Source organism: Panicum virgatum, chromosome 1K (assembly GCF_016808335.1).
Source record: "Panicum virgatum strain AP13 chromosome 1K, P.virgatum_v5, whole genome shotgun sequence".
In the NCBI taxonomy this organism is placed as follows: Eukaryota; Viridiplantae; Streptophyta; class Magnoliopsida; order Poales; family Poaceae; genus Panicum; species Panicum virgatum.
The window spans coordinates 44699284-44840533 of record NC_053136.1 but is presented as its reverse complement, the minus strand read 5'-3'; the positions used below and the strand labels follow the sequence as shown (position 1 = coordinate 44840533).

The 141250-nt window shown below is 46.1% G+C and overlaps 12 protein-coding genes, 1 long non-coding RNA gene and 1 pseudogene across 15 annotated transcripts; 9 read left to right on the top strand and 5 right to left on the bottom strand.

Annotated features, from left to right (window-relative positions):
- Positions 1-4582: 4582 nt before the first annotated feature.
- Positions 4583-5073, bottom strand: LOC120711714 (14 kDa proline-rich protein DC2.15-like). Its single transcript, XM_039997339.1, has one exon. The coding sequence runs from the start codon at positions 4989-4991 to the stop codon at positions 4605-4607; it is 387 nt and encodes a 128-aa protein (XP_039853273.1). The 5' UTR covers positions 4992-5073; the 3' UTR covers positions 4583-4604.
- An 18883-nt stretch (positions 5074-23956) lies between these two features.
- LOC120711718 (14 kDa proline-rich protein DC2.15-like) lies at positions 23957-24639 on the bottom strand. The gene has a single exon (XM_039997351.1). The coding sequence runs from the start codon at positions 24530-24532 to the stop codon at positions 24152-24154; it is 381 nt and encodes a 126-aa protein (XP_039853285.1). The 5' UTR covers positions 24533-24639; the 3' UTR covers positions 23957-24151.
- Positions 24640-31178: 6539 nt separating this feature from the next.
- Positions 31179-31882, bottom strand: LOC120711708 (14 kDa proline-rich protein DC2.15-like). The gene has a single exon (XM_039997332.1). The coding sequence runs from the start codon at positions 31769-31771 to the stop codon at positions 31379-31381; it is 393 nt and encodes a 130-aa protein (XP_039853266.1). The 5' UTR covers positions 31772-31882; the 3' UTR covers positions 31179-31378.
- A 4926-nt stretch (positions 31883-36808) lies between these two features.
- Positions 36809-40000, bottom strand: LOC120711702 (vesicle-associated protein 1-3-like). Its single transcript, XM_039997321.1, has 8 exons — positions 39346-40000; positions 39167-39237; positions 38981-39062; positions 38779-38894; positions 38518-38676; positions 38372-38419; positions 37687-37764; positions 36809-37128 (listed from the first exon to the last, which is right to left on the bottom strand). Exons 1-8 carry the CDS (start codon positions 39392-39394, stop codon positions 37015-37017), a joined length of 717 nt encoding a protein of 238 aa, XP_039853255.1. The 5' UTR covers positions 39395-40000; the 3' UTR covers positions 36809-37014.
- A 1053-nt stretch (positions 40001-41053) lies between these two features.
- On the bottom strand, positions 41054-41879 carry LOC120711696 (probable lipid phosphate phosphatase beta). Its single transcript, XM_039997314.1, has one exon. The coding sequence runs from the start codon at positions 41776-41778 to the stop codon at positions 41170-41172; it is 609 nt and encodes a 202-aa protein (XP_039853248.1). The 5' UTR covers positions 41779-41879; the 3' UTR covers positions 41054-41169.
- A 3335-nt stretch (positions 41880-45214) lies between these two features.
- LOC120711688 (translation initiation factor IF-2-like) lies at positions 45215-46364 on the top strand. Its single transcript, XM_039997301.1, has one exon. The coding sequence runs from the start codon at positions 45322-45324 to the stop codon at positions 46258-46260; it is 939 nt and encodes a 312-aa protein (XP_039853235.1). The 5' UTR covers positions 45215-45321; the 3' UTR covers positions 46261-46364.
- A 14282-nt stretch (positions 46365-60646) lies between these two features.
- On the top strand, positions 60647-83653 carry LOC120655731 (annotated as a pseudogene).
- A 4011-nt stretch (positions 83654-87664) lies between these two features.
- On the top strand, positions 87665-88409 carry LOC120657394. The gene is made up of 3 exons (XR_005668152.1): positions 87665-88015; positions 88120-88162; positions 88294-88409. It is a non-coding gene; the product is annotated as an uncharacterized LOC120657394 (long non-coding RNA).
- A 1445-nt stretch (positions 88410-89854) lies between these two features.
- LOC120657386 (protein RGF1 INDUCIBLE TRANSCRIPTION FACTOR 1-like) lies at positions 89855-90972 on the top strand. The gene is made up of 4 exons (XM_039935693.1): positions 89855-90101; positions 90216-90287; positions 90412-90552; positions 90649-90972. The coding sequence occupies exons 1-4, from the start codon at positions 89916-89918 to the stop codon at positions 90844-90846; spliced, it is 597 nt and encodes a 198-aa protein (XP_039791627.1). The 5' UTR covers positions 89855-89915; the 3' UTR covers positions 90847-90972.
- A 15936-nt stretch (positions 90973-106908) lies between these two features.
- On the top strand, positions 106909-112492 carry LOC120711680 (protein INAPERTURATE POLLEN 1 homolog). 2 transcript variants are annotated; one of them, XM_039997296.1, is made up of 3 exons: positions 106909-107737; positions 111881-111964; positions 112090-112492. In XM_039997296.1, exon 1 carries the CDS (start codon positions 107040-107042, stop codon positions 107715-107717), a length of 678 nt encoding a protein of 225 aa, XP_039853230.1. In that variant the 5' UTR covers positions 106909-107039; the 3' UTR covers positions 107718-107737; positions 111881-111964; positions 112090-112492. The 2 variants fall into 2 exon arrangements, with proteins under 2 accessions (XP_039853230.1, XP_039853222.1); XM_039997288.1 differs by having other exon boundaries at positions 111881-111999.
- Positions 112493-114807: 2315 nt separating this feature from the next.
- On the top strand, positions 114808-119106 carry LOC120711676 (probable trehalose-phosphate phosphatase 1). Its single transcript, XM_039997277.1, has 12 exons — positions 114808-114939; positions 116458-116565; positions 116649-117079; positions 117170-117310; positions 117402-117473; positions 117572-117664; positions 117782-117838; positions 118026-118127; positions 118215-118292; positions 118383-118523; positions 118611-118703; positions 118794-119106. Exons 3-12 carry the CDS (start codon positions 116801-116803, stop codon positions 118842-118844), a joined length of 1107 nt encoding a protein of 368 aa, XP_039853211.1. The 5' UTR covers positions 114808-114939; positions 116458-116565; positions 116649-116800; the 3' UTR covers positions 118845-119106.
- Positions 119107-119577: 471 nt separating this feature from the next.
- On the top strand, positions 119578-123211 carry LOC120711660 (peroxisome biogenesis protein 19-1-like). 2 transcript variants are annotated; one of them, XM_039997264.1, is made up of 4 exons: positions 119578-119860; positions 119956-120247; positions 121489-121805; positions 122969-123211. In XM_039997264.1, the coding sequence occupies exons 1-4, from the start codon at positions 119712-119714 to the stop codon at positions 123012-123014; spliced, it is 804 nt and encodes a 267-aa protein (XP_039853198.1). In that variant the 5' UTR covers positions 119578-119711; the 3' UTR covers positions 123015-123211. The 2 variants fall into 2 exon arrangements, with proteins under 2 accessions (XP_039853198.1, XP_039853191.1); XM_039997257.1 differs by having other exon boundaries at positions 119579-119860; positions 119953-120247.
- A 681-nt stretch (positions 123212-123892) lies between these two features.
- LOC120657375 (acyl-acyl carrier protein thioesterase ATL4, chloroplastic-like) lies at positions 123893-125553 on the top strand. Its single transcript, XM_039935683.1, has 5 exons — positions 123893-124101; positions 124192-124292; positions 124419-124528; positions 124662-124757; positions 124875-125553. Exons 1-5 carry the CDS (start codon positions 123893-123895, stop codon positions 124980-124982), a joined length of 624 nt encoding a protein of 207 aa, XP_039791617.1. The 3' UTR covers positions 124983-125553.
- Positions 125554-127600: 2047 nt separating this feature from the next.
- On the top strand, positions 127601-128998 carry LOC120655725 (acyl-acyl carrier protein thioesterase ATL3, chloroplastic-like). Its single transcript, XM_039933688.1, has 5 exons — positions 127601-127875; positions 127991-128091; positions 128456-128565; positions 128667-128762; positions 128882-128998. The coding sequence occupies exons 1-5, from the start codon at positions 127601-127603 to the stop codon at positions 128996-128998; spliced, it is 699 nt and encodes a 232-aa protein (XP_039789622.1).
- The last annotated feature ends 12252 nt before the right edge of the window (positions 128999-141250 follow it).

The following is a 141250-nucleotide window of genomic DNA, read 5'->3' as shown; positions in this document are numbered from 1 at the left end:
TATACAAAAAAGGGTACTTGAAAAGTTTAATATGGACAAGTGCCACCCTCTGAAAACCCCTATGGTCATTTGATCCTTGGAAGCGGATAATGATCCATTCCGAACCAATTAAGAGGATGAGGAGGTTTTGGGACCCGAAGTCCCATACCTAAGTGGCATCGGTGCACTAATGTACCTTGCAAATTGCACAAGGCCAGACATTGCATTTGCAGTGAACTTGTTGGCAAGATACAGTGCCGCCCCCACCAGAAGACATTGGGTTGGCGTGAAAACCATCCTCAGGTACCTACAAGGTACTCAAGACCTTGGATTATGGTATTCAAGAAAGTGGGTTTTCTCTATGGTGGGTTATGTTGATGCTGGCTACATGTCTAACCTGCATAATGCTAGATCACAGAATGGTTTTGTGTTTCTCTGTGGTGGTGCAGCCATTTCCTGGCGGTCTGTGAAGTAGACCCTAGTTGCCACATCAACCAACCACTCAGAGATAATTGCCCTGTATGAGGCCGCACGAGAGTGTGTTTGGCTCCGTCGAATGATTGACCACATCCAGAAGTCATGTGGTATGAATGCTGTTGACACCCCCACCATTATCTATGAAGATAATGCGGCTTGTGTTGCACAGATGCACATGGGCTATGTTAAGAGCAATCTCACAAAGCATATTGCTCCTAAATTTTTCTATCCCCATGAGCTCCAGAAGAGCGGGGAGATAAAAGTCCTGCAAGCTAAGTCATGTGACAATCTGTCAGACCTGTTCACAAAGTCTCTGACTGCCTCTAGTTTCCATAAGTGTGTCCGTGAAATTGGCATGAGATGAGTTAGAGAGTTGCAGGGTTCAGGGGGAGACCAACCCTGAAACTACAGCCCATAATCGTGATCCCGAAGATCACGAGTTGGTCTCGAAGAACAGACGCAACATCAACTATTGTAATCTTTTTCCCTTGATGAGTTTTTTCCCACTGGGTTTTCTCATGCAAGGTTTTTAACGAGGCAACATGTGCAACATAAGAGAAACATGTGATGTACTCTTTTTCCCCACCGGGTTTTTGGGGGGAGTTTTTAACGAGACATACACATAGCGTAAATTTGGCCAAGGGGGAGTGTTGTAAATCAAAGTCAAAAACAGTATGTGAAAGGAAGACTTTGAATGGTGGCCAAATTAATAAGAGGAGAGGAAAAAGTCAAGGTGTTCACATAGGCAAACACTTGTATTCATCTCCTATAAATAGGAGGTCCCTTTCATCATTTGTGAGCTGCTGAAGAAGTGAAAGCAATACAAGAAACTCCTCTTTACATCAGTGTCCTTCCTAGTGTTCCTGCTATTGTGTTCTTGCTATTGTGTGCTTGTGTCCAACAAAAGAACTCGATTTCTAACACTCTGAAACTTTTTAGCTTTTATTTTACTGCAATTCATATATGTATCTGTGTGTAATATCGATTCTTTCTCACTGCAGCATGCGATGGTGGGGCCAAACAGGGCTGTGCCAGCATAAAGTGGGGGCCCGTGCACAAGTCTGAAATGAGCCCTAGTAGACTAGCAAAACAGAACAATTAAATATTAAATCTAATATAATATATTGCATAGTAACCAAACATATAAAAAATTATACTTATTTAATCCTAGTTGCATAATATTTACATAAACAACTTTATTTTTTTCTTGAAATAAAATGTTCAATGATACATAATCAATCTTCTCCAACATCTCTCAAGTGCTATCATAATCAAATCATTAAGTGCAGAATCATATTTTCTAGATCTATTTGCGGAAGATATGACCTCAAGCGATCTTTATATCATAAAAGATGAATGCATGAGCGCGAGTTGTGGTGGCATTATTGCGTGATGATGAATAGGCACCAGCAAAGACTCGAGGGCAAGCGGGCAAGCTAGCAGGCCTTTTGGCAAGAGGCGTGCGTCCAACGTGTGTCAGTTACATTTAGGAGTGGTAAAGAGTATTAAAATTTAGTCTAAATAATCTAAGGATCAGGCACTAAAATAGCCAAGCCCTAAAAGACCAGATTATAATATTATATAATTTTGAGCTAAAAATATATGAGAGCTAATTGAATTGTGAAGAGACTATAAGGACTATGATTCGTTACAACCCCTAGTCACATTAGGGCCGGCCGATTAGAAAAAAAGAGCTGCTCGATAATTATTGAGCTAATAAGATTGATCATGATGGGCTACGTACAAATTTCGAGGCCCCAACAAAATGGAGGCCCTCTGCAGCCGCACGGGCTGCACGCCCCTCCGTACGGAGCGGAAAGTTTGGTAGCTTGTACATTGCAGTTTATTGGGTAGTGAATACTATGGATGGACAAGGTGGACTCATCATTCATCACTCGTGCTGATTGTCTTGTTATATTGCAATTGACCACAAAGAAATGAGCTTTTAGTTTTTACCAGCACCATTAACTGTTAAGCTGAATTCCCGATAGAGAAATAGACCAATGCTCAGTACAAAATCAACAATGAACGGTACATTTAGTATGTGTGGTACCTTCATCCTGGATGTTCAAAGCCAGAATTTTTCCATAATCTAAAAAGAGTAAAATGCATGGGAGGTCCATAAACTTGTAAGAGTGTGTCATATAGGTCTATCAACTTCGAAAGTGCATTTTTGGGTCCCTAAACTTTTTAAGTCGTTCACCGCAGGTCCATACCCCTCCACGTGAGCAAGTATCGATGACATGGCGTGCTGACTGGGCATCTTTATCTTTCATGCATCTCTCCTTCCTCTCTCCACCCCTTCCTCTCTCTCTCCCACCCATCCTCTCTCCTTGCGCCGACGGCTCCCACCCTCCCTCTCTCCCTGCGCTGGCGCCGCTCGTCCCGCGCCCCGCCACCAGCTCGCCGCTGTGCTCCGCCTTCGCCCTCGCCGCCGCTGCGCTCCGCCTTCGCACTCGCCGCCGCGCCCCGCCACCGCACTCGCCGTGGCACCCCGCACCCATCCTCGCCGCCGCGCCCGGGCTCCGGGCTCGCCGCGGCGCCCCGCCACCATCCTCGCCGCCGCGCCCGACCTCTGCGCTTGCCGCGGAACCCTTCCACGACCCTTGCCGCGGTGCCCCGCCACCGTCCTTGCCGCGGCACCCGCCATGGTGTGCGGCGGCGCGCGGCTTCCGCCGGCGACAAGGCCAGCGAGAGCGGAGGCGGGGCGGAGGCGGCCGGCGAGCGTGCCCCGTTGGCCTCGAGGGCGCCTGGACGCGGCCCTGCAGCTCCGTCCCGGCCGGACCCACGCGGGGCCAAGGCGGTGGCGGCCGGAGGCCCGCACCGCACCGGAGCCCTACGAGGTGGCCACCGGCGAGCACCCGCGAGCGCGCATGCGGTGGCGCCGGCCGAGCTCGCCCCTCCTCCCAATCCCGCGCCGCGCCCGTCCCTCTCCCTCGAGCTCCTCCGCCGCGTGTGGAGACCGGGCTGCCGGGCCCCCATCGAGCTCCGCGCGCGGCCGAGCTCCGCCGTGGGGCCATGGCGCGGCTTGAGCTCCCGTCGGCACTCCTCCCTCCGGTCCATGGCGGCAGCGGCCATGGCGTATGCCCGCGCGAGTCCATGGCACGGCGGCGGCCTCCCCGCGCCGGTGCTCCCTCCAGATCCGGTTCTCTCGGTGCGGCGGCGAGCCTCCTCGCGCACCTCCTACCAACGTGGGCGGCGCGGGGCGGGATGGCGGCTCCAGCGAGTTCCGCGGGCCAGGGGCTACCCGGCGGTGGAGGAGACGCGGAGCATAGGCGCCCCCTCGCCGCGGAGCTCGTCGGCCGAGCGGAGCCGCGGGGCCGCCCTCCCTCCCTCGAGCGGAGGTGCCCCCTCGCCGCGGAGCTCGCCTGCTGAGCGGGGCCACGGAGCTCGCCGGACGAGCGGAGCCGCTTGGCACCCATGTCTGGAGGAAGAAGAAAGACTGGCGCCTAGTCAGCGTGCCACATCAGCGCTAGCTGCCCACATGGATGCGTATGGACCTCCGGTGAACGACTTAAAAAGTTTAGGGACCCAGAAATACACTTTCGGAGTTGATGGACCTATATGACACACCCTTACAAATTTGAGGACCGCTGGTGTACTTTACTCATCTAAAAAAGAAGGAACACGCGGAACGATGGCCCCTCATGTATCAGTTTGGGAATGGAATGCTGCATCGATTTTTCCTTTTTCAATACACGTTCATTTTTTTATAAAAGCTTAGTTTTAATAATCATCCATCCACATTTTCACATTGTTTTGTCCAATGAACAGAAGTCAGCACCACATTTAGAAGTGATTTGGTCCAAAATCTAGCAGTACGTAGTCATATGCTCTAGTCATATGCTCGATCTCCAGTACAGCAGGAACCAGACCAAATAAAACCACGAATTTTAGCTGCAAACGAAACTTTATTGAAACACCAGCACACAAAGTGAGTAGTCTTTTATTACAACAAATACATTGGAAGAAAAAATACAGAATAGATATGAGGTAAGATAATCCAAATCAAACAATAGCAACGAATGGAAAGCAATGCAAGGCCGCTCTCATAAATTTTTGTGTGTGTGGATATATATATATATATATATATATATATATATATATATATATATATATATATATATATATCGAGACACGATTGATGATCAGCACTGGAAGCCGCTGGGCACGTTCTTGCCGCAGTAGTTAAGGATGAGGCTGAGGTTGATGGGGAGGTTGAGCTGGATGCCGAGCACATTGGCCTTGACGGCGGTGCAGAGGCAGACTGCGGCCTCGAGGTCGACGAGGCCCTTCAGGAGGGAGCAGCACGGCAGCGCGGGCGGCGCGCCCACCTGGGCCTGGACCAGGCCCAGCACGTCGGCGCACACGCCCAGCTTCAGCGCGTTGATGGGGCACTGGCCGATCGACCCCGGCGTGGTGGGTGTCGGGGTGGAAGGGGTCGACCCGGTCGAGCAGTCGGGCGAGTAGCACGCGCTGGCCACGCCCAGCACCAAGTTCACGGCCACGAACAGCACGAACGCCTTGAACGCCATTGCTAGCTAGCACCTCGATCACAAGCCAACAAGCTAACTCGCGATCGCTCTAGCTAAGGTGGTTAGAGCTCTTGATCAGCGAGTGATTACCCTGCTTGTGAGGCTTGATCATGCTGTTAGCAGGGGTACTTATAGTCGAGCCCAATAATTAGTGTTCATGTGAACACGGTTAGGAAGGGTCCGATCTGGATCGGTTGGCCACTTCGTGTAACTAGTGTTTTCCCGGATAATGGTGTATCGAATATTTATTTCTGTACAGCTCCAGCGAGCCAGCTGGGCAAACGGCCAAGATCATTGCATGGGCTGGCGAACGCTAGCGCTCTGTCTACTGTCTTCGTATGATGCTGGTTGCTTATTTTAGCCTAGGAGATCTTGGCGTATCGGACGGTGCGTGGTGTGCGCCGCTGGTGTGGAAGGAAATTAGAGGTCAAGCAAATGGTGATTAACAATGGACTAGGAATGTTGACCTTTGAGAAGCCAAGTTGGCTGAATCAACTACGGCAATATAGAATCACACACGTTCAGCCCGTTGCAAGAAAATTAATTGTCACATGTTTGGATGCCCATTTTAGCGGAGTCGATATGAGGGATGGCAAAATTGCGAAGCGCAAAGTTTTGAATGCCGAATATCCAATTTTCTCTTGATTTGTATACCTTGATTTGCATCTCTCCATCCAATGAGAAGCCAATCAACATGTGATTTGCAGCTCTTCAAGTTTCTCCGGGTCTCCTGCTCGGCTTCAACTCCAAGGTGGCGTTTGGTTCAAGAGCGGTGCAGGATGGAGCCGTCCCATCCCATGTTTACTTTCACGAGTGCAGGAACGGAGCAATTCCTCCAAATGAATATTCACTCTAGATTCGGGATGAGCTCACGTTTCATGCTGTCTCTTACTGTCTCATGCTCCCTTCGGCGATGTCCTTTCTCTTCGCGATTCTCTGCTCCCCGCAATGACAGCCTACTCGGAGCATGGCCGATTTGAGCCGTGGAGGATCAATTTAAGGGGCAGCGCGATGAATCCGATGGCCACGTGACTAATTGGGGGGCGACAGGCGTGCGGAGGCCATGACGGCGGCGTCAAATGATGTGTCATGTGTAGCCACTACTAGAAAACACGCCAAAGGTCCATCCAAAAAGTACCGGTATAAAAATAAACCGGTACCTATACTAGATGGAACCTATGGACGAGCCTTATATACCGGTTGATAACACCAACCGGTACCTAAGGCTCCTAAGGTACCGGTTAGTATTACCAACCGGTACCTTAGGAAAATATCTCTCTTTCTATCAAAAGTGATGTGTAGGTGAGATGGTAAGAAAGGTGCATGTGAGTTCAGAGATCCTGAGTTCGAATCTCAGCCAGACCTTTTTGACAAATATATTTTGGTAAGAGAGCCTTAGGCACCGATTTTTTTACCCGGTGCTGATGACCCTAACCATTGGTACCACTTTCCGGGTACTGGTTGGAAAAACCGGTACCAAAAGCCCTCTTCAATTAGTGCCAAAGGTGACAAAAATATTTTGGTAAGAGAGCCTTAGGCACCGGTTTTTTTACCCGGTGCTGATGACCCTAACCATTGGTACCACTTTCCGGGTACTGGTTGGAAAAACCGGTACCAAAAGCCCTCTTCAATTACTGCCAAAGGTCTCTTTAGTAGTGGGCCTTGCCGGCGGCGGGCAATGGCACATCATGGCCAGCGTGAGCCTGCACCAACAGCTGGCAGGTGAGCGCGCGAAGGGAGATGGGACGAGTGGATGCTGGTTGGGATGATTGGACGACGAGGAGAACAAATTGTTCGAGGAGGTGCCGATGCACGCGCCGGACTGGTGGGAGAAAGTGGCGGCGATGCTGCCAAAGAAGACGGTTGTTGACGCGTGGGGAACCACTACAATGACCTCGTGAACAACATCAGGTATATCGAGACCGGGTTCGTGCCATTCCCGCACTATAGAGGCTTGCCGCCCTCGTCTGAGTTCACCCTAGAGGACTGGAACGGTGGTGACGACGTGTTCAGGCGTGGCTGCTGTCTCAAGCACGCACAGCCTGGATCAGGAGCGAAAGAAAGGGCGCCAGCGCACCAAGCTGGCGCTGGGCAGCGGCACGTCGGGCATGGAGCTTGCCGCAGTAGCGCCATGGTGTGCTTAGGGAACGGCGAGGAGAGCAGGGAGGGGAGAAAGAAGGCCGGTGCATGACATGTGGGCCCCACAAAATGTGGGCTAACGGAACAAAAATGGAGCCATCACATTCTTCCAACCAACAAAAAGCGGAGCCGTCCCACGCTCCAACAAAACACAAAGATAGAACCATTTCATTTCTCTAATCTGGAGTAATGGAACCATTTAATTCTACTTCAAGTGACGAATCAATTAAGTCTAATTAATCTATGATGTAGCATAGATTAATTAGACTTAATAGATTCATCTCACAAATTAGCCTAGGGGTTATGCAATTAATTCAATCATCAATCTACCCTGCACGTTGCTGCGGGAATTTTTTAAACAAAATTTTAAGTTGAAATTTGTAAACAGAAATACTAAGGTGATTGTATGGCAACATTCTTTTGTTAATGACATCTATATAACCTATATAGATTTATCCCACTAAGAGTCATTAACTCTATTTCTAGCGTCTGATATAGTGAATTTTTATATGACGTGGATAGCTTGCATGTTGAGAGAAATAGAGTTAATGACTCTTAGTCGGGTGTATCTATATAGGTTATATAGATTAGAAACTAAAATTATATAGGTTATAAGTTTACCTTAGACAAACAATGATAACTACGATGACATGAGGACGTCACATCGAGCCCACCGATGTGAATCCTAGTTAGCTCCAACCAGCAGCAGTTATCTGAAAATAGGCTGACCACAAACCCTGAGTATACTAATACTCAGCAAGGCTTATCCGATTATGGGTATACTTAGCCCATTATCAAAAGCTACTAAAAATTGGATCCTTACTTTCAATATTTTAGCTCAATTTAAGTTTATCAAGTACCAACTAGATTTGCCTGAACATCTAGAGCTAGCATTGTTGATCACATTATTTTTTCAAAAAAAACCACATACATCTCATATGCTCACCTTTCCATTCTTATCTCAAACCTTTACTACGATGTGACAAAGTGACCAAGGTTCTATTAACCAAGAGAGACGGCGAATCGATCCGATTTAACCTTGCAAGGTGGACCTAACTCACACAACACATGCAGCCACGCCGAACCACATATGTCCACTGTTCTCATCATTACCTCGACGTCTGAACCACGCCTGCCAAAACCCGGGTGAATGGGCCCCTCACAGCGAACTCCTAGAGAACACGAAGGCGACATACATTCCACACTACTAGAAAACAAGCCTTAGGTCCACCCCAAAAGTACCGATATGGAGCATAGGTACCGGTTCATCTCCATACCGGTACTTTTGGGGTGGATGGAATTTATGAATGAGCCTTAGGTACCGGTTGGTATTATCAATCGGTACCTAAGGCTCTCCATAGGTACCGGGTGGTAACTTTTATATTAGTACCGGGTGGTACCACCAACCGGTACCTATAGACGAGCCTTAGGTACCGGTTGGTGTTACCAATCGGTACCTTAGGAGCCTTATGTACCGGGTGGTACCACCAACCGGTACCTTAGGCTCATTCATTGGTTATTTTAAAAGGAAAATATCTCCTTCTCGATCAGAACAACCATGTAGCTGAGATGGTAAAGGAGCAACGTACGAGGCTAGAGGTCGCGAGTTCAAGTCCCAACCAAAGAGAATATTTTGCGTGAATTTTGAAGGCTTAGGCAACGGTTGTTTTACCCGGTACCAAAAGCTGAGCCTTTGGTACCACTTTGGGGGTACCGGTTCAAAAAACCGGTACCAAAGGCTCCTTGCAACCGGTGCCTTAAGCCGATTTTATAGTAGTGCCATCACCCGCCATCATCCCACTCCCAGAGTAGCAGGTCGCATTTCAAAGTATCGTTGCAAATCAGGTAATTAGCTTACCGGTTTCGACTACCTCCTACTTCCGCCATGTGGTTAGTACTGTTCAAACTCGGTCAACACTGCCAACAACGGTACGGTTCTCAATCGACACAAGCGGATGCTTACTTTCCATCCATTCCATATTCAGAACCAAAATCATCTCCGTCTGGTCTCTATTTCTCTTTCCTCATTGATTCATTCTCAAGTACTTTGCCAGAAGTAACAAGGACCTATAACTCGCGAGTGACAAGAATCACTCGACTTCTACCGAGTCCTGATTAAGCATTGCAATACTAACGACCTGCACACTAGTAGAGTAACTGAGGAAACCTAGGGATCATGCATCTACGGTTCCAATCAACTCCTAGAAACATAAATGCACAATAATTATATAATAAACATTGAATACTGAAATTAAGGGTTATGCTCCGGGGCTTGCCTGAGAGTAACACTAAGTCAGTGTTGGTTAGATGATACTCGCTTGGCGAGTAGCTTCCTTTGGTCATGCACATCGGGATCCATCCATCCATCTTCTAAGTACATCCACAGTACACCATCTTCTGGCTTGGCTCCAACTTTATCCTTTAGTTCCACGCGTTACGCATCTAGCATACCTAGATGAGATGCAATGATGCAAGTGCATGAACTTAAGAAAAACACCACATGATGCATTTAAAAAAAAGCATACAAAGCAAGCATAAGGCCACAATTGCATGGGCACTGATGATGCAATGCAATGCGTCTAAAAAGAAAGACAGAACTGGCAACCATTTACTGAACAATACAACAAGTTCAAAAGGGAAATAAGCTAGCATTGCAATATGATAGGTCATTCAACTTAAATTTAGCCTGAAGTGTTTCCCACAAAAGCATTACTAAACTTATTTAAGAAAAAACTAGCAAAGATATAAGGCAATCAGGAGCAAGTACAAAGATTTATTTAACTAACAAAATACATGGAACCAAGTGATATAAAAGTAATCCACATTCTAGTCTTTAAAAGAGTTAATAAAACTTATACCAGATCAACATGAGGTACTGAAATTAAACCTGCAGAACAAATTTGCCTAGCAATCATCATAACATGAAAGCTATGGCTAGCAACTACTAAACAAAAGCAGAGACATGACTTGTAGCCTTAAACTTGTAACCAAATTTTACCAACATGGGAAGGTTTTGATAAAGCATGCAACAAAAATCTACCAACATTTATTGACAACAGAAAATATTTATTTTAGCCTCAACAAGAAAAACTGAACAAAAATAGATTTACAAACATGCACATACCTTCTGGACTTGAAACTTTTACCGTGAACCAAGCATGCACAAAGTAAGCTACTGCATAAATTTTATAATTTTTGGACTTCCAGAACTGCAGATATTAAATAAACAAGCTAAAACCAGCATTACTCATGATTAAATCAATACATCATAAAAACATTAAACAAACAGCAGGTTAAATATTTTTCCTAAGTTCTACATGCCAAAAAAAACTAACCCAATGGGTTTTTTTATTTTTCTCATTTTTCTACTATTTACTATGCATTTTCAAAGCTTGCAACCACTTAAACTAACATTTAAACTAGAGCAAAAACTATTTGGAAACTGAAGATTAACCTGTAAGGAAAGTTGTAGATCTTAGAACAAGGAATCCAACAAATTTTAGTTTGCATTTTTCTCATTTTTCCATGATTTGCTACAGAATTTACAAACTCGCTGTTTTTGAAACAAGAAAAGGAAAAAGAACTTTGCATACAGGCCCCTGGAAACTTGCACCGGGGACCCTGGAACTATTTGGGCCTTGCAAATCGGCCCTTGGCCGGCCAAAACAGACGAGGCGGCGGAGCTGGCCGTTCCCGGCTGGATTCTGACGATCTCCCTTGCCGGCGGCGAGGACCTGGGGGCGGAGGAGCAAGAGGGGGTCGGGGGCTACCTCGGGGTACCCTCGGCGCGGGCTGGGACGGCCGGAGGCGGCGGCTCCACAGGAGCAGGTGGCCGGCGTTGGTGGTGCACGGCGGTGGCGGCGCTCCGGTGGCTGTTGGGCGGCGGTGAGGAGCTGGGAAGCTTTGTGAGGAAGTGGGGAGGCTATTCCCGGGGTTGTTTTGGGTCGAGGGAGGGCGGACGAGGGTTCTCCACGGCGAGCATGCCGGCGGCCGGCCATGGATGTGACGGTGGTGCCCTTGGCGCAGGGCCGATTCAACCGGGAAACGGCACGAACGGGCTCGGGAAGGTGCGGTGTAGGTGAGGGGCGAGGCGAGGAGGGTTTGGGCACACGGAATTGAGCTGGGGCGGCGGGGTTTGGCCGGCGCGGCGAGGGGGGCGTCCTGCTCTTCTCGGCTCGACTTGAGCTCGAGGAAGAAGAAGGGGATGGGGACGAGAAGCCTCCAGGGCATGCCAATGGATAATGCATGCGCACGGAGGGCGAGGATCACCGGCGCACGGGACGTGTGGAGTCGCCGGCGGTCGGTCGTGGTATGGGCGTCGGGGCAAGCACATTGGTGGCACAGGAGAAGAACAGTAACGTGTTTGACTGTTTTTGACTCGATTTTGACTGCCCAAACTTCAAAATTTCATATGGTAACTTGAAATTTGGCCAAAATAGAAGTTGTAGAGGAAGAAAAGATCTACAACTTTGATTTTAGGCGAAACTTGATTTGAGACCCGGATCGGGGAGAAAAATGTGGTCGAACATAGCTAAGTTGATGTTTACTATGCAATGTGATGAGCGCTAACGACAAGGTTGAACCCCTAATTAGCAAATTAAGCTCATGATTAGCACTCTCATTAACACTGGGGTATTACAGCCTTCCCCTCTTAAAGGAATCTCATCCCGAGATTCAGAACGAAGGACTCTCAAAGGAAGAGGAGCAGATCAAGCATCAAACGCAGCAAGGACAGTCATACTAGATAAGTTCGATGTTGATGGTAGGAGTCGTTGCAGATAAGGATTGAGAACTTAAAGAAAGATTATCAAGCAAAGTGTAAGAAACACGATATCTCTCGCAATTTTGTCCGACTGGTAACTTGTCCAACTTTACGTGTTGTATGCCCTCTTACTCCAACGGTGGTGGCATATGTTGCCTAATCATCTCGGCAGATTAACCAGGACCTGCAATTTGATTTAGGTATGATATATAGATCTCCAGACAGAACAAATGAGATGTAGATTTTGGGGCAGGCTTACGAGGAGAAAACACACTAGTGTAGTTGCATAATAGATCATGACTAGCAACCTCGATACCAACGTGTGTCGAGTAGCACAACCATGTGCCGATCAGCCACAAGGGCCCTTGGTTGCGTCGCGGCACCATCAGTCGTTAATCATAACACCATTACAGAGATACCACCGATGAGAATTCCCATGTAGCATCGATAGATCATGCATGGACGGGCGTTACGGAAAACAGGGATAGCAAAGAGGTGATCCAATTATGACATGATAGCAACAGAGATTTTAAACGCCAAAAGCTATAGGGCATAAGACTCTTGCTTTAACTTCATGTACAGCTGTGTCCTCCGAAGAATACCTTATTAACGATCAATGAGATTGGGTCCGGTTGGGCAGCAACATGAGATCAAAGCCAATAAACATTCAGAGACATGGCTGATAAAGCAATGACATGATTTGCAAGGGAAAGATTCTGAGGTCAAGGCAGAAAAAGAGATTAATATTGCACCAGATCATATTTAGAACAAGCGACAAAGAGGTTCAACAATGATTGTTAGGTATGGTTTTGACCATCAGGCACATGAGCATACCACAGACATAGATAAGCACTTGGTGAAACTTGGCTAGGGTAAGCGGGTCAATGAAAAGGTCTAAAGAATGCATAGATCCTAGATTTTTGCAGCAAACAACCATAACTAGCACTGCATTTAAGATTTTCTAGCTCCAAACCTTGATTAGGGTTGTTTATGGGACTCAAAGAGTTACACACAAGTTTCGAACTCAGGGTTCGCTGCCAAGGCGGAAGCAGCTTCCTTTTCACATGTAGCTGGGAACACCTCCTGATGACGACAATATTTTGAAGAAAACACCCAAACTCGATCCTTACATGGCTCCTCAACTAGAACGGTCAGGGAAATCCCGTAAAGCTTTTTGATCCAGTAGGGAAAAGGTTAACAAAACAGGGTATGGCGATGAGACGAAGTGATCATGTTCTCACTGAGCTGAGATCACAACAGGAGGAAAAAGATGTCGATGAGATTCATCACAAGGCTTACAGATGTCAAGTGAGGATAACACAAAAGAATGGTTTAGGAGGAGATTTTTGGAACATCCTTGCTCAGGATTTTATTATTTGAATGAGTTACATGATGCTAGTTGTAAAACATGCTTATTTATGCCAATGCAATCAAGGGATAATGACAAAATATTCCAACTCAGAGTGCAGATGTTCGATAACCAGGATAATGATGCATACTTGAGATGGATGATTGCAATGCCGGTGCAATAAAATGATGGATGAAATGGTGCATATGACACAATGCGACTGCCATGATGCTAGCTCAATGATGCATACACCATGATACAAAGATGATGATGCTCTTGGTTTATGCATGTATGAGATGCATAAAACATGACGCATACACATATGAGTTTGCAATGTACATAATGCAACACGCGTCTTATGACCGTTCCCTCGCTCGCGACTAACCTCTCGTTACCCCTATACCCTTGAGATGGATTAGAAGTTAAGACACTAGTAAGGGTTGCACAAGAAGGGATTGAGGTGAGTTATATCACATATACCGAGGCACCAACGCGCTCCTAGTGGCTCAATCATGTGGCTGCAGCGCACATGAGGCCCTAGGTTCCGTCGCGGCATCAAGGTCACGTGACTAAACACCACCACAAGAGAAGCAACCCAATGGCACCAGCAACGACAAGATAGGTTAGAGGAAACCGAAGACAACCCATGATGTTATACTCAGACGCATACCCGTTAGTCAATCTATGGATTCCCGACAATAATGCGACACCATGCACTGGAATGAGGTGATACATGACTGTTACGATGACTATATTCAAAAAGTGATATTGTCATGGACTTTTTTTTTTCATTTATCCAAGAATATCTGAGCAAGAATGAAGGTACAAGTTTTCAGATGTTGGAACCAAAGTAGCCAGCAATATAGGGTACAACATCAAGACAGAATAGAATGGTCATTAAATGATGGATTCAAGGGTTTTTTCTGACAACATCAAGGCTTAGCTATCACAGGAAAAAGCATAATGTTTCTGCCGAAACAGATTTAAGGCAAAGATCAAGAGTTTGATTTGGATTACAAGCTAAGATCAACGATAAGGTCCAAACATGACCTAACCCACTTGATTTACAAAAGACCTTCTCAACCACAGGTTAGCCTAGCAGATTACGTTGGCTCCTACAACACAAAACCTAGGCGGGCATTCAGGTAAAAGCAACACATCTTAGTAAAAAGTCATAACAAGCAAGGCGATCAAACCAACCCAAGATGAGATGATGCATGCACGTTCTATCGTTCCTTACCCATACAATTGCCAATAACTTGGCATACGAGGACAATCGGTGGCACAATACGTACTCTCCCTATATATACTAGCCGTTCTTATGATCATAACTTACGTAACGTGGTTAGTATACCTGTAGAAGAACACAAGATATATATCCACTTCTGGACCCTTCGTGACAGCACACACGAACGGCCTCCATGTGTCCTACACCACACGGATAACGCATATGCAGTTTACCACATATTCACACATACATTACCATCCACTATAGAGATGGCACCCAAACGTTCGACACTGAATGGGCAACGCTGCATACATCACCGAGGCAACGTATTCACTTCCCATACACTCGCCTTACGGGATATCCAAGGGTAGACGTGTTCCAAGGGTCGCGGTCAGGACCAATCGCATGACAGGTTTACATCTCATAACATTGCCTTACAAGATGACCGTGGTTACAATCACACTGTAGGAAATCGGCGCTCCATATCAGCCGGCAGATAGTGACAGGCTCGTTTGAATTGAGCCTTATCACCTCCTCGTATGCTCATCATACGGGATCCGCGCACGTATGTAACACGTGGGCTATTCTAAAGGACTACCAAGAATGCTTATCTTGCTTACCTTAGCGTAGGTGCGTCGTTACAGAATATTAGATACCAGTTGTGCAAGAAGTAAGGTTTAACAAAAAGTAAAAGCTGGAAGTGCTGGAATAAAATAGATACTTAGATGCCACCATAACTAATAAAACCTAGATAGGGCATACGAGCTATCTATCTTATTCCTTAGCGTAACTAGCGTCAAATTTTCAAAACTAACAAATTTGCAAGTAAATTGTTAGTTTTAAACTTAATTAAACATGCAAGTAATCATCCCCACTGCGTTTCGGCTCTGATACCAGCTGTAACAGAACCGCCCAAATTAAACCGGCTTAAGTGCGCCAACTATCATCTTAGTGGTTAATCAAGTTACCACACACTTAAAACGGTGTAATCCGGTCGTCTGTCGGGTTAAGGATCGAAAAATACTGGAAGTCTCGCACGAAGACGAGCACAGATGATTACAAGCAGACAAAAGTCGTCACAGTTAATTTACAATACGGAGTTTTACAAACAAGTTTACGTAAAAAATATCAGAGTTCAAAATACAGTGGAAATTAAATAAAAGTTTTGCTTAGAAAAACAACGATAACTACGATGACGTGAGGACGTCACATCGAGCCCACCGATGTGAATCCTGGTTACCTCCAACCAGCAGCAGTTACCTGAAAACAGGGTGACCACAAACCCTGAGTATACTCAGCAAGGCTTACCCGACTATGGATATACTTATCCCATTATCTAGACATGCAAAGCATCTGGCTCTGGAGTTTATTTGCTAAAAAGCTACTAAAAATTGGATTCTTACTTTCAATATTTTAGCTCAATTTAAGTTTATCAAGTACCAACTAGATTTGCCCGAAGATCTAGAGCACGCATGGTTGATCACATTATCTTTTCAAAAAAACCACAAACATCTCATATGCTCACCTTTCCATTCTTATCTCAAACCTTTACTACGATGTGACAAAGTGACCAAGGTTCTCTTAACCGAGAGAGACTGCGAATCGATCCGATTTAACCTTGCAAGGTGGACCCAACTCACACGACACGTGCAGCCATGCCGGACCACATATGTCAACTGTTCCCATTATTACCCCGACGTCTAAACCTTGCCTACCAAAACACGGGTGAATGGGCCCCTCACAGCGAATTCTCAGAGAACCCAAAGGCGACATACATTTCATCACCCGCTATCATCCCACTCCCAGAGTAGTAGGTCACAGTTCAAAGTATCGTTGCAAATCAGGTAATTAACTTACCGGTTTCGACTACCTCCTACTTCCGGCATGTGGTTAGTACTGTTCAAACTCGGTCAACACTGCCAACAATGGTACGGTCCTCAATCGACACAAGCGGAGGCTTACTTTCCATCCATTCCATATCCATAACCAAAATCATCTCCGCCTGGTCAAAATTTCTCTTTCCTCAATGATTCATTCTCAAGTACTTTGCCAGAAGTAACAAGGACCTATAACTCGCGAGTGACAGGAATCACTCGAATTCTACCGAGTCCTAATTAAGCATTGCAATACTAACGATGTGCACACTAGTAGAGTAACTGAGGAAACCTAGGGATCATGCATCTACGATTCCAATCAACTCCTAGAAACGTAAATGCACAATAATTATATAATAAACATTAAATACTGAAATTAAGGGTTATGCTCCGGGGCTTGCCTGGGAGTAACACTAAGTCAGTGTTGGTTAGATGATACTCTATTGGCAAGCAACTTCCTTTGGTCATGCACATCGGGATCCATCCGTCCATCTTCTAGGTACGTCCACAGTACACCATCTTCTGGCTCGGCTCTAACTTTATCCTTTAGTTCCACGTGTCACGTAGCTAGCGTACCTAGATGAGATGCAACGATGTAAGTGCATGAACTTAAGAAAAACACCACATGATGCATTTAAAAAAAATGCATACAAAGCAAGCATAAGGCCACAATTGCATGGGCACTGATGATGCATTGCAATGCAATGCAATGCGACTAAAAAGAAAGACAGAACTGGCAACCATTTACTGAACAATACAACAACAAGTTCAAAAGGGAAATAAGCCAGCATTGCAATATGATAGGTCATTCAACTTAAATTTAGCCTGAAGTGTTTCCCACAAAAGCGTTACTAAACTTATTTAAGAAAAGACTAGCAAAGATATAAGACAATCAGGAGCAAGTAGAAGGATTTATTTAACTAATAAGATATATGGAACTAAGTGATATAAAAGTAATCCACATTCTAGTCATTAAAAGAGTTCACAAAACTTATACCAGATCAACACGAGTTACTGAAATTAAACCTGCAGAAAAGAATTGCCTTGCAACAATTATAATAGGAAAGCTATGGCTAGCAACTACTAAACAAAAGCAGAGATATGACTTGCAGCCTTAAATTTGTAACCAAATTTTACCAACATGGCAAGGTTTTGATAAAGCCTGCAACAAAAATCTACCAACATTTATTGACAACAGAAAGCATTTATTTTAGCCTCAACAAGACAAACTAAACAAAAATAGATTTACAAACATGCACATATCTTCTGGACTTGAAACTTTTACCATGAACCAAGCATGCACAGAGTGAGCTACTGCATAAATTTTATAATTTTTGGACTTCCAGAACAGCAGATATTAAATAAACAAGCTAAAACCAGCATTACTCAAGATTAAATCCATACATCATAGAACTGCAGATATTAAATAAACAAGCTAAAACCAGCATTACTCATGATTAAATCCATACATCATAAAAACATTAAACAAACAGCAGGTTAAATATTTTTCCTAAATTCTACAGGCCAAACAAAACTAACCCACTGGGTTTTACATTTTTCTCATTTTTCTACTATTTACTATACATTTTCAAAGCTTGCAACCACTTAAACTAACATTTAAACTAGAGCAAAAACTATTTAGAAACTGAAGATCAACCTGTAAGGAAAGTTGTAGATCTTAGAACAAGGAAATCAAGAAATTTTAGTTTGCATATTTCTGATTTTACTATGATTTTTAACGTTATTTACAAAATCGCTGTTTTTGAAAAAAGAAAAGGAAAAAGAACTTTGCAGACAGGCCCCTGGAAACTTGCACCAGGGACCCTAGAACTATTTGGGCCTTGCAAATCAGCCCTTGGCCGGCCAAAATAGAGGAGGCGGTGGCACTGGCCGTTCTCGGCCAGATTCCGGCGATCTCCCTCACCGGCGGCGACGGCTTGGGGGCGGAGGAGCAAGAGGGGGTCGGGGGCTACCTCGGGGTACCCTCGGCGCGGGCTGGGACGGCCGGAGGCGGCGGCTCCACGTGAGCAGGCGGCCGGCGGTGGTGGCGCAGGGCGGTGGCGGCGCTCCGGTTGCGGTTGGGCGGCGGTGAGGAGCTGGGAAGCTTCGTGAGGAAGTGGGGAGGCCATTCCCGGGGTTGTTTTGGGTCGAGGGAGGGCGGACGAGGGTTCTCCATGGCGAGCAGGCCGGCGTCCGGCCATGGATGTGATGGTGGTGCCCTTTGCGCAGGGCCAATTCGGCCGGGAAACGGCACGAACGGGCTCGGGTAGGTGCGGCGTAGGTGAGCGGCGTAGGTGAGGGGCGAGGCGAGGAGGGTCACGGCGAATCGATTCGATTTAACCTTGCAAGGTGGACCTAACCAACACGGCATGCATAAGCCCCGTCGGACCACACGCACCAACCCTTCCCCTCACCGCCTTGAACTACAGGAACCAGCCCAACGACATATAGTCAGCCGAGCCCTACGTGAGACCACCAAAATTAAACATATACAACCCCTTTCTCTGTGACCACTCGACTACCCTAGGAGTTGGGTGCGGGTTCCTATACTTTCGAAGCAAGGCAGTACTAGGCTTACCGGTTTCGACTACCTCCTACTCCCGGCATGCGGTTAGTACAGTTCAATCCCCGATCAGCACTGCCAACAACGGTACGGTCCTTAATCGACACAGACAGGGCTAAGACAACCAGGAACCATGTCCTGCTGCCATACCTATATTTCATCATCATTCCCCGTCCGGTCTCCATTTTCCTTCATTCCATATTGCATTTCATATCTCATATACTGAAAAATAAAGACATCCTATATCTAGTGAGTACTAGGAGATTACTCGACTTTTATCCTATAGCTCGCGAGTGACAGGAAATCACTCGACCTCTACCGGGACCTATTAAGCATAGTAGTGCTATCGACCTACACATACTAGTATAAAACCCAGGGAACCTAGGGATCATGCAACTAGAGTTCCAGACAATTCCTAAAAATATAATGCACAAATAATAAATATATAATAATTCATAATTTAAAATAGTAGGTCATGCACCGGGACTTGCCTGAGGGTAACACTAAGTTAGTGTTAATACTAGCAAGGCCTTGGGCCCTTCCGACCTTGGCCGGGTCTTCACAAATTCCTTCCCAATCCTGCTTCGCCGGTCCTGGGCTTCACGGTCTATTCGTAGACGATGTTCTCACCACGGGTTCTATATGAATGCGTATGAAATGCCAATTAATGCACATAAAATAAGTAATGCAGATAAAATTTTACAATCACAAAGTAACTATCGACCGAGTATAAACACTACGATTTACATACAATTACACCTATCAGCCCTGATACTACCGGTCAGACCGGTATACTAAACCGGTTAGACCAGTCAGACCGGTCCTTGCACCGGTCAGACTGGCTGACCGAGCCTGATAGCAACAACACTCATCATGCATGTAACATTTTCTTCATTAACTCCATAAAATGATACAACTCAACACACTATACGGCCTAGCAAGAACCCTAGCAATATATCTTTAATATGAACTAGCTAACTCGGCCCTGAGTAAAATAAATTCACTAAAGTAAATCATGAGTACATTCTCGTGATAAGCAAAATCTAGTATGATGTATCTACTGATACAGTGTTCTAATTTAATTTACAAGACTCTTCTCAAATATAAACTATTCCTCAACGCATAGACGTACTAACATATGGAGAAACCAACTAACATATCAAACTACGTTTTCTGGACATGAAACTTTTATGGTGGACTACATATGCCTAAATTAAACTACTGCCTAGGTTACATAATTTTTTGACTCATAGATTTGCCGAAACTAATTAAACGAGTCTAAACACAACTCAAACTCTACTAGGAGTAAAAAGGACATTTAGCTAGAATAAATATTTTTCCCTTGTACATATAAACATAACCAATCTAACAAAACTGATTTTGTATTTTTAGAGTTTTTTCTTGATTTGTTAGCCAACCTATAAATTTTCGCTAAATGAATAAAAGGGTTCCCACCGGTCAGACCGGTCGTTATAACCGGTTAGACCGGTCCCTGGTCGAGCCATGGCACAGGGCCACGGCCGACGGCGCGGCGAGGTGCCCCCACCGGTGGCGAGGTCAGCCGGCGGCACAGGCCCGTGGCCAGTGCGGCCGGGCGGAGCCAGCATGCACAGCAGCGCGGCGCAAGGGCGCGCATGCACAGCTCACGTCGAGCAGCAGCATAACGGCAGCGGCAACATCACGAACGAGCACGAAAACTCGTGGAATGTGCAAGAACGAGGAGAGTACGAGCACCAGCACCTCACCTGGGTTCGATTTGAGCTGCTGGACGAAGAAAACGGTGGCCGGAGCTAGGAGTTGGACGTTGAGGTGGAGATCGATGGCCATGGATGGCCGGCGGCCGGAGAACGATGGCCGGAGCTCAGGTCCGCGGGGATGGGGAGGGAGCTAGGGAGGTGGGGCAGCCGTGGTTGGCGGCGATTTGAAGATGGTGGGGCAGAGGCTGGGGATTTGGCCGGGAACCGAAGCTCCGCTCGAGCTCGGTCGGCTCAGCTTGAGGAAAAAGAAAGGAGAGGAAGGAGGAGCCGACGGTGTGGAGAGGCTTCGGGAGATGGATAAGGACACGACGTTGGCGTCGAGGATGGCTGGCAGGTGGCCACGGCACGCTCGCTGGCGAGGATGCTCGATGCGTGGCCGCCGTGATTTCATGAGCTGCACAGGGAACTGGGCTACCGGTCTGACCGGCCAGTGACACCGGTCGGATCGGTCCGGCTGAGGGGTGTTACAGATATTTTCCTCTTTAGTCGAAGAGATGCAAATAATTTCTGGATTCGGCTCACCATTATATTGGCTGAAGTCGGAGGAGGCCGTCCGGGACGGCCTTGACCGGCACGTACACGGGTACTGTGCTGGCGACAACAGCTACCATTCACGTCCTCATGGCCGGCAACTCCGCCATCTCCAGAAACGGGCCGTGGCTCGCCTCCTGCCGCCGTCTGTAGATCCAACCACGGCCGCGCGGAGGACGGCGGGGTGGAGGGAGGATCCGAAGTGAGCGCCCGATCTTATCTCGTCCCGTACTCCCGTGGCCTGACCTCGATTTGATTCGTACGGTGGCGGGAGGAGTCGCCGATGGAAGATTTGCTCACAAACTTCATCGCACAAGACCACATAGATGGTTGCGAGAAGGGAGACATCCTCTAATGAAGCTGGTGAAGGTCATACTGACGATCGATTTTGGCAGAATCAACAATTCTACTGTAGAATTAATATCACAGGCAGCATGGATGTTTTAGAAACAGACACATGCCAACCTTGTTAAACCAAAAGTGTTACATGCAGAGCGAATTTAATCCATGGCTGCCACACTGAGTTTAGCGGCGAGGGGTATTATTCTTTCTGGACTTAGGGATACTTGAATAAGAGGTGTACAGAAGCAAGCAGCCATGAAATGAGCATTACCAACTGAAGGATGGGTGACACCTTAGCGGCAGTGTAGTGCGTGTTACTTTGCATGCAAGTGTGCTGTGTGTTGCTTGGCTCTCTTTGAAACCGGCGGTTCTTTGAAAATTTCTAGCATTTATTTTACTACAATTCATATATGTATGTGTGTGTAATATCGATTCTTTCTCACTGCAGCATGCGATGGTGGGGCCGGAGCGGAAAGCTTACTAGCTTGTACGTTGCCGCTTATTGGATAGTGAGTACTATGGATGGACAAAGTGGACTCATAATTCATCCCTCATGTGCTGATTATCTTGTTATATTGTAATTTACCACACAGAAATGAGTTTTTAGTTTTTATATTACCAGCACCAGTTAACTGCTAAACTGAATCCTGGATAGAGAAATAATAGACCAATGGTCAATACAAAACCAACAATGAACGGTACATTTAGTACGCGGTACCTTCATCCTGGATGTTCAAAGCCAGAATTTTTCCTTAGGCCATATTTAGTTCTCAAAAAATTTTATACAGTACCTGTCATATAGAATCTTTAGACACATGCATGGATCATTAAATATAGTTGAAAAATAACTAATTACACAGTATAATTGTTTCATACGACATGAATCTTTTAACCCTAATTAGTCCATGATTGGACATTAATTGTCAAATAACAACGAAATGTGTTGCAATACCAAAACTCAACTTTTTCGCGAACTAAACACGGCCTTAATCTAAAAAAGGAACAGGCGTAACGATGGCCCTTCATGTATCAGCTGGGAAACGGAACGCTGCATCGATTTTTCTTTTTTCAATGCACGTTCATGTTTTTATAAAAGCTTAGCTTTAATAATCATCCATCCACATTTTCACATTGTTTTGTCCAATTCACTACTACAAAAAAGGGCTTTGTTCCCATACATTTATCCCGGCTATGTTTGAAACCGGGACAAATAGAGTCTTTAGTCCCGGTTCTAAAGTCTAGAACAGGTGAAGAATAAAAAAATAGCTTTTGTCCCGGGTGAACTCTCCAACTAAAAATAAAAAGTTATCTTTAATCCCGGGTGAAGTCACCAACCGGGACCAAATGTTTTAGTCCCGGGTGGTGACTTCACCCGGGACTAAAGGAGACTTTTTAGTCCCGGGTGAAGCGCCCACCCGGGACAAAAGCGAGTCCCGCCTCGCCGTACGCGCTGTCGCATAAAGGCGCGCCCTCACTCCCCCTTCTCTTTCCCCAACCCCTTCTCCGCTTCTTCTTCTTCTCCACTCCTCCTCCCGCCCGCCGCCCCAGCCGCGCGATTGGCCCGCTGGGCTGCGCCGGATCCGCCGCGCGCCGCGCCATTCTTCCCTCCTCTGCTCCATGCGCCTGCCGCGGTCTCGCTCCCGCTTCTCCTTCCATTCTTGATCCTGCTCTGCGCCGCAAGTTCCCAATGGAGCTCGGGCCGTCGGGCGGGAGCGGTTGGAGCAGAGCTCCATCGGAGCTCGGGGTGGAGTGCGGGCGGAGCTCGGGGCGGAGCGCAGGCGGATCCAGGGCGGACGACCTCCGCGGCGGCGGTGCGGCAGACCGAGACCGAGCCGCAGGAGGCGCGGCCAAGCCCAGCGAGCGGCGGCTTCGCGTGGCCCGGCGTGGCCCGCTCTAGCCGGCTCCGGCTGGAGGTGCGGCCGGCGGCCAGCTACCCCCGGCGGCGGCCTTGCCAGGCTTAGTTTTTTTTCTTTTTTTTTTCAAATATGTATATATGATTGGGATTGATTTGTGAATGAATCTTTTGTGGTTGTGATTGATTTTGTGATTGTATTTGATTTTGTGATTGCATTTGATTTTGTGATTGTGAGAAGCTCCCACGTGCGTAGACGAGCCGAGCCCTACGTGTGCAGACGAGCTATTTTTTTTTTAATGAAAAATCACATTTGTCCCGGGTCTATAGCTATCGGGACAAAAGGTGTTGACACATTTATCCCGGCTACGGTATCCCGGTTGTAAAACCGGGATAAAAAGCAGTTGGTAACCGGGACTAATGTCGTGTTCTGTAGTAGTGATTATGAACAAAGGTCAGCACCACATTTAGAAGTGATTTGGTTCAAAATATAGCAGTACATGGTCATATGCTCTAGTCATATGCTCGATCTCCTGTACAGCAAGAATCAGACCAAATAACACCACGAATTTTAGCTGCAAACGAAACTTTATTGAAACACCAGCACACAAAGTGAGTAGTCCTTTATTACAACAAATACATAGGAAGGAAAAAATACAGAATAGATATGAGGTAAGATAATCCAAATCAAATAATAGCAACAAATGGAAAGCAATGCAACCGTCTCATAGATTCGTATATATATGTCGAGACGCGATTGATGATCAACACTGGAAGCCGCTGGGCACGTTCTTGCCGCAGTAGTTAAGGATGAGGCTGAGGTTGACGGGGAGGTTGAGCTTGATGCCGAGCACGTTGGCCTTGACGGCGGTGCAGAGGCAGACTGCGGCCTCGAGGTCGACGAGGCCCTTGAGGAGGGAGCAGCACGGCAGCGCGGGCGGCGCGCCCACCTGGGCCTGGACCAGGCCCAGCACGTCGGCGCACACGCCCAGCTTCAGCGCGTTGATGGGGCATTGGCCGATCGACCCCGGCGTGGTGGGTGTCGGGGTGGAAGGGGTCGAGCAGTCGGGCGAGTAGCTCGCGCTAGCCACGCCCAGCACCACCAGGTAAACTGCCAGGAACTGCACAAACGCCTTGGACGCCATTGCTAGCTAGCTCCTCGATCGATCACAAGCCAACAAGCTAACTCGCGATCGCTCTAGCTGAGGTGGTCAGAACTCTTGATCAGCGAGTGATTAGCTTGCTTGTGATGCTTGATCATGCTGTTAGCAGGGGTACTTATAGTGGAGCCGATCATTCGCGCTCATGTGAACGCGGTTAGGAAGGTCCCATCTGGATTGGTTGGCCACCTCGTGTAACTAGTGTTTTCCCAGATAATGGAGCACCAAATATTTATTTATGTACAGCTCCAGCGAGCCAGCTGCGCAAACGGCCTAGATCATTGCATGGGCTGGGGAACGCTAACTCTTTGTTTTCGTATGATGCTGGTTAGTTATTTTAGGCTGGGATCTTGGCGTATCGGACGGTGGGTGGCATGCGCCGGTGGTGCGGGAGGACACTAGAGGTCAAGCAAATGGTGGTTAATAATGGACTAGGAGTGCTGACTTTCGAGAAGCCAAGTTGGTTGCATAAACTACAGCAATATAAAACCACACACGTTCAGCGCATTGCAAGAAAATTAATTGTTACATGTTTGGAGTTCCATTTTTGCAGCGTCTATGTTAGGGATGGCAAAACTGCGAAGCGCAACATTTGGAATCTCAAATATTCAATTTTATCTCCATTTGTATACCTTGATTTGCATCTCTCCATCCAATGAGAAGCCAATCAAGAACGTGATTTCCAGCTCTTCAAGTTCCTTCAGGTCTCCTGCTCGGCTTAAACTCCAAGGTTGCATTTGGTTCAGGAGCAGCGTGGGACGGAGCTGTCCCATCCTGTGTTTGCTTCGCGAGCGCGGGAACGGAGTGATTCCTGAGGAATGAGCAGTACTCACTCCTGGCTGTGATGAGTGAATTGTCAACCGTGCGGTGTGATCGTGTGCTTGATCTTTGGTTGCAGGTACACGGGCGTCGAGTGTCGACGGAGAGCTGCCGTGGAAGTGTTGTGGCCGATGGACCGTGCGGTGGATGGCGGTGAAGGGCAGCCGGGACCGGAGCTCGAGCCGGGCGGCAGCTGTGGCGTCCACTCCTGGATCAAGGGCGCAAGCACCGGTGGATGGCGGGTTTCTTGGTTTGCGCCACAAAACCAAGTTGTGGACGGCGGTTGAATACGCCAAGTCGTGTAGGCACGGGCGTCGGTCTCGGGACTGGCGGAGGAACGGGCGTCGACGGCGTCTAGGGCCTCGCTACGGGCGAGGAGGTGACGGACGTCGAGCGGCGTCTAGGGCCATCAGAAGGCCGAAGCAGGAACGGCGTCCAGGGCCACGGCGTGGAGGCGGGAATCTTCCCGCGCGTGGAGTTTTGGCGGTTTTCTCAAAACCGGCCACCTACCCGGGTTTCGCGGACCCTCCAAAACCGTGGACCGGATCTTCATCCCCACGGCGGCATCACGGAGAAGATTTCGACTCGAAGAAAGAACATCTGCCGTCGGATGAGTCCTTGTATCTCTTTCCAGTTTTGCCCCTACGGGCGTTTTTAGTCTCTAGTTTAAGCCTGAGGGTATTTTGGACCCCTGCGTGGGCACTACAAATACCCCATCACCCTCTCTCTCTCGGCGCGCCTGGCCAAGCAGAAGCAGCCGCCCCCTTCTCCTGGCGCCACCCTCTTCTCTCCCTGTCTCTTTGTTCCTTCTCTCCTCTCTAGGATTTGAGCCATGGATCTTGAGACTTTGTACTGAATTTGTTTGGGAAAGGAGGCCCTTCCCTCCTTCTGCCCTCGGTGCTTTCGATTTCGATTCGAGTTCCTACGTCTTGTGCTTTCTTTGAATAGAATTTCGATTTCGTTTGTCGATTCTTGTGCACGAGATGAGAGGTTGTTTCTTGATGATCACATGACTCTTTGAAGTGATTCTAATCCATCTAGCCTAGTGCTAAAACCCCAGGAATCACGAGTCTTCTCGAATCGAAGTTTTTTGTTCTTGAGAAAACCCCGTTCTTGCTCGAGAATTCCTCGATTCCTCCCAAACCATGGAGTGATTCGTCAATTCCTTTCGTGGACATGTTCACAAGTCCTTTGTGATCATGCCTACAAAATTTGGTGAGGTTTGGACTTGATTTGGCCCTTCGATCATCGTGTTATTCAAGAACCGCGGGCTGATAAATTCATTTCTGGGTTCGGGCTGAAAAATTGTAAGCACCGGTTAAACCGGTGACTGAGCGACGGTTTAACCGGTGATCAGGGTTTTGCTCAGATTTGCGTTTTAGGGTTTCAGGCGTATTGCACCGGTGTTGTTTGTGAACGCTGTGTTACTTCATCGTCGGTTCATCCGGCGTTATCATTTTTGCGTTCTCCGGTGCATTGAGCGTTGAGCTTTTCTTCATCGGATCAACCGGTGCTCTTTGAGTTTGTTTTCGTGCCGCTCTGGACAACTGCACCGACGTCGTTTTCAATTTTGTCGGATCATCTGGTGTACTAACACCGGTTAAACCGACGCTGTTCAAATCTGAACGTCGGATCAACCGGTGATTGTCTTTCGCTGCTGCAGGCTCTGCGCGTCAGTTAAACCGACGAGGTGCCCTCTGTGCACGTCGATTTAACTGGTGTGTATACCGTGCGTATTTTCAGCTGCTACTTCTCACTGTTTGCTTCCGCGCTACTTCTCACTTGTTTCTAGAGCTGTTTCGTGTTGGTTTAGCTCTTCCATAGCTACTCCACACTTCACCTAGGATTCTAGGGTTGGGTGTGCACTTGATATCTTAAGCCGAGCTTCCGATTGCGATAAAATTTTATCAGCTCTCATTCACCCCCCCTCCCTCTGGTCGCTTTTTCGGTCTCTCAATTCCTCCAAGTGAATATTTGCTCTAGATTTGGGATGAACTCACTCGGCAAAAAAAAAAAAGACAGGACGAGTTCACTCCTGTTCCACACCGTTTCTTCGGGTCTCGTGCTCCCTTTGGCGCTGTGCTTTCTCCCGGCGATTCTCTGCTCTCCGCAACGACTGCCTGCCGGGAGCACGGCCTATTTGATTGGCAGAGGACCAATTTGAGCGGCGGCGCGATGAATCCGACAGCCGCGCGCCGCGCGACTAATTGGGCGACGGCGGCGGGCACGCGGAGGCCATGGAGGCGGCGTGCAGCGGGTGCGTAGTGCACAGAGGCCTCGCTAGCGACAGGCAATGGCGCATCGTGGCCAGCGCTAGCACGCGTTGGCAGCTGGCAGGTGAGGGTGCAAAAGGGAGATGGGACGAATGGACGCCGGATGGGACGAGTGGACGGCGAGGAGAACAAATTGTTCGAGCGTCGACCGCAACACATTGGACTGGTGGGAGGAAGTGGCAGCGATGCTGCTGTGAAAGATGGTCATCAACGTCAAGTGTATTTATTGAATATCCATTAATTTTTTCAAAAAATTTATGTATATATAAACATATACATGTATGTTTATTGAAAAAAAAAATTAGAAAATGACATCCAGCCCACCTCCCTTCTCGAAATGATCCAAACAGCCCAAAAATAGCCCACTAACCGGCCCAGACCTCTCCCCCTTTTTAATATTCCCACTCTGGTATGTTGATCATTTAGTACGTCTATTATCTATATGTTGAAAATTTCAAATTATGAATAATTTTTGTTACCGTACTCAATTATGTGCTACTAATATGTATTTTGGGCTGTCAATTTTTTTGTGCTATTCGAAGTTTTGAATACCCACCTCCCAAATCCTGAGTCTACCCTGGTCGACATAGTGAACCACTACAAGGACCTCAGGAACGATGTCGAATACATTGATCCCACACTATAGAGGCTTTCCGCCCTCGTCTGGGTTAACCCTAGAGGACTGGGACAGCGGTGACGGCGTGTTCATGCACGACTACTGCCTCAAGCGTGTGCGCAGCTTGGACCAGGAGCGGAAGAAGGGCGTCAGCATGCCGAGCCGGCGCCGACAGCGGGCAGCGCCGTGGTGGGCATGGAGCTTGCGGTGGTGGCAAGCGGGTGTGCTCAGGGAACATGGAGGAGAGCTGGAGAGGGGAGAAAGAAGGCCCGTGCATGACATGTGACCCCTACAAGACATGTGATCCCTACAAAACGGGGACTGACAGAAAAAAAAAAATAGAGCCGTCTTATCCTTCCAACCAAATAAAAAATAGAGCCATCCCATCTCTCCAACCGAACATAAAGGTAGAGTCGTTCCATTTCTCTAATATGGAATGCAACAGTTTCATCACACTTCGCTCTTCAACCAAACTCTACCCATGAGCAGCAACACCAAGCAGGTTCCGGATTAATAGATTCATGATATAGCATCGTATGGGCTAATCACGAATTAATAGACTTATTAGATTTATCTCACAAATTAGCCTAGGGTCGTGAAATTAATTTTGTCATTTGTCTATACTTAATACTTCTAATTAACAACTAAAACTTCAGATATGACAGGGCTAAAATTTAGCACTGTCGGATCTAAATATGGTCTTAGCTCCACCTCAAGTTGACCTAACGCCCTAGCTCATTATCGCCGTCAACCACCTCCGGGCTCCAGTAGAACTCACGTTCCCTCACACGGTGTGATATTTTTCTCTTTAGTTGAGTGACTGATCTAGTCTCATTCCGTACGCCTGTGGCATAACCTCGATTCGATTCGTATGGTGGTAGAAGGAGTTGCCGATGGAAGATTTGCTCACTAAAAGTGCATCTAGGCCCCTAATGGATTTTGGTGAGTTGAATGACAACATGATTAAAAAGCTAAGATGTTTGCTATAGAATTGATGAGCAGAAATTTATTCGTAATTTAATTTGTGACTTGGCTCATGGTACATGCAATCAAATAAAGCGGCTATTTCAATGAACGTCAAGCAAAGGGTAAAGAAAAATAGAAACAAGTGTTCGTGCATGACAATAATGGTTTTTGTCTATGGCTTGGCACATATGAGAAGTGATTTGTTAAAAGTATGATTGCAAATCAAGACAAGCATATGTATGATATAATTGGTCTTGTTGAAAGCTTGAGATATGAAAAAATACTTATAAATCAAGACCAAGCAATCAAAGAGAAGTTTCAAATAGAGTTCATTGTTGATGTGCAAAGCTTAACTCAATGTGGCGAAGGTAAGTGATGAAGAAATCAACCGAGATGACTAGAGCGAGGGATTAATCAAGCTTTGGTGAAGCGACGGCTTACCATGTGCAATTTGCTAAGGTGAAGTGGCTAGTATCTGTGGGGTTTCCGAAGTACCATACGTAAGCCTCACCCAAGGAAGCAATTCAATGCATAAAACATATTTGAATAATTCAAATAGAGTATAGAGTGACGTATGGATATTCAAGGACATATTCTCTTAAGTAGTGGAATTTCTAAGTCACTAGCTCAAGTATATATGGATTTGCTCAAGAAGAAATGCAATGTTGAAGTCCTAAGTTTGACAAAGTCAAAGTACGACAAGAATGACATGTTTCTAAGCTCAAGTGGTTGAATTGTAATTTATATTTGATCTTGAGTATATGTATGCCTATCTATCAAGTGGGTGCAACATTGGTTGATTGACAACACTCAAAGTGCTCATAGGTTACCCAGTGAGAATCCTTGAGAGAAAATCTCTGTCACTGGCTATGAGAAACTTGGTTGACTAAGTCTTCGTTTGGACCAAGTAAGCTTGGTTTGGGTCCTTTCTATCTTAGACTGGTCTCACCGGTGCAAAAGAGCATGTAGTCTAGTGGTTACAAGAGTCTCGATAGCACCTGAGGTCCTGGGTTCGACTCTCCGTGGGAGCGAATATTCTGGGATTTAACGGCTTTATGCATTCAGCGGGAGGCGACGTTCCCGTCGACAGCGAGGCGCCTGTGGTGACTTCGTCAATCTCGAGGATTTGCCGGCTCAGTCTTCGAAGATGCTCATAGGGGTAGGTTTTGCGTACGTGTGTTCATAGGGGTGTGAGTGTGCGTGCGTTGTGAGTGTCTGAGTTGTACTGTGTAATCTCAAAAAAAAGACTGGTCTCACCGGTCTGGGCACTAACGGCTAGTTTCTTGAACAAATCGGTTTGACCGGTTTGCTCTAACAATTCCAACTACTAGTTTTTAGAAGTTGGGTATTTATACCCATTGGCCCTCTCTTTTGTGAGTTGTTGGTTCCCTGACATATTTGAGCTTTCTAAAGCCATTGTCTTGACTTGCAAGCTCTCCACAATACTATTTGTGAGTTGTGCTAAATAGATTGTAAATCTTTTAGTTGGGTTGAGAGATTGAGTGTGGGTGAGCGCTGTGCAAGCTCTTTGAGAGATGCAGTGAGCAATCTCGTAACTTGAGCACTCTTGGTGACGTCAAAGCAACTTGTGAAGTATTTGTTACTCTTGGAGGTTTGCCTCCTAAACGGGCTGAGAGGCGCCGGCTATCTCCCAGCGTGTGGTGAGCAACGGCAAATTTGTACCAGCTGCGATCTTGCCCCTTTGGGAAGGATTAACATAGTGAAGTGAGAAAGTGGTTGGAAGAAGATCCAACTTGGTGGAAGTGACATGGAATAGACTCACAATCCTAAAGAATTCCTCAACGGAGAGTCGGTGACTAGGATTCACGGTGGTGATCCTGAACTTCGGTAAAATAAATCGTGTCTACTAACAGTGATTTGGTTGAAAACATGGCAATACGTAGTCATATGCTCGCTGTCCTGTACAGAAAGAACCAGACCAAATAAAAGCATTGAATTTTAGCTGCAAACAATACTTTATTGAAACACTGGCACACAAAGTGATTACCGGTCCTTTATTACAACAAATACATAGGAAGGAAAAATACGGAATAGATATGAGGTAGAGATAACGAAATCAAATAATAGCAACAAATGGAAAGCAATGCAAGGCCCCTCTCATAGATTCGTATATATACGTCGAGACGCGATTGATGATCAGCACTGGAAGCCGCTGGGCACGTTCTTGCCGCAGTAGTTAAGGATGAGGCTGAGGTTGATGGGGAGGTTGAGCTTGATGCCCAGCACGTTGGCCTTGACGGCGGTGCAGAGGCAGACTGCGGCCTCGAGGTCGACGAGGCCCTTGAGGAGGGAGCAGCACGGCAGCGCTGGCGGCGCGCCCACCTGGGCCTGGACTAGGCCCAGCACGTCGGCGCACACGCCCAGCTTCAACGCGTTGATGGGGCACTGGCCGATCGACCCTGGCGTGGTGGGCGTCGTGGTGGATGTCGGGGTGGAAGGGGTCGAGCAGTCGGGCGAGTAGCACGCGCTGGCCACGCCCAGCACCACCAGATTAACGGCCAGGAACAGCACGAACGCCTTGGACGCCATTGCTACTTTGCTAGCTAGCTCCTCGATCACAAGCCAACAAGCTAACTCGCGATCGCTCTAGCTGAGGTGGTTATTAGAGCTCTTGATCAGCAAGTGATTAGCTAGCCTGCTTGTGATGGCTTGATCACGCTGTTAGCTGGGGTATTTATAGTCTAGCGCCCCATCATTAGGGTTCATATGAGCATTGCGACGATGGAATATTTAAGCCACCTCGTGTAAGTAGTGTTTAGCACAAGACCTCGTGGTAACTAGTGTTTTCCCAAATGGTGTATCAATTTTTTTTTATGTACATCTCCGGCGAGCCAGCTGCGCAAACAGCTAGCTATTTTAGCCCCGGATCTTGGCGTATCCGACGGCGCGTGGCGTGCGTGGTGGTGCGGGAGGATAAGATAACTCCACCGTACCCTCTAAATAAGTCACCATCTTAAAATTAGAGGACGGAATAAATATTATACTCCAACAGACCCTCTAGTGATGTTCTAATTTCGAAATGTCCTCCAAAATCTCTACCTCCACCCTCTATTTCTGGAGCCTCTAAAGAGCTCCCTAGCCACTGACAATTGGTTCTCACCTTTTAGTTTAAAAGAAGAGGGTTGAGGCTAAAAAAACTTACCCTAAAAAATAGAGCGAGCTTTTGTGCAAGAACACTGCTACAAAAAGTGCTATTAGTACCGGTTGTAGAGAGCCCTTAGTATCGGCTATCGTGACCGGTATAGGTTGTAGTAACGATCGTGGCAACCGGTACTAAATGCACCATCAAAAAAAAAATGCACGCGGTCATAAGGATTCAAACCCACAACCTCCAGCATCGCAAGTAGCTTTCTTGCTATCCCACCTATGCATTACGTGTGACTAGATGCGAGATGTTTTTCTTTGAAGTAACCCGTGAAGCCTATTTAGTACCGGGCCAAGACGTCGACCGATATTAGATGTCACTCTTTAGTACCGGCCGATGTCACTAACCGGTACTAAATGGCCACGCTATTTCAGTACGGGTCGAAACACTAACTGGTACTAAAATATGACATATGACATTTAGTACATTTAGTACCCGCCTTCGATGACCAAAAATTTCTACCCGATACTAATTTTGCACATTAGTACTAGATGAAAACGTGTCCGATACTAACATGTTGGACGAATGCTCATTTTTCTTGTAATAGAAGTAGAAGATCTGATTTAAAGGCTATTGCTGGAGATGCTCAGGTCAAGCAAATGGTGATTAAGAATGGACTAGGAGCGTTGAGCTGTTGACCTTCGAGTAACCAAGTGGATGTGGATGATTATTGGTTGCATAAACTACGGTAATATATAACCACGATTCCAAGTAGAGTCCATCCGGATGCTATCGGTTTGTATACTTTGATTTGCGTGTCTCCATCTATGAGAAAGTCGCGTGTCACCATCCATGAGAAAACCACTCAGGCTGTGTTTAGTTTCGCGAAAAGTTTCCAAAATTTTTCACTGGCGCACATCATATCGAATCTTACGATACATGTATGGAGTATTAAATATAATTAAAAATATAACTAATTGCACAGTTTGGTTGTAAATGACAAGATGAATCTTTTGAGACTAATTACTCTATGGTTGAATAATAGTTGTCAAATAAAACCGAAACGTACTACAACAACTTTTTCGTGAACTAAACACACCCTCAGCAAGGACGGGATTTACAGATCTTCAAGTTCCTCGGGTCTCCTGCTCGGCGTTAACTCCGAGAGCAGCAGCACCAAGCATGTTCCGTGGTGGCCTTAGCAGCATCTTCAAGTTGGCTCCAGCTCAAGTTGACCTTACAGGGCGCCAGCTCAATATCGCCGTCAACCATCTCCGGGCTCCAGCAGGTTTCACATGATCGTTGGTTGAAGAGATGCGAATCGAGTGCTTGGTTTGGCTTATGTTGGTTGGAGTTAGAGGAGGCCGTCCAGATGGCCTTGACTGGCGCGGCAACGGGAGTTACGCTGGCGACGGTGGCTACCATTCGCGTCCTTGCGGCCGGCAACTCCGCCATCTCAAGCAACGGGTCGCGGCTCGCCTCCAGCCGCCGTCTATAGATCCGGCCACGACCGTGCGGAGGATGGCGAGTTGGATCAGGTACCTCTCTAAGAAGCAGAAACAAAGGGCTCCGTCGTTCTTCTCCATCTAGGATGCTACGCGTGAGGACGGCAAGCTGCCCAAGGTGGAGTTTAGGCATGTATGGAGAGAGCAGAATAGGCTAGCTGACGAGCTCGCCCAGTTCGCGAAGAGGCTTAATCATAGTGCAGTCTGGCGTGACCGTTATTCTGTAAGCATCGAGCGTCTAGTTGCTCAAGATGTAATTCCTCAACTTGATTAATAAAGCTCTGTGTTTAGTCGCAAAAAAAGGAGCCTGAAAGCTTTCTCATATGAAAGATACTTTGTTGCTCAAATTCCGAACTCAGTTTATATGAAACACTGATTATAAACAACAGTTTGTCTGCCTACTACTCAAAATGCCTATTGTGTGAAGAATCAAATTCGAAGCTAGGTTAAAGTACTGAAAATATTGATCAGGCATGGCAAAACAATGCGAATGAAACTTCTCAAATTACTTGGCTTTTAAATACAAAGGATAACACCAAAGTGAGCGTATATATTGCTAAATTGGGGTTGCACCATTAATCACAAATTGCAGAGATGTCCATGAATTCAAGGAACGACGCAAACTTAACTCGTACCTTCGAGCAAGATGGCAGCCACGTCATTGTATAGAGGGAGGGGAGGACGTTTTGCACTCCCGGGCCCACCTAGTATTCAAGTGTATTCACTTAATACCAATTATTTTTTAAGAAAAATCAAATATATACAATCATATACATGTATATATATTGAAAAAATAAGAAAACAACACTCAAGCCCCATTTCTTCTTCAAAAGTGCCAAACTGCCCGGAAACCGCCCACTAACGGGCCTGAATCTTGGTCCTCACAGCCCACAGCCCACTAGAACCTCTCCTCCCTAGCTTCCTCACCCTCACACGCCAGGCAGGGTAGCGTTGTGCTCGTGCTCGAGCAAACCGGGAAACTTTACCCCATTATTAGCGGCGGCGCGGGCGGCGGCAGGCAGAGTCGCAGGCGGCGGCAGGCGGCAGCGACCAGGCGGTGGCAGGCGGCGCGGCGGCCCGCGGCATCACAACCGCACAGGCGCAGGCGTCTAGCAAACTTTATATAGAGAAGTTGTTAAACTTGTTGGGTTCTATCCTCATGATTTTGATTTGGAAAAAAAAATAAACCAACTTCGTTTTCAACTACGTTACTATATTATGTGTGAGGAATGATGACAACTTTAAAATTTTGAGAAGTCTACCAAAGTTGTCTATGATGTTAGTTAAAAGAGATATAGTTTCTTCTCAGTATGACATTGTGTACAAACTTCTCAAATTGGTTCTAGTTCTTCCTGTTGCAACTGCAAGTATTGAGAGGATCTTTTCTGCGATGAATACTATAAAAAAACAAGCAAAGAAGCAAAATGAGGCAAAAGTTTTTGAATAATTATTTGATCACATTCATTGAAAGAGAATTCTTTTTCAAGAGAAGGATGGGGACATCATCAAGTATTTTCAAGCCATGAAGGACCATAAAATTATCTTGTAATTTGTAAGCATCCTTATCAATGTCATTTGTTATTTTAAAATTTTATCAACTATTTATTTCAGATATTTCTATTTTAATATGCTTATCATTTAGTACATCTATTATCTATATATGTTGAACAATTTCAAATTACGATGCGCTACTAATGTGTACTTTGAGCTATCAAATTTTTTTCGCACTATTGAAATTTCAAATACCAAGCTCCAAAGGGCCCGTGAAGAGTCGCCCATGCCACGCGTGGGGGATGCGGTAGTCACGCGTGGGCCAACGGGAGAGGGGGACATCGTTAGTCGTGGGTTGTCCATGTAATCTGTTTTTTTTAAGGGATGTCCATGTAATCTGATGGGCTGACGATGAAGGCAGCTCGATCTACAATACGGCCCACAAGCGCAGGTGTGTGTTTTTCCATCATTTATCTTTCTATTTTTCTTTATTCCCAACTTTTTTTTGCCCTTTTTCCAGTTTTTTATTTTTCCTTTCATAACCATCCACTTAATGAATCCATTATTTAGATTTTCTCAAACCTAATTTAACAGGTGTGAAAAGCTATTCAATTTATCCAACGGTTCTCATATTGTTTTACAATTTGTAAGGCATTGGGTTCGTCGCGACCTCGGACTCTCCAACCGACTACGACCCGTCCGGTCCATTTAGAGCCCCATACGCGCCATCAACTCGGGCTTTTCGGGCCAATCCGGCCGAGTCAGCCCATACAGCGCCCCTGCTCACGCCACGCCACGCCACCGCCCCTGCTTCGCCGGACCTGTGCCGATGGGCCAAGGAGTACGTCTCCGACTAGACGGCGAAGCAGTGTCTTGCCGGACAAGGAGAAGCTGCTCGCTCATTTCACCGCGAGGAAGGACTTGTCCGTGTCCTAGGTGAATTCAATGGCGCCCAAGTATAATCTGTCGATGCATGTTGAATTTGCTTTCGTGGATGCTGTGTGGCATTGCATAATTTTACCTGTGACAGCAATTTCCAAGAGAGGGAGTTAGATAGATGTAATGCGGATCGGATGTTAAATTTCTATGGACCTACTTAGTTATATTAATCATGTATATTTTTAAATTTCTATGGAGCTACATGTGTGGATCAGATGTTAATGGTGTATGCGAAATTGACGAAAATTATTTTTTCTTTTCTAAAATTGCTATTTATATGTTAATCATTGAATAACATAGTATTTTATAACCATTTTACAGACAGGGCAGTACAAACTTTTCATATAGCTCACAGCAACGTGTCCACAGACTTTTAATAAAACTCACTACTAGAGCATTTTAGTAGAACACGCTGAATCGCTGATGTTTGCTCCATCTATGTACTGATCTCAATGCACTTCGTGATCAAAGTCAAGCAAACATTGAAGCTCTTGTTGTAGTAAGATTTTTTTTTGATTGAACCTGTAGCAAAAAAATGCTTCCGGAACTTTGAACACAGCCTCTACCATTACGAGCACACATATATATTTCAAAACTGAAGGTCTGTTATAATATGGACACTTGGAAGTCCCAAATAACCTATCTGTATTGTGGACTAACTAATACAAATTCTGTACGAAAAGGAGCAGAGTGCAAAGGTGCCAAAAAGATAGAAGAACCGTGCAGAAAAAATGATGTGCTGCCGTGTGTCGCTATGCTCTGCTTCCCAACATCAGGTATCCAAGAAGGAAAGATAACGAGAAGATCAGCAGCACAAACGTGGCCGAGAAGCCCCCAGGAGACGGCTTTGTTTTCCGAAGAAGTTCCTGAAAAACAGAGCAACTTTGACCAGTTAGTGATCACACACCAAAGCTGCAACAGCAAACAGAATTGGAAAGGGACTTCTGGTTATAGAAAGGTATGCTGCAAATCAGTTCAAAACAAGAGGCCATCAAATCGTGTTCTCATTTTGTGTTACTATCTTCTGAAGAAGTATCATATCACTACCCTAACCTTCAAGGCATCTTGGCGGCTGCTGTACTTAGCGATTTGTTTATTGTACCATAATTTAACCAGCTTCGCACTATCACTATGTACATCTCAACATATGTATATATACTCAAAGAATTATGTTCTCTTAAACGATTAATAGAACTGTAAGGAGCCCAAACAATAATACCTTTTTTTTTAAACGCAAACAATAATACCTAAACTAAATATCATAATAGGAGCTGATTAAACTAGCACGTAACAAATAAAAGGGTAACTTAGTTGTGCAGAAGTAATAATGTAAATACGAAACAAATAAAGTAACTAGTTTCCTCGAAATTACAATTCTTAAAAGTAAAAAAACGAGAAACTCATCATCAGATGAAAAGTCATACCAGCTCTTTCTGAATCTTCTTGTTTTCTTCTGCATATCTACTTTCCTGGTCTCCTGACTTGGATACCATAGAGATGTCCTAGAGAGCCACAAAACATCAAAAAAGATGTCAGGCAAAATTTTAGGATAGAACAAAGATTCTGAAATTACAATCGCAACATCTTGAACTAATTGTGATGATAATCACAGTGGAAGTAATGCGAGTCTACGGTGAATAGGAATCAAGTTTCTCAATTTTCAAATGTCATTCTGACACACTACAATGGTACAGACTACAGAGCAATAAATCTTGAAACCATACGATTCTGCTAAACTAGAGTTTCCTTAGTTACCACACGAGCAGGAAGTTTGCTTATGGTAAGAACTTTTCCCGCACAAATCTTATGATATTATTTTGTTGATGAAAATGAAACTATTCAGTTAAGCAGTAGCATCACAGACAGAAAGATTTAACAAGGATAGAGTGTGGTATTTTCATGAGAGTACAGTACTGAAGTTAGATCAAATATTTTAAGATGATGCTACAGAACAACTGATCAGCTTGAGTTAAGTGTTTATGGACATAGTATATGCATGTATTATCAATCTGAGATAAGACGGGAAGGTGGAATTAAGATAAAAAGTCAGTGCAATTTAGGTGGAATTAAGAAGAAGAGTCAGTGCAATTTAGGTGGAACTAGAGTCACCTTGTTATGTGAAGTTTGTGATCTAGATGCATGTCCCTGCCCTGATTTCTGAAAAGCAATTGAAACACCAATCATCATTAGTACCTCACTAGGAACGAACATGGTGTCATATGATTAAAGCAGCGAGTAGTATGGTCACTACTTACAGAATTGGACGTGGATGGTGTTTCCACTTCATGGTCCACGTCTGAATCAAGGGAATCCTCTTCCTCTGCTTCCTCAGGCACAGGCGATGGAGGATTGGCAGGGACGTAGATCACCCTCAACTTAAACTCCTCGACCAACTTACCTGGTGCTTTACTGAACTACAGGACGCACAGTGAATGTTACGCGATACTCTCGACTGTAAAACCAAACATCGTACAGTGCCATTCAGCTCCGTAAATGCGAGTTCTGCAAGAATTTACCATGTCAGGGACAATGTCCTTCGGCGCCGTCCCCTCCTCCACAGCGATACTCTGAACGAGGAACTTGTCCTTGCAGTGGTAGTCCGGGGGAATCTCCTTGGGCGCTTGCATCGTAACTACACCAATTTCACCGTAGCGGATGAGAACGATCGATCAACCAAACGAGACACAGATACAGAGCATACGGGCGAAGCGGACGCACTTGAGATGCCGAACGATCCCCTGGGCGGCACGACACCGGAGGCAGGCCGCACGGCGTACTTCCTAGGGTTCGTCGTCTTCACCTGTAGATTCGACGGGACGAAGGAACAATATCAATCTCTGCGAGGCTGACCCCGAAGCACAAGATGTGCATCTTTCGCCAAAACAAACTCGCCAAATTCGTCACCTTGAAAGCCACGCACTGATCGGTCTTGTTGACGAGCTCCAGGCATGCTGAGTTCTGCTTCTTGAGCTCGACTGTCCATGGCACCGGAACAGCAGCAAACGATCCGATCAGCCTGGTAATAATCCGAAAGAACGCAACAGGGAACACCGAGAACTAACAGGGTAAGTATAAGCGCTTACATGGCATCTTCAGGTCGGAAGGGCAGACTCGAAGCAGCGTGTTACTCATGGCGGCGATCGAGGAACAACGATCAGAAGTGGAAATTCAACGCCCTCCTCTCCTCTCCTCTCGCGAACCGAGAATCTGGAAGATCCAAGAACCTGAAGACTGAAATATCCAAGACGGGGGCCCCCGGCCGCGTGTTTCCTGCCCCCGGAAGCAAAGTATCGGGACACGAGAGAGACAAAGCCAGGCTATTGACGAGTACGGCTGGCAGGGCTTGGATCCTTTTGATAGGGGAAGAAGAACCGAATCGTCGAATCGTAGGGCGACGGGAGACGACGGGGCTCGGGCTCCGGAGGAGAGGTGGAGTCTGGGTCGGCATAAACTAAGCAAAGGTTTAGTAGGCCGAGTAATGATTGGCAGCGGCGGTGGCGTCGTGCTAATCCGGGTCTCCCCCGACGGCAATCTGTTCGCGCGTTGGCTGGCAGGGGTGGTTGGGTTCGGGCAACGGCCGCTGGAAGGAACTGCGAGGCGACGCCGGCTGCCAGTTGGGGTTGGGGTCGTTGCGCCGCCCACCCACGCTGGCGGGGAAAAAGGGTCGGCGGCGGAGCCGTGTACCCTTACCTTTACCGTTCTCTGGGTGCGGCGGCCGTCGACGAAAACGGGAGACTCGATCGAAGTTTTGATCCGCAAACCTTTTTTTTTGCCGTAAACTGCATCAAGTTTTGATGTTGGACGGGGATCTCTCGTCGTTTGTGGACGTGACGACGAATGGCCTCTGGAGTCTCTGCGCCCGCCGTAGCCTGTCGCTTTGGCAGTCGTCATCTGTCCACCTCATTTGAGACCTGGTCGCCAAAGAATTCAGAGGTGTGCCGACTGTGCCCGCAGGCCGCAGATTATCCTCTGCTCGTGAGCTGCTGGATAAGCAGTCTTGAGGATAATGATTCAGGCGCCGGAAACGAGCTCCTTCAGTTTTCGCCGTTCCATCGCCAACAACATGCCACGATCCAACACTAGCAGGACTGAAGATATTGGCAGATTGACTGTTGCCGCATTGTTGGAGGTCTTGCAGCCAATTACTCCGTTTCTCCCCATCCAGCTCCCTTGCCAGCGATGCAGTTCAACTCCCGTGCCTACTCTGATACCCCATTCGAAATGAAAATCCTTGATGTAGACAGGGTGATTTGGTTGGCGTCTTCAAGACGCAGCAAGCGCCTGGAAGCGGACACTGAAAAATTATCCCAGTTTTGTGCTGATTACACGGTGATCTACTGTAAAGTCAACAGTTCACGGCTGTCCGCACCTGGGAGCAATGCTCACGATGGTAAAATCGAATTGATATCAAGTATCTGGAAGCAATCATTTTTCTTGGTGTATCTAAATGCAATTGTGCATTGCATCTAAGACATGGCACCTAACCAGTACACATCTAGCAAGTATCCAATGCAGAGTATGTTCACGAAAGACTAGAACAGCCTAGCCACGTTTGTAGCAAGTAGCCACAGCACCTGGAACTGGAAGTAGAAACAAATTTATCACGGCAATTGCTCATCGTAAGATTAGTAACATAGTTTTCGAAAAAAAAAGATTAATAACAGCCGGCTGTTAGTGTTAGTCCATGAGTAAAGAATATGCACATACTCTCCCAGGTAACTACTGTCATTTGCATCAACCCAAGGCCAAAACATTGTTCCTACTGGAAAAATATAGTAGGATATTCTCTCATGAAACAGCATGTCTGCTCAGCAAACTTGAATTGCTTACCAAATTGCAACTTCGCAACAACAACAATGCCATCACAGTGTAATTAATAATAGTACAAAAGGGCAAGGATTAGCAGTTTAGCACACCAGAAATGTGCTTTGGGCGCACATGAATCTCAAGAGCAAGCTGCTGAGCCAGGCCTCGAACACGCCGAGGAAAGCCCCCGCGACGACGTCGAGGACGTAGTGCCGGCCAAGGAGCACCCTGGACGCCGACGTCGCGGCGGCCCAGAGGAAGAGCGCCTCGCGGGGCTGGAAGCCGCCGGCGGCGAGGAAGGCCGCGACGAGGAAGGCGCGGGAGGAGTGGCCGCTGGGGAAAGACCAGTGGTCGGCGGCGACGGCGACGTACATGTCCTTGGCGTTGTACGCCGGGCGCGGGCGGCGGACGAGGACCTTGACGAGGCCGACGAGAGCGAGGTCGACGACGAGGCCCGCGACGAGGCCGGCCAGGAGCGGGGAGACCGCCCCGGACGCGTTGGCGGGGGAGGCCGAGAGGAGGAGCAGGGAGATGGGGACGGGGAGCCAGATGCGGCCGTCGCCGGCGACCTCGAGCGCCTTGAGGAGGAGGCGCGGCACCGGGAGGAAGAGCGCGTGGAGGCGGAGGGACACGGCCGCGTCCAACCCCGCGACGCCGCCCAGGAGGGCGGGCTTCACCGGCGCCGACGGCGAGGTGGTCGAGGGGGGCATGCGCGCCGGCAGGGGTGATTTGGGAAAGGTCAGTGGTGGGATCGGAGGAGGCCGGCAGCCGGCCAAGGGGCGTGCCACCGATCCGAATCTGATCTGGTTGCGATGCGTTTGGTAGATGGGCCTTTTTGCTCCCTCAGATGTTGGACCTTTCTCATTCATATTTGGGCCCAAAGTGTTCGCGGTGTTCTTAAATTTCAATTGGGCACACATTTCAAATTTTGACTATAGATATCGGTACTAGTTGAATTTTCATAAAAAGTACTTCGATAAAGCATATTTAAAAAGTTAACGTTGCAAGTTTCCCCTTGTAGCCCAGTATCCTGAACGATTTTATATCTGTGATCGGGAGAGGAGGTAAACCCTAATCTCTTCGTGTTTGCAAGAATGTACTTTTAGGGCCTGTTTGGCTCCAGGACTTTTTCCAAAAGTCCCTATCACATCAAAAGAAATCTTACTATTTTATATTATTAAATAAAATCTGTTTATAAATGTTTTTTGACAGCTGAGTGCTTTTTCGCGAGACGAATCTAATGAGCCTAATTAATTCATAATTTGCTACAGTGATGCTACAGTAACCATTCGCTAATCATAGATTAAGATACATCATTAGATTCGTCTCTCAGTTTAGCCCCAGGGTTCTGCAGTTAGTTTTATAATTAATATTTATTTAATACTTCTAAATACTAAAAAGTCACTGGGACTTTTTTGAAGTCCCTGTTTCTAAACACCCCTTGCTCGTTCGGCTCTCGTCTCAAAATCGTGTACCCTTTAGCCTGCATGAGTTCAGAAGGAGCAGCGGCCAAGTTGACCAGCGTTTCCTGTCGTTTTATACGTACAGTATAAAGAGGATCCGGGGCAAAATGGCGGTACAGGATAGCAGAGGATATACTGTGTTACTGCATCGCAAGTCGCAAGAAACGGCCAACCCTCCTGCAGTCCTGCAGCCTGCAGAACTGCATACTAGTTATTTCAGAGGCAGGAGACGAGGCCGCCACAGCGTCCGATCCGGACGCGGGATATCGGCCGCCGGATCCAGAGCTCCGTTTTGGCGCCGCAGGTTCCTGAGACACGGCCTTGCGCATGGGCCTTTTGGCACGGTGGCGGCGCACGCGCACGCGCACGGCGGCAGGCCCGCAGGCGTGAGCAATCAAAGGCCGCCGGGCCGTGTGGTAACGATGCCTCGGAACTCCCCCACCGCTCCTTTCAAATCCACCTCGAACTCGGTCTGGGCTGAGAGTTAATTAAGGTTCCAAGATTCCAAGGACAAGCTTGAGCTTTCCGTTCCGCTGCGGTTGATCACCTGTTGATCTTGTCGATTGGCTTCGATTTCAAATTTAAACTCACACGTACTCTTGCTGCTGCAGTACAATCCGAAAAAATTAAGTTGGGTTTGCTGAATGCTGTCCCGTTGTCCCCCCTGCATTATCCTCCACTTGTGTTTCACCGGGCTCACAAGCTAACCGAACCAATTCAAACTGTGGTGTAGCGTCAGCGTCACTACTAGTTTAACGCCCCTGCCCGCCTCGTGGATCAAATCGACACGACAGAAAGCGCACGCATGATCTTGTGGCACACACGTGGCCTTGTTTAATTGGTGAAAAGTTGTTGGTTTAGTACTGTAGTATATTTTATTGTTACTTACCAAATAATATTCAATTATGAACTAATTAGATTTAAAATATTCATCTCGTAATAATCAGTTAGACTGTATAATTAATTATTTTTTTTCAACTATATTTGATGTGACGTATACTGCAGAAATTTTTTTTTTGGAACTAAACAGGGCCAGACTCAGCGCGAAAGCGTTGAAAGGCGCAGCCGCAGCCGCAGCCGCAGCCGGCAGCAGTGAGATTATCCTCTGCGCGAGCGGACGAGAAAAAGGTCACTTTTGGCACCATACCTTCCGGCCCTTTAGTTCAAAATCCGAATTTAAGCCAGGGCAGGTACCTACCGTGTGTCACGCGTACTTTCTTCGGTGAATGAGGCAGGGTGTTCCTTTGTTGACATGCGGGCCAATTGTTTGTTCCATCCATCCACATCTTCAGAGGGGAGCATGGAGTACCACCATGCACTTCCTGTCCCGTGTTCAATTCAGGCTTAACTGGCACGTAATTCCCCTGTTTAATGAAACAGAAGGGGTAGGCCCCTACTGGTTGCAAGAAACAGAAGTTTATGGCCTGTAATTAAGGTGCGGTGGTCATGCACGCCACTAGGCTAGCATTTAGAAATTAGAAAACGAAAATTCCAGCCTAACCTGCCGACCTTGCGTGCCTAACCACACTAGCTAGTGCTCCCCGTTGGAAGCAGCAGCCGAGCCCGGAGCCCCTGACCGTCTCCTAGCCGCCGAGAAAACGAAACGAAACAGAATATGCGTCGCGTCGTCCCGGGCACGCACACGAGCGAGCGAGCGCGCACGGCGGCGGCACGGCGACGGTTGACGCGCGGATCCGTCCGGTCCCGCGCGCGCCGTCGTGTGCGTGGCCGATCGCCGGTGACGTGCACTACAGTTGCGGGATTGGACGCTCGCGCTTGCTTGGCATGGCACGCCGCTTCCGTGGCCGCCTGCCCGCCTCGATCCTTGCCTCTCGCTCGCTTCTCAGCGGCCGGGGTACATGCGTGCATGGCGTGAGGCGCTCGCTCGATCTCGTTCGAGGCTGCCACGGAATATTGGAGTGGAATGGAATCTTACGATTACGAGAGGGGGAGGGGAGCGCAATTTTTACTGGTAGCTACATGGTCGCTACGAGTATAGGACGATCGTGCCAATAATGCTGGTTCGGTTTTGATACACCAGGCTAGTGTCGATGCCGTGACATGTGGCTCCGGGGGGGTAGCTGGAAGAAGCCGGAAAAATGCAAAGGCATGTGAGCTAGAGTAGTGTGATAAAAGGTAAGCTAAACGCCGGCCGTGAAGTGCGTGACTGTGCGAGTGGTTTCGGACTTTGGGGGCGTAACTTCAATTGGCGTCTCGTATTGGAATACAGAAACGTACGTGCCGTTTCCATTTGTAAACCCCAAGGACGGCACAGATTGAATACGAGCTTAAATTTGCTCTGCTCTGCCCTCTTTTAGGAATCCCAGCCCCTGTCACCAAGAATGCTTTGCATGCAACGTTACTGAAGAGTGATGACATCACCCTCTCGATCTACCGGTCATTTTAAAACGTTCAACAGTGGATACTGCAGTCTGATGATGAGAAGCCTGTGAACCCACCACGGTCCCTACAGTGGTTACGTACAGTACTGTGCAGAGACCACTAGCCACCGTATATCCTACTATATGATGCATTCTACTGGTTGTAAATAGTAATTTTGCTCTGATCAAGTGCGCTATCTGAGCAGCGCTAACACTGACAGCTGCGCAACCTGCCCAGGATTAGCAGACCACTCAAGGGCCAAGGCATTGCTAGCGTAGTGACCGCTCCGCTAACCATATATACCAACGTGTCCTAGCCTTCTACTCCGCCTAGTCGTCGCTACACCGCACAGCGACGCACAGCCGTCGGCCACAGCGACCGCTGCGTCTCCGACCCCCCGCGCGCCCTATGCCGGAGAAGCCTCCGCCGCCCCGGCGCCGCCCGACGGCGGCGGCGGCGGGGAGCTGGGTCCGGTCCCTCCATTGCAAGTCCATGGCGGCCGACGACGTGGCCGCCAGGGTCGCGGCGGCGGCGCCCAAGAGGCTCCACCCGCTCCTCCCGCGCGCCGGGTGCGGGAGCTCCGGGGACGCGCTCAGCCACGTTGCCTCGTCGAAGCACGCCGGCGGGGCGAGGCCGAAGCCGGGGTCGGGGTCGTCGAAGCCGAGTGCCGAGCCGGGCAAGAAGACGAAGACGAAGCCGGCCTCTGTCGTGCCGCCGTCGCCGCCCCCGGGCCCCCTCGGCCCCGTCCCGGCGCTGACCGAGCTCCCCGCGGGGCACTCGTCGCGGCAGGTGGTGGAGATCATCTTCCTCTCCTCGTGGTCGTCTCCGCTTCCGTTTTCGGTTCCGCAGCCGCCGCCGAATCAGCCAGGCCCGGGAGCGCCCACCACCAGCGGCGGCGGCGCGTTCCCGGGCGTGGTGGAGATGCTGTTCCGCGTGCACAACCCGGCGCGCGCCGTGGCGCGCTTCGAGGACTACCGCGCCGCGGTGCGCGCCCGGGCCGGCGGGGCCGCCCGCAGCGCCGCCGACGGCAACGAGATGATGCGCTTCTCCCCGGCGCCGCCGTACGGGTCCTCGCCCGCCGCCGCGACCGGCGGCGGGGACGCCCCGCGCATCCGGACCTTCGACGGCAGCGGCGGCGCGCACGCCAGCCGGCGCGGCGGGCCCGCGGCCGGGCGGCGAGCCATGTTCCTGTGCAGGGTCATCGCGGGCCGCGTGGCGGAGCCCGGGGCGGGCCCCGCGCCGAGGGAGCACTACGACTCCGCCCGGGTCGGCGGCAAGGGCGGAGAGCTGGTGGTGTTCGACCGCCGCGCCGTGCTCCCGTGCTTCCTCATCATCTACAGGCTGTAAAAAAAAGACAAAAACCATCAATGTCCATTAACCCTTTCTGCTAATTTTCCCCCCGTCACCTGTGGGTTAGTCGATCAATCAACTGCATAGGTCTGGTAATCTCATTTCCTTCCTTCCGTCCCGTCACCGTCCGCTCTCGATCGATCGTTAACCTTGGCCACCGCCAGAGTGCCTGTGCGGCCGTGCCCTCTCCGGCAGCCGCGCAACTGCAAACACTGTGCTGCCGCCTGCAGAGGGTAAGGCGAGCACAGTGGCCGCGCATGTTCTGACGGCGTCCCTGCGCGGGCGCGTGCCGTGAGGTGCGGCCGGCGAGGGCACTGTAGCTGCCTGCGCGCGTGTGGTGGCGCCGCTGGTTGTTTATTCCCTGGTATGTATGGCTGGGCAAAAAACCCGATACCCGAAGTCCGAATCCGAAAAACCCGAGCTCGAAAAACCCGAACTCTAATACGGGTTCCAGCCCACGGAACCCGAAATTAATACGGGTAGTTCGGGTTTTGGGCCACGGTACCCGAAATACCCGATTTACCCGAAAAATTGGTCAGCCCATTAGCCCAAGTAAGTTGCGGCCCAGCCCACCACCACACCAAGCGTCGAGGCACATTCTTCCCAGCCCAACACCAGCCTAACCCTAACCCCACGCCGTGCCCCCAGGCCTTACGCACACACACCAGCCCCAGTCACCCCGACTGTCCTGCCCCCCTGCCCGTGACGGCGGCCGGCGCATCTCATCCCTGCGCGCGAGCGACACTGCGGCCACCGCGGCATCTCTCCTCTCCTCGCCTTGCTTCGTCTCGTCTCCAGTGGCTGGCTGTCCTGCCCCTTTCCCCTCCCCCCGAGATCCCATCCACGGCCCCCTGCCGCCCCAAAATCTGGCGCTGAGCCCACCATTGCCGGATCTCTGCCAGGACTCCGAACCCCGCCGTCGCTCGCGCTCCCGGCCCTGGTTAATTCGCGCGGCGTGTAGTTCCCTTGGTGGTCGGCTGTGACAAAGTAGTACTCGATGTACTCAGAGTGACGAACAGCAGCAGGTCTGCAAGTCTGTTTTAATGCCAATACTCTGCTCCGATGTATGCTTTGTTGGCTTTCTTATGTGTGTTTGTTCATTACAATTTGCCTAATTCATTGGAAATTTGGGTTTGATGTTTCTTATTTTGAAAATCTTCTTGATTTGGATCTCGGCAATCAGTTTATTGAAATCGGGTAGTTTCGGGTTACCCGAACCCGAATTTTCGGGTACCCGAAATGTCGGGTTTTGATTATTTAGGACAAATTTCGAGTAACAATTTTGGAAACCCGAAATTTTAAAAACCCGAAAAATCCGACCCGAAATTTTCGAGTTAGCCGAATGCCCACCCATATTCCCTGGGGCTGTCGCGTTCGATGCCGGCGGGGGAGGCTTTTGATGCCGGAGCGAGCGGAAGACAAAAGGAATAGACAGCCGCGTTCAAGGGCCATAAAAGAGGAAGCGTTCGGCACTGCTCCATCGCCTTCATTTCAGGCGTCGCCTTCTGTTCCTCATGTGACCTTCTGCTGTTCGCATGCATGGAGGGGAAGGCTGTGGGGGGCTCTGGGCCTCCGGAGCAGCTTGCCGCATCGTTCCATACCTTGGAGCAGGAGGATAGCGGATACGGATCAAATTCAGATGGAGGATAGCTGCCTGCTAAACCTGCACGCCTGGGCGCGAGATTTTGACGATCTGCAGGCAGCGCCTCCGGCGCCATGTGGGTGTGCTGCCGCTGCTGCTGCGGATCTTGCCCTCGCAGCGCTGTACCTGTACGCGTATTCGTACTGCCTGCCCATGGAAGTGTATTGAAATACAAGATACGACCTGCCAGGCGCCCTCGCGCATTGTCAGGTAGCTGTCTTTTCCCCTTTCAGAAACAGATGAGATCGTCTTTGCCGGGTTCAAAACGACTTTTTTTTTTATCTCACGGTTGCAGCGCAGGGCAGAGCCGATCGTTCGAATTGAATAATGAGTAGTGTACGCTCCGCATGCTTGTTGCCCAAACTTTAATTCGCCGCCTTTCCTTCAAACAAAGGTAGACGTACCGGCTACAACTTCACGAGCAGGAGTACTCCATTAGCTTCTCGTTTTTCCATGGATCAAAAAGATACAGATATATTACAGTTGCTTTGTAGTTGTTGCTTCATACTGAATACGTTCTGCAACGGGGCATCATCACCGGCGTAGCTTTCTCTGTGGGCCGGCGATGATGAGCGAGGGCTTTTTGCGTCCCCAAAAATGTTCTCTACGTTGACTGGAGTACAAGGCTCGTGCACATCCACAGCAGGGATGAGTTTAGGTAGCAGATCGCAGCCATCTTTATTTCTGCCCCCAAACTAAGCTCCATGTTTGCATAGCGACACATGATCAGCTTCTCTTTTCTTTTTTGCGAGTGAGAAATGAAGCATTTCTTGCATATCCAAAAAGCTGTTTAATAAAATATGGAACCTGTTGGGAACTTAGGATATCATCAAGCATCCAGACCGTACATGCACTTTTCAGGACAGTCCAAAGTTTGAATCCGTTCTTTCGAATCTCCAGCCAGTAGTCCTCAAACATTCTCTTTCAGATAGCTTGCTCTGTCTTTCAAGTCCAACTCTGCCCATGCAAAGGGAATCCACGTATAAAGCGCGGCTGCACAAAAGCACTCGGAAAGCCCAAACTTCTAAAGGCCTCAAAAGGCAGGCAACCCGAATGAGTAGCAAACTCAAGATGCCATGACTCGAGTTTGAACCATGATCTTGGGACCGTGGAATGTAGGAGCCATTTCTATTGAGTTGCATGCACCGACTAGTTCAACCCAAAAGTTTAAATTGATGGGAAGAGGTGGACAATTCACTTATATTCTAACACCCCCCTCACGTGGAGGCTCCCTCAGGCCTCAGACGTGAAATAGGAGCGAGCGGCAATTATTTTATTTAATTGCGCTAACCAGAATTCGAACTCGAGACCTCTGGCTTTGATATCATATTGAATTGCATGCACCGACCAGTTCAACCCAAAAGCTTAAGCTGATGGGGAGAGGTGGACAATTCACTTATATTCCAACAATTTCAACTGTCAGTTCTTGTTTACACGTAGTATACTGTATGCTAATGTGTATATATAGGCCGTATAAGTGCCTGTACACCAGGAGCAGTAGATGGCTAGATGCACATAGGATGGCAGTGGGCCTTCCTATGCTCCAGTTCACCACAACTCCATATTTTACTTGCAACAGATGGTCATGGTAGTACCTTCTTGCTTGCATATAGGAGTAGATTAATCAGAGAAGACACGGAATCATAGTTAGATTAGACTGACAAGCATGGCAACATAACTCCAATGGAAGAAGCTGGGAGTTGTTTAATCCTCAAGGACAAGGCATCAATAGTTGCCGGCACTGTTCTTCATGAATCATGAATGACCTTCGAGTCCAACCAAGCTACAGCAGCTGCCGGTTCTTCACCTGGCCCGGCCGGCCTCTCCTAGCATTGCATTTCTGACCTAGAAAAACTACGCACATGAGCAGCTAGAGTTCATTGGCTCGTCACATGTATACTTGTTTACCCTGCTGCATTGCAGGTTGAACTGATTACTCGTAGCTGGCTACTGACACAACAAATGATTTCGGGAATTGAATAGTCTCTCCCTGTCAAGCGCGCTCCCAGCAAACCTGCAGCGACCTCATTTATTGGCGGCTATGATTGTGATCCAACTCGCTTGTCCACTGACGGGGGAAATTTTAAGGCCAAACCCGGTTGATGACCAAACTGCAAACAACTGCTAAGCCTGAGTGCCTGACTGCTGAGCTCTCTGCAAGTGAACTGATGATTTCATTTCAGAGATGTTGGTTCAGTTTGCCATCCAAATTGACGCAAAAGTGCTGTGAACCTGCGACAGGTCATGCGCTCTTGCTTGGCATTAGAGGAACAGAAAGAAAAGAGATCAAGCCATCAAAGCTTGTAAAGGAGGAGGAGGCATGATTTGCATGCGTTGGACGGCCAGTCTCTGTAAGACACTGCTCTCACTCCCTGTCGATGAAGGAATGTCTCAAAGCAAATAGCTAGCTAGCCCGTCCTCGGCCTCGGCCTGGATGGGCCAAGGGTTTGGAGCACCATGATGGTGACTTGTTTCGGAGTACAGCCCACACAACAGTCTATCCTGAATTTTTGGGGCCGTTTAGTTCCCAAAAATTTTCACCCAAAATTTTTCACCTCTCCTTTAAACACATGTATGAAGTACTAAATATAATTAAATGACAAAACTAATTACACAGTTTGGATGTACATGACGAGACGAATCTTTTAAGCCTAATTAGTGCATGATTAGCCATAAGTGCTACAGTAACCAACATGTGCTAATGACGCGGTCAAAGGCCTCAAAAGATTCGTCTCGTGGTTTCCAAGTGAGTTCTGAAATTAGTTTTTTAATTAGTGTCCGAATAGTCCTCCCGACATCTGGTCAAACAATCGATGTGACCTTTGATCCAAAATTTTTCACTAACTAAACACCCCACCTCAAAACTGCGTTGTAGTCCCTGGTTAATGGCATAGCTGCTTTGATGCTTGCTTCTTTATAATTTCCCTAGCTCTGGAAACAGAGTACTAGTACAATATTTATTTATCCTACAAAAATCAATTGAGTCAATGTGACATTCGGTATAGCATGTTGCAACCTGATGAACATCGGTGTGGGTTCGTGTAGTAGCATAATCAAGAGAGTTCAGGTGAAAACTCATCACCAGAATTTTCAGTCAGAGGTAATGCAAACAACAAAACGTCCAGATATGGGCCTTTCTGTTTTATAATAATAACAGAAATGGCAGTTAGTAACATTCGGACCATGTTTCTGTATATGTACGAGACAATGCCATGATGCAGAGACTGTTCTAGATTTCCATTTTTAAGGGCTTCTTGTTTTTTTTCTCTCTGATCTGACTCGCTCGTTTGAAAGGGAGAAAGAAAAAAGGAAATAAATAAAGGAGATGGGCAGCTCAGTTCCCCGATGAGGCCTCAGGTCGGGCCTTGGAAAAGTGAAGTGAATCGTCATCCGTCCTGGGCCTGAAACTCAGCGGCCGAACTAGTGGCGCTTGCGAATTTTTTTTATTTTTATTTTTATTTTTTTTCGATTTATCAAAAATATATGTATTGTTTTTTTTTCAAAAATGTCACCCAGCCGCCGGTTCATCCGGCGGATGAACCGGCGGTAGGATCGGTCCGTGCTGGGCCGTGGTGGGCCGAGCCTTACCGCCGGTTCAACCGGTGGTAGGTGGAACCTACCGCCGGATCATCCGGCGGTAAGCACCTACCGGCGGTAAGGTCCCTCCTTTAAACCCCGCGTGCGCCCGTCCCCCAGCGCCGCCGCCCGCTCGCTCCGCCGTCCGCTCGCTCCGCCGTCCGCCCGCGCCGCCCCCCGCGCGGCTCCCGCACGCGCGCCGGGCGCTCGCAGCGCTCTCCCGGCCGGCCGCCGCCGCACCGAGACGGCGCGCGCAGGTACAATTTTAATTTTATTAATAATAGTTTGTAGATTAGAATTAGAAATATTAGTGTTTTTAATATAGTTTTATGTGTAGAAATAGTTTTTAGCGTGTAATTATTTGAGTATAGTTTGATGTGTAGAAATTATTTTTTTATATGTAGAAATATTAGTGATTCGAAAATAAATTATTACGATATAAAATCGTAGAACATGTAATTGAAAATATTAGTTTACATACGAATATAATTGAAAATATTAATGAGTTCAAACAGACATATTTGTCGCATAAAAAATAATATTAATTAATATTATATTACAGAGAAATAGAAATTGTTGTCAGTAATAAAAATTGTAAAGAAATAATTAAGATATATGCAAAAATAGCAAAATTATTTTTTAGCGTTGATTAAATTCTAAGGAAGAGTAATTATTATCGTAAATATTGACAGTCATGTCAGATGATTTGTATTTTCAAGTGTTCTATGGGTCTGGAGAAGTTAGATATGGTCCTGAAGGGGTAGATTTGTCAGAGTTTAGCTCGATCACAAAAAAAATACCCCGAGCTAGAGAGAGGACTTGGATTTCAATATCCAATTGTCTATTTAAAGCTTTCGGCCTTAGTCGAGATGAACATGAGATCTCTGTCATGGCAGTGGTTAGTCGAAGGGAACCAGTATTTTGGGAGCTATTGCCGCTTGAAGGGATGCAAAACCGGAGGAATTATGTCAATATAAGTAGTAGCCGAGGCTTACCGCTTGTGTTGTTTGTTCAAGCATTCGAGAAGATTAGTTTTAGAACTGAAGCGGGCGGGGATCATGAAGGCCAGGGAGATATAGTTTCCGAAGAAACTGAGACGATGCATGAATCTCATGAAGAAGATGGTGAATTTGAGATTTTAGAAGATGATAGACATGTTGCACACGAACCTCGTCAAGCAACTGGTCAGGCTGATGAAGGGGAAAACATTCCAGAGATAGTTGAAGAGTTTCAGAGGGAGGGTGAAGAACAGCACAATGCAATGAATGATGACTCCTCGGATGATGATGATGATGACGACGAAGATTATCATGTCCCACACAATTGGTCCGGTTATGAATTTTCAAAATTAAGTGTAAATGAAGGTGAAGCGGTGTCTTGGGAGTACAGGCAAAATGAGGTATGCATCGGTTCGGTGTATGCTAACAGTGACAACATGAAGGAAGCTATAAAACGTTGGTCGACTCTCTCTTTGCAAAGACAGTTCAAAGTTCTCAAGAGCAGTCCGAGAACATATGACGTGCGTTGTGTGAGAAGCGAATGTCCTTTCAGGGTGTATGCTTCTATGGGCAAGTGGCAGGATTTCTGGGAGGTTAAAAAAATTGTGGAGCACACATGCCTGCTTGAGCAATTAGAACCACAGCACCGCAACCTCAGTGCAGGTTTCATAGCTAACTACATGTACCCTTTGATCGTGGACAATCTTAGTTATGAACCTAAGTCAATCATTTGTGCTGTTGAGGAGGAGTTTAAATATAAAATTAGCTACAACAAAGCTTACAGAGCAAAACAGAAAGCGCTGCAGATGAGGTGGGGGACGTATGAAGCTTCGCATCACAATATACCGGCATTGCTGCACACTATATGTCTTAGAAATCCTGGTAGCTACTACGACTTGAAAACGTATCCATGTGCCCAGAAACCTGGAAAGCAGGTACTCCAACGGTCGTTCTTGGCCTTGGGCGCTTGCATTGAGGCGTTTCCGCACTGCCGGCCAGTCATTTGTATAGATGGGACATTTTTTACAGAAAGGTATAAAGGCACAATCCTCACAGGTGGGTCTAGCGGGAAGAATTACTACGGTTTTGGCAAAGAAAAAGGGGGAAGAAAGGGAGACCCCATAATATGGGAGGGGCCTCTTGGACCCGATTCCTTTCCAGAACCAGTGTTTGAGTTTCCGCCACAACACAAGAGTGAATTTACCAATGAAACTCCTCTTCGATAATACGATAATCGTAGAGAAACGTGGCCAAAATGCAGACATGGTGAGGACTGCTTAGTGCAGATGTGCACCGACGGGATGGATGGCGGTCGGCGTTTCTTCAAATGCCCTCACGCATGGGTAATGCTCGGTTGTTTTATTTCTTTATTCATTGAGACATCTTACATGAAATTTGTTTTGCAGTCTTCAGATGCTCCAGAAAACTGTGAGTTTACCAGGTGGGTCGATCCTGCACCAATTGATTCTGTTCAGGAGTTCATCGAGTACCTCCAGATTAAGATATTTGATCTGGAGTGCAAGGTGAACCATTACGAGGAAGTAAGCGAGGGTAACAAAGACGGCGAAGATGATGATAACAGCAATGCTGCCGCTTCACAAGATGAACCATGCACTATTCCTTACTGCAACTGCCCTTGTCACAAGAACAAGGGCCCTGGCCCTCCGGCACCACCGCCTGCGCAACCTGCAATGGGTGGATACTGCGGAGAAGGCTCAACGCAGTTTGCTACGTGGGGGTACGGCTATTAGGACTACCTAGTCCAAGTGACATGTTGCATCATTGTATTTGTTGGGTTTTTTAAAATTACCTAAGGCATGTTAGCTTAGATCAAAATCTGTTTACCGTAGTTGCAACGGGTTCTGCCATGCCACTGCATTTCTGCTGTGTGTTTCATTAACGTTGTATTATGATGTAATTCCTATGGTTAACATTGTGACGATTACGCCGGTACCGTGTAGTGTTCCGGGCGATGGGATGTGTCAGGGCAGTGCAATAATCACGAGTAGGTCGATGCAGTGACAGTACGACGAGTTTAAAGTGGGCGATGCGATGAGTAGGTCGATGCAATAATCCGTGTTTAAAGTGGTAGCAGTGAACGCTGTGGAGCGTGCGAGTGCTGATGGTACGAGCAGTGAGAGGTCCTGTTGTTATTTTTAGTGGAATGAGTGCGCACTGTGGAGCGTGCGAGTGCAGAACCGTGGACGACTATGGAGCAGTGAGAGATAATATCTGTGTTCAAAGTGCTTGGTCATGTAAGCAGCCCTGCATCTATAAAAGAGCACCTTGTGGTTCCTGAGAGCACAGACTTGCAATTCAGTTTCCACTTTTTTTTAATTAGCCCAACCAAACAGCTATGAGCTCCTCATTCTCCCGGGCAGCTTTCCGTCGGGAAATGGAGGCTAATTTAGGACCCTCTCATAACGATCCCAATAGATGTATTACAGATTGCAAGGTATGGCCGAAAGGTGTAGAGCCACCAGATTGCTATTGCCAAATGCGTTGTGTTTCGAACATATCTCGTGATTACGAGACTTTTGGCCAGAGATATTGGTGTTGCAAGAATATCGAGGAAGTCCAAAAAAGAGGTGCAACATCACAGGTATAGATTAATTTGTAAATATGCTTTTATTATTTTTATTAATTTTGAATCGTTTCTTGTTTGCAAAAGTACGCTGGTGATGACACGCATACTCATTGGTGTCATTTCCATGAGTGGATTGGCACGTGGATCACCCATCGTGATCAGCAATATATGGAGTGGTTAAAGAAGGTGAATGAAGATTTACGCAAAGGCGAGCGTGCAAAACCAGACATCGCGGGACGTGATAAGGGTACTGCCCGTGAATGATTGATGTTGTACTGCTACGTCTGAATAAATAATGTAATGTTTGTTCGAATTACCTAAGGCATGTTAGGTTTAGTATTGGACCTCGTTACCGTAGTTTGCAACAGGTCCTGACATGCCATGTCATGTGTTCTGTGCGTTGAATTGTGTGGACCACTATTTAATTTGTGTTCAATGTTTGAATGGTGATTGTTTTCATTATTTTTATTGTGTGTACTGGCCGATATATGCCAACGGAGTTGTTATCGCGTCGGTCTGAAAAGTTTATTTGTAGGGCAATACTTCTGAATAATTTAGTTGCAGCTAGTACAAATTACACAATGCCGATTAATTTGAGATTGAAATTACAAAAACAATTGCACTGGCATGTACATGGAACACGGTAACGTCGTGTTCCATCGAGACCTAACATGCCTTAGGGAATATGAAATTCGAACATTACATGATAGTCATCTACTGAGTGCACCGAGGATACTTCCCCTTCCTAATAGCCTCGGGTCCCGCCTCCTTCGCACGGCGGGCCCTCTCTCGCTTCCTCTCCCTATCAGCTTCACGCTCCTCCGCCTGCCGACATTCAACTTCTGCGAACCTCTTTTCGATCTCTTCTTTATCTTTCTTGCGCTTCTCCTCCATTTTTTCCTCTTGCAGCATTCGCTGCCACCTTTCCGCAGCCCACCTTGCTTGGCGCTCAACGTGTTCCTTAGCTTCGGTCGATTGCTCCGTGTCCAGCCACTGTATGAAATCACAAAGAGGTGGTGGACTCTATTTCGAAGCCGAGTTAGAATTAACATACTGAACTCCGAAGGCGCAAACTAGATAGTGCGAGGTGATACCTTCGCTTTGTCCTTGCCGTAGCGCTTTGGCGGATCGAACTCGTAGTTCTCACACATGAAGAACCTCCTGCCGAAGTCATTGCCGAAAACTTTGGACTCCATCAGCTTGCACAACGAACCGCAGAAGCACATTGGAACCTGCACTCCTTGAGGCACAGGTTCTCTAATTTTGTTCCACGGAATGTAGGTAGAACCAGAGGAAGACATGGTGGCCGTGCGTGGATGGCTAAAGACTCTGTATAAGATGGCTACTGACTTCATATGAGATGGGGCGATGTTTTATTTATAGATGGAGCTATTTGGTCTATAGGCATGGTTCACGCATGTCTATCGCCGTTTGAAACGGCGGTAAGTACTCCCATATTTTTAATTATAGTGGGGGTGCAGAAGAATCTGATGCAAGGTGACAAGACATCGAAATGGTAATTGAAACTCATGAATATCTCATGAAAATATATTTTCACAGATTATTAGAGTTAAATCTAATTTGTATAAATTTTTAAAAAATATTTCCCTAACCTCCGCTATCTCTATTATTTTCTAAAATATCTCTAAATGTAAAGATAATAATTACAGTTTAGATAGTTTTTAAAATAATTATACAATTATTTATAGCAGTGAAAACTTATAAAATAATTAAAAATAAAAATTATAGCAGTGAAAGGTTATAAAACAATAAAAAAAATATGGGGAACACCTACCGCCGTTTAAAACGGCGGTAGGGCGCTGCCAGCTACAGCCGGCTGTAGCAGCCGGCTATAGCTGGGCTACAGCGCGGCGGTAGTACTTACCGCCGGATCGATTGGCGGTAAGGAGCTACCCCCGTTTGATCCGGCGGTATCTTCCATGGGCTGTGGGCCAAGTATCTTACCGCCGGATGAACCGGCGGTAACTCCTTACTGCCGAACCAACCGGCGGCAAGATGACATTTTTGAAAAAAAATTATAGCCACATATATTTTTGATAAATCGACGAAAAAAATATAAAAATAAAAAAAATTCGGCGCTTGCCCAGCAGGCCCGCGCCATTTTTCATGTTATCTGGATAATAGCTGTCCTGTCGGTCCACAGCCAATCAAGGTGGTGAAAAAGGCTCGTGCGTGCACAGATAAAAGATGCACCGAAAGAAACTGCCAAACTGGGTTAGAAACAGTTACCAAGCCTCCAACGGCCCTGTTTGGTTTTCTCTAACGTAACTTGCGCTACAAGAGAATTTTGTATGCATAGAGTACTAAACAAAATTTATTTGCAAAATTTTTTCACGGATGGGTGCAACTTTACGTGACGAATCTAATGAGCCTAATTAATTCATGATTGTCTACAGTAATGCTACAGTAATCATTCTCCAATCGTTCGGCCAAAGGCCTCATTAATTTCGTCTCGCGAAGTAGCATAGAAGTTGTCAAGTTAGTTTTATAAATTGATTTTATTTAATACTCGTAATTAATAGTCAGTTGGCTACAGTATCTAGCGCCACTATACCAAATAAGGTATGACTCGATACACTAAGTAGCACTGTTGTGGAGAACCTCGGTTAGTATATAAGTGGAGGAGTAAATTTCAATACGACGGTTCTAAAATTTCCGAGCTTTCATCCCGGTCCTGGTGTTTTTAAAATGCACATTATAGTTCTTAAACTCGTACCCATGCTCCCGTCCCGATCCTTGAACGAATTTCGAGTTCTCATCCCGATCCCATACTCACAAAATGCACGTAATAGTCCGTAAACTTATTCCACACTCTCAAATAAGTCCATATGCTTCCAAAATATTTAGAAAAAAGTTTTATAAATCTTTTTCAAACTTTTAGGATTTCCAATCAGCTTCTAATATCATAAAAAATTGATTAAAAAATTCAGGAGCCAATCATCTTGGATTCAATATTTGATGATTTCTAGATTTATCATTTTAATATATTTATTTAATATTTGATTTTATTTGAAAGATTAAAATAATATTAAAAATATTTATCCTTTGCTCTAAAAAATCCTCAGAGAATAAAAAATAATTCAAATCTAAGTTATTTAAAGATTTCGATATTTCGCAATAAATTTTGGATCCACAATGAGTGAGAATCGAACTTGATTTCAAATCCAAATAAATTTAAAACAATTTGCAATATTTTTTCTAAATAAATAATGCATTTTATAAGAGCATGGACCTAGATGAGAGTGTATGACAAGTTTAAGGACTATTATGTGCACTTTAAGAGTATCGGAATTGGGATGAGAATTCAGAGCAAATCTAAGGATTAGTTTAAGAGAAGGCTCTGTGCATGAGGAGGGGGTTGGTGACTCAATGCTATGTTAAACTCTTGGAGAGTTAGCCTCGAGCAAAGGCTTGTATACACTATTGCCAAGCTCTTTGGGTCAGGGAAGAAAATATGTCGCCACGCAGGATGTAGGGTATTACATCAATGGTCCGAACCTACCTAAATTGATGACTGTCCACCTTGCCTTGCACACAACGCTACCGAAGGAGACCGTTTCTTTTGAGGGAAAGGAGACCGTTTCCCCATGCCGAACACGAAAGGAGCTCGCCGTGGGTCCCCGTGACAGGCGAGAGATCCCCGACAGCCTTCGTTTCGAAATGAAACAAAAGTGCATATTGGTAATGGCTCCATGACAGCGTTTTGGTTAGATCTCTGCTGTGGTTATCACACCACCTTTGCTGACATTTTTCCTGCTCTTTTAAGCACACTTTCAAGCCCATGTTTCGGTTGCAAAGGCCCTGGCAAGCCAGGACCTCTGTCTGTCCCCTGAAGGCCAGACTCGCTCATGTTGCAACTCGGGAGCTTTCGTAGCGCTCCAGTTCTAGTCTCCTCGATCACCCTGGTCCCTGATACAGTAGCAACGTGAATACTGCATTGCAATTGAAAGCCACTAAATTTTAGAGACCATTAACTTTTGGCAATCTTTGGAAGACGATGCCTTTACTTGGACTGTTTGGTGTAACTTTGCTCCTCCTAAATTTAATTCTTTTTATGGTTTTTTCATCGTCAAAGAATTAGCACAAATGCACGGTTGTACAACTTTAGCATAAGAGATTCAGGTCAGTGCCCTTTCTACGCTCAAGAAGAAATCTGTTCCCATCTTTTTATTCGGTGCAAGATAAGTGGAGGTCCAACCTCGGCATTGACCCCGCTACTTTCTCACAAATAAATGAGATCAAGATGCTATGGACAGTACAAAGTCCCTTCCACTAACAACGAGCAAAAATCAAAAGCACTATCCTAATTAATGTGCATTCTTTGGAATTATATCCAAAATCCAATCGTGTGAATTCAATTGAAGTCCATCTAAAATCAACATCCGTCCAGTCCAATCCTAATAATTAGTCTCTGAAATCCAATCCAGTCTAATCCTATTCCACTTAATCCAAATCCATCCAGTATAATCCAAAATTCAAGCAAGAAGCAAGAGGCACAAACAAGCAGCTGCAAACACATCATCTGGACGTCTTCCTCGGCCACGACAAGCTCGCCGGGAAAGAGCTGATGCTGTGCAGCGTCTCTCCGTCGTCCCCGACCACGTCTTCCTCGCACCGACGGTCCACGCCGCCGCCGCTGTCGCCCACGCTCTACGCACGCCGCCGCGACACAGCTCCTCACCCCCCACCGCCTCCTACCGCTTGTCATGTCTGGCCATGCGCGCTCCGCACGCAGTGCGCCCAGCAGCACGAGCGCGCCTAGCGCTACCACGCACCACCAGGAGGCCGCGTCCGCCACTGACACACGGCCGACGCCTGCCGCTGCTCGTGTCCGGCCATGCGCGCGGGAGGTGAGGAGTCCAACGTGAATTGGATTATCCTATTTTTTCTATCCAACGAGATCAAACGAACTTGGATCTAAAGCAAATGGATTATCCATATCCAATTAGTTCCTAATCCGGTGAGATCCAATGCCAAAATCCTATTGGATGTTGGATAATACCAAATCCAATCCCAGGAGTATTTGGAATGTTTGGAAGTGTCGAAACTCCAAGGTCTTCAAAACGATGATGATTCAAACCTTCAGATTGCTAGACGCTGGCAAGAGGATATTTTGATTCATGTGGCAATCAAAATAGGTGGAAAAGATAAAAACTTGCTTACCTTGATGGAACCACCCAGCACATGTCATGACGTTTGCTCCATTATCTCATTTGCTTTCTCTCTCTGCCACGTCGGATTTCACCGGCTTCCCACCTCCTCACAATACTTGCTCTAATCAGGACTCGTAATGATATGGTGGCACGGGTTAGGGGCGCAGATTATTCTTTCTGGGGCTGGACAAGCTCGGCAAGAGTGACTGGCGAAGCATCTCGCGCAACTTCGTCATCTCGCAAACGTGGACATAGGTGGCGAGCCACACATAGAAGTACTTCATCCGCCTCAACTCCATGAACAACGACCGATGTCACCCCAGCATCCACGACATCACTAGCGTCACCACAGGCGAGGTCAGCGGCTGACGCTCCGATCACGGGCGGCCCCGCTGCCGCAGGCGCAATGCCAATGGGGCCCATGGGCATGGAGGACCACAACCTGGGGCCGTTGATGGGCATGGACCGATGGGCACAGCGGCCGGCGGCACCCAGCCTCCTGCTGGGGCACGGCAGCCGCGCGATAGTGTGGAGCAGAGGAGCAAGGCTGCAAGAGTAAGGAGATGAGGGAGAAGGGTGGTGGGCCCACAGGGGTAAAATCGCCTTTTCACAGAGCATTTAACGGTTCTTGAATTGAAAATCCAACAGATTGTCGTATAAGGAACCAAAGTTGAACTGGTGTCAAATAGGGAACGAAAATTTTTTGAGGGGCCAAGAAAGGAACTGTCAAATATGAAATTTCCTTATAGATTAACAATTAGCTCATATTTAAGCCGACTATTTGACATGTAAATATAAGTGGCCTAAAGTTTAGACTCCAGGATAAAAAAAAACTCCCATATAACTAAAATATATAGCAGCCTAGGAGGAGCTGGTTTAGTTAATTAATTCTTTATGCAGGATCTGTTGTACCAAATTTATGTTACACATTTTGATTGTTAGAGTACGGCCACTATATGGGTGAATTAAGAACAGTTCATTTTTTGTTGGAAGGGTAAGCCTTTCTAGAATTTTTTTGGACATATTATGTGGGAAAGTAACCGAGGTTACACAGATATGATTGATGTTGCCTTTTCAACTAAACTAGTGATGGACTACGCTTTAAATACTTATATTGTGATCACCTTTGAATGCTACTAGTAGAAATGCTTCTTTTTACAGATAGATAGAGAGTATTATAAACGATAGCAAATTTTGAATTAGCAGACTAATATAAACGATAACAGAGTTTGAACTAGCTCAGTCTCACAGATACATCGCCGTGTAGTAGGCGCAGTGAAACAAACCGAGTGAAGGCAGCAACGGGAACACAAATAAAAACAACGAAGATTAGGAAAATGCTTCTCTTGATCAGGATGCAGTCCCTGTCGACGGCGGCGGCTGCGATCCTCTGTTCTTCTTCAGCTTGTCGTTAATCTTGTTATGCTTTGATGCAACCTTTGTCTTCTTATCTTCAGCCTTCTCATTCTCGCGCTTTAGGGTTTTACAGCTATGATCAACCTTTAGTATTAACCACCACCGCAAATCTTGCATTTGCTTATCTTGGTGCCTTCGCCACCCGACATGGACACGACACATCAAAAGTGAATCAAGATTTATACTAGCAGAATTCATTTAACTATGAAGGGTAAGATTGTTTAACTGCTAACAATATAGATCAACTCCACCAGCTTTGGATTCAAAACCGTACATTAAACTTAAGGTGGCCCGCGCTAATAGCGCGAGTATCTAGCTTATTTCATGATAATATTTGACATCCTTTTAACTTAAAATTAAATATATTCAAATGATTTTATTTTATTTTATTATTTTGTTAAAATAGCCCAATTTATGATATCACATTTTTATCATTTTATTCATTGTGCAAAACATGTACATGATTCTGAATGGACAAAAGATGCTATATTATTATTTGGTTAAATTTCATCATTTATGGTACATCTATTGTTATAGTCTTGGTGCCAATTTGATCATTTGTCCTTTTCTGTTATGAATTTTTTCTCTTTAATTGAATCTATATCTATATATGTTATTCTACACCTTAGGGGTAACTACACGTAAAATTACTGAAAAATTCAATAATAACTACTGCATATAATTACTGGCACTATTTTACTAAGCGTAATTTAGTAATAAAGTAACTCGATTCAGTCAGTAATTATGGTCCTAATACCCCCTCACAATCCAACTCAACTCTTAATCAAATCCTGAAAATGTATTGGCTAATTTTTTAGATCCTTTACCACCCTACCCATATACCACTCTCATATTACATCTTGGCCTTTGTGCAAGCAAGATTATCCCTCTTTATATGTCATGAGAGTAATCTTTGTGAGTAATCCAAAAATATCTCCAAATATTAAAGATAAATATTATCATATTAAAAACCTAAAATCTAGATATATTTTGAAGATATTTATGATAAAATACCTACTCATTGTTTATCTATATTTTTCCATTCTAACAGTATATCTCTAGAGGCAAACTCAAAGTAATACTTTCTAAAATTGTCTAAATCCTCATTCAACTCCTTGACATTTGTATTATAAACAAAAAATTACTTTAAGTAGATTCTTTATTATTGGGTCTTCTTACTTCTATGATAGGGTGTATTGATTATTACACATTTACACATGCAAAAGGTTATTATTAGGTGTTCTATTTTTCTCATGATACCTTTCGTGTTTGGGAGATCTTATTCAGTGTTTTGGGCTGATGTGATAATGCACCTATTTCTAATATGCAGATAGTCATTGTATTTGCTGGTGTTTTTGAGTGGAAATTGGTCACCATTTATGCCTAATGGTTTCAAATCCATGGTGGCTAGAGCTACAGTAGTCTTTTTTTTTTGCATATGTTGAATTTGATGCAGTTGCTAATTCCGCTGAGGAAGCCAAAAGGTCTCAGGTAAGACAGTAGACTCACTTTTTTATCACCTATGTTTGGTGTGAAATGCATTTTAACTTTTCTATCTGCCCATTCAAACAAACATTTTCAGAGGGATTTGCCCATCAGTATTCTAGGAAGCCTTCTAGCATGTGTCTTATTATATGTTGCTATATGCTTGGTCATTAGCGACTCATTACTGGAATGGTGCCATATACATTACTTGGTGAAGATGCTCCTTTGGCCGAGGCTTTTGCTGCTAAGGGGCTCAAATTTGTTAATGTATTGATCAGCATTGGTGTTGTTGCTGGACTTACTACGACACTTCTAGTTGGCTTGTATGTTCAGATATACCTGCTAAAGTACTAATTTGTTATGTATCACTGATTAGAATCGTACTTTTAATCATCAAATTGCTCTACTTGATGAACAATACTATTGGTTTTTGTTTTGTTTGACCTCTGTCAACACCAGAAATAGCAGAAAAGAGGGATATCTTATCCTGTGAGTTTAGGGATCGGTTCCCAGAACCAATCTGTGATTACCTTGATCGGGAGGTAATCCTAAGCCCATTGGCCTCGGCCCTGGGCCTACAGTGCTTATAAATAAGAGGGGATTGACCCCAGGGTTAGTAACCTAATCATTTTCCACCATCCACCGATCATTCAGAGCACTGGAAGGCTCAGAAGCGCGAGCACCACCTCCGGGGCAGTGCCGATGGCGTCCTGAAGGTCGCCGCTACACCGCCAGGACCCTCAAGGAGCGTCTGTGCTACATCCCCGACGCCGTCAACACCGTCGACGTCGTCACGTCTACACCAACTTCCAGCGACGCCATGGACACCACTACTGCTGGTATAAGACCGAATCTAATCTATTCCGCGTCAGTTATTGTACTAGAGATGATCTACTATTGGATTAGTGACCCTGTTTAAGTCAGTCCTAAGTTTTGTTAGATTCAATTCCTAACAATTGGTATCAGTCGCCTATCCTAATCCTGGTTAGATCTCCTAGACAAACTCTAAGTTTTAGGTTCGGTTTACATGGTGTAGATCTATCTGTGCATGATCTTTTTCAAGTTTTATCTACTCAGTTAAGTTTTACTTCATGCACATGCTTTTCCTGTTAGTCAGTACCTAGAACATAAGATCAGATACGGTTTCTAGGTGTTTTTTAGGTTTTAGTTCAAGAAATTAGGGTTTTCTCTAAGTCAGTGGCCTAATCCTCTTGGTTTTGGGTCAAATTCGTGCATAAGCTTGCACTCAGTGAGATTAGAAGGAGGGGAATGCAATTTCAGATCCAACTCAGTGCCAAAATCCCGCAAAACCCCATCCCAAAGCCTAACCCTAGATCAGTTTAAGCTCAGATTAAGATAAGAGGCTTACCTCATGGTCGGTGGCCGCGCGTGGCATCAGTTGCCGCCGCGCGTGGTCGCCGGCGAGCCTCCGGAACTGTAGCCCACTCACCGTCCGCCTCGGCGCGGCGGTGCCAGCTCCGTGGTCACGCTCGCGCAGTCGACCGGTGCATCAGTCGTGCCGCCCTCGCGCATCAGTAGCGCCGCCTCCGTGCCATCAGCACGCCCCTCGCCGGCGCATCAGCAGCTCCGACCGCCGGCCTTGGAGCCCCGGCGGAGCCCCTCGGCGGCCCGCGCGCGAGACGCACGCAGTGCTGTAGAGAGGGACTGTGGAGCACCGGCCATTAGATCCCGCAGAAGGAGCGCGCGGGGAGGGAGTCGGATCCGAGCCGGACGGCGGCGCCGCCGGCGCCGCCCTAACCCTAGCGCGCGCGGGGGGAAAGGGGAGAAAGTGAGTTAGGGTTTACCTCCTCCCCGATTTTTCGGCGTTATATACCCCGCCCAAAACATTCTCAACCGTTAGATCAGAGCCAACGGCTCAGATCAATCTCAGGGGTGGGGGGGGGGGGCTCAGATCAATGGGCCGCTTAAGCCGTAGCACCTAAGCCATCCGCCCAAGCCGCCGCTTTAAGTCGAGCCGCTGCTGCGCGCCGAGCCGAGGCTGCAGCGCTAAGCCGCGCGCTCCCCAAGCCGCTAAGCCGCCATTAGTCTGGGCCGCCCCGCTTGCTGGGCCGCGTCCGCGCGCGCGCGAATGGGTCGCGCTGGGCGCGATTGCGCTTTTAGGGTGCGCTGCGCGCTAGCGGGCCGCACCAGGCCATTTTCTCCTTCGGGACAAATTTAAGTTTTCTTTTATTCTCAGTTTTCAGTTCATTTTCAGTATTAAGCTCAGTTTATTTCTGCATTAATTTCAGTTAAGCTATTGCATGAGTAATTTTAAGTAGTTGGTGTTTAATTCATGTTCATAAGTTTATTCCACCACTATACTTTGAGATGCCTCTAAATAAATGGAACCACCGAGTAGTTTATTTAGAGTAAACTTGTGATTATTTCTGACCACCGTTATTTAATCATGAGTATTAAGACAAAATTTTGTTTGTTTTCCCCATCGGTGATGCAAATTGAAATTTTAATTGCAAGATTTTAATCAGACTACCGTAGGGTTATTATCATGCTTTTATTTGCATTTCATTGTATATGATTACTAAGATAAGTTTTTCCCTTGATTTTCAGTGACAAATGTCAATGTTGTGGCCTCCTACCTGAACAACATCGAGCCGCTCAATGGAGCGAATTTTCCTGACTGGAAGGGCAATGTCATGACATGCTTGGCTTGGAATGATCTGGATCTGGCATTAAGGGAGGATAAGCCTGTTGTTGCTGCAGGACAGACTTCAGCTACTCTGGAAAAGTGGGCAAGATCAGACAGCATGGCGCTTATGGTCATGTCTCAGACCATCAGTACTGGCATTAAGGGCGCCATCCCCACCAAGGATGCGCAGGGAGCAGATCTGAGTGCTAAGGCCTTTCTAGCAAAGATTGAGGAGAACTTCAAGAGCTCGTCCAAGACTTATGCAAGCACTCTCATCATGAAGTTAGTGGCCTCTCAGTATGATGGGAAGACTGGCATCAGGCAGCACATTCTCAACATGTGTGACATGGCCAATAAGCTTAAGGAGATGCAGATGGAGATCTCTGAAGGTTTTCTTGTGCACTTCATCATGACATCATTGCCTTCATAGTATGCTGCATTTAAGATCAACTACAACACCAACAAGACTGTCTAGTCTATCAGTGATTTGATCAACTACTGTGCTGAAGAAGAAGAAAGGTTTAAGACTGAGAAGATGAAGGATGTTGTCAAAATAGTTGGCAACCTCAGCATTTCAGGCACTCCTAAGAATCAGCATGAGTCAGGTAGCAGCAAGCAAGGCCAGAAGAACTTTAAGAAGAAAGGGAACCCGAACTTTGGTCCAAAGAACAACAACAAGTTCAAAGGCAAGCAGTCCCAAGGTGGAAAGATGATGTGTTCATTCTGTGCTTCACCCAAGCATCTTCAGAAGGGCTGCCCAGGCTTTAAGGAATGACTGAAACAGCAAGGTAATATTAAGATTGATGTTGTTTCTTTCATTGATGAGTTATTCTTAGCATATTTATCCCCTAATACTTGGTTAGTTGCCTCAGGTGCCACTGTGCACATTTCTAATTCATTACATGTATTTAGTTCGATCCGAACTATAAGAAGGGGGGAGCGAAGCCTAAAAGTGGCTGATGGGAAAATGGTTGAAGTCGAAGGCGTTGGAAGCTTCACCTTAGAGTTGCCGGGCGGCTTGCAGCTTAATTTAGATGATGTCCTTTATGTTCCTAGTTTAAAGAGAAACATTATTTCAGTTTCGCGTTTAGATAAATTTGGACATGTGTGTGAGTTTGGCAACTCTGTTTGCAACATTAAATTTCATAATATTAGTGTTGGCCTTGGTCATTTGTAAGGAGATCTTTATTTGCTCTCTCTTGATGATAATCATTCTGTAATGAATGTCTGTGATGCGATGCATAAGCGTAAGCGTGATAATGAGACTTCTTTGAAATTGTGGCACTGTCGCCTTGGCCACATTTCGAGGGGGAGAATGGAGCGTCTCATTAAAGATGAGATACTTCAGGAGTTAGACTTTTCAGATTCAGAGCAGTGCATTGACTGCATTAAGGGAAAGTATACTAAGACTATTAAGAAATGAGCGACTAGGAGTACGGGTGTATTAGAAATAATTCACATAGATATCTGTGGCCCTCTCTCAGTCACATCAGTAGACGGTTATGACTCTTTTATAACATTTACTGATGATTATTCCTGTTATGGACACATTTACCCCATCCAAAAGCGTTCAGACACTTTAGAAATATTTAAGATTTATAAGGCAGAAGTTGAGAAGCAGCACAACACTTCCATTAAAATTGTAAGATCAGACCGGGGAGGTGAATATTATGGGAAACACGCTCAATATGGTCAGATTAAAAGACCATTTGCTAAGTACTTAGAAGAAAATGGCATTAGAACGCAATACTCTATGCCAGGCGAACCACAGCAAGAGTCGCTGAGCGTTGCAACCGTACACTGCTTGACATGGTGCGGAGCATGCTCAGTTATTCTAGTTTGCCTGTGGAGCTGTGGATGGAAGCATTAAAAACAGCTGCTCACATACTTAATCGGGTTCCGTCTAAGTCAGTTCCCAAGACACCTTTTGAGCAGTGGAATGGGAAGAAACCGTCATTTAATTATTTAAAAGTGTGGGGCTGTCCTACTGAGGCTAAATTATTTGATCCACAGCAAAAGAAATTAGATCCTAAGACGACAAGCTGCCACTTCATTGGATATCTAGAAAAGTCTAAGGGGTACATATTCTACTGTCCTAGTCATCACACTAAGTTCGTAGAAACCAGGTAGGCTGTGTTCCTAGAAGACTCAGGAATTAGTGAGAGTTTTCCAAGGAGGGAAGTGAGTCTCGAAGAACTACAGGTTGAGCTTCCTGATCTAGTAGTTCAAGAGCCCACAGAGGTATATCAGTTTGTACCACCAGTCATTCCTCCTGTTCAGGTAAGTGGCGCCAGGCCATCTACTGCTGTTCAGCAGGAGAACATGGAGCAAATGGTTGGGAACCAGGCGCAACCTGCGCCACAAGATCAGATTCCTCAACTAGTTGCGATTGAACCAGTAAGAAGATCGCAACAGGCAAAGAAATCAGCTATTTCTGATTATTATGAGACATACTTAAGTGAAGATGTATATGATATCGGGAATATAAGTGATCCTGCCACATTCAGACAGGCAGTGTCAAGTGAGAATTCCACTAAATGGATTGAAGCCATGGAAGATGAATTAAAGTCTATGAGTACTAATAAAGTATGGGATTTAGTAGAAATTCCTGATGGAGTCAAACTAGTAGGCTGTAAGTGGGTCTACAAAACCAAACGTGATTCCAAAGGGAAGGTCGAACAATTCAAAGCTAGACTCGTAGCAAAAGGGTTCACACAGAAGGAAGGAATTGATTATAATGAGACCTTTTCTCCTGTGTCTACCAAAGATTCTTTTAGAGTTGTCATGGCATTAGTAGCCCATTTTGATATGGAGCTGCATCAGATGGATGTTAAGACTGCATTCCTGAATGGAGACATAAATGAGACAATCTTTATGGCACAGCCAGAAGGTTTTGCCATAAAAGGTAAACAACATATGGGATGCAAATTAAAGAAGTCCATTTATGGACTTAAGCAAGCGTCCAGGCAGTGGAACCTTAAATTCGATGATGTCATTAAGAAATTCGGATTTAAGGAGAATGATGTGGATAGTTGTATCTACGTCAAAGTTAAGGGTGGAAAATTAATAATTCTAGTACTGTATGTGGATGACATACTGTTAGCGTGCAACAATAAGAACATGTTGCATGAGACTAAGAATTTCCTCTCATCCAACTTTGATATGAAGGATCTTGGTGATGCCTCATATGTCCTTGGCATTGAGATACGCTGAGATGGAGCCCAAAGAGTACTAGGATTATCTCAGAAAGCTTATATTGAGAAAATTCTTAAGAGGTATAAGATGGATAAGTGCAACACTTCACCTGTTCCTATTCAAAAGGGCGATAAGTTTAGTCAAGTGCAATGCCCTAAGAATGACTTAGAAAGAGAAAGAATGATCAATGTTCCTTATGCATCAGCTGTCGGAAGTCTGATGTATGCACAAGTGTGTACGCGTCCAGACCTGACATTTGCAACCGGAGTTTTTAGTAGATATCAGTCAAATCTAGGATGGGCTCACTGGATAGGTGTCAAGAAGGCGTTAAGATATTGCCAAGGCACTAAAGATTACATGCTCACATATAAGAGGACAGACAATCTTGAGGTTGTATGTTACACTGATGCTGATCTTGCTGGTGACGAAGATGATAGAAAATCCACTTCTGGATATATCTTCACTCTGGCAGGGGGAGCAATTTCATGGAGAAGTGGTAAGCAAGGTCTAACGGCTGCATCTACGATGCAAGCTGAATTTGTGGCATGTTATGATACAACGGGACAGGCAGTGTGGCTTAAGAATTTTATTCCGGCATTAAGAGTTGTGGATAGTATCTCGAGACCTATCACAATGCACTGCGATAATCAATCTGCAGTATTCTTTTGCGCAAACGATAAGTTGTCTGGTGCTTCCAAGCACATTGACCTCAAATATCGTGTCGTGAAAGATAGAAATGGGGACCACACAATTAAGATTGAGCATATAAGTACTACAGCAAATATTGCGGATCCGCTCACAAAAGATTTATCACCAACCCTCTTTCAAAAACATGTCCTAGGTATGGGTTTGGTTGATACCTTTGATCAGGTCCTGGTTCAGGGCCATTAATATTTCCCCAAATAAGAATAAGAATCCTGACAAAGTTTTTCAGTAAGACTATGGGTAATGTTGTCCCAGTATGCCGTTGTGCTGCTGACGATGCATTGGTCTGGTACTTGTTGATTTACCAAAGATGGATTTTAGTTTAAGTTAAGTATGAGTTAGTGACATAATAAATGTTAAGATTAAGTTAAGAATAAGTTGTTGACCTTCGGTCAAGGGGGAGAATGTTAGTTTTTGTTTTGTTTGACCTCTGTCAACAACAGAAACAGCAAAAAAGAGGGATATCTTATCCCGTGAGTTTAGGGATCGGTTCCCAGAACCAATCCGTGATTACCTTGATTGGGAGGTAATCCTAAGCCCATTGGGCTCGGCCCTGGGCCTACAGTGTTTATAAATAAGAGGGGATTGACCCCAGGGTTAGTAACCTAATCATTTTTCACCATCCACCGATTATTCAGAGCACTGGAAGGCTCAGAAGCGCGAGCACCACCTCCGGGGCAGTGCCGGTGGCGTCCTAAAGGTCGCCGCTACACCGCCAGGACCCTCAAGGAGCGTCTGCGCTACATCCCCGATGCCATCGACGTCGTCGCGTCTACACCTACTTCCAGCGACGCCATGGACACCACTACTGCTGGTATAAGATCGAATCTAATCTATTTCACATCAGTTATTGTACTAGATATGATCTATCGTCAGTCCTAAGTTTTGTTAGATTCAATTCCTAACAAATACATCCTCCATAATTTTAAACAGTCACATTTCTATCTTGGCCTTCGAAGGGATGGGCTTCTACCTTCAATATTTTCTAGAGTACATCCAACAAGGCATACTCCTCTGCACTCTCACATCTGGGTTGGCTGTGTTGCGGCAGTCATGGCAGGTCTCTTTAATGTGCACATGCTCTCACATATTCTTTTCGTTGGCACACTGGTACGGAAACTTCAGTAAATATTTTCAACTACACTATCTCATTCTTACCATTGATCAGTCAAATTGATATTAGCTTTTTAACCCTTCTAAGTTCAATCTTTTTGGGAGCAGACCGGTTATTCAGTTGTATCAGCTTTTGTGATCACATTAAGGTGGAATGACAAAGGAACTAGTCGTCGCTCCCTTGGAAGTATATCAATCTGGCAAGTCTATGTCTTGTCATTGTTGCTCTTTGTGGTTTTATAGTGGGACTTTGCTATCGATTCAACTATGCTATTGCCTTTATGGTATCAGTTTTCCTGATAGCTGTTGCTGCCAGATTTGCTCTGCAGTTCCGTCAGGTAAATCCCCATTTATATCTGCCTATCCTAATTATATCCTAATTATCAGATACTAGTCTATCAACTCATGCTCCCGCACGGGCTAGTTAAAGATATCTAATAATTATCTATCTCACGCTCTTTTAACTAATTAAATATTTTAATCCAGTACTGTAAAGATACATATTTATCATTATGTAATTGTAATAAATGTGATAGGTTTATTAACTAATAATTTTTTTCTCACTTTGCATCACACATCCATATATGTTTGATATGTATTTAATTGAATACTTTATTTGAGCTGATTTATTAACTAACATTTTTTCTCACTTTGTATCACACATCCATATATGTTTGATATGTATTTAATTGAACACTTTGTTTGAGTTATGTGAACAACATGAAAATTAGTATTCTTATCTCTTGTCTTATTCATGAATATATGATGACACACACATTATGGTTAGTATTTTTATATAAATAATAACACAAATAATATACTAATAATAATAGAAATAGTAATTTAAAATTTTATATTGATGCACTTTAATATTTGATTATAATAATATAATGTTTATTTTAAATTTTTATTATGTTATTATTGGTATTTCTTAACTCTTACAGAGAAGTCCGCAAGCGCACGGAAATACCGTTGTATCACTTCACCCGGGAGTATTCAGGGTATCGTATTTTTCACGAGGAACAGGTGTGTAACTATCTTCTAACTAGATTACCCCGAAGAAGATAAGAGATAGAGAGACCTTAGGATAGTGTGGTTCTGGTCTAAGGATGGGCTCAAGGGAAGATAAACTTATGTTTCCACTTGTTCACTTCGGGCACCGGTCTGACCCTGGTCTGCCAAAAGGACCTCCGACTACTAGCTCTATGCCAAACCCAAGCGGGGGGGGGGGGGGGGGGGAGTTCACTAAACACGCAGACTGTCTCTGTAGCGGACAGACGGGGCTGTCTCTGTAGCGGACAGACGGGGCTGTCACCACCTGCCGTCTACCCCACAATGTCAGCTGAGCTCGAGGCAAACAAAGGTAATCTAAGGCCCAGACACCACGCCTATGCCTTCGACTACTACTCTAGAGTCATGCAGGGTTATCCCGTCTTTATCAGGGCCCTCTTCTAGAGTATCCGCTACGAGAACGGACGATGAACCCGCAAACGAATGAGAACAAAACAATAACTTAACTAGAACTCACCGAATAGAAGAACCGGGATATGTACTCCAAATGTACCGTATCCGTCGAGGTACAAGGCCGAAGAGATGCCGACAAGTCCGGCTCTTCTCCGCACTCCTTCCTCACACGCTCCCTAGGCTAAGGATACAAAGAGGTGGAGCCTCTCTACTCTTCTCCTCCACAAGTGTGATGGATGGTGGAATGAATGGATGGGTGATGAATGAGTGGGGGAGGAGAGAGGCCCCTTATATAGTGGTGGAGGTGCCTTGGGGGAGTGGAGATCCTAGGAATATTCCCCCCTTGATCCTCATCTAATATGGAAACCTTATCTCCTCGGGATAAGGATGAGTAGGGGCTACTCCACGTCGAGCTGCACCTGGACATATGCTTGTCCAGGTTCGGCCGACCCCAGGTGGCGCTGCCCCGGGTCCACCTTCCTCTGGGTGACTGACAGGTGGGCCCTGATCCTTATCCTCAGGTGCATCTTGTGTGGCACTCTCGTTTCCTCTGATTTGTGGGCCCTCCTTGTAAGTGGTATGTCTGGGTAGCAGTATTTTGTGCATTTCATCGTGTGTTCTCCTGTGTTTTTCCTGTTTTGCAGATGTGGGTGCCTGCAAATGACAATTCACCAAAACTCGTGGAATTGATTAGTTATAAGTCCTATATCTAAGTTTTGTGATAATTTAACATGAAAATCTCCAGGAGTTGACGATTGATTTTAGCACTTAAGGACCGTCAACAACACCCCCACACTTAGCCCTTTGCTCGTCCTCGAGTAAAGGTTGAAGGACTAAGGTGGTTGACACTTCTTGAACATAATCTGCATACAAGTTATTCCAAATTTCTTCTCGTTTCTGTGAACTTTTGAGTGGCTACCATGCTTTCTTGGGTAATTGAAGAACGAAAAGAAGCAGACTTCAGGTTCCTAGCTCTTCCTGCTCAGAAACTGGGTTTTTTTTGGAAACAAAAGCATAGTCTTGCTCCTCAAATTATTCTATTGAATCACTCTTTTTGTTTCAGATCCTCACCAAGGCAAAGTTGTTGCCTTCTTTTCTCCTACCGTCTAATCAGGCTTATGTGGAGCTCAGGGTAGGGGTAAAGAGGCACATTTGCTTTGCTTATGTTGTTAAGTCAAAAATAGGATCCAAGCAGAAACGAGTCATACAACCTAATCAAGAGGTGCAAGTGTATGGAATATTTTTGGTGGATAGTGGATGAACTCCATTATATGATCTATCTTCCTCCTCTTTTTCTTGGACATGGGATATATTTTTTTCTCTTCTTTTTTTCGATATGTCTTGTGGACATGTGGCATACCTTCTTTGGGTATGCATCTTTTCTCTTTTTTTCATACTTTTTGAGCATGTGGCATACCTTCTTTGGGTATGCATCTTTTATTTCTTTTTGTACAACCCATATCCTTGATGGTAACTTTGGAAAGAGAGTCATGGTAGAACTTGGAGTTTTATTTTATGAGTGGATGGAAATGCTTGCTATCTTCTAGTGTGGAAGTATAGCATGCGAGTGGACGTGTACATGATATTGATCATGAGAGTATGACAAGTCTCTAACAAGGGTCAAAGAATTTGACAAAACTCAAAGCAAAGTCAAACTGCACATGAGATTTAGATCATGAAAATCTAACTTTGACCTTGGTACGAATATGTAATTTGAGGAGACAAGCCATTGCGCTTTCTTTTATTATTATTTTTGAAAAGAAATCCCAAGTACTTTGTAAGAAAGAGCATGGTTCCAATCATCCAATTATATCACATTCGTCAATTACTTAGATAGCATGGGTTCCCTATGATAATGATTGTTCACAAGAATCAGAGAAAATGCAAGGAATAAAGAGTATGCAAATTTATTCATGAAAGCGCATGGAGTGCAAGACCCTTCTTTGCATTGTGATTTGAAGTTGAACTTTCAGATCAGAATTTATTTGAATAGGGAGGTGTGAGTTTAGGAGAGCAAACCAGCATGATGGATGAAGAAGGGTTGTGCATGCCTCCTTAGAAGTTCGATGGGCCTCGGGGACCGGCCAACTCTTTAGTTGGCCTGCTAGGTCCTATCTTGGACAAGTTGCTTGGAGCTGGTCTGTCGGTGTCATGCGTGATGTTGGGGGAGAGATCTCAAGTGAGTTTGCTCCTTGTGCTTTTGAGAGATCTCCCCCACACTTATTCTTGTACCTGCTTTTATTCAACAAAACAATAGTGGAAACAAGCAAGGACTCTGCCAGTTGTAAACACCGGGGAGTCTAAACTTTTATTGAACAAGTATTTGATAAACCTAATTTTCTTTTCTTTTATTTATATTTATATTTATATTTTATTGTTTATGTTTTTTATCATGGCAAACTAGACATGATGGGTAACTTAACAAGGTGGAAGCATGACATGAGGACGCATGAGTTATGGGATTACTTACCTGAGAACTTGCCAAGCATGAACGATAATGCAATAGCTATGCTTGGTGAAGCAAAGTTTTGCATTTTGTTTTGCTTAGTTCCTCAAGCATCTGTCCTCAATGGAACTAAGGAGCATTATATGAGTGTTGGGTTGTTGCATGCCACTCCTTGGTTGTTTTCTTTGTATTCCCTACAAAAGGTTAGTGGACAACAAATACTCGGGGCATGTTTAAGAAATTTGAAAGGATTCCATTATTCCCTTGAGATTAGTTGTTCATATCCATGCTTTAAGGAAAAACAGATTTGGAGGTTCAAAAGCCATGGATCCCAAATTGTTTGCCATTATTTTATTTCATCATTTTTTCCAACAGAGGTATACTTTTTTTTCAAAGGGTATTTATTGATGTTCACCAAATTTTGATCTTTAAACAAGGTTGGAATAAAACTGAACGAATGTAAAAGGGCATTTTGGCAAAATACTCACAGTGCACCTCAAAAGGTGATTTGTGCCTCCTTTGTATGTTGTGCATTTTTTTTTCTTTTGAAGTACATCTCGAGCCTTGATTTATCTCCAGTATGAATTTAGCTTCAGGACTTCCCTATTTGTTTGTAGTCTTCCATGCAGGGGTTAGTCCGCAAAATATATACATCCAATGTCTATGAAAATATGAACTCTGGCGGTTCATTAATCAAATTTGACACGAAGTTTCATTTGATCAAAGATCCCAAGAACTAGGCTAAAACCAGAGCATACCAAAAAATAGGGAAAGGTTGCATACATTTGAAAGATCAAGCTATGTTCAAAAGGAGATAAATATGAGTGAAGGATTGGTGAACATTGACTTACCTTGGCACATACCTGAGTATACTTACCAGCAGCATATATGGATGGATGTATTGGAGTTGCTGCGGCAGCAACACAGTCACATATGGTTGTTGACGACTCCTCCTTTTGATGCGAGCTAAAGCGGAGGATAGCACTCAGACCATCCAACTCAGGTGAACAACCAAGGCCAGGTCGTACACACTTCTAGTGTGTAGAAACCATAGACCTTGGTGGCATGATCCGTTGGCACAATGCTTTGGGATTGGAGGTGCAGAGTACGTCTCCTTTCTTTGCATATGAGCATTTGCCAAATGGGGTGGAGTAGCAAAACCCCGGATCATAAGAGGAACATTCCTCTTCTTTGCGTGCGTTGGGGCAGCTAGCGACGCTATGCAAAGCTGGCATCGGATGAGAGTTATGGCAAGGCTTTGCAAGCGCGCGAGAGCAATGTTGGGTGGAGCCAAGTGGTGAAATATTTTTCTGCTGAAGTATAATGCCACAACTTGAAGGCGTGCACACAAGACAGCCTTTGATATGTGTAGAGCTAGCTAGCTCACTCACTCCCTTTTATATATATATACCCTCTTTTTCATCTCTTTCTTTTTTTCTTTTTTTTCTCTCACTCTTTTTTTTGTTTTTCTTCTTTTTCTTCATCTCTCTTTTTTTATTTTTTTAGAAGAGTAGGCTAATACCAACCTTGATACGGATGGATCTTATTGCGGGGTGATTACCAATCTCCCCCACACTTGGACTTTTGTGTCATACGACACTAAATCAAGTGTGCGGTGTTGGTGCCTTCTTCAGAGTGTGCTCCATCGCAGATGTACCAAAGTGTTGATGCAGCCCTCATGTTTCCAGTCATCGTATGTCCCCTGTTCTTCTTAATCTTAACCTGCATTGGTTAGGGCCAAGAATACCCGAAGGTGCATACTAAACTGAATATTATTATAAAGAAAGATTTTTTTTTTTGATAATCCGGGCTATCTTCCGGCAGCGCTTCGTTTAAGGTCACGAGCTCGACCATGGGGGCTTCTTCCTGCAGCTATCAACTGGTGGTGCAGCCCCCACCTTCACCACCATCCGTTGATTGTGCTTAAGCTATAGGGTTAGTGCGATAGTGCAACCATGAAATTTGCAATGCTTATAAACAAACACGTCTACAACCATCCTTCTAAACATTTTGCTAGAGAGAGTTTTAAGGAGGTTGCAGCTCGCGAAAGCATTCGTGGTGCAACAAGCGGCTGACTCTGGAGGGGTGCTAAAAGAGCATGGTGGTGGTGTTTCAAGGATGAAGCTACCATGCTTGTCTATGGAATCTTTTTCTTCGCACTCCAGAGTCAGTGCCTCACCAGATTCCCTAGCCCAACAGTTTTCTATTGCAAGAGGTTCATCGTGGAAGATCAAGGTTGTTTCTCGATCATGATCGAGAACAACACAATGTGGGCTAGTGGGACGAGGCTCAAACTCGATCGTGGATGATGAGGTTTGCACTATCATCTCGAGCGAGTTCTGCTTGGGAAAAGTCTTTGCCAAGGGATTTTCTAAGCAAGGTGTCGCGGAGGTTGAATTCCCAAGCTGTTCATATAGGCTTCCTAGAGGTGAATGATGTAGGTTTTCTAGGGGATAGCCTATCAGGAGATCAAAATCGACGATTGGGTAGACGTGGAAGTCTAAGCAAACCTCGACTTTTTTCTATTTTGACCGGCACTGTCCGTGCGATCCCCCGACATTCAAAGAATAGTCCTAAAGGACTTCGAAAGAGTCTGTCGGTCGGGTCTAGAGGCATGCTTCCTATGAAGGTGTCTTTGAGGAATTCGGACATGATGCACACCTTGGCAGTGGGGTCATGAAGGGCTTCTACGACAGTTCCTTTTATTGAACAAGAAATGGTTGTGGAAGGTGAGCTAATTCAAAATGCTTCAGAAGAGCATTTCATTCCCTCCAACCATTCCTCGTTCATGGATTTTCTGGGAGAAGAAAGGGATGGTGTAGGTCTCCTATCACAAAGGTAATTTGAGGTGTTTGTAAGTATATTATAAAGATATTCCTCGAATTGGGAAGAGAAATTCGAAGGTTGAATTTCTTCTTCCTTCGATGTTCGTGGTTCGGGAGAGGGCTCAACAGACGAATCTAGAGATGTGGAAGGTGAAGGGTTGGATTCGGCTGATGAGGGGCTCTCATGATGCGACTTGGACTCGTGTTGGGGCTCGCAAGGATAGGAAGGAAGAGAAGACTTTATTAAGATGCGATTTAGGATTTCTCTTCCTTTTGTTGGAGATCGGTGTGCAAACGAACCTCTAGCGGCGATATCGAGATCGTCAGCTGAGTCCATGTCTAAATCCGTGTAAAAGATGTGCAAGGACACATCATCCGGTATAGACCAGTCTGGGCATGAAGCTAAAAGGCATGAGAATCTCGCCCATGCTGCACCTATGTACTCGCTCTTTAATTGTTTAAATACAAGGATTTCACTTCGCTGAGAGGCTGCATGGGATAAAGAAGAGAACGAGAGACAAAAGTCATCTCGGAGCTCTTCCCAATCATGGATCATACCCCTCATGTTGTGAGTGAACCATTGTTCCGCCTTCCCCACGAGAGAGAAAGGGAACAACTACCACCTCAAAGTTTCCTGTGATATGCCTGGTATTACCAAGCACGAACACAGTTCCTCGAACACTGGCAAATGATGGTCGGGATCTTCGTTTTGTAGTCTAGAGAAGGTTTGTGCCCGAACCATGGCAATGATGCGATGATGGATTTCATAGCCAGAAGTCGTGAAAGGCCTTGAAGAAGTTGATGGCTCTGGGAACTCATCCTCGAAGGTAAAGAGTTGGTGGATAGAAGAGGATGACATGGTATAAGGATAAAAAGAAATGAAAAGATAAAAGAAAGGACACACGGGCAAACTAGGTTCGAAGATAACTACAGCAACCGTTCTCCGGCAACGGCGCCAGAAATGTTTGTTGGTATTTCTTAACTCTTACAGAGAAGTCCGCAAGCGCACGGAAATACTATTGTAGCACTTCACCCGGGTGTATTCAGGGTATCGTATTTTCCACGAGGAACGGGTGTGTAACTGTCTTCTAACTAGATTACCCCGAAGAAGATAAGACATAGAGAGACCTTAGGATAGTGTGGTTCTGGTCTAAGGATGGGCTCAAGGGAAGATAAACTCGTGGAATTGATTAGTTATAAGTCATATATCTAAGTTTGGTGATTATTTAATATGAAAAGCTCCAGAAGTTGACGGTTGATTTTAGCACTTAAGGACCGTCGACAGTTATCATTGGATAATATATATAAAAATTTAGAAGTTTATTTGATATTATTTTATAATGGTATAAGTGGATAATTTACGTGAAAATTAGGAGTTTACTTTAGATTATTTTTTATAATGCCAGAGGTGGGTAATTTAGATACATGTTTAGAGGGTTACTTTAGTTTATTTTCATAATGGCATATGTGGATAATTTATTAGAATAAGATTACAGATCCAATGGCTATTATGATTAGAGTTGTCAAATTGATGGCTAGATATTTCTGATTTTTGTGAGAATTTATAGGATTTCTCTATTTTTTTAGACTGTCCACATAGGATCCTAGGTGGCTTTACCTAGAGGCTTCAAAAGGAGCCTCCAATTAGTAATAGTAAGATTGGATATCCATATAGTCCCATGTGCATGTAATGACTAATGATCCATGTTTATGTTGGATAAATCACACCATTCGTTTTGCTGTTTGAAACCATGGATAGAGATGTCATGTAACTTAAAATTAGATGCATTGATGTTCATTGTCACCTTGCTGATACATTGTTTTCTGCAAAACCTTGCCTGCCATGTATTTCTAGGTCTATGTGGGTTCGTCTGGCTTTTATTGTTCTGGGGTACCGCTGGTTCCAGTTGTCTCTGTTTTCTTCAACACGGTCCTGTTTGCTCAGGTTTGCACTGCTCTACATTTGCTCTGTTTTGGTTTCAGTTATAGATTTCAGCAGTAAAAAATCCCTTTATGATGTTGCTTCGGCGACGTCTATTTACCACCACATGCTTATGACTGATGGCATTGCCACTTTGTTGGGCATCTACATGAAGAAGCGTGGTATAGATTTGTCATCCTTAGCCTCGTCGCTGTGGGAATTTATGCCAGCTATAGCCAGTATCTATGTAGCACGGATACGGATACGCGTATTGTAACACCCCGGTGTTAATTTTAACACTAATAGCATGCTTAATCGCCAATTAAGGTTAATCACCGTCATTAGCGCTAATCGAGTTCGCATAGTAACTTTCGCTTTAGCCGTGTTCGACTGTGTTTTTCTCCTTGATCTGAGCCTCAAATCAACTTTCACCCAAAACGAAAGTTGTAGATCCTCTTTTCCTCTACAACTTTTATTTTGGCAAAATTTTAAGTTGCTATATGAAATTTGGACTTTCAACTGGTCAAACTCGCGTCAAATTGATTCAAATGAGTTCACTGTTAGCTCCAGCGTTTCCACTGTGCGCGCCCATGCCGGCGTCTGGCCGTCGGCGAGCGACGCCACGCGTCGCGATCGCCGGCGATCCTCATCGTCCGTGCGGCGCTCTTATCCTCGCGGACGCCCTGGAAGCTTCCCGTCCCGTCTGTTACCTTCCCTTCCTCGAGCTCGCCGCCGTCCGCCCTCCCGGCCGTTCCTCACCACCCCGCTCGAACCCTTCAAGTCCCGAGCTCCCTAGCCTAGCCCCGGACCTCCTCCACCTCCCCACGAGCTTGGTTAAGTCGATCCTCGGCCGAAATCGAGCCGCCATCACCGGCCGCCATTGTCGTCCGCTTCGGAGCTCCACCCTCTCCGTCGAGCTCCCACCTCCGGTCCACCTCCGCCTGAATCGAGAGCTCCGTAAGCTTCCCCACGCCCTACTCCTCCTCCCAGTCCTCTTGCCCACGCGAATCCGCCGCCACCGACGCCGATTTGCCGCCGCGCCGCAGCGGACGCGCTGCGCGCGCACGCCGTGGGGCTGCCCTGCGCCAGCTCGCGGGCCACAGCCGCGCGCCCCGCAGCCGCCGGCCTCCGCGGACCGCGACCCCGTCGCCTGCCCCGCCTCCGCTGCCGGCCGGGCCGGAACGGCCGTGCGCCGCCACTGCCCTGCCCCTGTGCCGCCGCGAGCAGTGCTGCGCGCGGGCCCTTCCGCGCCGCCGCGGGCTCCGGCCCCGCCGGGCGGGCCAGGCCGCGCCGCCGGCGAGCCGCGGCCCGGCAAGGATGCCGCCGCGGTGCCTGGCCGCCACGCCGGCCACGGCCCTGGCACGCGGGGAGCAGAGGAGGGGCGTTGGGAGCTGGGCTCCCACTTACATGTGGGGCCCGGCTGTCAGCCCCCCTTTTAATGTTTTTGCTTTTGTTTTTTTATATATTTCAGCTGAAAGCTAGGAAAAATTGTATAAAAATATAGAAAAATGCAAAGTAAATTTTGTTAGTTTTCTTAGATCCAGAACTTCAGAGAGAAAAAATACTCATGCATGTCAAATGTCAGTTTTATCCTTGCTAGAATTTACTTTGTGTTTGAGCTTGTTTATTTAATATCTGCAGTTCTGTTGATCTGAAAATTCTGAAATTAATTTAGTAGCCTCATCTTTTCATGTGTAACCCACTGTAAAATTTTCATGACCTGTTGCTGTACACTTTTGTGTAGATCTATTTATGTTTGGTTTAGCTTGCTAGGGCTAAAATAAATACTTTCTTTCATCAATAAAAGCTGGAACAATTCTGTGGCATGCCTTATCTTTATCATGTTGATCTGGTAAAATTTCGTTGCTATTTTATGTCAGCAAGTTATGCCTTTACTTTTGTTTAGTTCCTAGCTATGTCTTTCTTTTATAGTGTTGCTAGTTAATTCTTGCATTTGTGTGTTTTCAGCAGAGCAAGCTCCTGTGTGAATCATGCTAAACTTGTAGGACCTGATTGTTGCTTGTTTAGGTATCTTGCTCAGGGTTGCTTGATAGCAAAGTTTTGGTCCGTAATGTAATCCATGTTGCTCTAGGTTGTGTTTTATCCTCCGAAGCAAGTTAACAGCTGTTGTTTGGTGGAGACACTTCAGGCTAAAATATTTTGAAGTCTTGAAACCAATTATCAGCACCCGCACCCTTTCGGTTTTAGCCTTGTTGTTATGATTACTCAATTAATGTTGGTCGGTCTTGATTGTGGCTCATTTTGCATTGTAACACATTGCATCGCATCTTGAGCACTCATGCATCGCACTGTGTCCTAATTGTTGCATGACATTCTTTTTCATACGTGTAGACGCCACGAACGAAGCCGCCTACGAGCTGATCGCCGAGCTGATCCAGGAGCCGCAAGTGGGAGAGCAGTAGGAGGACGCAGTCGAGCCCACTTCGGAAGAAGTTGCTAACCCCGCTGACCTGCAAGGCAAGCCCCGGAGCATAACCCTAATTTAAGTATTCAATGTTTAATTAAGTATTTGTGCATTTACATTCTAGGAGTTGTATGGTAATCTAGTATGCATGTTCTCCCTAGGTAACCGAGGGTCAATACTAGTATGCAGATGTCGATATAAATGCTCTGCTAAGTAGGATCTCGGTAGAAGTCGAGTGATTCCTGTCGCTCGCGAGAATTAAGATCTTGTTACTTGTGGCAATGTGGTTTGAGAGTGAAGCAATGAGGAAAAGAAATGAAGACCGGGCAGAGATGAAATGGGTTCTGGATATAAAATGGATGAAATTTAGCCTCCGCCTGTGTCGATTGAGGACCGTACCGTTGCTGGCATTGATGATCGAGGATTGAACAGTACTAACCACATGCCGGAAGTAGGAGGTAGTCGAAACCGGTAAGCTAATTACCTGATTTGCACCGATACTTTGAATCGCGACCCACTACTTTGGGAGTGGAATGATGGCGGGTGTTGGATAGTATGTCGCCTCCGGGTTCTCCGGGAGTTCGCCGCGAGGGACCCTTCACCCGGGTTTTGGTAGGCGTGATTCAGACGTCGGGGTGATGATGGGAACAGTTGACGTGTGGGGCCCGACGGGGTTTTCACGTGTCATGTGAGTAAGGTCCACCTTGCAAGGTTAAATCAGATCGATTCGCCGTGACTCGCGGATATGAGAGCATTGGTCACTGTGTCACATCGTAGTAAGAAAGTGGAATGAGAACGGAATGGAAAAGGTTGGTCGGTGAGTTACTGAAGGATAATCTAATCCACCATGTGTGCTCTAGATGTTTAGGCGAATTTAGTTAATACTCGCTATACTAAATGGAGCTAAAATATTGAAAGTAAGGATTCACTTCTAGCAGCCTTTCAGCAAAAGAACTCCAGAGCCAAAAAGCCTTGCATGTCTAGGTAATGGGCTAAGTATACCCAAAGTCGGGTAAGCCTTGCTGAGTATTGGTATACTCAGGGTTGTTGTTGTAACCCTCCTGAGCAGGTTGTGTCCCCGCTGACTTCGAGGAGGTCTGTGCGTCCTGGATTGGACAACCGCTTCCTCTTGGGTGGACCGTCGAGTGGGCCCCGTCTTCCCCGTGAAGATCGGGCAGGTTGGCATCACATCGGTGGGCAGGATGTGGAGCTCACCTTGTATCGTCGTCGTGGTTATCGTATTGTATTTCGAACTCAGTTTTAAACTTCCGCTGTGTTTTTGAACTCTGTCGTTTGTACTTAAAGCTTTTATGTAAAACCGGTGTTGTAAATTAATTTGAAGTTTTCTGTATGCTGGTATCACCTGTGCTCGTCTTCATATGGGTCTACTAGTGCAATTGTGATCCTGGAGTACAGTAGTTTAATCGGGATTTACCCGACAGCCTGTCAGATTACACCGTTTTAAGAGCACAGTAACTTGATTAAGTATTAAGATGATGGTTAGTGCACTTAAGCCGGTTTAATTTGGGCGGTGCTGCTACACGTATCGGTATCGAAAGGGTACGGATACGTGGATATGTCAAATTTCTGCAAAAGTTAAAGGCACAAAGGTGTATCGGAGTATCGGATACGGATACGCAGATACGTATCGAATACGTGATATGGGGTCATGTTGAAGTATCGGGGTTATATAGGCCAGTACAACGTTGTTCCTTCCAGCTCAGACCGCTCTTCTGTTGGTTACCACGGAGTTCCTTCTGAAGCTCCATGAGCTGTGTCAAGCCTCCAAGTTCTTCAGTGTTTTGGACTGATGCAATGATGCACCTATTTCCAATATACATATAGCCATCGTAATAGTTGTTGTATTTGCAGGTGTGTTTGAGGTGGATTTATCAAATTGGTCACCATTTATGCCTAATGGTTTCAAATTTATTTTGACTGGATTTATCAAACTCAATATATTTATCTAGGCAATTTTTCTGATTTTTTCAAAAATGCAAATCAATATATGTATTCAAGCAACAATGTGTTAACAACTAGGTAGAATAATGCAAGTCTTTAGACAATTTATCTCTCACAACACACTGTTTTTTCACTGCTAAAAGTTCTCTAATCACCTTGAAAAGTTTGACACACGCAAGGAGAGTCTCTTTTGCTGATTGGTGGAAGAAAGCTGAGAGGAGGATTCCAAAACAGCATAGGAAGGGTTTCAATTCCATCTGCATTATGGGAGATTGGACACTATGAAAACATAAAAACACGTGTGTTTGATGGCTCTCCACCAAATTTGCATGTGGCAATTCAAGCTTTTAAGGATGAGGCCAACCTGTGGCAATTTACTGGGGCTAAAGGGCTTACTACCCTCTGCCCCGAGCTGGGACGAACCCAAACTTAGGATTCTTGGGTTTAGTGGTCTGGTCCTGCTAGTTTGATTTTTGTAATAGCTTTTTTCTAGTTCTCTACATTACTAACTCTGGTCCAAGGTGGGATATGTGTTTTTGTAATTGGACCACTCTTTCTCTCTTAATATAAAAAAGATATGCAGTTCTCCTGCATGTTCGAAAAAAAAGTTCTCTAATCAAATCATTATTTTGATTAGAAAAGGAAGGACCAGGGTGAGAGAACAAGACTTGCAAATTTTTTTACTAGGAAGCTGACAAACTGCCGATGTGCAACATTTTTCTAAAATAGTAAGGCCGTACCGCAAGACTATAATATAGCGGAGTCCTTATTAACAAAAAAAACTTATGAAAAATATACATATGGAAAAAATTCAAAAGCACCCTAATTTTTTTAAATATATACCAGTATATAAAAATGTGTACTAGTATATAAAATTATATGTCTCCATGTAGTTTATGTATGCTCACATACCAACATATATACTATCCAAGATAGTTTAGTGTGATCATATACTCCACAGTATGTATCATTTGTTGGATAGATACATACCCTATATATTATGAGATGCAAAGATCCTAATCTATTTTAAAACACTCACTTTAGGGCATGATAGAACATCCATATTCATATTTATTGACATTTGAAGTTTGGCTGGATCCATATGGAGTTCATTCGTTCTGTCAAGTTGAAATAACTAGGATAATATTTGCGAGACTTCAAATCATAGAATGCACAATTCTTGAGCTCTCCGGCTTCATTGTATCCTCTTAGTTTTGATATATAGATCTTGTTACGACAAGTGTCCCGTGGTGCTGACATCATGACTGCGTTCCAATGATCAACAAAAATCACTTCATTGTCTAACCTCTCAATCTTGGTCCAGACCATCTGAGACATGTCGAGCTTGTACAGATCCATCGCCCCTTCGTTGTGCGGTCTGAAGATGGCAATTAGATTATCTCCGAACTCCAGTAGATGGCAATATTGATCACCTGGCAATGGATCACCATCAAGAAGAGGAACTGGTTTGTCGAGAACTCTCCATTTCATGTTGTGTGAGTTGAAAACACCCAGATTCCCTCAAGTCCCCAGGCAGTAGAACTCATCATGGTAGAAAACCGGGTTGCTATATGCAATGTGGAATTGAGTATCAGCATCTATTTCCAAGCTTGTCCAGTGCTCATCCCCAGCACGCCACAACATCACGTAAAGACGATTACTACCGCTTGGGTGACAACTTTTGTCGATGGAGCACACTATGAAGTCTGGGGATTTTGGAGTAGACGAGAATGATATGCCATTGAACTGGTAGCCAAGGCACGGTAGCTCTGGAAGGCCAAGCATCTCTCCTGTGAATGGATTTGTGGCGTACATGTAGTCTTCACCCCATAGCACCAGAACCCATCCATGTTTTGCAAAGAGTAGCATTTGAAAGGCATCATCACATGGCACTAGGCTACGATCCTTCAGAGTGTATTCCTTGTCGATGATGGGATCAAACAGTTTGAACGTGCCTGCAGAACTGGAGCAAATGCTCATTAGTACCGGGTATGCTGGGTATCTCTTTGCATACTCAGTGGGCTTGCTGATTGAACTCCATCGCTTGCATACTTCCCGAACATTCAAGTAATCAATGAAGGATAGCCTTGCCACAAGTTCCTCAACCATATCAACAGGGAGACTAGACCATGGTGCTGCTACCTGTTTTCCGTCTTCATCAAAGGCTCGGTTGTTGGTCTTGATATCTGACTGCACCATCAAAAAACAGATTGTTTTATATATATGTTTTTTCCACATTTTGATGATTATGTATATATGAAACAGGAGCGCAACATGCAAGAATCGTGGACTGACCTCACTTGAGACAATGGCCAAAGATTCCTCGTATTTGTTCATGAAGCTGCGTAACATAATGGACACGTACAACAAATTAGGTATATATGACGATTCTTGTGGCAATCAAAATAGGGGGAAAAGATAAAAAAACTTGCTTACCTTGATGGAACCACCCAGCACATGTCATGAACTCATGACAAGGGCCAGGCAGCAGGGTGCAGCTCATCGTTCGATCATCCACCCGGATCGTGTACAGCCGAACACCATCGCGGCAGTGTCTGTAGTAGATGGATATAGCCAGGCTGAATCCCAACTCTACTTGCAGATGGCAGCACAACAAAATTCTCGCCGGCAATGCTTTCAACCTTGTTCCAAACATAGGCCGAGGTGTCCAAGATGTGAATGTCAATGTCGACGATCTCCGAGTTATAAAATCCATGTATGTAAAACTGCAGGAGGTAGATATCACCATCGAACTCCACCAAACTCTCCTCGCACCACCACCGCATTTTGCTCGGGTGAGGTATGCCCCTCCGTCCAATGGCGATGCCACATGAGGAAGGCATGGACACATCGATGGTGATTAATGTACTCATCTCCGTGGGCATGTACATCCTACCTCGAGAGCTCACAATATCACCCATGACGAACCTGTACGTGCCATCACTTTCGACAGGCAATTCCCGCCACTCCTTGTCGCCAGGCCGGCAGTATAGCAGATAGTTGCGATAGGACGTGGAGAACACGATGGTGCAGTCCGGGGGAGTCGGAGAGGAGAGAGCGCACCCACCGAGTTCCTCTACCGGCTTCAGCAACGGAGGCAGCTGGATCCTGCGAACAGAGACTAGACTCAACAGGAAGCATTCGCCGGTGGCCTCGTCGAGCATGACGAGCCAGTCTCCTTCAAGAGAGGCTAGACACCGCTTGCCCCGCAACATGTCCAACTCCAGGTTTGCCTCTCGGAGACCCGCGTTGAAGGGGTCCATGATGGCGTGTGATTCCTGCTCGCCGTGGTTGAATTTGACGAGAAGCGGTTTGGATCCAATTGCGAGTTCAGGAGGAACATCAGGCGAGTTCTTGGCCGCCGCCGATGCCGCCATCCTCCGATCAGGTAGGGATCGATTCTCAACGCAGCGATTGGAAAGTGGGGTTTTCCGCGGATCGGTATTGGAAAAGGACCGGACTCCTGGGCTCGGCATCTCGCAGCATGCAGTGCAGCAGAGGGAGAGAGAGACGGAGACGGTGCCGAACTGCCGAGCCCCGCGCTTTTCGGTCTTTGATCCCAATCCTCGTCGTCCCAGCTTCTTCGTCGTGCCTGACCCGGACCAAACGTTCCCTTGGGGATGGAGGCTGCAACAACATGCGGCGACGGACGGCGGCAATCCATAGCGGAGTAGGGATGCAAGCGGGGCGGGCTTTGCCGCAAGCCCGCTGGCTGGACCCGCGCCGCATAACCGCATACCGCCGCAAATCAGCCCGCATAGATGAAGCGGCTACATGCGGGCCAGCCAACGGGGCCCAGCGGCACCGCAGAGCCCGCAAAGAATGGGATCGGGGGAGAGGGGTTCCGAGGGTGAGAGGGGCGGCGGCGGCGGAAGCGGCGCCGTCCGTGCGCTGCTGTCCGTTGTTCGCTCCGAGTGTTGCCGTTCGTGAGCTGTTATCCGCTTGTGCGATGCAACGCCACTCGCCCGCAGATCTACTGTTGTCTCCCATCGACCACGCTCCCTTCGTTGCCTTCGATCTCATCGACGCTCCATCAGTTGCTCCCTCTCGCCGGCGGCCTCGCCGACGTTTGCCGGCACGCTCAATGTCGATCCGCTCATGGTTGCGGGCTCCTCTGTTGCCGCTAGGCGTACTCGTCCCTACCTTCGTTGCTGCAACCACGCCCTCCCAGGTAATTTCTCCACTCTAGCCCAAGATTAGTGACTAGTTTGTTGCTGTTTTCTTGATTGGTACAACAGCATCGGAAAATCAACTTTGCCTTCTTTCCTTGTACAGTTGGACCTACGGAACCTTTGTTGCGGCATCCATCCCCTCCTAGGTAATTTCTTCCACTCGGATCTAAGGGTGGATTGCAATCTTTTGACTTGAGGAATCCATCTTAAAATTTTTAAAAGATGAAGGCAGTGGATGGGGAGAGTGCCGCTCATGATTTTCGAGTGGTGATTGCAGATACAGTCCTCGGATTCTGATGCTCCCGCTAGCAAGGTTGCTCTTGCTTCTGTTGGTCAATCGTGCAACTGGTGGAAGGAGGACCACGGTTCTCCATGCTGTGGTGTAGATTAGACGGTAGGTACTAGGTACTAGGTTGTCTTCTACTTCCATAGCTTGATTTTGTTTCGGTGCTCACTTTTCTGAAGTTGGTTCAAAATGCTTCAGTAGGATACTTTGACTTTTGTGGTGTTTCTTGTGCTTAATTAGACCCATATATACTGAACAGAAAACTGAAATTCAAATGAAACACCTCTCAACTTTTGTACACTGACCCAATTAGATGTTTCATTAGACTGTTGATTATGTCAACTTTCCTTATGCATTATGATTTCAATTTGTTTTAGAACAATACTACAACATGAATCAGAGGATAACCAGTTTTGCTAACCACCACAAGAATTTTATAAGCTTACAATGCCAAAAAAAGTCTTCAGACTTGTGAATCAGTCCAACCCTTGCAATGGTGTTATATAAGTACAAAGCGGTTTATTTTACTTGAATCACTGAATGAGTGGTGTGGCACTCGTTAAGCTCTGCACACATTGACAGTTATACATGCAGGCTTGTGGACAACAAAAATAGATAATAGCAACAGTTACAACAGTTGATGTAGCTTATGATTACAAAGCTACTTCCTGAATTATTTTTTATTTCTCTGGAGACTGCAGCTAGGTGCTTGATGTCACTGAAGAGAAAGAAGTAGAGGAGCTTATGTTCTTATGTTCGCTTTGGTGGACAGTTGCTTATAATTTATTTGATACGGCGGCTTAGGATTATAGTCTTGTGTAACCGTGAAAATTGTCTTTGGCAAATTTACTAAGTAGTTCAGAAGACTCACTTTGTATTGTATTGTATTTTAATAATTTATTGTTGTTGTGATCAATCAATATAAATTTGCAATGATATATATACATTTTGGCTGATTGGATGTGACATGTCTGATAGTGGACCGCCGCTTTAGTTGTTGCAGTCGAGCTGATTGGCCAGGTACTGGTGCCTAGCGGAAGCCGCCCAGCTGACACTGTGTGGCGGACAGAGGCATATAGCTAATCGCGACATAAAGCGGGCTGCCGCAAAGCCTGAAAAATGATACGGCGGGAGGCGGGCAGCCGCATTGACCCGCGACGAACCATGCGGTCAGTGCGGCTGCGGGGCAGGCAGCCGCAACCCGCCCCGCTTGCATGCATATAGCGGAGGAAAGGGGTTGCGCGCCCCCGTCTGGATGCGTGGCCGCACCATCCAAGGGGGCAAGGGGCGTCGTTGTCCCCGCTGCCAGGACATGGGCTGCCAGGACATGGGTTATCGACTCGAGGAGGGATCACTATTGTGTGCGGAAAAGGACCGGACTCCTGAGGATTCGAGCTCGGCATAGAGAGTGACGGTGCCGAGCCCCGCGCTTTGCGGTCTTTGAATCCATCCTATCGTGGCTGAAGCCGCCCTAGGCATCATGCACCACATTAATCCAACAGATCGAACCATGCGAGGAGCAGCCGGCAGGATCCCAATCCCATCCACTCCCTCGTCGTCCCCCACCCCGGCCGCGCGGGCACGCCGATCGACCACACGAGGGAGGGAGGGTCATGCGGCCGGCGGCCGTGCGCGGCGCGCCGCAGTGGCTGCGCGGCCTGCTGTCAGAGGAGTTCTTCGACGCGTGCGCCGCGCACCCGGGCGAGCGTAAGAACGACAAGAACCTCTTCTGCGTCGACTGCGCCACCGCGCTCTGCCGCCACTGCCTCCCCCACGAGCCCGCCCACGACGTCCTCCAGGTACGCGATCGCACGCGGCACCATTAATTCTAGGCTTAAGTTTCTTTTCTTCAAGCCTCCAAATCGATCTCAACTCCTTCACGTTGATCGGGGGAATGAATGGAACTGGTGAAGATCTGGAAGTACGCGTCCTGCTTCGTCGTGCGCGTCGACGATCTCAGGCTGTTCGACTGCGCCGGCATCCAGGTATGCTGGCTAGCTGCTCGATCGCGTGCGCGCGCGCAACCCCCGGCGATCGCCACCTCACCGGCACGCGCTCCGTCGTTTTTTTCTCCCTGTCTTTGATCGATTGGCGGCGGCGTGCATGCAGTCGCACGCGGTGAGCGACCACGAGGTGGTGTTCCTGAACGAGCGCACGGCGAGGAAGCGCTCGGCGAGCGCGGAGAACCCCTGCGCGGCGTGCGCCCGCCCGCTGGCGTCCGGCCACGACTACTGCTCCCTCTTCTGCAAGGTACTTGTCCGGCGTACGTGCCACACGCTGCCTATCTACGAGTGCCGCCTGACACGACGCCGGCCGGCCGGCTCGCGTTGATTTGGTTGCGCGCAGGTGAAGCATCTGGGGGAGAGCGAGCACGGGCTGCGGCGCGCGCTGCGCGTCCGCCGGCAGGAGGAGGCTGCCGCGCCGGAGCCGCAGGGCGGGAAGCGGAGGTCGTCGCCGGCGTCGGACGCGGGGCCGAGCTGCGGCGGGTCGTTGCGGAAGCGGAGCCGGAAGCAGCCCGAGCCGGAACGAGCACCGTTCTGTTGACACAGTCGTCCCGGCCGTGGGCTGCCCGCGTTTCGTGGCTGGGCTGTTGCATGCTGCCTTCCTTGCGTGGGGTCCGTTTGGTTCCCATTCCCAAGTGATTTGTGTTTTGGGATCTTTTGAGGGGGTTGCTACGGTGACGCCAATTCTTTTGGTTTCGACTGGCCTACTTCCTACATTCCGAGAGAATGCAACTCTCACATCTATCGCGAAAAGTCAAATAATTTTAAATTTGATCAAATTTGTATAAAAATTTTGTTAACATTTATATCTCAAAATAGATTTAGTATAAAAATATATTATATGATTAATCTAATAAAACTTATTTTCTAATATAAATATTAATATTATTTTGTATAAATTTAATCAAACTTAGAACTATTTGACTCATTGGCCAGCGAGAGTTGCATTCTTTTCTGGATAGAGGGCGTACTTGTAGACTAGAACTAAAATAGCAGCCTAGCAGGAGCTGGTTTAATTATTGATTCTTTATGCAAGATCTTGTATCAAATTAATAATATACAGTTCCATTAGCCATTAGGATCGCACTTGTGAACTAAGAACAGTTTGCACTAAAGTTTAATTCCTGCGATTGGAATTATCCTAACCCAGAAATGTATGCTAGATTTATCCTAATTTGATTTTTAAAACCCTAACTAAAAATGTCTAACTTTAAAACTTCTTATTGATAGATTCATTATGGAAAATATATTATAATATATAACTCTTTTGACTAACATCATATATATATTTAATATATTATTAATGTTTACAGTGTCATATCTGAGGCTATGCAACCGTACAGTTGAGGTGTGTAGTGACTTTGTTAATCATAAGATCCTGAAATAGCTAGGGAGCTACAGCTTTGCACACGGCGAAACTGAATCAAGAGAGCAAGTACATCAATTTTTTTTGAAATTACATCTCATAGTAAGTTTTTTTTATGGGAACTTTCATCTCGATTACTTAGAAGGTGCTGAATCATCAGCAATAATACACGCAATGAAGTCCGGAATGGGTGACACAACAAGGTTCACATCCGGCTCACACAAACTCCCTAGAATTGCTAGCTCGTGTGCAACTCTATTACAAGAACGAGGGCGTTGCTGGACACACCAAGATAAAAAAATTCATCTCTAAAAGGCTACGTAGCTCTTCCACCAAGAAAGCCACAGGACTGAGATAGAAATCTTGCGAGTAAACTGTCTGCACAACTTCAACAGCATCCGTCTCAACGATGATATGCCCGACGCCTTCATCTGCTGCAGCTTGTACCCATGGATGACGCCAATCAACTCGCCGTGGAGAGCGCTCATCAGATATTCCACTCGCCCACATCTTGCAGACACCACGTCGCCATCGTCATCACGTACAATGCAGCCCCATCCGCCATTGCCCGTCAAGCCATCATAAGCAGCATCACAATTTACTTTCACACTGCCGGCATCAGGTTTCTCCCATTTGCAGGTTGGTCGTCTTGCCATTTGTAGGCTCTGAGCAGCCTTCTTCGTCCACTCCTTTACCCTTTAACTGGACACCGTGAGAGATCCAGCAGGCGCCTCTTAGTCTTATCAGCTCCCCTTCTCGAACCCTGTTGCGCTCGAACCATCCCAGCCAGAGCGCATGACAGCACATGGCTCTCTCTCGTTCCTTCATGTTCACCACTGCTTCCACTACTTCACGGGCATCCCTTTTTGATAGAAGAACATCTCTTTCATGGTTAAGCCCCAACAAACTCCATACTTCCCTCGTGGTAAGTTTTTGAAATATTTTTTTTTGAAAACTAGGGCAGGAGCACTGTCATGTCATATAAGAAGAGGAGAATGCCAAAGTCTTACAAGGTTGTGATTACATAAAAATTAGATAACTCGAAACTCAAAAAACTACTTAACATTGAGAACTAAGATACAATTGGGGCCCCACATGCCCGGGTTCGTAGATTTACTTCCTCCTTGATGAGTTGCAGCACCATCCTTGGATTAGCAACTTTGCCTTCAAAAATTCTCCTATTTCTCTCCTTCCATAGGTTCCACACTGTGTACATGAGTAGGGCTGCCACCTTCCTTCTCTCTGGCTTTGGCTGTTGGGTTATAGCTTCACACCACCAATCCTCGATCGAGAGCTCCTGCGTTGGGACAAACACAAATCCACCTAACCAACTGCTGACCAACCCCCAAACTTCTACAGCAAACGGGCAGTGAAGACACAAGTGTGTTGCAGTTTCTGGATGATTGGAACACAAGGAGCAGACTGGATTGCACGGCCAGTTCCGTGCTTGTAGCTTATCAGCTGTCAGAAGTTTTTCTTGCACTAGCAGCCAAGTGAAAAATTTGTGCTTCCCTTCCGCATGTGCTCTTCAAATGTGGTTAGGCCTGAAACTGCAGAAAGAACCTTTGAACTGGACTTCATAGGCCGATTTTGCCGAGTACATCCCGTCTGCAGACCACTTCCATTGAATTTGATCCTCTTCTGACGTGAGTTGCACATTCTGCACTAGATCCCACAGCGCCACAAACTCGGCCATTTCTTCTACAGTTGACATTCTCCAAAGCCCTCGTGTCCAACTTTGGTTCAACAACTGGTCCTTCACTTTCAGATGCTTCCTCCACGCTAGTTTGTATTGACTTGGCGCAATGTCCCGTGGTGCCCTTCCCTGTAACCAACTGGCCTCCCAGAACTCAGCTTTCTCTCCATTGCCAATTGTCACAATTGTAGACACTCTGAAAAGTTGACGATCAACATCATTCACCGTAGTACGCTTCCAACCCAAGGTCTGTCAGGTTCTTTCCAATTGAGGAATGTTGAGTACTCTATCCTGCTTGTGATGAGTGAATTGTCAACCGTGCGGTGTGATCGTGCGCTTGGTCTTTAGATTGCAGGTACACGGGCGTCGAGTGTCGACGGAGAGCTGTCGTGGAGGAGCTCAGGCCGGGCGGCAGTTGTGGCGTCCACTCCTGGATCGAGGGCGCAAGCGATGACGGAAGGCGGGTTTCTTGGTTTGCGCCACAAAACCAAGGAGGCAGACGGCGGTTGAAGAAGCTAAGTTGTGGAGGCACGGGCGTCGGTCTCGGGACTGACGGAGGCGACGGGCGTCGACGGCGTCTAGGGCCTCGCTGCGGGCGAGGAGGTGACGGGCGTCGGGCGGCGTCTAGGGCCGTCAGAAGGCCGAGGCGGGAACGGCGTCTAGGGCCACGGCGTGGAGGCGGGAATCTTCCCGCGCGAAGAGTTTTGGCGGTTTTCTCAAAACCGGCCACCTACCCGGGTTTCGTGGACCCTCCAAAACCGCGGACCGGATCTTCGTCAACGTGGAGGCATCGCAGGGAAGACTTCGGGTCGAAGAAAGAAACTCCACCGTTGATTGAGGACTGTACAGGGTGTTGACGCTTCTTAAAGCGCCAATTTACGTACCGCAAGCGCACGGATCGTGGTAGCTTTTCCCTTAGAGTACTCCCCCAAGGTTTATCATTCGTGGATCGAAAGCGAACCGACTAGGGTTTACCATCTAATCTATCAAATCTATCCTAAACATGAAGCAAAGATTGCATATAAATTGAACACTTGATAGATATGAATGAAGCATAAGTGTTCATCACACCCACAACCGTAGATGAGATAACACAACCAAGGAGCTAGGGCCTATCGTCTCTAAGTACGGTTCTAGTGAAAAAGGTGATCAAAACATAGATTGCATCTCAACTAAAGGTACGCGAAATCATCTCTCAGAAAGGCAGCTCACAAGCGGCCTACTTTCCCAAGGTCACCGGTGCGAGGTGCGTGTCGACGCCTAAGGTTTCCCAAATCTTTACCCCAGACTCCCATGGTACTCGCCATCGATCCTATTCCACATCATGTCGTCGCTAGAACTTTTCCCTCCGCCATGCTGTTACCACATCAGGGTAATCAACCACTCGCTAAAACATGCTACCTCAACGTATCCGCAAGATGTAGACTAATTACCACGAATAGATCTAATCTTACTATGAACATATGGATGCATTACATATGAGAAAGAAAGCATGCATTGAAGTAGACCAAAGTCGAGACAACTAGAATAAAGAGTAGATTGATATCACCATCGTGTGTGTACATACCCCGACGAATGTTGGGGATGACTCTCGAACCCCACCATGGCACAACCTCGCAGGGAAGCTATGGCGGCTAGGGGTGGCCTAAGCCATCTCCTAGGTACCCTCGAAGACTTGCGGCGGCCGTCGTCTCCCTCCGGTCTTAGCCCTAGGTTTTCGTCGAGTTTTGGGTGGATTGGATCCCCTCCCTTGGGTGCCTAGGGGATTGTATTTATGCCCTTGGGGAGCCTTGGGGCGTGTTCCACCTTGCCTTGCATGAGATCTTCCTTGGGAGAGAAGCAAACTTGGTTTCCATAAAATCAGCCTCGTCCAGATTTTCCTGTTTCGCAGCCCTTCCTTGCCGACGCCATATCTCCTATGTACGGACTCTAAACAATGAAAATTCGGTGTCCAGATTGTGTGCCACGAAATTATCTCCAACTTTGGTATTCATTGCTTTCCTTGGAAACGAAGATAAGATCCCCAAAAAAGCCTCGGAAGAAAATCTGTCTGATTTCGGACTTGTCTGCGCAGCAGGTATTTCGGGGGTCATATCTCCTAGCTCCTTGACCCGAATTGGGCCTTCCATATGTCCTAATCGAAGCTCTCATCGAGACCCACAACTTTGGTATTCAACCTTTTTCCATTAGAGGCCGTTTAAGTCTCTGAATCTGCACCGAAAGATCATGCTGTTTGCGCGAATATCTCTCGGGCTGAGTTGATCTCATGGGTAAACCTCCAAATCTCAAGCCCATCTTCCTCCATGTGGCTTTTCTCAACATTTTGACTTTCTTCACCTTTACATGTGGGCTTTAGATGTCATTATCTCCGCGATTTAGATAGGGGTGCTTGTCGTCCAAGCTCCAGCATCTTCTGTTTGGGTCCCCAGAGTTTTACGGCTTCGTGCTTTGGTCCTTGGGCTCTCTTGGAAGGTGGATGTGCATGAATGGGCTTCGAATCAGCATGGACTTTGGTCCTTCCTTTGGGCTTTGGCCTTCGTCTTTCTCCGTGTTAGCGCTCGATCACGGGCCTCATCATTTCATGCTCTAAAATAGGCCAAAAATCTGCAAAAACGAAGTTCCTCCAAAATATATGTGCAAATGTGAAAATGACCAATAATTAGGCCGGGGTTAGGACGGTTAGTAATTTTGATATTGAATTCATGCCATTATCAAAGATAAACAAGGGATAAAACTGGTACTTAAGGAGCGCCAACATTCACCCCATGCTTAAACATTGCTCGTCCTCGAGTAAGTACAGGAGCTTTGCTTATAAAGAAATTAGCGTTGCCCCTCAATGTCCTCTCTGCACTTAGTCATACATAACAAGACATATTGCTCTCTCAAGTATTTAGCATTTAAGTTCATGTTGTGACCGGCTACTTTTTCATTATGGAAGATAGACTAGCAATTAAAGAACAAGCCACAATAATAGATAAATACAATGCTCTCAAACTTAAGCGAACTTCAAACATTTACCTTGTTTCATCGTGAAGAGTTTTCAAAAGAATGCATATCAAATATAAGTGAAGTTCTCTTGCAAAAGATCATGGAAATACTCATCTCATCAAGTCTCTCAAGCCTACATTAGATTGTCTTCAACCTGTTCTACTAATATATAAAAGTGGAAGACTTATGTGGAGCTTGGTAGGTAAAAACAATCCTAGCAAAACATTATATCTGAAATATTATCAAACTAAGAGAGAGATCTAATGGAATTACCGAGACTAGTAAAAAAGGCCATTGGAAAATAATGTTGGAGAGGGAGAAAGATGAAACACACACATTTAGATAGGAGGACATGTGCAAGTGGCAAATGGATGATCCCGAGATACAAATGAAGTTCTCGTTATCGGATTGCACATAGTTGGAAGATTTGAGTATGGAATAGTTCTTCAAAGTAATTTGGAAAATTAATTAAGCCAAAAAGAACTAAGGAGCATTTATTCTTCTTTTTTTTCTTCTTTTTTTCATTTTTCTCTTTCTTTCTTTTTCTTTCTTTCTTTTTACTCCTTAGAACTTTTGATAACATAGAATACTTACCCAGCCATCCCCCCATGCTTGAACGAATGCTCGTCCTCGAGTATGAATAGTGGGAGAACTAACTAGCTAAGGTAAGTATCTCAAATTTACCTTCTTCTTCGTAGAACCTCTTGAATCTCCGGGGAGCCTTATCTCCCAAAACTTTTCTTTATATGGTGCCCTTGATTCTTTTGATTCCGTCGAAATAATAATCCATACTCAAATTGGGTTGTGGTCAAGGAGGTAATCACAAAAAGATATTTTTGGTTTAGGGTGGATATCCAGCGAGGTTTGCAAAATTTCCGAAGTAGAAACTCACAATGCATGGATAAATAGGCTGGCAAAAAGAAGGTTACACAAAAAAAACGGAATGACCAGCTTCTTAGTCTCGTACCAAAGAAATCAATCTTAATCCAACTCATCAAAATATAAGTTTGCAATCTAAAGGTTTCATCATGAAAGAATATGTATGTATAGGCTTTGGTAGGTAGAACTTTGCAAGAGATTCACAAATGTAGATAGTATAGGAACTAAGTTTTCAAATTAAACAACACAAGGTGTAAGGTCATCGGTAGACTTAAATCAAAGAGCAACATAGAATATGTGGGTTGAGAATTTAGTCATTTAACCTCCACAAATAAAAGAGCCGGTATTTAATCATTTTAATTTTATTTAATTGAGAGCAAATGGTCAAGTCATATACAACATAGCGTAGGTAAAACAAAGCAGCAACTTTCATCACTTTTCCAAGAGCATATAAGAATATCATCGTGGTGAGCTCAAGGTGATGGTGGTTATCATTCATTGAAAATAAAAATAAATCTAGGTTGTACTCCTAGTAGCCATGTTATTATAGGGAGAGATATACAACTGTTGCATCTTTGGTTGAAGGCATATATGTACAAGCATTTAGAAAAAAAGAGAGTTGAGGAAGAATTACCGTTCTTCTCGATGCTCGTAATGAAGTGTAGCGCGGTCTCCCCCATACTTAAGCATTGTGCTAAGCATGGAAGAAGAATCATGAGCATCTTGTGGCAACCGTGATTATATTACTCCATGAGATCTTTCTTCCTTGTCCACAAAATCCTCCCCCATGCTTAGCATGATGCTAGGCGTGGAAGGAGAAGATGAACCATCTTGTAATTCTTAAAGTTCTTCCCTCATGTGTATGAATATCATCTTCAATATATCTTCACCTTTGTTGCCTTAATTTACTTCAACTTCTTCTTGTACTAAGTCATGGTCCCAACCCTTGCTTCTCATCGTGGTCGCCTCCTTCAATTCCTCGTTGTCCCATTGCTGCCTCATCTTCACGAATTTTTCTTTCAATTTCTAGAATAGAACATATACTGAAACATTGCTCCATTGCGAAATGCACGAATTTTTCTTTCCAACGAGTATTCATTCTCCCAAAATTGATTCCGAACAATAGAGTTATGTCCATTTTATCCCAGCGCTGCAATCTGTTCCGAATTTCAGAACGCGCAGCGTCCAAAGTTTTTGCCATATCTCCTTGTACAGGTCTTCAAACTCATTGATTTTGGATGCGTTAGAATGGTAATTTCATGGATCTTCTGAATATCAACTTTTTCTTCCTTGTTTGTCTCTGTCCCTACGCAAAATTTGATGAAAACAGCGGGTCTTGCTCTCGAACTTTGGAGATGTTGACGAATTTGATTTATTCTTTGATCACGAATTCATGGGAACGCTTTGTCATGCCTGTAAAACAATTCAAGTGCACAGTCTACCTCCGAGGTGATGGTCGAGAGTAGAAACAAATGCCAACAAACCCACCATTCCTAAGATCTCAATTTGTGGCATAGCTAGCTTAGCGAAACTAATGAGTGTACATGTGTGCTAGTGTAAATGCAAATGAGAGGAAGGTATATAAACAAAGACAACGTTTACACCTAGTTCTAAACACCATGTTTACAACTAGGTTGCCGAACTTCTCCATAGCCAAAAGACTTATTTAACCAAGGTCAAAACACAATGTCTATCCCAAGATCAATAGGCCTTCATAGCACAAGAAAAAATAAAGCGCATTGCAAAGCTTATAAACCAACCAAATGCAACCTCATAGTTTGGTAACTAAATGATGATGGTCTTCAATCATGTCTAAACACCATGTTTACACAAAATTGCAAAAGGTAAATGATATCATGATTAGCACTACATAGATAGAAAAGCATACATCAATAAGATTGAGACCAAACTAGCAAAATGAGTGCATGAATAATGGAATGGATGCAAAGTACAAATGCAAAGTTAGCAAAAACAGGTGTTAGCAGGGTTGAAAGGACCTTTTGATGTCGTTCCGCAACTAACTTATTCAAAAACAATTGCTAAGAGTGACAAAAAGCCTTCGCGACACTTCATAAGAAGTGAGGCTTTTGTCAATGAAAAGGTTATTTATCGAAAAAGGATCAAGCAACCGAGCTAACAAGGTTTTAGAATTAGGTTTATGGGTTTCATATATTTTTGGCTTAAAACAAAAATTTTGAAGAGAGAGTGTTGGGTATAGAAATTCTATCTAAGGTGGTTTCAAAAAAAAAACTAGAGATAAACAATAGTTAGATTTTTTTTGAATGAAAAACATACCCTATGGTTTTGGGATTGCTCTATGAGTGGTTTCCTAAGAGTTTTAGGATCTCAAAAGCGAGGCTAGTCAATGTTTTTTTTAGAAAAAGTTTTTTTATGCAACATGCAATGCAATGCAAGGGTGAGACGAACAAAATGTTATGCAATTCAACACGGGGTGGGTGAACAAAATGATATGGCATGATGAGGTGGTCTAAAACAAAACAAAAAGTTAGGCTAAGTTAACTAGTCACAAGTTTAGAATCAAAGGGTGGTAGTTTAGAATCAAAGGGTGGTGCAATGCTTCATAAATCTCTCTAAAAAGACACAAAGAAAAAGACTCAAAACACTAATAGGCACACAAAAAGGTCTACAAGTTTCCCAAGATCAAATAACAAAGTGCTCCCTCAATAACATTTAGAATGAACAACATGAAGTTGTGGTTTTTGTTAGAGCAACGGTACAATGTTACTTGATATTCCGATTAAAGAGTGTATATATATATATATATAAAATAAAAGATCGGGTTGCCTCCCGCAAAGCGCTTCATTTAAAGTCATATAGCTCGACTTTCTCACATACCTTCTAATTGATGCAAAGCCATGGTCCTTCATGCGAGAAACCGAAGTGTCCATGCAGCTTGATGTCGCCTCTTGTAATCCATCGTGGTTTGCTTGCAACATCTTCATTTGTCGAAAGTCGACCGCTTGTGCCTTCATTTGCCAATGTCATTGGGATTCTTCCTCTGCTCCAAGCCTCTGAATTTTATCATGTATGCTTGATGAAAGCATCGCCCAAGCTCCCCTTCATTGTTGTCATCGTCATCTTCTCTATCTTGTTCTCATCGCATTGCTCTTGCCTCTTCTTCATGCAATATATCATGTATACTCAACAGAACATATACCAAAATATAGATCTATTGAAATGTATATGAAATTACCTTTCCAACGAGTGGTCATTCATCTTAAACCGAGTCCAAACGAGAGAGTTATGACCGTTTTACTTTAGCGATGCGTGCTGTCCAGAAAATTTCAGAGTGCACGACCTTCGATGTTTTGGCCATAACTTCTTGTAGGAAACTTCGATCGACTTCATTCTTGATCCGTTGGAACCGGAACTTCATGGGGCTTTTGAATATCTAAAAATATGCCGCTATTTGCTTCTGAGGTCGAGCTGGACATTGATGAGAATAATATCTTCTTGTGAATTCATCCGAAGATGTCAATGATCTCGATCATGTGGTCTTTGGAGCATAGTGTCTTGCGTCCCTAGGCTTCAAGGTCATCACCATTGATTACCAGAAAATATCGTGGCTTCAATAATGTGTCTTCTCTATTGTTCTTGCTTTACCCAAGGTGTCGGGATTAGAAGATGCTCATGTGCTTCGTGTTGATGATCCGAACGGTTTCCTTCCTTGATAGCATCACTCGATTAGAAGTATATCGAGCATCCCACTGGAGAATATAGGTGGTGTCGTGGTTCTTCTAATCTTGTTGCCTCCAGCTTTGGTTAACTTGATATCATCATCTTTTGTGTACACAGCCTTCCAATCATCCTTTGACATCATCATCACCTTCTTCGTCGGTTGCTACTGCCTCTGTCCTCATTGAATTCCCCTTCATCCAGTACAGAGAATGTACCAAACTTCTACTCCATTGCAAGGTGCATCAAATTATCTTTCCAACAAGTGGTTATTCGCCCCGATTGGACTCCGGATAAAGAAGTTATGCTTGTTTTATTACGGCGCTGCAACCTGTCCACGGGGATTTCAGAACGCGCAGCGTTGAAAGATTTTATCATAACTCTTCACACCGATCTCCAAAGCTGATGGTTCTTGATCCGTTGGAAAGAAGACTTGATGGAGCTTCAAAATAATCTATTAATTGCTCATGGTACTTCTCTGATCTTGAACGAAAAACTCATCACAACAGTAACACTTCATAGATGATGATGATCGCATGATTTTCTTCGCGGGCATGCTTCATACCTATTGCTTGAACAAACAATTCTTCCCAAAAACATCAGTCTTTAAAATCAATTGACACGGCGGCGTACCTTATTTATCATCTTTTGCTTTGGGGAGTGGGGACTCGATAGCGGATGCTGGGCCACTAACAAAAGTTAGCACCTACCACTAAAGAGCGAATCTTGATGTTGTTGCCGTCATGTCGATGTTGACGTTGTCGATGTTCCATATCGAGGTTCCTCGATCATCTTGTTGCCGATTGTTGAAATTTGTTGAAGTGGACTATGGACTTCTCGAAGTCCAAGTTTGGTGTCTATCTTTTTCCACATGCTTTCAAGGACACAAACAAGAAAACAAGGGTATATGCAATAATAAAAATTAGAGTTAGTCCAAAAAAACTAGATAGATCGCCCTCATCATGCCTCATCATGCCACGTCATTATCTCCGCAATTTAGATAGGGGTGCTTGTCGTCCAAGCTCCAGCATCTTCTGTTTAAGTCCCCAGAGTTTTACGGCTTCGTGCTTTGGTCCTTGGGCTCTATTGGCAGGTGGATGTGCATGAATGGGCTTCGAATCAGCATGGGCTTTGGTCCTTCCTTTGGGCTTTGGCCTTCGTCTTTCTCCGTGTTAGCGCTCGATCACGGGTCTCATCATTTCATGCTCCAAAATAGGCCAAAAATCTGCAAAAATGAAGTTCCTCCAAAATATATGTGCAAATGTGAAAATGACCAATAATTAGGCCGGAGTTAGGACGGTTAGTGATTTTGATATTGAATTCATGCCATTATCAAGGATAAACAAGGAATAAAACGGGTACTTAAGGAGCGCCAACACAGGGTTGCTGCAGACCCGACCGGTCAGACCGGTCCAACCGGTCTGACCGGTCTAGCCGCAGCAGATGGGTATTTAAGTCCCCCTCACCTGTTCGTGGGGGCTGAGTCTCTTGAGTCCTTTTTCGGTTTTTCCTTCCCCCTTCCCCCTGCTCAGGTTAGGGCCAAGGTCTCCAACGCAAAGAGAGTTTAGATTATAGTTTTTCTCTCCAATCTAGAGGGTGGATGATGGGCAGATTGCTCTAGCCTTTGTATAGGTGAATTTCTCTGAGATTAATGGATGAAATTTATTTGAGATTCACTTGTGTGTGCTGAGCATCTCGTCCTCCCCTTCTCTCTTGCGTTTTGGGTTCAATTCTCCTCTTTTGGTGTGTTTCTTGTTTGGAGTAGACCAACCCTTGATTTCGTGGTTTGATGAACTCTTTGGAACGATTCCTATGCATATAGCCTAGTGCCAAACCCCCTGGAATCATGGGTTCTCACGAATTGGCGATTTTGTGTTCTTGAGAAAACCCCAATCCTCTTTGATCTTTCCTCGATTTCTCTCGATCCGTGAATTTTTTGGGTGAGATTTTTTGGGGATATGTTCACGGGGTAGTTACGAAGCTTTCCTTCAAGTTTGGTTGGATTTGGACTTTGTTTGCTCGAGATTCGTGGTTTGAAGGTTTGTTTGCGGGTTTTCTGGACGACACCGGTCAGACCGGTGGGCGAGACCGGTCAGACCGGTCAGTCTGGATTTGAACTGCCCGACCGGTCAGACCGGTCCAGTGCACCGGTCAGACCGGTCTGTGTGTGCTGCGCTGCGGTTTGAGAAGTTTCTCTCGACTTTGCTTCCGCGCTGCGAGCTGGGTCTTCGGCTTCGAGATAACTTGTCCATAGCTATTCTCGCTGACCTAGGTTCGAGGGCTTGCGGTGATTTTGGGACATAGGCCGACGTTTCAAATTTCAAGAGAAATTTTGATCGGCTCTCATTCACCCCCCTCTGGTCGCCAGTTTCGCTCCCTCACCAATCAAACCACAGCCACCGCAATCTGAGAGCCCGACTGAATCTTTAGGTCGCACACTCCTAACCCACCCAGTTTCTTCGGCCTCTGAAGTTTCTTCCATTGCACAAGGCAGTTTCCACCATTAACTGAGTCGGTTCCCTTCCATAAGAACCCTCTCCGTACCTTATCGAGTTGCTTAATCGCCCATTTTTGCAGCTGGAACACTGTTAGAAAGTAAGTTTGGATGGAGGACAGCACCGAGTTCACCAAGGCTAGACGGCCAGCTCTGCTCAAAAATTTCCCTTTCCAAGCTGGTAGTCTCGCCGCTACCTTATCCAGCAAAGGTTGAACATCCATCCTCCGGAGGGCCCGTGTATGCAGTGGCAACCCCAAGTATGTGCAAGGAAAAGTTTTGATCGGGCACTGAAAACTTTCCACGATATCCCCCAGATTCAAGCTGTCACAACAGATGGGGTACACTGCACTTTTATTAATATTCGTCAATAGCCCTGATGCTGTCCCAAAGCAAGAGAGAATGTGCATGGTTTCCTGGACATCTTCCTTAGTTGGGTTCAGGAAGATGGCTGCATCGTCGGCATACAGGCTTAGTCTGAGCTTGGCCGAAGATCGAGTGAACGGTGTTAGGTCCCCATCTCTTGTTGCCAACTCAAATAATCTCTGCAGTGGTTCCATAGCAAGAATGAACAACATCGGTGATAAGGGATCACCCTATCGCAACCCAGTTTTGTGCTTGAACCATTTGCCTCTTCCTCCATTGAGCAGAACCGAAGTCGACGCAGTTGAGAGAAGTATAGTCACCCAGGCTCTCCATCTTGGCCCAAACCCCATACGAGACAAGGTTTCCATCAGGTAATCCCATCTAACGCTGTCAAAAGCTTTCGCTATGTCTAGTTTCAGAAACAGTGCTGGCTTTTTCAACCTGTGTAAGTCCCTCACCAAGTTCTGCGTGTAGAGGAAGTTGTCGTGAATGCTTCGTTTTTTTATAAAAGCACTTTGCGCTCGTGAGGCCAGCACATTTAGGTGCGGCGCAAGTCGAGCGGCTAGTAGCTTGGACACCAGTTTTGCAGCACTATGGGTGAGACTGATCGGCCTGTAATCACTTAGCTTCAAAGCATCAAGTTTCTTTGGAATCAAAATGAGGTGGGCCGAATTGAGGTGTTGGAAGTGTTGGTCATGCTGACTGAAAAAGTAATTTATCGCCGCCAAAAGATCCCCCTTGATCACTTCCCAACTTGCTTTGTAGAAGGCACCAATTTACCCATCTGGCCCCGGTGCCTTGACACTTGCATGTCGAGGATAGCAGCATGCACCTCGTCTTCGGTGAATTCTTTTTCCAGGGAACTCAAGTCATGTTGTGTTAAACCCAACCGATCCCAGTCCAAAGTGAAATGTCTTGGCCCAGGCACCCCAAAGTGGCTACTGAAATGTTGGTAAATAAGTTGCTCCTTGTCAGAATGAGAATGCACCTGTCCCCCCTTAGTTTGTAGCTGCTGAATGTAATTTTTCCTTTTCCTTCCATTGATTTGCAAAAAGAACAACTTGGACTGTGCATCAGCTGCCTTGATCCCTGTCAACCTGGACTGCTGCTTGGCTCTAATTTTCTCCACCGCTGCCAAACCCAAATATCGTGCCTTTAGGTCTCTTTTCAGCTGTAATTCCTGAGTTGTTAGTTGCCTAAACTCCTGTACAACATCTAGTATCCCAATGAGTTGTTTCGCTGCACACAGAAGTAGCCTGACATTTCCGATCTTCGCTCTGGACCATTGCCTCAGCCTAGACCCCGTGCGCTCCAATTTGATGTGCCGCCTAAGAAACGGATTCGTGGGAACTACCTCACGCTCCCACGCCTGCTGAACCACCTCCTGGTAACCCAGCACCCGTGGCCAGAAAACCTCGAATCTGAAGCCCCTAAACTTCTTTACTCTAGTGTTCCCCACCATCAGCAACGGGCAATGATCGGAAACCAAAGAGGACAGGGCCTGCAGTGAGCAGTCCTGGAGCATTAGTTCCCATTCAGCTGTACAAAAAGCCCGATCAATCCGTGTCTGAGTTCTGTCATTGGACCAAGTAAACCTCCTCCCCTTCAGTTTCAGCTCCTTTAACTGTAGGTCATCTACCACTCGCCTAAACTCCCCCATCATCCGCCTGTTTAAGTTTGTGTTACTCTTATCTTGTGCCTGCAAAATCATGTTAAAATCTCCAATGGCAAGCCATTTTTCCGGAATGCTATTTCTGATTTCTCTTAATTCTTGGAGGAACTGCAGCTTCTCACTGTCTTCCTGAGGCCCATAGACCACTGTCAGCCACCAATCTCCCACCCCTGTAGTCGGATGTAACTTTGCAGACACTGAATTCGCCCTCACATCATCCTGCAGGATCTTGTAATAACTGACATCCACAGCTAGGAGTGCACCACCTCTAGTCCCCACCGCCGGTAGGAACACAAACTGATCAGCAAATCTTTGTCCCAAACTCTCACATACCACACCTCTATCGATCATCTGCATTTTAGTTTCTTGCATGCAAACTATGGTAGCTCCCGTGTCCTGAACAAGATCCCGAACCACCTTCCTCCTCGCTGCACAATTGAGACCTCTCACATTCCAGTCAAGTAAAATACATCTCTGATCAATCATTGATACACATTCCAGTCAAGTAAAATACATCTCTGATCAATCATTGATTTTTTGAAGGGTCACCGGAAGGGGAGAGGATCCCCCACCTGATTTTTCATTGCTTATGTGGCCCAAGATGACCTAATGAAAAAGGTTTTGTTACAGTGTGTAGTATAGTTTTACATTGCCTGATGAAAAATAGAGCACCAAACATCTCCAAGCGCCGCGTCGGCACGGGGAAGCCTGCATGCCCACAGCCTGGCTTCAGCTTTGCAGTTTTGCAGTAGTTGGATCACTGTTGCCGCTTCTCCTCGGAAGACAACACCATTCCGTCGCTTCCACAACTGCCAGCAGCACAGCAGCACAAAAGTCTCAAAGTGCAGAGCCGGGATGTGCGGCGGCCTGCTCAAGTGGTGGAGCTCGCCCACATCAATCATTGATCAATCATTCCAGTCAAGTTTTTGAAATATCATCATGATGTCATCAGGTTTTATCCTCAGGGGGTGTTTAGTTAGTGAAATTTTTTGGATCAAAGGTCACATCGATTGTTTGACCAGATGTCGGGAGGGTTTTTTGGGCACTAATTAAAAAACTAATTTCAGAACTCACTTGGAAACCACGACACGAATCTTTTGAGGCATTTGACCGCGTCATTAGCACATGTGGGGTTACTGTAGCACTTATGGGGTTACTGTAGCACTTATGGCTAATCATGCACTAATTAGGCTTAAAAGATTCGTTTCGTCATGTACATCCAAACTGTGTAATTAGTTTTGTTATTTAATTATATTTAGTGCTTCATACATGTGTTTAAATGGGAGGTGAAAATTTTTGGGTGAAAAGTTTTGGGAACTAAACAGCCCCTCATTCTTCTTCTGTTGTGTAAGACGAGGAAAAAGAACGCAAGAACAACGAAAGAACTGGACCGGCCCAAGAATTTCTTTGCACACGGCTCGGATTGCTCGCGGCCCACGTCCACGTCCGCTCCCTGCGTCGTTGTGCGTTCACCTTCCCTCCAAGGCTCCAACTCCAACGGCGCCGACTCCAACCGCCGGCCGAACCGACAACCGCCGCAATCGGGCCACACCAAAATCCCCGCCGCAATCGCCGGCATGCCGCGGCCCCCGCCGCCGGGCCGCGGGGCCCCGGGCGCCAGGCGGCCGATGCGGGACTTCTTCACCGCCTGGCTGGCCACCCTCCGCTCGCCGCTCCTCCCGCTGCTCCGCCGCGCGCTCTCCTCCTCCTCCGGCTCCTGGGACGACCCGCTCTCCTCCGCCGCCGCGGCCGTCGAGGCCCACTTCCAGGCGCACTGGTCCGCGCTCGACGCTGCCGCGCGCCAGGACCCGGCGCGGGTCGTCGCCGCGGGGGACTGGCGCTCCCCGCTCGAGCTCCCCTTCCTGTGGCTCGGCGACGTTCACCCCTCCCTCCTCACCTCGCTCCTCCGCACGCTCTCTCCCTCGCCGCGGCTCCTCGCCGCCGCCGACCGCGTCGACCGCCGGATCCGCGCCACCGTCCCCGCCGTCTCCGACCGCCTCCGCCGGGCCCAGGAGGTCTTCGTCGCCGCAGAGGTGACCGGCGCCGCCGACGTGGAGGCGTTCCTGGAGGAGCTCAAGGGCGTCGCGCTCGAGGCCAACCGCCTCCGTCGGGGCGTTCTTTCGGAGCTCGTCACCGCCGCCGGGGGTTACCAGGCGGCGCTCTACCTCGAGGCGCTATCGCGCTTTGTGCTATCCATGCACGACCACGAGGTGCTCCGCCGCTTTGACCAGTGCCGCCCCTCGCCCGGTAGCTAGTCCCCCTTCTTGCTCCCCAGGTTCGTGGCTTTTCTTTTTCTGCTTCGTCACATCTTTCGGCCGTGCAAAATCTTGGTTTCCGTATTGACGGAATAGCAGGTCTATGTAAAAACTTATCAAGATAGTGTTTACGAGCACAATGTAGGTCCATGTAAGATATTTGAAGAAAATGATGCAAAATATTGTGCAATGGTATCAATGAAGTTGTTATCTGCATACTGTAGTGCCAGTTTATCTACGACCTTATTCTACAAATTATTTCCTGAAACCATCAATGAACTGTACAAGGGAATGGCATCAAGGTCCTTTGAATTTGGAGCAACATTATGAGATAGGAAGTCTTTTTCCTTTCTTTGAGGAATGACTTATGAAGGTATTAGTTATGTTGCTTACTTTGACACTGTTCGATGCCTACTTGGATATGCTTTAGCATATTTTTATCTGCGATTTTCATACGATTTTATATTGTGAATACTTTAGGATCTTTATTCGTGTAGGTTGCTCAGATTGCGTGTGTAATTGTACGGGTTATTTAAAGTTTGCTTCGTGAATCTTTGTTTTGTCACGTTTAAAATTGACTTAAGCAGACAGTGACTTACACTTCACCTGCTTCCTGTGCAAGTTTTGTCTGAATTGCAGTGTGACTTCACAAGTAGCAACTTTTATGTCTAAAATTTAAATATCGAGCGCCCTGGTTGCTTTATAGTGTCAGTATTATTTTCTCTTTGTCCTCTTTCAATTAGTTTTAATTGCCCCTTCTGCACTTTTTAACTGGTTATTTTGAGCTGGAGTAAGTTGGATATGCTTGCCGCCTGCTAGGTGAATAAGATGGCGACTCACCATATCTTGGACAAATGTATCATGTGTAATCCAAACATAAAAGTGACAAACCACGAGATAATTTCACCAACAAATGATTAAAAAAGTGACGGCAGTGTTTCAATGATGTCCTAGTTATTAGGTGATGTTGTTTAAGTGCTTCTATGTCCAGCTCTATCATTTCGTGTCTAAATATATATTACCTGTTTGATATATTGTTTCAATGCTCTAACATGTTACTGGTATTGTGAAACAATCATTTATGCTTCTGATGGCAGATGACTTAAAGTGTGATTTATAGTATTTGATGCTTACTATTAATACATGAATTGAAAATAGCTGGTTATCAGATTATCGTAGGATCCTGTCATCCAGAGGCTAGATTAGCCCCCTACTTCAGGATGCAGATTCTGGGGTTGGAACCCTGGCTGGTTCACCCACAACTGTAGCGAGGGCACAACCACGTTTCCAGTTATCAAATTATCATCAATTGCATTTTGGCAGCTAGAACCAGTACTTGGTGAAGTTGTTGGTTTAGGGAATAACGGCTGCTTCTATGGTTCTACCCAAGTCATGTTTCGTAATTAAGCACATAATTCTACGTTGTCATTTGCGAATGTGTGTGTGTGTGGGGGGGGGGGGGCTTTCAGAATGACAATTTTATATCAGGTGAGCTGCACATTGTCTATCCAACTCCATCAGCACACTATTGCCTGTTGGTTGTAACAGATCTGAAATGTAACATGCGTCCTTAGATCTAGACTTCACACACAAGACTTCCAATGGACCATCAAGCCACATGGATTCATATATGATGAACCACATGAATAGATCTGCACACAAGATGATCTACACTTCATAGAGGATCCTCAGTAGAGCATGCATATGTGCACGCAAATTAATCTAGAGAAAATTCTCCAAAGTTAAGGCAAAACAATCTTACCACCGCCTGCTGTTTTTCATTGATACACAAGGCTTTATTGAGCCCAACCCTCAGACATCTCCTTTTTAGGGAAAACACTGATAGGTTTTGCTTTGCTTTTGCATCATGAGCAATTGTAATTATCAATTTTACTGTGCGGATGATGATTATTTTCAATTCCTGCCTCCTGGTTAGGTTAACACAATTTGAAAGGTTGAGGACCTCAGCTAGTAATAATCTGGCATTCTGGTATCTCAATCTTTAAGAAATTTTTCTCGAACATAGATCTTTAAGAAATTAAGTTCTTTGACTTAAACTCTGCACTATGTCAAGTTAAAACGGTTAGATCACCAACTAAAGTGCCAAAGAAAGACGTTCCTGATTCGAATGCCTTGTTCATGTAGTATATTTTCTGCTTAGAAAGGCATTCACCATAGGACAGCACACATCACAAATAACATTATTAGTGTACTAGTCGCTTTAATCAAGTGCACAGTAAAATTGACAACCATGAAACATCTGACTGGACACAAGTAAATCTAAAAAAAAAATTTGATTGCAGGGAAAATATGCCCCTTGTCTTTGTCTTAAGAGAGAGGGGGGTATGGAAACCTTTATGGAGGTGCTCCAGCACCCTGTGAGCACCTAGTTTTAATTCCAGGTAGGAGGCCTCTCAACTACAGGCTGTACCGAGTCATTGTCGGTTCTCAAACTTTTCGAGAAACCTAACCTAGCTCCATGGGATGAATACTTCCACAGACAATTACCTTATCTTTAGAATCAATATTATAATACTGATTTCTTCAGATCTGGGTCAAACGAAAGCCATAGGTATGTGCTTGTAAAATGAACAGATCGGGTAGTTTTAAGATGTAACGAATTTGCTTCCTTTGTACTCTTGCTGCTGGGCTATATTTATCTGCGTTAACCTATAATAACTATTTCTAAAGAATCTGGACCAGTTGTAGCATGCAGAACTTGGTTCACAAAGACTAGTAAGCACAGAACTCTATGCTTATGTGGTCCAAAGCAGCAAGGTTTCATAACAGTGGAAGAAACATCGAAAGAATATATACGTTGGTGGTCCAATGTAAGCTCAACGTGTGATGTACAGTAGTCTTATACTAAGTAAATAATGGAAGTCTGTGTTGGTTAGCATCAGGAACTTGTCATGGTCATAAAGAACAGTATCTTTACAGTTCTTTCATGTGCCGTGTGAACAGATCACTGATAGGTTAGGTGATGGTCTCCAAAAGTGCACCCAAAGGTCCCGCTGTTTACATAGTAGATCCATTGGTTAAATGGAATAAAGCCCTCTAGGGTTCATGTAGTTCCAGTAATCCAGTCTGGCAGTTGCACATACAGGTCATTGTAACTTGTAAGTTTACAACCGATCTCGCTGAAGTAGTGTTCATTAGTTTGTGCTGTCCTTAAGGACAGAAATTTGTTCTCTTGGTTCGGACAAATTTATATGATTGTTCTTGGTGTTCCTTTCATTCATTAGTAAACAAGTGGGAGTGCATTCCTTTCACTTCATATCAAAAACATTCTAATTAGTTGTTTTTTTCTATTTTCGTCTGTATTTTTCCTCATAGCTGCACACTGTTAATTGTGTCTTCACATGTTAGCCTGACAATCTGCATGTTTTCTTAAATCATGCACCAGAGATGCTTAGATTTAATACCATATTAAAGATCTTGAGTTCTTATCATTTCATATTATATAAACGCATAAAAAAGAATATACTTAGTATGCACATCTTGGTGTCAGGGCAAAGGAGGGGTGAGCTGCACAAATGGGTTCTTTTCTGATCTGCCATTCTGCACCATTTTGTCGTACAAACTAGCCTTGACTTTCAGTTTAAGCCATGATCTTCCCTGGTAGTAAATCTCGCACCCGCATGCTGGTATAGTGCGATGTTGTTGCTTTGTCGTGTGGGTTTGTTTGCAATCTGACAAGAGGAAACATCTGAACTCATCGCATCTGTCTGTTTATTACAGGACATGTGGGGTTCGTAATTGTGATAAGGTACTCTAAGATAATACGGCCAAGAATCTTTGCTGGTTTTACTTGTTTAATCACCTATGCTTCGTACTTATCCGAATTGCTACAGGACAAACAGATGTTCAAATGCACTTGTAAACTAATGAACTTGGCAATTACTGCTAGTATTTCCTGGCTAATCATATTCTCATTTGACTTGCTGGAGCATTGTCCTTTCAAGTTCTGGATGGTCATATTGCTGTAGTAGTGCACATGGCGTTCCTATTTGATTCTGATATTTTTGTTGTTGGTGGTCAGCTTAATCTATGCTACAAGTAACTACAGAAGCAGTCAATCAGTACATCTGAAGTGATGCGTGAATCTGATTCTAGAGTCCTATTGGCTACTTACTGACTGCTTGTGCCTGTTGATCATGCAGGCATCTTTGGGAAGCACGAGATGGGGTAGCAAGTGCTGGGCAGCGGCCAGCGAGGACCAAACCAAGAAGGCAAAGTATAATATTGTATGATACTCTTGCCAACAGTTAGATACAATCGAGTACAGATACAGTGGCTGCTTCCCAACATGCAATTTTTCATATCTGATGGTAATGAGAGCTCATGTTCTTCTTCGCTTGTGATTTGGCAGTGGCCAGTTGGGTGTTAGGTGGTGGTGAGCGACTCGAAAACGTTAGCAGTATTGTCCTATGGGCAGCTGCGCCCTCGTGGATCAGACCTGGACTCCAATTTCCCCCCAAGGAACCCTGTCGCCAGCAGTGACGCTTCTGTATCAACCCTTGTACGAATTGACTTGAGACCAAATCTTTCAGTGGGCAATGAAAAACGAAAAAGGTGACGGATGAGCGATGTTGCACGTTTGTTTGCAAGGACATGTGTTAACATCTGCATGAAATTGGCTAGCCACCGACCAATTAACATTGCAGTACTCTATTGTACTGTGTGCGTATTTTCATGGAGCAGAAGTTTATTGGCACTGTTAACAGAGATAACCTTATCTGATCTCCGGCGAAAGACAGTGAGTATATCAGTGACCTCTAATTGGTCCTTTGAGAATTTGCAGTACACTTGACTTCCTTCTTATTGGTTCCATTTCGCCCGGAAGATACCCGTTCTGCAGATGCATAAAAGTATTGTGGCAAGGCAGCAGCATCGGTTATGCTGTGCAATGCCCGTTTATCTGCGCAAGGCTGCCATCAGCACTTGTTTATCTCATCTCGGTTCGTCTGTTTTCCGGCACGAACCAGCTGCTTTGGTGACCGTGAGGCCCACTTGCATTGGCACCTCTTGTGTCAGTTTCCTCCGCCCGCAATTAAAATTTCTCGCCGCCGAAGAGCCAGAGACCCAAAACTGGGCATCGCCCGGACGCGCACAAGTTACGAGGAAGATACGGCGCCCCCGTTTCCCGTCGACCTCGCCGGCGAGCTGCGAGCCGTCGAACTCGGCCGGACAGTGGCATCCGCGACATCAGATCAGCCGCCGCAAGTTGCTTGCGAGCCATGGCGCTCCGAAAGACAGGCTACCGCAAGTTGCCATCGTGCTCCAGACGAACCACGTGCCTCGGACAGCTACCGGCGAGTCCCCTGTCGTGTATTCTTATGCCGATGTGCCGCGTTTCGCGGCGGTCGCGTCGGCGACGGGGCGCTCAGCCTCCAGCGCTCGACGGGGAAGCCGTCGCGATACGGGGAGTAAAGCGCTAAAGCGAACGCGCCCTCTGGTGAGCGTGACCTGGCCTGGCCCGGCGCGAGCGCCGGCCGCCGGCCGCGGATGGCCTCCCGAAACGTGCGCGGGCGCGGCCGGGGGCGACCACGTCGCTGTCGCGCGGGGGGGAGGGGAGGGGTCACCGGGGGTCAGGTCAGGAACCGTGGACGGGCGGGGCCGCGAGGTGGTGGTGGTTTCCTCGCGCCCGCGCCCGCGCCCACGGCCATGGCGGCGGCCCACGCCATGCCGAGGTGGCCGCGGGCGGGTGGTGAGGCCTCCACCGCGGCGGGGCCCGGCGGTGGCAACGCTGATGCGACGCCAGCTCCACGCTGAGGAGGACGCGGCTGCGGTTGAGGGTGACGTGGGTTGCGTGGTCCTAGGCCCTGTTTGGATGTTTAGCACGAGTAGCACGCACAATTTTCGAGAAAATTTTTTTATATGTATGGAGTATTAAACAAAGTTTATTTGTAAAACTTTTTCACGGATGAGTGTAATTTTTCACGACGAATCTAATGACAATAATTAATCGACGATTGGCTACAGTGATGCTACAGTAACCATGCTTTAATCGTGCGGTCAAAGACCTCATTAGGTTCGTCTCACAAAGTAGTGCAGGATTGTGGAGTTAGTTTTGCAAATTACCTTTATTTAATACCTGTAATTATTGGTCAAAATTTTTATGCTACTACCAACCAAAGGCCCTATTGTCATAGGGTGGGCGAGCCCGGGGGCGCTTTTCCAGTGGGCCCCGCCTGGAGGCGGGCTACGCGTCGGTCCGGTGGGTGGTGCTGTGTGGTTGCTGGCAACTAGTTCCGCGAAAATGCTGGGCGCACGCCACGATCTTCCCTAGTGTGCGCCAACTGCTCTGATTAGTCTATCAGAAGAATTTGTGTTGGAATAATAGCTGCCATTTATTTACCACGTTGATGGCTCAAAGTGCGAATTTCAAGTGCTATGCGCTTTCTAGTTGCAAGAAATTGTTATATTTTAGTAGTTTTTACAAAAAAGTGTGGCATATATGAAAAATGATAGATGTAACTAAAGATTGAGAATGCAGAAGAATGTTCCAATCCTTATTTTATTTATTTGATAAATGTTGGTGTAGCTTATAGATTTAAAAGTTAGTATGAACACTTTGCCCCCACATCGAAAACATGACATGTAGTTTGGCACCTACGCGTATTCATACTGGCATGGAAATTGCATGACCTTTTTTAGTTACAAAACTGTGTGACCCACACTTTTATGATACAATTATATAATTGCAAACAAGGACACATCATAATTGCATGTGCAAACCGCAAACTACTAATTTGGTGTGTGGGGGGGGGGGGGGGCACATTCAAACATGTATATATTTGCTACCAAGGTTTTCCATTGCATCCTTTCTGATAACTTTTTTTTATGTATTCCTATTCAATGAAATTTTAAAAAATATACTCCATAATGATAGTTTGGTTATATTTTAGACTTAACATTTACATTGTCAAATAAAAATAAGAATGCTACATAAAACCATCATATGTAAAAGAGGAGTTTTGCACCAGGGGCAGGGCGCAAAATCGTGTGGACTCCAACCGAGGGTTCCTAACAAATATCCCGTAACAAAATATGCAGGCGTCATTTAATTCTTCAGAGATTTCTTCTCCCCGCTCTTCTATATATAGCCCTGGCATCGACGCCATTCTCCTCTACTCCATTCTCCTCTTCCTCCTCTCTCGGCGAATTGGATCGCGCGTCCCGTGTTCATTTCAGCTTTGAAGCCCTCCATTATATTAAGGTGTGCATCTTTCGGTTTTCCTCCTTTCCTTTGGTTGTGCGATATTTTTCCTCTGAACTTGATTGGAGTTCGTTTATGTTTTGCTTCGGCAAAATTTGTGCACAAAAGTGTAACGACTGAACCAGTACTTCTGTGGCCCCTTCCTGGAAAACCAGAGATGCTTTCATTTCAGTTTGTGAGTCTACTTTGGCTCAATTGATTGATGGTTCTCAAGTAGGTCCGCAGAAAACATGTGAAATGCCGCAAAAATATCACAAATCTGAAAATTGCGTAAAAATATCTCTTGGTTAGAACTTGTCAGAGGCCCAGAACAGTTCTTGGATCAAAGCAAGGACCCATTTCTCGCTGAATCTGTCATTCCGCTCGTGGGAGCTGCTATTGTTCTGCTTCTGAATGACTCTGCATTCACTCCATTCAGAGCATGCACTGGGTCATTCCCTTCTCTTGACCTGTTCCTTCCTTTGATTTCCCCCCTTTCAAGTCTACTGGTCTAGTGGAGTATTCTTCTTGACCTCTTAAATTAATCATAATATAAAGTCATGCTGCACATGTCGTAGCATGGATGTATGCAGTATGATTTTTCATCACGTATAAAGACTTCTGCCCTTCTCAAACGAGTTGTTTTCATTCTTCTATACACCTGTTCTCTGTCAAAAGAAATAAATGTCAACGTTCTCACCAAATATTCTGCAAGCAATTCGTGAAACATTTTCTCCCTCTAAAGATTTCCAAGATGACATTTTCTCAAAAAAAAAAACGTAGCATGACGTTCCTGTGCATACATCACATCTTATTGGGACATACAGCTGACGTTCTTATCCCTGTTTTAAAAAACGTTTTAAAACTACGTTTAATCTTGATTAAACTCTAAACTTTGGCCTAGCGTTGCGTTTAATCACAGTGTCGTTTAATTACAAAAGACGTTTAATCTATGTTTAATCACAAAAAACTCTAAATCATAGGCTAGCGTTCACCTAGCGTCTAGCATTTTTTAAAACCTTGGTTCTTATAGTATATGCTTTCTGTCACAACTCACAACATAATCATAGCGATGCAACTGCTCTTTCAAGGTTGGTAGCATCGGTTAAATTGCATAGAACACAGTGTTAGGTTTACCTACCATGACTCTAGGTCAGAACACTAATCAAGACATTAATATAGCTATGGGCCCAAGCACACATGGCCTCAGTGATTAGGCGAACATGTCATTATGCTAACTCCTTTCTCTTTTGTCCTAACTGTGCGTAAAGTCACTCTTTTGAAATTTCAACCACTCATACACGTACATGAAGTCTCGTAAAACACTTTAGTACGTATAGTTCCCATCAACAACACGTTTCCTATATCATTATACATTTAAGTTTTAATGTTGAGTCAAAATGTGTATTAGTATAGGCCAATGTCTCAAACAATAAATAAAGGACAACGGAGCAGTGATGTTAATAGTTATGCTAACTTTGCTAATGATCACAGGTTTAGTTTTGCAAATACTCAATTATTCTTTCTTGATCCGTGCAGTGGTGCTTTCTGAATATCAAATCGCAACAGAGCTGGGTTTTAATGGCCATCCCTATGAAGCAATCCGGATTCTTGATATAGATGTTTCCTTGTTCAGAACATGAGAAGGTACACAGCATATCCTAAGCCACCTATTCTTTCTCATATAAGGGATGCACATTCTCTGACACTATCTTTTCTTCTCTGATCAGTTCTCAGGTATTCTGGTGTTGATGAACTGCCTCCACACCTGCAGTGACAAGAAAACGCTGAAGAAGTGGTTTTTCATCGACAAGACAGTTGGCTGAATTCAGTAGAGAAAGAAACAACACTCGACACAGTCTTTTTCCTTGATTCATCCCCAATGGATATGAGCACCAGCTCACCTGTCATCACCGATCCGGTATCGATAAGCCCCCCACTGTTAGGAAGCTTGACGTCAAACCTGATGCCGTTTTCAGTCATGTCCGGAGGCTGCTCCAGTCCCGGCATGAACGTGAGCACCTGCAGGCGTAAGATCGAAGAGGTCCTTGTCAGTGGCCTGTTGGATGCAATGAAATCCTCATCGCCGCGCAAGAAGCACAATCTTGCCTTCAGCCCGGGCGATTCACCTGACGAAGATCCTGCTTATGCTGCATGGATGGTCAGTTACATTATGCAGTTTGAGTGGCCTATTTCCTTTAGGCATGGATGCAATCATGCAAAATGTACTAATGGCTGTCTTATTTTGCAGTCAAAATGCCCTTCTGCTTTGACGTCCTTCAAGCACATAGTAGCCAATGCACAGGGCAGGAAGATTGCTGTATTTTTGGATTACGACGGTACCTTATCGCCTATAGTGGATGATCCCGACAAAGCCTTCATGCCCCCCGCGGTAAATCAGAACAACCTGTTCCAAGGACTTAATTAGCAGTACATGATCATTGAACAACTGCTAATACTTTGTCCAAAAACCTACTCCTCAGATGAGAGCTGCAGTGAGAAATGTTGCAAAGTACTTCCCTACAGCAATTGTTAGCGGAAGATCCCGCAAGAAGGTACTGATGATATGTTTGCATATATTACTGTGCTAGTATCAAATTCCTCATATGCAACTTATATATGACATCTGCTTTTGTTTCTCAATTATGTGCAGGTGTCTGAATTTGTAAAACTGAAGGAACTATACTATGCCGGAAGTCATGGGATGGACATAGTGACATCTGCAGCAGAACACAATGCTGAAAAGGCGAGGCCTTCTTGCTCATAGCACTAAATTCTACCTTTTGTCTATTCTGTTATCATTAGCATATAACTCTGCCCCTAATACTTAGTTTTCTTACAATTCCTAAAATTCTACTTGCAGGGCAAAGAAGCCAATCTCTTCCAACCTGCTTTGGAGTTCCTTCCTATGATTGATGAGGTGTGTTTCTTTTATAACTACTGCAGCTAACAAACTGCATTGGCATTGCTTACTTCAAGTGGACAGTAGAAACTTAGCATAAAAATGATTGCACTATGTCTATTTGATCTGTATGGAATCTGTAACCGTCCTTGATGGGCACTCTATCAAATCTTTATACTATTACTGAGCCACATTTCTGCAACAGGTTTCCAAATCCCTCTTGGAGGCAACAAGTGGAATTAAAGGTGCGAATGTTGAGAACAACAAGTTCTGTGTATCTGTACATTACCGCAACGTAGCAGAGAAGGTGAAATTTTGCACCTCAAACTTTCTGAGCTCTTGCCTCTTTTCTTATTAGCAAATTTACCTGACAGTTTTATGCGATTGTTTTCAGGACTGGGAAGTGGTTGCACGGCTCGTAAACGAAGTCTTGGAGGCCTTTCCTCGTCTCAAAGTAACCAATGGACGAATGGTAGGGGGCTAGACTATTCTACTAGGGACTGTCACAAATCTTGATATATTTTTTTCCAAGATCTAATGCAAATCTTTCACAATTCTTCAGGTTTTAGAGGTTCGTCCAGTGATCGACTGGGACAAGGGAAAGGCCGTCGAGTTCCTGCTTCAATCGCTCGGCTTAAACGATTCTGAAAATGTGATTCCCATCTACATCGGAGATGATCGAACAGACGAAGACGCATTCAAGGTTGCTACACATTCTGAATGAACCTCTGCGGTTGTGCATCTCTGATGCTAGAGGCGTCTAAACTCTGAACCCTCTGTCTCTCCTCAGGTACTTCGAGAGCGAAACTGTGGATACGGAATACTAGTTTCTCAGGTGCCCAAGGACACCGAAGCCTTCTACTCGCTGAGAGACCCATCTGAAGTAATTTCCTCATGATCTCTTCATTTTTTTTCCCTTTGGTTTCATTCAACCTAGTCTGGTGATTCTAATCTGTCTTTGCTTGTCACACAGGTGATGGCGTTCCTCAATTCATTGGTGAGATGGAAGAAGCACTCACTGTGACGAAACCGAAAAATACGATTGGTTGATCCAGAAGTCGTGAAAATAATAACTGTAGTTCGCGCGGCGGCAATTTTGTAGAGTTGGACACAACGGGTGGATCATTCTTTCATGTCTGTCATTGTTTTCTTTGTTTGATTCGTGCTCGTTGCCACTGAGAAATGATCAGTGGTTGCCTCGCCCTCTTGCAACTGTAATTTGTAAGCAAGAGGGCCCCTTTTCCTGTTCAAACTGGTGAATAAAACTGAGTCGCTTAACTTTTTTACCTTGCCTTCTCCCTGCATTTGCATTTGCCAGTGGCGTCCCGTTTGTTTACCAAGGACAGGTCACGTGGTGCCGCCGTGCGCGCGTCTGAACTCAGAAGCATCGCGCATTTGATTTGAGCGTCGGTTGCTGATGCTCGCTGCTGTCCCAAGTTAAACTTGAAACGGTAGTTGTTCCACGGGCCATGGCAATCCACAGAGTACTTTGTTGCGAAATGATTCAGAGATTTTTTATATTTTTTGAATCGAAATTGATTCGGAGTTGGACGCGCGTTTGCCGAATTTGATTCACCTGTGTCGCTGCACTTTGGCCCGTACCAAAGTATCCATCCATAGCCGCGCCGTTGGATAAGTTGCTATCTCCTCCAAGGATCACGATCCGACGGCGAGCGCTCCCTGTCCTTGCCTGCCGACCAGAAAAGGAATCGATCGAGCCGGCTGCCGGCCGTCTTCTCTTCCCTTCTCTCTTGCTCTTCCTCCGCGCGTCCAAACCCCATCATCCCAAGTTCCCAACCCAATTCCCAGTTTCCCACACGCCTGCTGCCGCGGCCCCAAATCTAGTAGCACGGCCGCCGCGGCTTCTGAGGCGGCACCGGCGCTTCCGGCGATGGCCTCCTCCAACTCCAGCTCCGCCGCCGCCGCCGCCGCCGCCGCCGCCTCGGCCGCTGACGGGGGCGACGACCTCGATCAGCTCCTCGACAGCGCGCTCGACGACTTCACCAGCCTCGATCTCTCCGCCTCCGCCGCTCCCAAAAGGTACGGCCTCTGGTCCTTCCCCTCGGAGTCGACAGCTGCTTCCGCTTGGTGCTCGAGCGAATCGCTGACCCGAAGTCTGTCTCCCTGTGCAGCAGCGGCAGCGAGGCCTCCGCGTCGGCGTCGGGGTCGGGGTCGGGTGCCAAGGGGCCGGTGCTTGGGCTGGGGCTGGGGCTGCCGGACCCCAAGGCCCCGAAGCGGCGCGGGGCGAAGGCGCCGCCGCCGCCGCCGAGGGGCGAGTGCGCGAAGGAGGCGCTCGAGAAGCTCACGCGCGAGACGCGGGAGGCGGTGCGCGGGCTCGAGACGGCCACCGGGGGTGTCCCGTCGCTGGACAACGAGGCCATGATGGAGGAGTTCGTCAAGCAGTTCGAGGAGTTCGCAGGGGCGCAGGTACCACCGTCGCCTTAGCCTCCCTGTTGAATTGAAAGTTGTTAGGTACCTACTGCTCAATTGCAGGCACAATCGCTGCATAGTTGTTTCGTTCAGGATATTTTATCCTGTAGTTTGTTAATTACTTGATACAAAAAGCACAACGATACTACCGAACCATTGGATATTTCACTGGTGAAAGGTATTGTTAATTTGTTATACTAGTTTTGATGTTAGAACATAGATAATGTATTGACTTAGGGTGCTCATTTGACCACATATAAGTTTTGCTATGTTGATGCCCTATTTATGAATCGAAGTTTTGGTACGCATGGAAGTTAGGGTGGGCGTTACTGCTGTCTGGTATGCAGAGATGTCTTTAGGTTTCTTATAATACTCTTTACTTTATACCCATGAAGGGAAAGAGGGTTTTGTTTGTGAGCAGCACAAGCTGTAGGTTTCTTATAAGACTTTTTACTTAGCCAGGTATTTGATAAATTCGGGAGTGTGATGGGCAAATGAATTTGTTAGCTGCACATCGGCAATTTGGTATTCATTGCCTGATAGTTAGGCTTGATCCTATGTGTAATGTATTCAATAGATTGTTGTATTTAACATGCGTGAGTGTTGCCGAGACGTTTTAAGACAGCACAATTTAGAAAAGTATGTAATGTTATAAGTGTGATGTTTTTTCCTGCTCAATGTGCTGTTCACATGGAATCTAAAATGCTCTCGTGATACAGTAATTTCCTAGCAGTCAGCATAAGTGGTTCAGAAAAAAAAACTCCAGTTTCTGTTGCTTATTGTACTGCAGGGACTGCATTTGATTTGATTGAACTATTAGACATTTCACTTATTTTTATCTCATACTACTGTTTGAAGTTAAACCATAATTAATTTACAGAATGATAATTTCACAAGAACATATATTTTATGGTCATGGTTCCTGGAAACCACATTTCCTTGATTAGTTTGTGACTGATCCCAGATTTTATGGTCATAATGTTTCATAGAACCCCACCCCAATTTAGTTAAAGCTCATTGGCCACCCCAATTGATACACTTCGCTTGTCGATCCATTCTGTTGACCAGATTGTGACTTTATGAAATTCTTTGACCATAAAACACTGGGATTAAGTTCCACAAGCTAAAAGACTGGAGTTCTTCTTCAAGTACTAGTATGAAACCTGTGGTTTACTGATTTACTCCATTTTTCACTTTGTACCTGTACACTTGAACTAATCATTTTCTTTTATCCACAGGATATGGACTCTATTGTTGAAACAATGATGCAGCAACTTTTGTCCAAGGAAATTCTTCATGAGCCTATGAAAGACATTGTGGAAAAATATCCAAAATGGCTTGAGGATAACAAAGATAAAATAAGCAAAGAAGAATATGAGCGTTACAACAATCAGCTCGAACTCATGGTGAAGCTTATTGAGGTCTATGAAAATGATCCTGAGAACATGACTAAGATTTTTGACATCATGCAAAACATGCAAGAATGTGGTCAGCCCCCCAGTGATCTTGTTCAAGATATTGTACCTGATCTGGACCTGAGCAAGTTGGGACAGCTGTGAGTTTTTTTTAATATCCTTCCAGTAAACAATTCCTCCTTTAATTTCCATATGCATGATTATGCCAATCAAAGCCTATAATCAAAAAGGCTTCTAGGATATTTTTTCTGTTTTAAAACGTGGCCGAGCCTGCATTTTCTGGATAAATCTTGAATTTTGTGTCCAATAATGTTCCAACAACATGCTGGTTTGACACTTTGACCAAGCAAAAATACTATCCCTGAGTTTTCTCTAGATATATTAATGCCTCTACATTTTTTTTCCTGTTATTACTGAAGAAGTGGAGACTATAGAAAAAACCAAATAGTTTCAAATATTATGATGACCTGTCTTTAAAAAGAATCTTATGATTCAATGTTGCTCTGATCATTCGCTGAGATATAATTTGACTTTCTCTTTTATCGTTTATCCTCAGTAGGTGGTAATTCTTCATCATCTGCCCTTGCAAATATGAAATATCATTTGTTTGCCAATATTTAACTGTATAAGTATTAGCATTGCCCTGTAGTGACAATTGGGCCATATGAGCAAAGTCTATAGCTCCTAGAAAGCTGGGTGATGCAAACAAAATGTCATGTCTGTATTATTGTAGTTGAACATAGAATTCACTTTAATTGGTTCGAAAGAGGAAGAAAATGTCTTCTCCAGTTTACTGTTTGAAATTGAGAATACCTGCCTTATAAATTATGCTACCATTTTCTCATCAGTTGGTGGTTATATGTTTTTGGCCATTGCTGTTGAAAACTAGAATATGAAATATTCTTTTTGCTATTTCGTGATTGTACTAATGCCCAATTAGTGGTGGTGGTGACTTGCAATATGAACCAGTATGTAGCACATGGCAAGTTGAATATTGATGGTTCAGACGATTATAGTTGCGCATCAATTTTACTTTAATGTTTGAAAGAGCATTAAACTATTTTGTCATTTCCAAAGTAACATTAGAAAACTAGAGTTAGAGCAGCTGCCTTGTCGGTTAGGTGGCCATTCACAAACTAAGTTTTTTGTATTTTTAGATAACTTTTAGCTTAGCTTGAATTTCGTCTGTATTGTATTCTAAGTATAATTTGCGTGCTGATGCACTATATTCATAGAGTAGATATATGGTATAAATCGGATTTGCATCGCATGTCTGACTGTTTAGGGTTTCCATATATTACAGGTCTCCTGAGATGCTTGAATCAGCACCAAATTGTTGTGTAATGTGATGAATGAAGAATTCCATTTTGGATGCAAATTCCATGGAGTTTTTTTTCCTTTTTTTTCTTTACATTTACGAGCCCCCTTTTGGCTTCTGTAGCTTAAAGATAATTTTCATCTGGATAATGTGTAAAGTCTCACAGTTGTATAATGATTTAAGTGTTCTTTATGATTCTCAAGTGGAAGTTATGTTCTTTCCCGTCAATGTACTGCAATACCCCTTTCGCGCCTGAAATTCGTTGATAGACCTGTTTTGAATTTTACTTATATGCCCCTCTGATTTAGTGACACAGTTCTGTACAGCAGTTGCTGCGGCTGCAGCCATTCAGCAGCTAGAATATAAGATGATTTGTCTTGCAAGGTAGTATCTCTACAGCATTCAATTTTACTAATTTCTGAAAGGACGGCTTGAGCTAGTTGTTTTTAGTTGGTTGTATGAGTAGTTTACACCCCTCATAGTTCTTCACAGCGTACTAACTCTGATATGCTTGCAACTACTACCTCCGATCCAAAATGTAAGCCAATTTAGATTTGTCTAAAAACAAATCATTTTTAAATTCGATCATCCATGGCTACAAATTCATACAAGTTGACACTACAAAATCTTCTACACAAGTACTGACTGTCAACGTGCCTTATTCAAGACCGGGTTCTGGTCCTTGCATAATGGACTTAGAATCCGAGGGGTAATCGCTGCTAGTACAGACTATGCTAACGTTTGCATGCGTATTCTTTTTAAATCTTGTTACGATACGTCTGTTAGGACTTAGGTTTGCTGTGCGCATGCTTCGCATGGGAGCAAAATAAAGCCAGCAATAGCATACGGGCTGTGCATAAAAGCAAGCACAGCACAGGGCATGGGTAGGCAACTAGGCATCCCCGCAAGATGGAGCTCGGCGTGCGGCTTCGTAGCTGCCAGCCGCCTCCCAACACCAGCCAACCGCCGCCTCCAGCGATCAGCTTCGGAGCCTGGCCGTGTCCGCGTCGTCCTCGTCCCCGCCACGCCGGGGCTCCGCGGGTCGCTGCCCCGGACTCCCGCCCCGGCCCCGTCGAGACCATCTGCGCCGACAGCGTCGGTCAGGGCACGAAGTTGAGGTCCTCCCCTGTTCTCCGTCGTGCGTGCGTTCTTCTGTGCTGCTTTCTTGGGAAGGAAGAACATTAATTAATGCGATGCGTACAGTGCAGAGGGGACAAGTTCTTCACGGTGGAGATGACGGTCCGTGACTGCGAGCTTGACCACTACGGGGTCGTCAACAATGCTGTGTACGCGGCCTACATCGAAAAAGGTAAACCAGTAAACCGTAAATGGTAGTAGGGACGTTGATAGATGGTACCATTGGACTAAACAGCAGTATGGATTTTGAATAACCCTTTTACGAGCTCGGTGATGATGATACTGTCTGTCCCGTCAGCTCGGGAAGAGTTGGCTTGCAGCCTCGGCATCAGCAGATGCTCGATCGCGAGCACGGGCAACGCCATGGCACTCTCCGACCTGAAGCTCAACTACTTCGCGCCTCTCAAGGTACGCCACGACGACGACCCGTACGCGCAGATGGATGCCGATCGATCTACTTGCCGTTGGTTAATTAGTATATCCATCTAATCACAGGTTATTTACCACACGCTTAATTAATTTGTCAATATATATTCTTCAGCGCGGCGCCAGGTTCGTCGTTATGGTGAGGGTCGTCCAGATCAAGGGCGCGCGGATGGTCGTGGAGCACTTCATCGAGACGCTGCCGGAACGCAAGGTATATATGTTGTAGTCACACCAACTAATTACTCAGAAAAGGCAAATCGATTTAAATTTTGGAATGGAGGAAGTACGTGTTAACCGAGACAAAAGAGCGCGACGCATGTCTCTGCAGCTGGTCCTGGAGGCAACGGCCACCGTGGTGTGCCTGAACAAGGACTACCGCCCGACGCGCGTGTTCCCGGAGGTGGCGTCGAAGCTGCGGCGCTTCTTCTCGTCCTAGCTGCTACGATTACGTACCAAGGACTGATGCCAACAAGCCAACCACCGTCGACGTAGTAGATATGCGTAATCCATCGTACTTGTGTGTGTGTGTGTGTGTATATAGTACGTGTTCTGGACGAGCGATCCCCTGTGTATTGCTAGTGCAAGGCTGGAAGGCTCTGTTTGATGGGGGAGTCCGTACTCTGTGTGTCTCCGCCAGCAAAAGATCACGCGACCCCCAAAGCCTGAAATGCATGGGCGATGCGCGATCGGTTTGGCGGCGAATTCTCTCTTCTTCGTAGATCATTGCAGGGGGGCACCGATTTTCTTGCAGGCTACTAGCTACAAGGTGGGGGACAGCGGGACAGGGTCGCGCGGTGTATTTCTCATGGGCGGAAAACGAACGCGCGAGATGTCACTATGTCAGCGTGCAGCGTGCCCAGCTGCACGCGCGCGCCCTTATTCGTTGGTGTCAGCTCAGCTGCCTCCAAACGCGAATCAACCACCACCAGGGCACATCCATCCAACAGGCATCACCTCAGAAACGCAGCTCTCGTCTGCCTTCTCACCCGTTGCTCCCTCCGAGGAGAGGAACTGGAAAACAGCAGCATTCCATTCCTATCCCCCCGGGCGGGCTCGGCCTCATTATTTTGCGGCCCAGAAAGCTGTCGGTGCAATCCAATGGCCCCCGTTGGCACAGCTGGGCCGGGCCGTCATTCCAGTCTGGCCCATCGTTCGTCTGGCTGTCGCAACAGTAGTGCGATCGGCCCGGCCCAGCCTGGAAGTTCGATCCCGATAATATATGGCCCGCTGAGGTTTGATCCGGCCCGGCCGGATAGAGAGTTGGGGGGCAAACCGCAAACACGATCGGTTCGCCGCGCAAACATCCGGGCTGCGAGTCTTGGCCCTTCTCAGAACGTTTCCTTTTTCCCTTATTAAAAAAACGACGTTTCCTTTTTTTGACAGAGCAAAAAAAAAAAGATTCCGGCGAAAATGAAGAAACAAACTGTCGGTCCTTCCGAAGCTTGATTGAGGTTGCTACGAGAAAAACGCCTAATCGAAGCCGTCGCCGGAAAGGCCTGTGAGAGATATTCTACTCCGATTGGCTGCCTGGAGTGGATCGACATGACCCGGACCAGCAGAAAAGACGAACAGCCTCATCCATAGCTTACATATATCCGGGTCTCGTAACTGACGATTGGCTGCCACAGCTGAAAGAGAGTGCGCATGCATGCATGTATGCATCCTAGCCTAATTAAGCTCTTGCTGCTGCTGCCTTCAATGGATCCCGAGCGTGCCAATCCATAGATGCAAATAGCATCTCGCCTGTCCTCTACTTTTTTAAATAATAATAATAATAATAATTGAAACTAAACACAATCTATGCGGCTCCTGCTCCCACTAGGTGCACCCGTGGAAGTATCTGCTAGATAGATCTGACGCATCTTCGCGTGCGCGACGGCAGTCTGTATGAGCTATGTAGCACGAATACGGATACGTGTATCGGTATCAGAAGGATACGGATACGCGAATACGATAATTTTCTAAAAAACCCGATACGCGGATACGTTTTATAATTTTTTTAAATAAATAAATAATGACACATATTAAATTTATGAAAGTAGTAAATTACCTTACAATAGCAATTACCAGCCAAAACAAAGACCGGAAGCATCTCCATTCTCCAATTGTAATGTCCAATTGTCCATTCTCGAGTTCTCCTTCTCCGAGTCCAGAATTTGCACACAAACACCAACTATGAATCAATTTATTACTAAAACTTGAGTATTCAGTAATCACTAATCAGTAGTTCAGTACAAGTAGCAGTTCAGTACATCACCTTGAATTCCGAAGTAGAAAGGAGCGGGAGAGGACAAAGGAGCACAGGTACAGCCACAGCCCACAGGAATAGCCGAACATGACATATAATATAGACTTAGCTTTCATTTCTTATACAATCTCTCTCTCAGCTCCTTTCCACAGCAGCCTCTCCCCCCGTCCCTCTCTTCCTCGCCTCTCCATCGCCCCACAGCCGGCGTTGCTCTCCCCCGTCCCTCTCTTCCTCACTCGCCTCTCCGTCGCCCCCACAGCCGGCGGCAGGGCGGCTCCTCCCCCTCATCTCTCTCTCTACCTCAAGCTCGGCCGGGGCAGGGGAGGGCCGGATCCCGGCGGCAGGGCGGCTCCTCTCCCTCTACCTCGAGCTCGGCCGGTGCAGGGGAGGGCCGGATCCGGCCCCAGCGCGGGCGGACCCGGCAACTGCGGCGTCGCTGCGGCACGGAGGGGCGGGGCCCGTGGCGGGGCGGCGCGGCGGCCGGTGGACACGGGCGCTGCGAGGAAGTCGCCCAGTCGGGAGGAGGCGGCGGCTGCGTCTGTGTGAGGCGGACTGCGCGTGGGAGGGAGGGGACGGGTGTAGGACTGCGCGTGGGAGGCGGACGCGCGTGGGAGGCGGAAGTTTGTGCCGGGCCGTATCGATGGCAAATTGGCAAGGATACATATCCATTTCTCAGTTTCCGGCCCATTTAATCTGGGATACGCAGACACGCCATGAATACGTATCCGTGCCGTATCCGTATCGGATACGTATCCGACACAGGTACGCTGGCGTATCCGTGTTTCTGAGTGTATAAGAGACAGGCGATGATCGAGCTGGCCGGGAGCTCGCGCGCAATAATGGAGTTCTGCGCGCAGCAGCGTTTCAATCCGCCGCCTCCGAACACCAAACAACCGCCGCCGCCGGCGAGGGCGCCGGCGACTTGGCCTCGCTCCGGCCACCCCTACACCGCTGGTCGCCTCAGCCGGTCTTCTTCGCGCGACCCAAGCCGGGCGCTGCAGGTCGCTGCAGCCACCACGAATGCTCGTCCCTCTGAAGTCGTCTGCGTGAAGAACAGCATCCAGGACACGAAATTACCGAGGTGATATTGTCGCATGATGCTCCCAGCAGAGCACTCAACTGGGAATAATTCAACAGTGTACGTGCATGTACGTACGTGTCTTACTACTTTTTGATGATCTTTTTGGTGCTACTAGGGCGGGCAAATTTTTCGAGCTGGAGATGACGGTCCGCGACTGCGACCTCGACAAGTACGGGGTTGTCAACAATGCCGTATATGCTGCTTACATCGAAACAGGTATGTTTCCACTACATCTAAAAAGGTGTCACATGTATAATAAAACAAATACTCTAGTAAACTAATCCAATTGATAACAATAACAATTATACACAAAATCAGAAGCTAACTACATCTAAAAATAATTGCTAAATCATGGAGAAAACCGCTAACCTTTTTTTACTTCAAAAAGCAAAAATTTCCCTCTATTCTCCTCACTCGTCGGCTGCTATGAACAGTGAGTTCATGACAGCTGTGGGGGAGGAGGGGTATTTATAGGCAGATAGCCTCCTGAATTATGAGCTTGATGGGTTATATTTTTTATCCTTATTCAATTATTCATTTCCGTCCTTGATCCGATCCATGCTGGTAACCAATTAACCAGCTCGACAGGAGATGATTACAAGCCTCGGCGTCCGCACGGCCTCGATCGCGCGCGCAGGCCGCGCCATGGCGCTCTCCGAGCTCAACGTCAAGTACTTCGCGCCGTTAAAGGTACACGGATTGCATGTGAACTGCGTATAGCTATCTTTTTTTTTACCATGAAATTACCACGCTTCGGTGTACGTGTTTCATGTATCCTTGATGTTCTTCAGCGTGGCGCCAAGTTCGTGGTCATGGTGAGGGTTGTCGGGATCAAGGGCGTGCGGATGCTCATGGAGCACCTGATCAAGACGCTGCCGGAGCGTAAGGTATACGTCGCCGGCCGGCGTGCCACCGGCCGGTGACAGCAGTCACACACAATAATGCAAACATCTCCTTCCTTAATGACACGGTCGAGAACGCTTGTATGTGTGGAATAATGCAGCAGCTCGTGTTAGAAGCGATGGCCACCGTCGTCTGCCTCAACGAAGACTACCGTCCGACTCGCATGTTCCCGGAGATGGCGAATCTGCTGCACTTCTTCTCTCAATCATCCCAACTATAGGATCGATCACGAACTAGCGTACGGCAAAGCTGGCTTGATCTGCTGTTAGTAAGGACTAATTAATAAGGAGTGCAGACTGGTGCAACTCTCGTTAGTTCAATTGAGGGTACTAGTTTTTTAAAATGTTGATAAAGAGGGTCGATGGCGTGACACTTGCATTGGACGCATCAATTTGCACCCCGAACTGTTAATTTGGAGTGGTTAACTTGAGGCCTATGGTACATCAACAATCCAACCAAGCAGAGATACTAATTAATATAGGTGTCAATGGGTGACCCTTAGAGACATCTCACTACTACAGAATAGGCCTTTGTTCCAGTCCATTTGTCCCGGTTGCTTTTGGGCCCGGGACAATAGGTGTCTTTTGTCCCGGGTCCAACGGCTAGCCAGGCTAGCGGGGGGACATGGGTCTTTTGTCCCGGTTGGAGGCACCAACCGGGACAAAAGGACCCTCTTTTGTCCCGGTTGGAGGCTCCAACCGGGACAAAAGGCTCTGGTCATTTAGTCCCGGGTGGTAACACCAACCGGGACAAAATGACCCCCTTTTGTCCCGGTTGGTGGCTCCAACCCGGACAAAAGGGGTCTTTTGTCCCGGTTGGTGTCTCCAACCCGGACAAAAGGGTACTTCACGTGTTAGTTTAACAGGAATGCGTTCATTCTAAAGTCACATGTGGTGTGTAGGTGGGGTGGTAAAGAAATTATACGCGAGGCAAGACATCTCGAGTTCGAGTTCTGGGTTGCACAGAATATTTTTTTACGTTACACATGGCCTTTAGTCCCGGTTATTTCACCCGGGACTAAAGGGTCCGGGCCTTTTGTCCCGGCTTCATTGTCCCGGTTCCAAAACCGGGATGAAAGGGGGATTTGGAACCAGGACAAAAGTTTGTTTCTGTAGTAGTGTCTCCAATCCTCTTTAGTTCAAAATTTTGTACTAGTATAATATTTTGAACTAAAAAGGGTTGGAGGTGCACCTAAGCGTTATCTATTTGCACACCTACTAATTAATTTTTTTTACTCCGATAAAGTTCATAAAAAATATATTAAGATAATATACTCATTGACTTAAATGTCGGTATATTTTTTTATAACGTTTAAATTAAATATTTTGACTTAAGTCTGCACCAACATGTCAAATTACAGTTGTGTTCACGGCAAAAAAAAAAGTGATGGATTACGTTTCCAGTCTTCATGTATTCAGGTTCTTCAACTTTGTTACATATGTTTATAAGAAGATATCTCTCGAGTCTAGAGGTCCACTGAAAGCCATCCATTCTTATCTTTTCGTTAAGTTCTTTGGGAGCATGGTTATTATTAATTGCACGATGAAAGGGTTTGCAGTGTAGGGATTGCAATACTTTAGTAGCAACTTCAAGTCCTACTTTTGACTCCTAGTGAAAGTAAATTTTTGAGCTAGTTAAAAACTCCCTCTCACTAGCATAGCTGGGGTTTGGCAGGTTTCTCTGACTAGAAAAATACATCTTTTTCTAAAAAAATTATGGAACCGCATTCTTACCCACCAATCAATTTTTTTATAAATTTCTCAGAAAATGATCGAAACTATGGGAGTGGAACATACGAGGCGGAAGAGAGAATTTTTTTTGGATATATTCATTCCAATTGAATTGCAAATATATCAACTAGAATCAATTCAATTCTAAATTGCAATAAGCGAGTGGGCTCTCTCGGATATAGATGAGTTGCTAGACTACGTCGAATAATGAATTCAATAATTAAAAAAACTAAGAGATGGATGAAATTATGCAAGGAATCCTAGTTTCAAAGAAAAGGAAAATAGGGATATGGCTAAATCAGTAGACGCTACGGACTTGATTGTATTGAGCCTTCGTATGGACTATGGAAACCTGCTAAGTGATAACTTCCAAATTCAGAGAAACCCTGGAATGAAAAATGGGCAATCCTGAGCAAATCCCTTTTTCGAAAAAAAATGAGTGGTTCTCAAACTAGAACTCAAAGGAAAAGGATAGGTGCAGAGACTCAATGGAAGCTATTCTTGTGTTGGTAATGAAACTCCTTCGAAATTATATAAATAAAGGCTTTATATATACATCTAATACATTGGCATAGCAAACGATTAATCATAGAACCCATATCATAATATAGGTTCTTTATTTTATTTTTTAGAATGAAATCAGGAATGATTATGAAATATAAAATTCTGATTTTTTTTAGAATTATTGTGAATCCATTCCAATCGAATATTGAGTAGCTCCATGCAAAAGACGCGACCTGCTATATTTTTAGAAAAAAATAATGAGAAAATGAGTGGAATCCTATTCGTCCTTACTTCGTACTAAATAGGTAGTAGTACAATCGAACTTCAACCTATCGCTGGCTACCAAGCACTACCAAGACTCCAAGAGGACGGACTTCTCTACTACTACAGCCGTAACGACACGCATGCTTGGCGCGTGCGTGGCAACTGTACGTACCTCGAACAAGCTATATATATCCATATAACAATGGCGTGGCAACAGCACAAATGCACAATGGCGTTCAGCATGCAGCAACAGCAATCATTCTGCTTCATCCGACCACCAAGCAACCACCAGCACCGGCGGCGACAACCAAACAAACAACCACCGGCCAGAGCTTACATGCCTCGCTCCGGACACCTTGCCGCCGATCTCCTTGGCCGGCCATGCCCCCGAGGTCGTGCGACAAAGGCAGTGCAGGCCGCTGTCTCAGCGAACTCTAATAATGGCTCTGAATTATTCATCCGCGCCAAGAACAACACCATCCAGGACACGAAATTACCAAGGTGCAAGTTCTCACTTCAGCTAATAAGTAGAAGTCTAGGAATTCGGTCGGTACAGTGTCTGATTTTGATCTTTGTTGTGAAATCTAGAGATGGCAAGTTTTTCGAAGTGGAGATGACTGTCCGTGACTGCGAGCTCGACAAGTACGGGGTTGTCAGCAGTGCTGTGCTTGCTGCCTACATGGAAACTAGCTCGTAAAGAGATGGTCGCAAGCCTAGGCGTCCGCACGGGGTCGATCGCCCGAGCAGGCCGTGCCCTGGCGGTCTCCAAGTTGAACGTCGTGTGCGTGGCGCCACTAAAGGTAAACGCAAGCATGCATGTGATCATCTGATGAGACCGGCCAGATAATTTTGCTTACTTTTCATCATCAATTTAAAATGATGTCGATCCTCCAGCCCGGCGCCAGGTTCGTTGTCATGGTGAGGGTCGTCCAGATCAAGGGCGTCCGGATGCTCATGGAGCACTTGATCGCGACGCTGCCCGACCGGGAGGTACGGCTCACATGTTAAACTTGTATGCGTATTGGGTGATTAACCAATACGCGTTGCAAATTAACGGACACCTCAGAACTCCTATGCGTATTGCAAATTAACAATGTTTTTCTAGATCATGTATGTCAAAATATACTTGGTACTATAGATGGCTAAAAGACCAGAGTCCTGGCATGAGCCCGGAGTTTTTGACTCGGCCCAAGCACGGCATGGCGTTAACACCGTGCCCGGGCTGGAACAACATACTGCGTTGTGCTTGATCACCAGTGCCATATGGCTGGCGGCACAACCCGATATTTAAGGCTCGGTCCATTAACAGCGCGCATACATTTCAATCCCACCGGCCCACCAAATATCATCACCATATAACACCTACCCCTCAAAACCCTAACTACTTGGCGCCCCTCATTCTTCTGTTAATTTCCTCTCCATGGCATCGGCGGGCGCGGCAGCCGGTGAGAGGTGTCGGCAGGCGCAGGCGGCGATCGACGTGGGCAGTAGTGTCACACCCGTGATGGAACACAGTAATAACTCATCTGTTTGGAGTTGGACTGACAAGTGGGTCCAACCATAAGACCTAGGTGGAAGGCACGTCAACTCTATAAGCTGCGAAGGATGAGAGGAGGAGGGGAATTAAGAAAAGAAACCAGATAAGCAAAGAGGAAACGGAAGAACATCTTCCTCCTCAAGTTATCGAGATCATCTGTATCCCTTGTAATCTGGCTCACGTCCCGATTTGATCTCATCGGCGGCTACGGGTTGTTACACTGGTATCAGATTCAGCACTCCTCGGCGCGCCGCTGTTCGATTCGCCGCTTTCGTCTCCGTCCCCAGTTGCTCCGCCGGTAATCCATTCGATTTCGGCGTCCACGCCCCGCTACCGACTTGTAGTCGGCGGCGGCCACCGCAGACTGCCGGTTAGCTGCTCCGGCGCCGTCATCCACATATGGTTCTCGTGCGCCGCCTAGGTCTGTAGTTTGTAGACGGTAATATCGGATCTCTCGGTGTGAGGGCGACTTGGCGGCGGTGGATTTTCTTCTCGACAACGACAGGTCCGTGTTGTTCGCTGTACTCCGTCGGCTTAAGGCAACGGAGGACGTGATTCTGGTGGCTTTGTGCCGACGGTAGATGGAGGCGCGTTGATCGTGGATACAGGAGGGCCTGCATCAGCTTCACGCCCGCATTGAATCGATCGACACCACGCAACACTGCATGGCGTCGTGGCTGGCTTTGACGTCCAAGTTATTGGACCAGGTTGCAAGGGGCCAACAGCAGCAACTGGAGGTGATTGGGCAGACCATGGCGGGGCTCACCTCCTTCCGTAGGTTGAGGGAGCAGGATGGATTGGAGAGGAGTGCTCCTAAACACAGGATCAGGGGCTCATCATGGGAGACAACAGTGCCAAGGAGATCGGAGCTGCGGGAGCCAGGCGTGTTGTTTCCTTTAGCATATCCTACTGTATATTCTGCCCCTCAAGTGTTTGTTGGAATGCCACAACAGGGGAGCATGCACCTGTCGTTTGATGCAATGCCTTCTGAGGTTACCTGAGATGAGGAGATGCAAGATGACATTGATACACATGAAGATCTGCTGCAGCTACTAGTCTTGGGTGTGGATGGTGACAACACAAAGTGCAAAGTTGAGCTTGATTCAATTATGTCAAAGGACTCTACACGAAGTGTGGTGTCTATGCATGTGGAGAGCAAGGTAAAACACTGCCAAGGATCATGTCCAAGCACATTAGAACGAGTTGAGCAGATCATGTCAAAAACTCAAGATGATGTTGCAGTCTGGGATAAGGAGGTCGAAGACATGCTCGAGCAGCATGGTTTACTGCAGCAAGTAGCTCTAGGTGGAAATAACTTTGTCGTTGAAGATATGGTGTCCTTAGAAGCAGAGCAAGTGCCAATACAAGATTCTGTGGTGTGGGATTGTGCTCAGCACAAGGGGCTTGATGAAGTGCCTTGTACTGACATTGTTTGGGATGAAGCGGTATTATCTGACCTGGACACGCACGATGGCTTATTGGAGCAGCTAGCCGTGGGCAAAGAATACAAGGATGATGAGAAGATAAAGCTGCTGATTGAACCTTGCGCTGATGAGTTGCTTACCTGTGTTGGCAGCTCGTCACTATTTTTGGAGTTTGTTGTGGCGGCTCCAGTTGTGGTTGTGGCTGCAGATCAGGTGCTTCAGAAAATGCCTTGCGTATATGATTCAAGCCAAGTCATGAATGAAACGGAAAATAAATGTATGGGAAAAGAGTTCCCTGGATTATTGCTACACCATCTCAGCTCACAAGCTTGTGAAAAAAAATATGGCATCGAAAGGAATGTCTGTCTTAGTGGAAAAGAGGTTGGCAACTGCAAGCTTCATGTGCAGGGGCAGCAGGCAGGCAATTGGATGGAGCTGCAGAGATCTACGGGGCATGGGATCAGTCAGATGCCAACTTGGAGGCTTAATGCTTTTTGTACTAGGAAAGGTGAGCCAAGCAAAAGGCATTTAAGCATGGATCCTGGTAGGCAAATCAGTGATCCATCTTACAAGGCAACATTATCTTTTAGGGCTTACATGGTCAATGTGAAGTGCAAAGGGGCAACCATTTTTGTCAGGAAATTATGGGATCCAGGTATTTGAAGATGCATTATCAGGGAATTGGTACTTCAGTGTGGTGTACGGTCATGTGCACTGAGAACATGCATTCTTTACCCTGGGATACAAATTCAGACAGGGAAGGAGGTTCAGGGTGAAATCATCCATTGTGGCAATTTGGCTGGAAAAAAGGTGGCCCTGTACATGCCAATTGATGTTCAGGACTGTTTGGTTAGGCTGACTGTGGAGCATAGTGAAGACCTCAGTTGTCGGCACCAGAAGTGCTTAATGGGGATGATCATATTGTTGCCGAGAAGATGGACTCCTACCCATGCATGTTTATACAGCTGGCCACTAGTTGTCTCTCTTTAAGACAGTTATGCATAGAACAATTATTTTGTGGACGGCTCTAAGAGTCTCTATACTTACCATGTTAAAGGAGTAAGCTGTCTAAGCATTGCTCTTGCTTGGGACAAGCAAGGTTTTCTGGGGGCGGTAATGTCACACCCGTGATGGAACACAGTAATAACTCCTCTGTTTGGAGTTGGACTGACAAGTGGGTCCAACCATAAGACCTAGGTGGAAGACACGTCAACTCTATAAGCTGCGAAGGATCAGAGGAGGGGAATTAAGAAAAGAAACCAGATAAGCAAAGAGGAAACGGAAGAACATCTTCCTCCTCAAGTTATCGAGATCATCTGTATCCCTTGTAATCCGGCTCACGTCCCGATTTGATCTCATCGGCGGCTACGGGCTGTTACAAGTAGCCGGCGGCTAGCATCGGCAGGCATGGGTCGGCAGGCTGCGGCCTAAATCGAGCGCACAGACGGTGGCTAGCACAGGCATGGCGAAGTTCCCGTGCCAAACCGGCTGGCACGACATGAAATAGGCATGCCGTGCCGTGTTGGGCCGAAGGTCCAACCCTGAATGGCCACGACCCGACCCAATTGTACCACCATGCCCCAGGCGCGGTAACGTTGGGCTGTGCTTTTACCGGCACATGCCTGGCGAACCATTTGGCCATCTATACTTGGTAGACCATATCCAGCGAATTCCCATTTTTCAATCCAAGCCAACTATTATATTTATAGTTTTTGTACAAAATAGTGCTTCAATTATATTCTCTTTTATCCACTTTTTCAGCATTTAATGGGACAAATTAATAAGCCACCCCGAATTCTCCCCAAATAAAGAAGCAGATGGAACTTTCCCAATACTTAGCAGATGGATTGGAATGAGATTATTAAAAGCAACTCCCCAATAACCATAAAAAATATTGAGACATCCCAATTAGTTTGTTAATTTATTGAGGGGGATGTGGAGATTTGTTAAGCAGCATGTTATCCTGGTCTAGCACATTGGTTGTGTTCGGAATCTTTGCAAAAAAATCTATTTTTTACAGTTCATTTATATTTTGTACATTTGAATAACTGAAGCAATGCAACTTTGCATAACCATCCTCACTATTGTATATTCAGAAGTCTGTTTAATCACTTGCAGCTTGTTTCATAAGCAATGGCCACCATCGTCTGCCTCAACAAAGACTACCGGCCGACTCGCTTGTTCCCGGAAATAGTGAAGCTGTTGCACGTCTTCTCTCCTAACTAGGATCAATCATGGCATAATATGCTGCCGTAGGCTTCCTACATGTACCTATATGACTGGTTAAATATGAATGCCGTGTTGGTTCTGAAACAAAGAAAAAAATAAAATAGCTCTTAATTTGTATTAGTTAATATTATTATATATGGCTGTAATTAGGAGCCCGACGACGTACGTGAGTAAGAACCTAAGAGGAACGAGTAAAATGTTCATGTCGCCAGCTCGTCCTGGAGGCAACGGTCGCCGTGGTGTGCCACTACCGCCCGACGCGCGTGTTCTGGAGGTGGCGTCCAAGCTGCTGCGCTTCTTCTCGTCCTAGGTACGATGCGTACCAAGGACTGATGCCAACAAGCCAAAAGACGTCGTAGTCTAGACTCATATACGTGATCGGTCGTACTTCTGTATTGTACGTGCTCTGGACGAGCGATCCCTATAGCAGAAGCCTGGAAGGCTCTGTTTGGGGGTGGGGGGGGGGGGGGTCATAGTCATTATAAAGTCAGTTTCAGTAGGAGTTTTATGGGCACATTTATGTAGAGTAGACTAAAAACTAGGTAACTGTGTCTGATGAATTTCATATCTATACTATAAATGATGAAAGAATTGAGAGCTTTTCTCACCTACATTAATCCAGCCATCCCTCTCACAAATTCTCTTTTGAAGGCCCATATGGAAGGACTAGAAGCTTGACAGGATTGGGTGAGAGGCAAAAACAACATCAAGAAAATTGTTTCTGCCGTAATTGCCTGTTTTTTTTTTCACCGCAGGCGCCGCATACCCGCCCGCCCGTACCCGGGCTGCGATTGGTTCCGCGACGCCGCCTCCCCCACCTGGGACGTTGGTGCCCCCACAGCCCGCGACGTTGGTGGCCCCGCGACGCCGCCTCCCCCGCCGCACCACGCGACGCTGCCTCCCCCCGACGTCGCACCGGCCTCCGACGCCGCCTGGCACCCTGCCACGCCCGCGCCGTTGGTGGCCCCGCGACGCCGCCTCCCCCGCCGTCGCGCTTCCCCCGCCGCACCACGCGACGCCGCCTCGCCCCGACGTCGCACCGGCCTCCGACGCCGCCGCAACCCGCAACGCCGACTCCCCATTGCGGCACCGGCACCCTGTCTTGCCGGCTCGGCGCGTGGCCTCGCGACGCCGGACGCCGCGGCGGCGCCCAAGCCCCACATGCCGAAGGCCATCTCGGTGAGCTCGAGCGCAAATTCCTCTATTGATGCGATTTGTTTGTTCTAGGGTCTGATCTGATCGGGTGCGTACCGATCGTGAAAAGTTAGATTATAAGAAAAGCAGCACGCCCGGCCCAGAGGAGCCAACCCGCCGCCCTCGAGACCACGAGCCGCCGCCGCCGCCGCCCGCCATCGTAATGTGGATGGTAGGGTTAGGGTCGCTGTTCCGCCGCCTTGCCGCTGGTGGTGCCCTCGGCCACGAGCCGAAGCCGATCCCGCGGTGGGAGGAGGAGCGCGAGGTGATGCGCGCCACAGCCAAGGGCTTCAAGGAGACGGCTTTCTCTCACGTCCACGCCAAAAACTGTACGTCGTCGGTTGTTGTCATGCATGCATCTTGATCGATGCTAACGAGTGCAATTTATCTGTCAGCTATATTATATACTCACCCATAAATCATGATGTGATGATGACGCAGGGAGAGAAGCCGCACTGGCGTTCGGCGAGCAGGCTGCATACGACCTCAAGGTTTGCTCAAACCCGTCCATGGACACCAACACTACTTAATATTATTTACCTATTACCAATTCTTTGTTGCCACGACTTGCGGTTAAAGGTGATAACGGATCATGGTGGTAGCAGTCTCTTCACAATCTAACTCGATTCTTATATATTTTTAGCTCAAAAGTATTTTTTTTTAAGAAAAGTCATGTTTACACTCTCTAACTATCGCAAAAGTCCGATTTTCAACCTTCAACTATAAAATCGGACAATATAGGCCATCCAACTGTCAAAATCAGGCAAATTTGGACCTTGGGTGGTTTTGAAGGTGGGTTTCCATTCTGTGAGAATTAAAAATATTCAATTTTATACTAAAAAATTTATAAGTAATTCATTTTAAGTCAAAAAATTATGAAATGGGTATCAAAAGTTTTCTAAAAATGTACCCTATCTATTGTCACATGACTTGTGAGCTATTCAGATCTATTTTTTTTTATATTTATAATATTTGGTTGCTTGCAGTTATGCCTATTATTTTTAATAACTAAGATTCAAATGGAGCAATAATAGATAGGTTACATTTTTTAGAAAAATTTTGGTACTAGTTTCATATTTTTCTGATTTAAAGTGAATTAGTTTTGGTTTTTTAGATCTAATTAGATTTTATTTAATTTTTTTAGAAAATGCAAAACCACCTTGAGGGCTAAATTTGTCCGGTTTTGACAGTTGGATGGCCAATGTTGTCCGTTTTCATAGTTGAATGTTGAAAATCAGATTTTTGCGATAGTTCGAGGATAAAAATTGAATTTTCCCTTTTTCTCAAAAATATATAAGATTAGAGTCCGACCCTTTTAGGATCAGACTCTTAGATTATCTATCCAAATTTTAAGACTCTTTACCATACCCCTACTTGCAGTTAGGTGATGAGCACAGTGCGGCATCTGCGCTTCTCCGTTCCGTTAAATGCTACGCTTGGATCCATGAGGAAGGTAACAACGCCTTTTTTTTTTGTCCCAACTCTACTACTCGTGTTGTTGGTTTGTGTGTGCTGACACGCTCTCGCCCCTCGGTCGACACCCGCGCAGACGAGGGGGCAATCGCCGCCACGAAACTCGCATTGGACAAGGCCCTCGCGTTGTTCGTCAAGAGAAACGATCTGGAAATGGCCGCCGTCAGTTGTGAGGAGCTGGCAGAGTTACATGTGGAGCAGCGGGAGCTACAGACCGCTTTGGATTTCTTCGAAAAGGCCGCGGATTATTACGGCAGCAATCGCTGCAGCCGGAGCTGCAGATTCGAAGCTGGTCGGCTGAGGTTTCTCTTGGACAACAAAGAGACCTATCTTCAGTCATCTGACCCTGACTGGCGTTCACAATTGTACGAGGTGTTTGCTACTGGTATAATGTAGCACTCATCCTTGGTTGTAAAACTACTGCTACAACCAATTGTACAAGAGCACACATGGCCAGGGTTTTTTTATCCTTTCTCAAAATTATTCCCTTAAGCGGCCGGCACACACTTTACTGCCTTTTCTTTGGAAAACTTACCTGAGCAAGTACTGTTTCATTAAGAAGAAGAAAAGGGAAGTTTTCGAGATACACCTTTACCTTAATTGGTTTGAATAAGATGCGTAGAAACCTAATTGAGGTGTCGTGTCACACTTTGTATGACCGAAATAATAACGACAATAGCGCTGAGGAACGGTAGCCATTCTCAAGAACTTGGCCTCCTAGCTATGTCCTACATTTCAATAACACCACTAGATGTGGCATGACCGAGCCTAGGCCAACCTCATCATGCGCACCAATGTGGTGGCTGGTCAGGCTAGTGGGGCATGTGGTGCAACGAGTAGAAAACCGCACGCGAATTGTTTGACATATGATTAAAAGAGTTAATTCTTGGAAAAAAATCGAAAAATGTTATTATTCGAAAATGGTATGAACCGGGGAGGAGGAGCTTCTTAGTGGTGACGAGCTCCCAAGCGAGAGCTGGGATTCCCATGAGCTCCAACTGCACGCGATGGAGGAGCGAGCCAAGCTCCGCGTGGGCTTGAAGCATCCTTCCTCCGGCGCTGTCCGCTGAATGAACATTCCCTCACGGCCGCGTACGTCCAGCGCCTCTTGCGGCATGGTGACGAAGACCCGCGCGGCTGGAGAGGTCCAGCTCGGCTTGGTCGATGTTCGGTCGCCGCCATCGATCGCGCCACCACCATGGCGGACTGTGGTGCAGGGGCGGGATGCGCAACGCTCTAGGTGTCGACGGCGGCGGGGGAACCTGGTGTCGGCTGGGCCGCCTCAGCATTGAGGCGAACGTGTCAAGCTCTGCCGTATGTGCCCATGGGCGGAGCTACCTTGATGCCTGGGTATTCCCAGGAATACCCAACTTTTTTCTTCAAAAATCACTTGTACATTAAGTATACATATATGCATATATTATGTTAAATCTATTTCTTCATTTTCTCAGCCAAAACTCAGCCTAGCGACACCTCTAATACGAGTATATGACCCAGGCCAACAGTCCAATCCCCACTCCCACCTCCTGTTGTTGTAAGGCCAGTTCCCTCGCGCGCATTTTGTAGCTCCTGGTTGCTGCGAGGTTGCGAGCAGGCGGCCATGGAAATTAGCAAGCCGGCTAGGTGGCCAACGGCAGCGCACATAAGTACCCAGCAGTTTAGTCCTACTATCCAATACTACCCAGCAGGGGTGCCGCTGTGCTGGCGATGAGCTGCAGGTGCACGGTTCTGCTAATCTGCTTCTCTCTGAATACTAGTAATTATAGGGGCATGTGATGTGCTTACAAAGTGTGTTGCAAAGGAGGTTCGGTTGGCAACATGGTGTGCTTACGAGCGTGGAAATGTGGAATGGATTGCTCGTCCCCCGTGCAAGAATTTGAATTTGTAACTACAAGTGTTTTGTTGCTGATTAAAGAAATTTGAGATTTCATGGCATTACAAATGGAACCATAACCTACCCCATATTATGATGGCATGGCTCAGGGTCCGCATTCTCCGACGAGGGTACGTAGCGGGTGTTGTGCGATTACAGTGTAGCTGTACAGCAAAGCTTCTATAGCGGTTATGGGAGAATGATGACCGTGGACTCGTTTAGAAAATAGGAATACCCAACTTCT

Excerpts from the sequence above, each read along its gene's own strand:
- LOC120711714 (XM_039997339.1), bottom strand. The coding sequence starts at position 4,991 with ATGGCGTTCAAGGCGTTCGTGCTGTTCGTGGCCGTGAACTTGGTGCTG.
- LOC120711718 (XM_039997351.1), bottom strand. The coding sequence starts at position 24,532 with ATGGCGTCCAAGGCGTTTGTGCAGTTCCTGGCAGTTTACCTGGTGGTG.
- LOC120711708 (XM_039997332.1), bottom strand. The coding sequence starts at position 31,771 with ATGGCGTCCAAGGCGTTCGTGCTGTTCCTGGCCGTTAATCTGGTGGTG.
- LOC120711702 (XM_039997321.1), bottom strand. The coding sequence starts at position 39,394 with ATGAGTAACACGCTGCTTCGAGTCTGCCCTTCCGACCTGAAGATGCCA. Across the intron at positions 38,420-38,517 it reads CACCATCCACGTCCAATTCT|AAATCAGGGCAGGGACATGC; the intron begins GTAAGTAGTGAC and ends ATTGCTTTTCAG. Across the intron at positions 37,765-38,371 it reads CACAAACTTCACATAACAAG|GACATCTCTATGGTATCCAA; the intron begins GTGACTCTAGTT and ends GTGGCTCTCTAG.
- LOC120711696 (XM_039997314.1), bottom strand. The coding sequence starts at position 41,778 with ATGCCCCCCTCGACCACCTCGCCGTCGGCGCCGGTGAAGCCCGCCCTC.
- LOC120711688 (XM_039997301.1), top strand. The coding sequence starts at position 45,322 with ATGCCGGAGAAGCCTCCGCCGCCCCGGCGCCGCCCGACGGCGGCGGCG.
- LOC120657386 (XM_039935693.1), top strand. The coding sequence starts at position 89,916 with ATGCGGCCGGCGGCCGTGCGCGGCGCGCCGCAGTGGCTGCGCGGCCTG. Across the intron at positions 90,102-90,215 it reads CCGCCCACGACGTCCTCCAG|ATCTGGAAGTACGCGTCCTG; the intron begins GTACGCGATCGC and ends GAACTGGTGAAG. Across the intron at positions 90,553-90,648 it reads ACTGCTCCCTCTTCTGCAAG|GTGAAGCATCTGGGGGAGAG; the intron begins GTACTTGTCCGG and ends GGTTGCGCGCAG.
- LOC120711680 (XM_039997296.1), top strand. The coding sequence starts at position 107,040 with ATGCCGCGGCCCCCGCCGCCGGGCCGCGGGGCCCCGGGCGCCAGGCGG.
- LOC120711676 (XM_039997277.1), top strand. The coding sequence starts at position 116,801 with ATGGATATGAGCACCAGCTCACCTGTCATCACCGATCCGGTATCGATA. Across the intron at positions 117,665-117,781 it reads CAGAACACAATGCTGAAAAG|GGCAAAGAAGCCAATCTCTT; the intron begins GCGAGGCCTTCT and ends TTCTACTTGCAG. Across the intron at positions 117,839-118,025 it reads TCCTTCCTATGATTGATGAG|GTTTCCAAATCCCTCTTGGA; the intron begins GTGTGTTTCTTT and ends TTTCTGCAACAG.
- LOC120711660 (XM_039997257.1), top strand. The coding sequence starts at position 119,712 with ATGGCCTCCTCCAACTCCAGCTCCGCCGCCGCCGCCGCCGCCGCCGCC. Across the intron at positions 120,248-121,488 it reads AGGAGTTCGCAGGGGCGCAG|GATATGGACTCTATTGTTGA; the intron begins GTACCACCGTCG and ends TTTTATCCACAG. Across the intron at positions 121,806-122,968 it reads CTGAGCAAGTTGGGACAGCT|GTCTCCTGAGATGCTTGAAT; the intron begins GTGAGTTTTTTT and ends CATATATTACAG.
- LOC120657375 (XM_039935683.1), top strand. The coding sequence starts at position 123,893 with ATGGAGCTCGGCGTGCGGCTTCGTAGCTGCCAGCCGCCTCCCAACACC. Across the intron at positions 124,102-124,191 it reads GGTCAGGGCACGAAGTTGAG|AGGGGACAAGTTCTTCACGG; the intron begins GTCCTCCCCTGT and ends CGTACAGTGCAG. Across the intron at positions 124,529-124,661 it reads ACTACTTCGCGCCTCTCAAG|CGCGGCGCCAGGTTCGTCGT; the intron begins GTACGCCACGAC and ends TATATTCTTCAG.
- LOC120655725 (XM_039933688.1), top strand. The coding sequence starts at position 127,601 with ATGATCGAGCTGGCCGGGAGCTCGCGCGCAATAATGGAGTTCTGCGCG. Across the intron at positions 127,876-127,990 it reads CAGGACACGAAATTACCGAG|GGCGGGCAAATTTTTCGAGC; the intron begins GTGATATTGTCG and ends TGGTGCTACTAG. Across the intron at positions 128,566-128,666 it reads AGTACTTCGCGCCGTTAAAG|CGTGGCGCCAAGTTCGTGGT; the intron begins GTACACGGATTG and ends GATGTTCTTCAG.